This window comes from Indicator indicator, chromosome 2 (genome assembly GCF_027791375.1).
Source record: "Indicator indicator isolate 239-I01 chromosome 2, UM_Iind_1.1, whole genome shotgun sequence".
Classification (NCBI taxonomy): Eukaryota; Metazoa; Chordata; class Aves; order Piciformes; family Indicatoridae; genus Indicator; species Indicator indicator.
The window spans coordinates 12549853-12664782 of NC_072011.1; the positions used below are offsets into that span (position 1 = coordinate 12549853).

At 38.4% G+C, this 114930-nt stretch overlaps 2 protein-coding genes across 5 annotated transcripts; both read right to left on the minus strand.

Annotated features, from left to right (window-relative positions):
* Nucleotides 1-2069: 2069 nt before the first annotated feature.
* Nucleotides 2070-13871, minus strand: ALDH8A1 (aldehyde dehydrogenase 8 family member A1). Of its 3 annotated transcripts, XM_054396176.1 has the most exons (7): nucleotides 13734-13871; nucleotides 9581-9728; nucleotides 9005-9160; nucleotides 6413-6562; nucleotides 4927-5183; nucleotides 3950-4111; nucleotides 2070-2522 (listed from the first exon to the last, which is right to left on the minus strand). In XM_054396176.1, the coding sequence occupies exons 1-7, from the start codon at nucleotides 13869-13871 to the stop codon at nucleotides 2070-2072; spliced, it is 1464 nt and encodes a 487-aa protein (XP_054252151.1). The 3 variants fall into 3 exon arrangements, with proteins under 3 accessions (XP_054252151.1, XP_054252160.1, XP_054252169.1); XM_054396185.1 differs by lacking the exon at nucleotides 6413-6562; XM_054396194.1 differs by lacking the exon at nucleotides 3950-4111.
* Nucleotides 13872-16284: 2413 nt separating this feature from the next.
* On the minus strand, nucleotides 16285-75369 carry HBS1L (HBS1 like translational GTPase). Of its 2 annotated transcripts, XM_054399241.1 has the most exons (19): nucleotides 75327-75369; nucleotides 71267-71332; nucleotides 69722-69859; nucleotides 68092-68286; nucleotides 67234-67434; nucleotides 44562-44670; nucleotides 35686-35942; nucleotides 35060-35225; nucleotides 32685-32802; nucleotides 29942-30088; nucleotides 29213-29287; nucleotides 28337-28454; nucleotides 28087-28155; nucleotides 23955-24059; nucleotides 21884-21974; nucleotides 20241-20349; nucleotides 19577-19677; nucleotides 18130-18274; nucleotides 16285-16941 (listed from the first exon to the last, which is right to left on the minus strand). In XM_054399241.1, exons 1-19 carry the CDS (start codon nucleotides 75367-75369, stop codon nucleotides 16930-16932), a joined length of 2265 nt encoding a protein of 754 aa, XP_054255216.1. In that variant the 3' UTR covers nucleotides 16285-16929. The 2 variants fall into 2 exon arrangements, with proteins under 2 accessions (XP_054255216.1, XP_054255217.1); XM_054399242.1 differs by lacking the exon at nucleotides 67234-67434.
* Nucleotides 75370-114930: the final 39561 nt, after the last annotated feature.

Sequence of the window (114930 nt, forward strand, 5' to 3'; positions counted from 1 at the left end):
CTTTCACATCTCATTAGCAATACATATATTTTTTTTAAATTTATTTTAGAAATGTGGGGGTCTTTTCCCCCAAACGGCCCTGAAAAATATATCCTAATGACTCATTATGTCTTCTCAGAATACAGGCATTTATGAAATTCCATGCAGCTTTGTTTACTGTGAAATTCAGCTCAAAACTTGAAAAATAAATCATGACAGTTGCTGTAAAAAAAAAAAAAAAGCTGCTCTGTGGAAAAAGAGGAGGAGGGCAATGAAGTTGGTGAAGGGCCTGGAGAATAAATCTTATGAGGAGTGACTGAGGGAAGTAGGACTGTTTAGTCTGGAAAAGAGGAGGCTGAGGGGAGACTTTATTGCTCTCTACAACTACTGATGCTGGTCTCTTCTTGCAGGTAATTAGTGATAGAACAAGAGGGAATGGCCTCAAGCTGTGACTGGGTAGGTTTAGACTGGACATTAGGAAAAAATTTTTCACAGAAAGAGTGGTCAGGCATTGGAATGTGCTGCCCAGGGAGGTGGTTGAGTCGCCAACCCTAGATGCATTCAAAGGTCTTTTGGATGTGGTGCTTGGGGATATGGTTTAGGGGTGAACCTTATAGAGTAGGGTTATCAGTTGGACTTGGTGATCCTGAGGGGCTTTTCCAACCTGAATGTTTCTGTGATTCTGTGAAGACCTGGGAGTACTGGTGGACAACAGGATGATCATGAGCCAGAAATGTTCCTTTGTCACCAAGAATGTCAGTGGTATTCTGTGGTGCATCAGGAGAAATGTGGCAAGCATGTCGAGTCAAGGGAGGTTGTCCTCCCAGTCTACTCTGTCCTGGTGAGGCCTCATCTGGAGTACTGTGTCCAGTTCTGGGCTCCTCCGTTCAATGCTAAAGGTGGGGTATCAGGAGGATGGAACCAGTCTTTTTTCACAGTGGTACCCAGTGAAAGTACAAAAGGCACAAACTGGAACATAGAAGTTCCATCTAAAAATAAGAAACAACTTTACTTTGAGGGTGATGGAGCACTGGAACAGACTGCCCAGATTGGTGGTGGAGTCTCCATCTCTGGAGTCATTCAAAGCCTGCCTGAACACCAGCCTATGCAACCTGCTCTAGGTGACTGTGGTCAGGCAGGGGAGGTGGAGTGGATTATCTCCAGAGGTCCCTTCCAAGTCCTATCATTCTGTGGTTCTGCAGTCAGTAGGAGCAAGGAAAAACATTCATCTCATTTGAATTTCTCTTTTCGTGGCATGCCAATGAATTTGTGAGATAACCAATTAGAAAAACCAAGCTCTGTAAATGAGCAAGGGAAAATTGCCATTGGTTTTACATTTTGGTGGCAAACGTTTCCAACTCTTAGAAGTCACTTCCAGTCTTCATTCATGAAGAATTACCCTGACTGTGATGTAACCAAGTCTTCGTGCAGGGGTGTTAAAAGCATCACAAAAGGCTGTAATTGCAAAACAGAATAAGTCGTAGGAGGATTCAGCTGCATAACAGAAACCAGGTTACAATTAAAATGTTTGTCTCTGTGTATCATGAAAATGCCATTACCCCATGGTTTAATACAACTTAACAGACTCAAAGTATGGTCCCAGGCTTTTAGCACATTGTAGCATTCATCCTTGTCTTTTATCAGTGAAGTGAAATACAGATTGGTATGTGGAACATAGCGCTGATAGTGGAAAGAGATCGATTCCCCGTACAGTATCAGCCTCACAATGTGCTTGCTTTTTTGTCTCTCAAGGTAATTCACCAACCACAGGTGCAGTCATATCCTCCTTTCTCCCGTCTTTCTTAGAGGGAGAGATTCTGAGACAGGGATACAGAGCTTTGGGATCCACAAGGTAAGAAATTCATCTAGCCTGGGCTGGGTTGATCGTGGAGTCAACACTGATCTTATTTAACTTGAAAGGCAGAATTCAACTTTAGCATTTGGCATGACTGTTTTCAGCTGTCACTGATAATACTTGGCCAAGGTTCAAGAAAAAGATGGCCAAAATAGCAGTCTGTTTTCCAGAAAGCCTTTTACAGTAATGCAAATTACTGTCATTTAATTCACCATAAAATACTTCTGTTGACATGTCAGTGCTTAATTGTGATGGTTTTGACCTCAGTGAAGAATTCATAGGAATCCTTTGCTCCCTCCCTTCCTATGCCTGAGGCTTTCATCCCACCAAATGGCAAGTTCAGATCTCTAACCAGCCAGCAGTTAGTCCACACCAATCCAGACTGTAGCTTTCGTGCCACACGATGAACACGTCCCACATTGCTGGACCACACAGTGGCTGCCAAGCCATATTTCACACAGTTAGCTCTTTCAATCACTTCTTCTTCTGTATCAAATGCTACCACACATGTCACAGGACCAAATATCTCTTCTTGCATGCACTTAGATTCATCCTTGACTTCAGCAATAACTGTGGGCAACATGAAATAGCCTTTCCGGTTGTCAGCTAGAAGAACCAAGGAATCCACTCCCTCTCCACACAGGACTCTGGCTCCTTCAGCTTGGGCTTTCTTCACATAGTTCTTTACCTGGGGAAGCAGCAGGAAAACATCACTGCTAAAGAACACCAAATCCTGAAGGTACACCTCTCCAGTATGATCACATCAACAGAAGCCTCTAAATATCTCCAACTGGATCATGCTGCCTTTTACCTCCCTCCTAACAAAGGTCATTCCTTTGCTTTTGTTGTCATGATTTTGTAAAGGTAGGGCTATTTCTTGCTATAAAACATTTTTTCTCTCTTTATGCTAATCTAGCAGGCAACACAAATGGCCCTTCTTGCTAAATATTCACAACAGGGTACGGCCCTGGTAAAAACAAAAGTAGTTCCAGAGCCCCCTTCCTTTCACAGAAACAGAATCAACTTTCTTGGAGGAGTTTGCCACATATTTGCAGTTTGCCATGCATTCCATGCCATGGTTCACTAATTTATGTAAAGGGATTGGTAATATTTTCCCACCTCACAGGCAGGCTTGTTAAATGTTTACATGCCACTAGGATGATGATGCCAAGAGTGCTACAGAAAATCTCACCAATAATTAATTAAAGCTGTTTCCATGGCTGCTGCTATCATGTACTACTTTGAACACATAGGGCATGCTATTGATCCACTTCAGTTCTGAAATCATTGCTTTGTTTCTCTACCTCTAGAAATACCACAGAGATACCACCAGGATTCTCTTTTTCTTCTTCTAACCACCTCAGTAGGTTAGACTCTGAAGTCTTCTGCAGTGCCACAGACCTTGGGAAGTAGGTGTTTCTGCCCTTTACTTCTGAACAGACTTAGAGGACCTGTTGAGGGCATGAGGAAGCATGACAAAGGACTGTATTTCTCTCTTACTCTGTAGTTTTTTTGTGTTGTTCTTGACTATGCTGATTGTGTCAGAAAATGTTGGTATGTGAGCACCTCCTCTCCTGAACTCTGACACCATAAAAATTAATTGCATATAAGCCTCTAGAGCAGACTAAGTTTAGCTGTGGAACATCTCAGCTTCCCTCTACACATATGCAGTTCCAAGCAGTCCTAGGAAACTGTCTTGTACTCCCCAGAATTTGCCAGAGATATATATATAGCCAAACTTTTATCTCATTAACTATCTTGTTAGGCAAAGAAGCTATCAAATGCTATATTGAAAGCCATGAAAAAGCTGCTGAACTCTAAGATTGGTTAGTATAAATCCAGTATTTAGATTTGCACATTTTGAATTATTTTACATTGAATGGGAAAAAAAATATTGTTTGCCATCCCAAATTGTTTTCAGCATGAAGTTGGTTTTTCTGGAGTAATCACCTGATGTCAGGCCACAGGCAACAGAAACCTTATCAAAAAGATACACTATAATGACTTTGAATCACCATCCCTCAGAGCTGATTAGAAGAGGAGAGGGTCTGTTCTATACATCACTTCATAGTCCTCTAAAAGATGAGATGAGATCTTGTAAATTCCATGTATCACCTTTTCTAGATGTTCTTTACTTATTAGTGCTCCCATGTTGACTGTAGGATCTGAGGGGTTCCCAACCTTCCACTTCTTAGCCTCTGCCACAAACCTCTTCACAAATTCATCATATATGCCCCTCTGAACAAAGATCCTGGAGGTGCAGAGACAGATCTCACCCTACCAAAAATAAATAAACCAGAAAAACAATTATATTAGTTCATAATACACTGCACTACTGGAAAGTGTTAAGAGGCACATCTCAGAATGAGACTTCATGTCCCAGCATCCTCAGGAGCACAAATTACATTCACCAGCACTGCAAAGTAGGATTTTTCTCAGGTTAAAAAAGAAACGAGATGAGAAATACAAAACAGCAATAAGAGGACTATATAGTGACTTACTAAAGCAAATAGGTTTTTCATTGATTACATGTTGTCTTCAACATTTTTCATAGGAAATGTGATTTCCAACTCTGAACAACCTGTGTCTTTATTTCCTGATCATGCCTTCCTTGATACCAAGCTGTTCTTCTAACTATTTGCCCTGATACAGTTCCTTGACTGTGGTGACATGTCCTGAGGGTGGTGATGAGAGAAGAGGAACACTGATACTGTTTTGGAAGAAGTCTCCTAAATGAATTCCGGCAAATCAGCAAGCTTCCCACATCCTTGTAGGGTGGGATTTAAAATAGCTGCTTTCTGGAAGAATAAGCAATATGTCTATTTCAAGAGGGATAATGACATCTTGTTTTTTTCTGATGGAGAGTAGTGGGAAGAACTCTTTATTGTTTTCTTTCCCTACTTGTAGAATAATGAATCTCTTTCATATTTTTCCATGTACAGCTTGCCTACAACATAAAACCTTGAAACAGATCTTGACAGTTCAGGACTTGGATCCCAAGGTACGTGCAAGCGTACACATGCACTTGCTCTCAGACACATGCACACCACCTGCTGCAAACAGGGTGTATATGCTACAGGGGTGAGAGGCACCTGGTTGGCAAAGCTGGACCTGACGGTCGTGGGGATGCACTGCGTCAGGTCAGCATCATCGAAGACGATCGCAGGGTTTTTCCCTCCCAGTTCCAGCGAAAGGCGTTTGCAGTGCGGAGCGCTTTTCTCTGTGATCCGCTGGGCTGTCAGCGTGCTTCCCGTGAAAGAGATCACAGGCACATCAGGGTGGCAGACCAAGGCTTCTCCTGCCTTGCTGCCTGTTCCAAACACCACATTCACCACCCCAGGGGGTATCCCTGGTGGGAAGAAAGGTACAAAGTCATCATACCCTTTCTCTTGCTCAGCAGGTTTTGCTTCACTGTGTTTTGTCCCTGAAGTTAGAAAATTACTGGTAGCTCTCGGGTGACAAAGACTGACCCCTAACTTGCATAGTAGCTGAAATTCATGATGCTAACAGTTCTGGAGGTGTGATGGTTTGAAACTGTCTTTTTAATTTTTCCTTGCAAAGTTCAGAACAGAGAAAGTGAAAGAATGTAAATAAGTCACTATTGGGTGTAAGAAAGCAAAATAACGATTGTTCTAAACACTTCCATTGGATAGATAGAAATGTTTAAGAACTATTACCCAAAACAAAGTAGGCATTCTGCACATTCTGCGTTCGGCAGTGGGGGCAGTTGCTGGGCTGTCTGGTTGCTGTTTCTTCTTCTCTTCTGGCTGAAGATAACACACTGACCTTGGCAGCTAAGTTAACAACTTTCTGCTTAACTAACTCTGCTTCTCTGTCCAGGGGAGTCTGGGGGGAGGCTCCTGGGAGAGAGAGAGGCCCCTTTGGGAGGGTTCCCTTGGGGGGAAGCAAAGGGAGATCGGTTGTGCTTTTCTGTTGATTGTATATATTTGTGAATGTCGTGAATTTTGTATATTTGTATATATTCATTGCATTTCATCTGCTTGTAAATACAGCTTTTCATTTGCTTCCAGACTGAGCTAGCCTGGTTATTGTTGGTGGGGGGGGGGATTTCAGCTCACACCGACACAGGAGGGCATGGGTGAAATGATTAAAACAAATTCAGTGATTGGTCAAGATTGCCTGAAATCCATCATCTGAGATACAGTTTTGAGTCACTGAGGGAAGAAGAAGTTGTTCCTTAGTTTTTCTTAACCATGTTCCAAATACATCTATGACAATCACTGAGTGCTGATTCTCAGCCTCTTAAGTTCTCATGGTTTCTCTGCTGACACCACAGGCTTAGGAAATCCTTAAGTGGAATGCAAGAGGAAGAAAGGAGGCACAAAAAGCCTTTTCATGAGAAGAGAATGGAAAAAACTGGACAATAGCTAGGGTGGGGAGATGGGATAGGTCAAGGATAGAGAGCGCTTTCGGTCCTTCAGTGCAACATTCAGCTAGAGGAGAGCAAAAAAGACTTTTTCCAAGTCTTTGAGCACTTCCTGATTTCTGCCACAAAAAACTGTGCACAGACAACTATGCCCACCCCATTCCTCCCTGCTAGCATGCCATTGGACTCACCTGCTTTCTCCAAGAGCTTGCACATCATCCAAGCAGTGACAGATGTCATCTCACTCGGCTTGGCAACCACAGTATTTCCACATGCAATGGCAGGAGCTATTTTCCAGGTCAACAAATACAGTGGCAAATTCCAGGGACTGATTAAACCAGCTACAAAGCAAAACCACAAAAGACAGGAGCTCAGTCTGCTGTGAGACAAAACTTCATTCTCTAACCTCAAACAGTTACACAACAGTTCAGATTTATGAAGAAAATTTGGCTATGGCTTTTATTTCCAGGCAACAAAAATATTTAGAAACATTTATCAGAGACAGACAATTTTAACAGATTTATGTAAGTGATCCTTAAGGTGATCAGTCAAACTCTCTGAATAAGTTATGCTGCTTCTTCAGGGTAGAATCTTAAGTTCACAGCAACTTTTCAGTGTTTTGTAGAAACATTAATGCAAGGTTAGCCATAAATACTAGGCACATCAGCTCATCTGTGGTAGCACTGTGCTAGCCAGTAGCAACTTAAGCTAATGTGTGTTAGTTCAGATCGCTCTTGCTTTTTATTTCCCCATTTTTGATTAAAAAAACAAACAAAAAACCACAGACAAAAAAGCCCCATACTAACACGCAGTGCATATTTTTTGGATAAACCTTACCCTAAATTATGACTATCAAAATTTATCAGTGTACAAATTGCTATTTCCACAAATTGCTGAATGACCAGATTTTTTTTTCAGTAATTACCTTCGGGAACACTTTCACCTTACATATTTACATGAACTAAAGAAAAACAAAATAAAAATCTGTAATTGTTAGGCTCAAGAAAGCCACAGGATTTCTCTTTTTTTTTTTTTCCACTCTGAGGGAGCAGAGTCATTTTAACCAGAAGCATTCATGTTCTCCACTGCTCTCAAAACTTTTTAATAGGTCCTCTATAATATTTCAATAAGTAAAATAAAGTGTGAATGTGAAACACATATATATTTAGAGGAAACACCTACAATGGAATCATGACCACCCCATTAGCTATCAGCTCATTCATTTTATTTCTGAAGCATTAGCAGCATCTAGCGGCCGAGTTCGGCAACTCCCCTGTTAAAAGCACTTCAGCCGCCCCTGTGCACTCCAATCAGAAGTTGAAATCATAGAATCATGGTCTGGGTTGGAAGGGACTTCCGAAGGTCATCTAATCCAACTCTCTCTGCAGTAAGCAGGGCATCCTCAACTAGGTCAGGTTGCCCAGAGCCCTGTCAAGCCTCACTTTGAGTATCTCCAGGGATGCAGCCTCAACCACCTCCCTGGGCAACCTGTTCCGGTGTTCCACTACTCTTCATGCCAAAGAATCTAAATCTGCTCTTCTCTCCTTTGAAGCCATTGCTCCTCATTCTATCACTACAGGCCTTTGTAAACAGGCTCTCTCCATCCTTCTTGTAGACCCTCTTCAGGTACTGGAAGGTCATTATTAGGTCTCCCTACAGCCTTCTCTTCTCCAGGCTGAACAACCGCAGCTGCCTCAGCCTGTCTTCACAGCAGAGGTGTTCCAACCCTCTGATCATTTCCGTGGCCCTCCTCTGGACCCTCTCCATCAGGTCCATGTTCTTCCTGTATTGAGGGTTTCAGACCTGGATACAGTACTCTAGGTAAAAAGTCAGGCTGCAAGCTGCTACTGCTGCAGCTTTCCTGGCTGGAGCAGAAGATCGGTGCATCTGGAGGCCCCACTGACCCACAGCAGTGCCACACACTTAGGCACACAGACACTCACATACAAAACACAAGGGACATTTTGACAGTGGGAGTTACCAAGGCTTGTATTAGAAATGCTGTGTTCAGCAGCAGGGAGGTGATTATCACCCTGTACTCAGCTCTGGTGAGGCCACACCTAGAGTATTGTGTCCAGTTCTGGGCACCTCAATACAAGAGGGACGTGGAGGTGCTGAAGCCAGTGCAGAGGAAGGCAACAAAGCTGGGGAAGGGCCTGGAGAATAAATCTTATGAAGAGCGACTGAAGATGCTGGGGCTGTTCAGTTTGGAAAAGAAGCTGAGGGGAGACCTCATTGCTCTCTGCAACTACCTGAAAGGACATTGTGGAGAGGCTGCTGCTGGTCTCTTCTCACAGGTGATTAGTGATAGAACAAGAGGGAATCGCCTCAAGCTGTGACTGGGTAGGTTTAGACTGGACATTAGGAAATTTTTTTTTTTTCACAGAGTCAGACATTGGAAGAGGCTGCCCAGGGAGGTGGTTGAGTCACCAAGCCTGGATGTGTTTAAAGGTGGGTTGGATGTGGTGCTTGGGGATAGGGTTTAAGGGTGAACTTCAGAGTAGTGTCAATGGTTGGAACTGATGATCCTCGGTGTCTTTTCCGACCTGAATGATTCCATGATTTTAAGTTAACCCAGAAGCTTTTTAAGGCATATAAATATTCATTTCACCATGAAGCAGCACAACTGATTTTACATCAAGTGGCTCATGCTTTAGCAAACTGGTTGTGTTTAGCACATGATCCAGAGACAAGAAATGCTTTTGAAACATCCTCTTTCTTTGCTAAGCTACAGCTGAGGCAGACACCCTGCCAAAGTTTTCAGCTTCTGAAGAGCACCATACCAACTCCCACAGGTGTCCTCAGGGTGTAATGCACACAGCCCACAGTTGTCATCTCGGAGCACTCTGTCGTGTGATGAAGGACAGATGAGGCAAAGAAGCGGAAGTTGTACACGGCCCGAGGGATGTCGATGGTTCTAGCAAATGTAATTGTTTTTCCTGAAACAAAACCAAGTGCACTGCTGGGTTATCATGGGCAGAAAATAGCTCATCTAAACACCACTGCTAACAGCACTTCTAGCTCTGCTCTGAACACTCTGGTCTGCATGCTTTTGGGGAAACGCCTTGTGTCCTGCGTCCGAATAATCCCCAGCACAGTGCAGTCATAGTCAGTAACAACAGCACCCCTGGAGCACAGCATTACACTGAAGTCAAACCTAACCACTGAAGTCAAAGTCAGCACTTCTAAAAAGCAAAAATACCCCAGGAATCCAGGATCAGCAACTTCTGCAAGATTTCATGTGTATCAACTCCAGTTTGAACCAACAGTTCATACCACGCTAAAAATTTGGACCATATCCATCGTTTCAGTATTCAGCAAGACATTCTGCATTTCAGATTAATCACTAGAATTTTTACCCTGATCCTTTGACTCTGCTTGTGCAAATTCTTCCAGGTCATGTTCAATAAGGTCTGCCAGTTTGTTCAGGATCTGAGATCTTTCCAATGGACTTTTTGAGGACCACATCGGGAAAGCAGCTTTGGCAGCTTTGACAGCAAGTTCCACCTAAAAAAAGTGAAATAGGGATAGTAAATGTTAATTGAATATGAATATGAAACAATCAGCAGATGAAATCCTATTTGAGAGGCTAATAATCCAGATCACATTGTTAGGAGCACTGCATCTCTTTCATCTGTGACTATTGATAGCTTCTCTATTTTCATCTTCTCAAGACACTGTCTCATAACTCAAGACAGCTTCTCTTCTTGATTCTCTGTTCCACTGTAACTTTTAGTTTTCTATACACTCTAGCAACTTATGGGCAATCCTCCAGGTCTGGAAGAAATGACAGACCAGTCAACTGCACCAGCAAGTGGCACTGGCCAAACCCATGCAGAATCTTGTTTCTCATGGAGTAAAGTGCAAGCATTTCTCAGAGGAAACGTAGCCTCAGTCTAAACATTAACAGCCCTTCTTGCAATGTAGGCCTTCAGCTACACTATGCAATGATGGAAGAAAAAGGTTGAGGAAGGAACATAATGTATACCCCTGCTGACCTTTGATTTCTTCTTCCCTTTGTCCCAGTTGGTTCAAGAAAAGATTAAGAATATATTTACAGAATAGATACCAAAGAAAAAAAAATAATTTTACCTGATCACAGCTGGACACTCATTAACACCCTCACATTAAAAATAAATAATTAGTTCTTTTTTAAAATTCTTGGGGTCTAATCAGACTCAAAGTCTACAGATATAGAAGGTCATTATATACATTTCATATAGGTGCATACCAGTCTTGCCAGTACTTTGCTTGAGATGTACACAACTACTGCATGGCTCTTCAGGCTGACCTTTCTACACACTGGCAGAATACCAGCCCTTTTCTGAAGCAGATGAGGCTTCAAAGAATTCAAATTCTCCAAAAAACACTCTCTTTCCATCAGTCATTTCCTCTGGGATCTTAAATGAAAGTTACCTGCATATACTGATTTATAAGCAATTGTTTCTTGTTGTTGTCTACCAGTCTAAAGATGTTTACCAACATTCTTCAATATTTACTGTCCTTTTTCCCATTATTTGCTTCCTATATATCACTTCCTAACTGCTTCCAATGTCCAACATATGCATCAGGGTAGGCTTTTAGCCAAAGCTGGTTTGGTTTCCCATCATTTCTGCTCATAAATTTCTTCAGCTTCTGGAAATCAGTTCAAGTCAATAACCAGGAGGATGCTGATATGATAATCAGATAATTCTGGTCTGTCCTAATGTTGTCACACTGCTGGTTCCCATGCAGTCACTGATGGCTTATTTCTATCAAATCCACCAAACTGAGTTCCAGATTTCTTCCTGCAGGACATTACAGTAATGTTTTACTAAAATGGGCACAAAAGTTGCAGCGGGGGAAACTCTTTATCACCATGAACATCAGAATTTATGGTCTCCCTAAAATTAAGGGCTGGAGTTTGAGGGCAAGAACGATACCAGTACAGAGGCCAGGCTGAGAAATAAACTAACTCTCACAAGACCACACGGATCACTGGCCAAGCTCAGAAACCTAGACTACTCTTTTAACTCTAGTTCAACAACCTGCAGCTGAGGTGCTGAAAGCTGTCAGCCACCCAACAGGTGGAGCAGGACCAAAGTAGCACTGGGAAAGGGGAACTGCAGCTTCTTGAGCAAGTCAGGTGTAGACAACACGCCACCCTGACGAGGTTCACCTTCTGTGAAACCATAACACCCTTACTAATTAACTTGTTCTTCTACTTTCCTGTCATTAGGTGCCATTGTGGTGCTGCTTCTCATCTATCCTCTCCTCTGTGATCTATTCCACAAGGCACTTCATGCTTCAGGAGAGAGGTGATGTGAGGCGAAAGCTACCTGCATTTTTCACCCTCCAGCAGCTTAGAAGATGTCTCATTTTCACAAACAGCAAAAGAGAAAATAAGCAAAGAAAGAAACAAAGTGGCAGTAGACTGATCCTAAAAAAAAGAAAAAAAAGAGGTGAAAGATTCGTAATGAAGAAGAGAGCATACAAAAGTTAACCAGTTACTTAGTTTGACTAGCAAAAGGCAGCAAAGAAAGGCAAGCCACAAAAAAAATGTGTAAGAATTCAACTATGAACCTGGGTGTCTGAAACACTTCCTTCTGCTTTCCTCTTCTGCACACAACAGACACACAATCTAGATTGTCATGAAAGGCTGATACTAAAGTATCTAAAACTGCCTTGAGGACATGATGTTTGCTTTCCCAGGGGACGACACCCAGCAGCTAGATTCTTTAAAGAGGTATTTTTTTAACCAGATCTTTTCCAGGAACAATTAACCCTCATCAGCCTGTCTTTTGGAGATACAGGGCACCTGCTCAGCTTGCTTTAGTGCTGTTTTGGTGCTGCTATTTGGAACTCAGAACATCCAGCTGCAAAGCAAACTAATCCCTGATAAAAGACATTTGGTGGTTTTGACAAACTGGCTGGAATAGCCACCACAGCTGACCAGCTGACCTGGTATTAAATTCCATGGTCAGCAACAGATTTGCTGTCTCTCCATTGTACTTCCACTAAAACTAACCAAGAAAAAAAAAGTCCAGTTGGACATCCAGACTTGCTAGAAATAAGCATTCCAAGTTTTCCATTGAATTTGGGTCTAGATGGTTATTATAACATCTCTAGATGCCCTCTAAGTAGCACGTGATGGCATTTTCTCCTGCAGCATGTTCCTTCAGTCACCAGTGTCTGCCAGCTCTGCAGAGCCTGACAATCTTGCATAGTTGTCTAAAGGCATGAGCAAAACTTCAATCAACTTCACAGGTGTTTCAATTGGGTTCCTGCTGATACACACAACCTAACCCAGAAAGCCAAAAAGTGTTCTTAGTATATTTGAACTGTATCTCCAGAATGGCCAGCAGCCTACATTTGTTAGCTTGTTCAGGTGTTCTCACATCTCTCTCCTTTTGATGATTTTGCAAATGAATGAACAGGAAGATCTGCACCTGCACATCAAAGAGAAGTCTTTTCAGGCATAATTAAGAGTTGGAAGGAACTTGCATAGACATATTCTAGCAAACCCAGTCTATTGCTCTTTAACCCTCGGTCATCAGCACCTAGCAAATATTTACCCAGTTGAAATTCCAGTGCAAAGGTTTCTGCTAAGAGAAGCAAAGTAAAAAGATGTCAACAGGACTGAAATGCAAGTGAAGGAAACAACTACACACAGTAGCAAAGTGTTTTAAAAATGTTTTGAAAATACTGCACACTACTTATCAATATTTTCCATGCCCTTTGCATTATCCAAGCTTTTCCAGTCTTCCCTCTTCAGCAAATCTGAAATGCTACATCTGACACTTGTAGGCCCCTTATGAATTAGCACAGATGTCACATCGACCTTCCACACTTAAATATGTATAAGGCAGCAGGAAACGCTATCCCACAAGACCACACAAGGACATGCTGCATGATAAGGACAGGTACACTCCTCACAGCCACTTCATCACCTCCACTTAATATCCAACTGCTAATACCAAAACCAGAGGTCCAAAAGTTTGGGTTTTGTTGTTGTTGTTTTATTTTGTTTTGTTGTTTTTTGGGTTTTGGTTGGGTTTTTTTTTTTTTGTTTTTTTTTTTTTTACAATCTTCAGCTAAGAGTCAGTAAGCTAAAAAAAAAATCCTTCTGAAGGACAACTTCAAATCATCAAGACACTATAGGTAAACAGTTGTAGAGGGTGCCTCCAAGTTTATTTACAGAAGAGATCAACACTTTTCTCTCTTACAGATTGTTTACCCTTACAGCCAGCCTGAGTGTCATTGTTAAACTTAAGCTAAGCAGGGGATCCAGCCTGTAGCTCCCTAACAGCAAAACGTGAAACATACAAAACGCTACAGAACAACAAAAAAACCAACAGTATTCATTGCTGCAGAAACTATTACAGTGTTACAATACAATCAAGAACTGAGTCATTTAAGCATTAAAGTCTTCAGCATTTGCCTGTTCTCTGACAATTAGCCTTCCCTACTCCAAGTATCAATATTATGTGTATTTAATGTTTTCACTTCTTTCTACATTTGGATAGTACTCACCTCTTCTTTGCCACTGTCTGGCACCCTGCAATAAACATCTCCAGTAGATGGATTATAGGAGTCTATGTAGGAGGAACAAGGAACAAATTTGCCACCTATAAAGTTTTCCAGCACTAAGAGAGCCTTTGAGTGAGCCATTGTCAGCTGCTTGCTTCATCTGTGATTTTTTTTCTACGAGGCATCAGTTTAAGTTAGTAGGTCTGCACGTTGTTTGCACAGTGAGTCTGAACTCCTCCCCCTCTCCGTCTTCCCAGCACCACTCGCTCTCGAGGGGGAACAAATCCTGGCAGTGACAGCACAAGAAAGGAAAGGAGCAAAAAGTTACTATTTCTATGACACTTGCTTCATTTTCTAGGAGTTGAAGGCTCAGCTTAGTCGTTAGAGAACAGCTCCTTTCTTTCTATAGGATATAAAGTACAGAAGGGGAGAAATAGGGGGAAATTTCTCCCTATACCAGTTTTCCACGCTGAAGTCCAAAGACATTTTGCACCAACTAATCAAAATAAGTCAGGACCCAAACACCTAGCCAGGGACCTGCTCCATACTGTCTGTACACAGAAAAACAGACGTTTGGACTAGCATGTCTGCAGCTCATCTTGACTGATTTGTTGTCATCAGTACTTTTCCTTGTAACCTCCAAAACAATGCTTCTTCCAAGACAGAAGATTTTAAACATAGGAAACTCTCTTTTTCCCCACCAATATTTGGAAACATCAAACAATGCAAGCAGCTGAGTGGCCCTTCATTCAAAACATCCGAGAAGCGCAATCTTACCAGGTATGCTCTGTTGTGCGTTGTTAGAAATTCAGTTTTTAAAATAGAAGATACCAGCTTCCATGTTTTCCCTTCCACATTCCAGTGGAAGCCACCTTACTACAAAGAAGCCTGCTACATGCAACTGTTTTTTTCTTAACTTTCCAAGAATTCAACCTCTCCACTAAGAGCTGTGTAAAACACATTTTTCTCCCATGAGGGCATGCGTAGATGCTCTGAGATTGCAAGCCACCTCCTTGCACTCGAGAGATATCAAAAACACTACATCTATATTGAAAAGCAGTATCTTGGCAACAGGAGATTGTGAATGTCTCAATTTGTGGTTTAGAAAGCTTTTGCACCCTAGAGCACCATGAAGCCATCTAATTTCTTATGGATCAACAGCAGACACATTTTGATGGAGTCAAGGTGATACCTTTTCTGTTGCACAACAGATCACTTACGCATTTAACAACTGGCTCCTCTGGGCAGAGTTCAAACCCATGCTGAAAGTTAGTGAAGTCATGTTGAAATGGGATTTGGTAATACTTCTGGCTCTTCCAAAATACTAACAGGGAAAGCATGCAGTAGCTTTTCTGCTGTCTGAGAATTCTGAGCGTCAAAATTTAATGCATCCATGTGTGAGAAGAGTTATCAGCAGTGCATCCTGTATCACACTTCCTCATCCATGAACAGCAACTAATTAACCAACTCTTAAAACTGAAAACGCATTCCTCTGCCTGTAGCACTTCAGCAAACTTAAACATCACTTAAAAGCAACCTAAAGATTTTCAAGGTTGAAAGACAAGTTCAGTGGAACAGACTCAACACAGAAACTTGGCAATGAAAACTTCAATGCTCTGAAATCTTCAGTGTTGAAACTGGTAAGAATACAAGTGCAATTTCTGGACTATAGACAACAAATGGTGAGAATTCATAATCTTCAGGTTTGGCAGTAACAGCTTTCAGATATTTCAGATTCATGAGACTTTACAAAGTCCTTCCACATAAAACATTTCTGATACTTCTACAATATGCACACAGTCAACAGCAAAATTTATGTGGTCAAGTGTAGATTATTTGCTCAACTGGGCTAAAGCATGTCAAGTGCAAAAAAAAAGTTACTTACCAACAAAAAAAGCGTGTGAGAAGAGTAGGTACAGACTGTGCATGACTTTGAAGTAACAGTCATAGGCTTTTTGTGTTCTTCACTATACAGGACATGGCTTTACTTCAGTTAACCCAACTGACTGATGCTCTGGAGAGTACTTTATTTCCTTCCCCAGATTACTAACTGTAACAAAGTAGAGTTGTCTCTGCTCCACTCTTGCATACAGGTCCCAGAATACCTGAGGTGTTCTTACACTTCATATTGAAAGAAAGTCCTCAAAGTTGCAGCAAAGCATCTCTGTCCTGATCTTATGCTGGAGGCGACGGAAGGACCCTCTTATCAGTTGGGAGGTTTCACTTGCCCTAATACTGAAAAGCAGGAAGGAGTTACAAGCTTGAGTAAATACAACAATTTGGCTTAGCACACATCCCAGGAGGAAACCACCAGTTTCGCTCAGGAGAGCACTAAGTCTGGATGAAGGAGATGTGTGTGCACAGTAGCTGCACACTGAGTAACGTGAGAAAAACTGAAATTATTTCCACAGAAAGACGAGTTGCACTCCAGTTTCACATTTTAACTCATAAGTTTACTCTGAAACTTCCTAGTAACTGAAAATAAAGAATGACTTAACACAATTTAGAAATGTTTAAATAACACAAGAGGACGGAGACAAAAATTCTGCTCAGACATTTTATTATTCTTACAGTTCATAAAATAAAATTAGCCAATGTTGGCACAGCTTTCACTACACAGCAAAAGAAAACTTCTTTTTTATTCTTTTAAGTAAGTTTGGGAAGAGGGAAAACAATCCCAGGAAAATACTACATACCATTTTCTTGAAACCAAAGTAACGTGTTCTTTTTTTCCCCTGAATATGCATTCAGCTCAAACCTAAAAATATATTAGGCCAATAAAGTTACTTCACTGAATTAATGTGCAGCAAAAAAGCAAATCAAAGAAAATACGTAAACAATTTATGTCTGGAAGTAAGGAACTTTTTTCATGATGACTCATTATCCTTTTCTCTAATTCAACTCTGCAACACTTTTCCATCAAGCTCTCTACGGGCTAAATTTCACATGGAGAAAACACATGGAGATTCTTGAGAACAAGAAGTGCAACATTAGCAGTTCCTTGTCAGTTGGCATCTTGTTCTGCAGTCGGAGAGACTGATGAAGGGCTCCCCAGACATCTCACGTGATTTAACTTTAGTCATTATTATCTCCTCCCCAATTAATTGCATTTCTTCCTTCAGCTGAAGTAACCAAATCCTTAAAACAGAAGTTTGGATATCTGCATTTTGGTTGGACGGTGGAAGTTCTGGCATCACTGTCATTCTTTTATCTAAAAACATAAGCAAAAGACAAAAAACCCATGGTGATAAATGAAGTACTAAATGAAAAATTATCACAGCTTTTTTTAACATGATATATAGTTAGCAGTGGAAAAAATAATTCTTTTTGCTTGGAACCTTTGGCACAAGATTACAAGTACTAAAACAGTAATTCCCAAATAATCAAAAAGCTTAGTCGCCAATTCTACAAACACTGGGCACCACAGATCTAGACAGGACCCCATTTGCTTCAAGTTAAATTTAATGAAAAATGTGTGTAAGATTAAAGGTTTAATTTTGGATCTTATTTGGAGACTAGACAAATTATTACAAGCATTAAAGCTCTGTAAGGTCCAGAGTCCCTGACAGACCTAGCATATCATTCCCATGCATACAGGGAAAAGTCAGAAGTTCTCAAGCTTTAGTTCCAAGTTTTGACACTAAATGATCCAAACAAATGAGTTTTGTGCCTCAGTACCAGAATTTGGTTAATGTGACTCAATTGTTATCCCTCCAGCCTATAAATCCGAAAATCCTAACAGGGCTTTTTGAAGTGACTGATTGAGGGACATTAATAATTTTCACACCTAACAGAAGGCAGAACATTTATATTTATCCCCACAGCCTTAGCTTCCTCTCACACAGAATGGGAAAAACATCTACATTCCATTTAATGCTACCAGAAAAAGATCTGGAACCCAAACTAGCCACAGAAAAATGGAGAACACTTCCCATTTAAAAAACTACTTCTGGTCCATATATGCAGATAAATAGAACTCAGAAAGACTCATGTATACCAAAATAGTGAAGGGTTATATTAATTCAAGAGGGGGAGAGTCATAGAATTGTTTGGGTTGGAAAAGATCTCTAAGATCATTGAGTTCAACTGTCAACATTCAAAAATTGTAAACAGAGTAATTAAAAAAAAAAACACAACCAAAACAACACACAACCCCCCCCCCAAAACAACAATAATAAAACCATAACCCCAACCCCACATACAAACAAAAGAAATCAGTGAGAATAGTGGCAAGTTTTCCTCACCCCTTGCTGAAGCACCATCTTCTTCTTCCACAGAAAAAAAATCACTTTTTAGGCCGACAGGTGTAAAACAGGTCTTAACCATAAAAAGTAAATGCTATGTGAAAGCTAACAGCAGTCCTTTACAGCATAGAAAGCCTATCACAAAAATGCCATACCTCTGTGACAACTCCTGCAGCAATAGTGGAACCACTATAACGTAACATAAACCTTCCAAGCTCTTTAAAATCTTTATACAATTCTAGAGCAACAGGTCTTTGAGTTTGTAGTTCTATTAGAGCATTCTGTCCTTTAGTCAATAACCTGCAGGTAAGTAAGGAGAAAACTCTGTTATAAACGTATGCATAGGTAACTGAAAAGACTCCCGAACAAATAAAAAACAGTGAATGGTTGGGGAAACTAATCAGCTTAAGAAGCCAAAAGTATAATGGTGAAGCTTGATTTCAGGTATAACACAAGCCCCCAGACTGAAATTTCACTTGCCTGGAACACACATTTTAAAAAGCCATCTGAGTTTTTCATACAAACTTCTAGAGAAGGGCATCCATCAAGACATTTAGCAAACTCTTTTGTTAATTATCTCATTAATATCTGTTTTTTTCACGTTGAGTAGAAATCAAGTCTCATTTCAAACACAACAGCTCAAGAGCAAAATCATTGCTCTGCAGAAGTCATGATTTTTCTCCCCATTACCTCTCAGCAACAGTTTCAGCCATGCAATTTCTGGAAAAGGATTGTTTTGATAACATTGTAGTTATCAAACAGCACTTCTACCCAAATACAGCCTTAAGTAACTATAAGGACACTGCTCTCAGTTTAACTTGTATGGGAAAACCCCCTAAAGCTATTTTTATTGGTCCCACTGTCGAGTTGAACTTATTTTAGACAGTAGCCCATCTCCAGAATTATACCACAGATTTCCCACTATTACAAGAAAAAAAAAAGGATAAAAAAAAAAAAAACATTGTAAACAAAATGTAAGCATTGCTGATCTCAGATTCACCCCCAATTCTGAAAGCGACCTAGGCAACTTGTTTTACTTCTCAGGTGCTCTGCATTTGTCAAGTGGGCAGGAGGTTTTCCCACTTGGTAAAGCATTCTGAAATCTGCCAACTGAAACGATGAAAACACATAGTCACAGAATGGTAGGGACTGGAAGGTACCCCTGGAGATAACCTAGTTCACCCCACCTGCCTAAGCAGATTCACCTAGAATAGGAAGCACAAGAAAGCATTCAGGCAGGTTTTGAAAGTCTCAAGAGCAGGAGACACCACAACCTCTCCTGGCAGCCTGTTCCAGTGTTGCATCACCCTCAACATAAAGAAGTTCTAGCGTGAGGTGCCCCTGCCCACGGTAGGGGGGTTGGAACTAGATGATCCTTGTGGTCCCTTCCAACCCTGACTGATTATTTTATGATTCCAAGTTTCTCCTCAAGGTCAAGTGAAACCTCCTGTGTTCTAGTTTATACCCCCTGCCCCTTGTTATATCCCTGGTTGCCACTGAGAAGAACCCAATTCTTATAAAAGCGTTATTTCTCCATAACAAAACATATAATAAAAAGTCAGTCCATTTTCTTAGTAATTACCAACTTTTCAAAATACTCACTTAGGCTTTTTCTTTGTCACTTCACCAGTGCTTTTATGCAGGACACTCAACAGTCTTTTAATAGTAGCAGGTTCACTTACAGTTTGATAGTGTAAAAGCACCTAGGAATAATGTTTTCAGTTATTGAAATTTTACAATAAGCAGAAATTCTAGCCATTAATATTTGAAAACACCAACATCTTTTAAGACTGACTTTTAACCAAGTGCTTACAAAGCTCCTCTCACAGGAGTGTCTGCCTCACACTCAGTAACTGTTCCTAGTTCCTAAACACCGTGATCACAAATGTCATGTATTAATTTATCACAAATACATTTTTGATTCATAAGTGTTTTGCTTTCACACTTCAGTGCAGTTCTGTAGCATAAACTAAAATTTAATTTAAAGTATCTTAGCTACATGCATCATTATACACCTAAAAGGCATAAGGTTTCTAAAGGACAGCCTAGCTTGACTGTGATGAAACTCATGTTCTTTGAAATGGCCATGCATAAGCAGCCACAGTAGTCCCTTACACCCTCTTCAAATTACAAAAGAATCCATTTCCTCTGGGTAGACAGAACCACTTTGGGACACTGAATGGCTCTCATATTAGTGGAGTTGAATATGGAGAGGAAAAGTCCTAAGCAACCTGTAAGGAACACAGGAACTTCCACAGAGACTTACAGGAAATCCTTTAGTGATTGGAACTTCAATATTGAAGATGAGAACCCGAGCTCTAAAACGAGTGCAAACTTTAATGGGTTCCTTGGGATCACAAAACACACAGCCAACACTACGAGAGAGGACAACAATATCTTGACATACAAATGTTAATTGCTACATTGGAAAAATATGTATTTAAGACAAGCAAAGACACTACCACCTTAATTTAATCTGAGAGAAAAAAAGAAAACCTAAACAAAAATAAATCAAGACAACTCTATAAAAGCCGGTAAGAAAATTAATTCCTAGACAAGTCTATGGTATTTTGTGGGTATGCTCTCAGCAGGACCAAGTTCCAAAAAAGTACATGGAGTCACAAGGAAGCTGCTGCTTGTCCCAGGTCACTAAGGTAGAGTAGACACAGCTTTTTCATAGCCATTGAAAGGAAAACTAATCTCACCCAAAATACAGGGCCGAAGAAAATAAACAGCATGATTAAACATATACCTCTGAGGTATCAAATTTCATCAGTATCAAGAGGACTTAAACTGTTGGACCTGTTCTGGACAAAACTAGTGTGTTTCCAAGAGATGAATGACATCAAAGTAACAAATTGATTCGAGTATTCATTCAACAAGTGCCCAGGGAGGCACTTGCCCAGGGTGGTGGTAGAGTTGCCGACCCTGGAGATGTTCAAGAGAAGACTGGCACTTGGTGCCATGGTCTAAGTTGATTGGATAGGGCTGGGTGATAGGTTGGACTGGATGATCTTGGAGGTCTCTTCCAGCCTGGTTGATTCTGTGATTCAGTGAAGTAGAACAAGACTTTCCCCCTCCCATTTACAACAGAGAATCACATGCCATTTCATAATGGCAACACAGAAAAGTCTGTAAAAGCTTCTCCCTTGGAAGTATACCATAAACGTTCAAAACTATTAATGCAAGGAGGTTTTCAACCAGTAGTTTGAAAGTGTGCTGTCCAAAGTCCAACTGGAATGTAAAAAAGCTGAACAAACTGGGGATCCAATTCTCTAGCCTGAGCAACTGACATTTACCTAAAAGCTTCAGGCTAAGGCTTAGCATGAAATCTATAGACTGAAATAGACAGATTTGCTGTGTCTCACTGAATGTATCAGACTCACTCCCACTCTCCCCCCACCAAAAAAACCCAAACCAAACCAAACACAAAACAAAACAGGCAGAAAGCATTTACAACAAGCATTAGGAGCAGATAAATGTGTTGAATAAACAGTTTCCAGCAGTCTCACTCATTCATATTTACTTATTGGTGCTGTTTGGGTGTGTTCTCTTAGACCAATGTATGATTCAGTACGTTCCTCAAAAATCTTTTGTTGTATTTAGCCATAAGGATTTACTTATTTCAGCAATTAAAATATCCAGGGACAAGGATATTTGAAGGTTACCAGTATCAGCACTAGGGCAAAGTATGAAAACTCACAGCACTCTTCTGAGATTGCCGTTGTTCATGTAGCAGGTGTTTCCAACGTTTGTACATGCAGGCCAGGTGATATGCATCACTTTGGTTTTAAATATCCTGGTAGCCACATCATTCTTCAAGTAAACCACTGATTGTTAAGTGTAATGGTTATAAAGCTTTTCATTAAAAACAAACCGTTACTTAGACTGAAACCTGGTTTTGCTCACTTGATTTTGATGATATCCATGCCGGTCAAAGTGAGACTAACATGATCTCCCGCTGCAGCCCAATCAACTGGTTCATCGTGCAGTGTGATTCCTGGAAATGAGTAAGAACAGAACCTCACAGTGAAGTACCTAGGTTCTGAGCTACAAACAAACAGCTCTGCTTGGGCCATTTGCGCTTCATCAACCATTACTCATCAATTTTCAGTATGAATGGGTTGAGAGTAAAAGCTTTTTAACTGAGAAGACAGGAGGAGCTTTTTTTTATCCCCACGGTGAGGCCTCCGTAGTCTTTCACCCCACCTTGCACAACAACATGGCTTTATTTAAGCCAGAGGAGGGGACCTGGCACTTGTCACAATGCAGATGACGCAGTCCTGAAAATGCTGTAGCACTAATATCTCCTTATCTGCCCCACCCTTCCTTTCAGGCATACACACGCCTCAGACCGCATCTTTCATACACTTTAATGGTAATCTGTCAACTTTCATTTACCTCCAGCAGATTTGCTGACTCTTTCATAAAAAAAGAGCAACTAATGCCTTTCGTTCATGGCACTGTGCTTATTAGAAAGTATTTTTTTAAGTAATTTTGTTCTTGTTTTGACATTTAATTGCTTTAAAATTGCTGGCTGAGGTGAGGACAAAACTAATTGCTTGTGACAACATTTTGAGGTTTCTGGTAGACACCAAGGAGGAAAGAGAAAACCCCCCACATTTTATAAATATTGCATGCATTTATAGGATGTAGTTCTACTTTGCTCTAGATCATATTTATTGATTTGCAAATCTGTCCTCAAAACCACTTACAAAAAAACATTCCAGAAAGTATAACTTAATTACAAGGATGTTAAGTACTGTTTGTAAAGGAGTGCTGATAATTATTTCATATATACAGGTCATTCTCACAAAGTCAGTGAAACTTGGCCTCTTTAAATGAAGAGCTGGAATCCTGACGTGCACACTATTTACAACATTTAGAAAATATCGTAAACTATCTTATCTCTTCTTTACATTAAATATAAATAATACATGCTTAATGAACTCTCAGCCTTCATTTACATTTCAGGCATATGAGAGGCAGTACAAAAGAAGAATTTTAGAATTGTACCACTGGGGATGCTGTTTTTCCATGCTACTTCCTCTACTCCCAAAACAGAGGAGTGTCTACAGTGGTCTGATAACCACATTCATCCACATTATTGCAACATTCCTGTGCATACAACTGTCCAAACCAGCACACTGAAGAGTTTCCCAAATTAGCACTGACAGAGCTGGTTCTGGAACAGGACAGTTAAACCAACATGTTACTGAATTTTGGCTAAATAGTTAAGATAAAGGCACCTACTCATTTATTTGAGGGCTTAACTTTTAATTAAAATCATTATTTCTACAGCAATTATCTTTCTATTTGCATATGGAAAGCCAACTCTGCAGTACAAAGACAGCAAGCTTAATCAAGAAACAGTTAAACATTTAATGGCTTAACTTGCTATTCCTCTTTAAAAAATTAAATGTATTGAAATTTAAATCCCATTTTCTTCTCTTTTCTAGTTGCTCAGGACAATTACATCCTGCAAGTTTGTATGTTATGAAAAGTATCAGTGGTGAATCTCATGAACATCAAACAGCAGAGACTTAATTCTCAAGCTTTTTCACATGTAACTTGTAAGATTAATTTCTAAAGCTTGTTCAACATCCTCACACTTTGTAGCAGCAGGAACACTCCACAGCAAAGCTGAGTATTAACAATGCCTGTACTGTATATTTTTGTAGCTATTGTTTCAACTCAGATGCTTTTACAGGTTATTCATAAAGCAATGTCAAATTCATGAGGCTACAATATTTGAAATATTCAATATGGTTAAAAAAAAAAAACAACAACCAACATGCAAGATTTCACATACTCTTCACAGACATATTTATACAGATACAGTCACATCTAAAGAAATTCGTTTTATGCTTTCACATTCTATGTTTGACAGTTAGTATCAGTTTGACAGTCTGTTACCATTTCAGTAACTGATCCTAGCCCAGTATTGACTTGAAAGTAAACATGATTCTGACGACTGTACCTTTTGCAGTGCAAGTTTCATTGGGAGGCATTGCCAGAAGCCGTTCTCCAACTTGAATGTAGCCTGCATCTATTTTACCAGTCACACAGAATCCTGATCCTTGGTCTGTAATGAACAGAGTATTAATTAGAAAAAACAATTATAATCAATTTCCCATCAGCAATATACAGTTAACTTTTTAATATAATGAAAATGAGGTTCCCCCCCCAGTAGTGCTCAGTACTTGCAAGTTAGCTCTGCATCATAATGAAAATGAAACATCAAATTCAAAACCTCTAGATCTTATGTTTTTTTCAGAACTAAGAGAGAAATATCCTTCTTTAAACAAATGTCAGTACATGAAGAAATATTTTTTATTTTTCAATACTAAACCTCTTAGTTTCTAGCAACTGTATTCAATTCAGCACTTTCTCACTACAATTACAGATAAAAACCGCATACCGCAGACCTCCCACAAAAATTCTCATGCACGCAGGTGCAAATTCCTATTCCATTTACTGTTTAACCGAGTCAGAATTCTACAGTCTGTCTCCACATTACTTTACTCTTGGAGACTCAGAGAGTGATTCAATCCTAATTAAAATAGGATTGAATGATATGTGTAGCTATTACAATTGTGGATGAAATATTTCTGAATAGAAGTTCTGCAAAGCTTTTCTTTTTCAATGTCCTAGTAGGCTGTTCATTAACTGCATGTCAGTTTCTTTCAACAGATGTGCTACACGTACACATTGATGCACATACACCTTAGCATACCTTAGCGTGTTTGCAGGTATGTTTAAAATAATCATCTGGAGTAATTCTACAATGACATTTTCAGTATCCATACAAACAATGTTCCTCTTGAGGAACATTCAGAGATAAGCCAGCATCTTAGTATTTTGTGTGTCACATTCCATTAAATGTTTAAAGCTGAATTCAAAAGAGCAAGCTGACCTCAAAACCTGCGGTCACACACTACCAGCTTGCTCTTTTGCGCTCATCACCACTATTGATGAATGATTCCATCTACCCAGCTGAAAAAATACTACCAGTATGTCTGCAGCTGATTTTCCTCTATTCATGCCAGCAAATGAGATGCATGCAGTCAACTAACAGATGACATCAGATGTCAAAAGAAAACCGAAGAAGCAGATACTTGCAAGAAAAAAGAATGCCAAATACCACCTCAATATGATACACCAAAGAACCTGAAGCCAGCTCTGCAAGCACTTGCAGGCAACTAGAAATGTGAACAGGTTCCAGGTTCCCAACTTCAAGCACAATCAAGAATCATTTCTTGTTTTCCACATCACCACCAATTCTGGTTGGTAAACCAGTGTGGTATTTGAAACTTCACCCTCTCCCACACCGACTGTTTCCTGCAAAGCCTCAAGGTTCTTCAGCTTCCCACAAATCAATGCTAGTACGAAATGGATAGTTTGGGACAGAATTAGGGCACAAAAAAAAAATGACCCAATTTCTACATATCATGGTACTTGGGTTACACCAGGACATGTTCTTTGTCCTCAGGATTTGGCTACAGGACAAGGCTTTTCTAAATGTGGTGAATGGGGACTGATGCAGCAATGAAGGAATTTAGAGAGACCTCTTGGATCAGGAGATAGTTTGCCTGGAGAGAATGAGGAGGGCTATGGAGAACAACAACTAAAATCAGGCTGAGGGAAATGAATCATATGTGTGGGTAACCTTAACAGAGGAAGGGTTTTTCCAAACTACGTAAGAGTACACTCAGTACTCTCACTTTTTACACACTTCTATGGACAGCTCCTCCTGAGCATGCACATGCACTGGAATAGAGCTGAGAAAAACTGCTTCATGTATTCATACCTGCAATTACTTCCTTTGATAGCATCCAAGTTAATTATGTTTTGAGATCACAAGGTAAGAAAAAATAGCCTAAAAAACACCTAAAAGGGCACATTTAGTGATAAACCCTGTATACATAAATTGAGTCCTTTCCAAAGCATATTTCAGCAAAAGAACCCCAAAACAACAAACAAAACCCCCCTCACCAAAATAGACTTCTCACAGAACAGATTTAGTCAAAATTGCTCATTTTGTGAGACTTAGCTCAATGCAAACGATTATTGCAACAAAGTTGTGATAGCATTTTGAAATATCTCAGTCAACAATCATAGAATCATGAAAAATAGAAACACAGTGACAGCCTAGATGACACAGACCGTGGCAATACACCAGGGTAAATTCCAATGAAGGCTTTCCAATAATTAACATTATGGCTTCAGTACCTTAAATCAGATAACTCTGGGTGTGTACAGCATACAGTGCTTTCTAAAAGACCCACATGAAAATTTCCCAGAGCTGATTTTACCAATTACAATTGGTATTTCACAGATTGCACTGGGCTAGAAGGGACCCTCAAGGGTCATCTTGTCCAACCCCCCTGCAGTCAACAGGAGTACCTCTAACTAGAGCAGGCTGTACAGGGCTAAAAGTCTGATCATAAATGTCTCTAGGAACAGGGCCTCAACTATATCCCTGGGCAAACCGTTGCAGTATTTCACCACTTTCATTGTAAAGAACTACCTCCTAAAGTCCAACCTAAATCTACCTTGCTCTAGTTCAAAACCATTGTCCCTCATCCTGCCTCTACAAGCCCCTTCCAAGCAGTCCTTCCCCTGCCTTCCTGTAGGACTCCTTCAGATATTGAAATGTAGCTATAAGGTCTCCCCAGAGCTTTCTCTTCAACAGCCTCTTCTTTCAGCCTGTCTTCATAGGAACGGTGCTTCAGCCCTCCGGTCATCTTTGTGGCCCTTCTCTGGACCTGCTTCAGCAGGGCCATGTCTCTCTTATGTTGGGAACCCCAAAGATGGACACAGTACTCCAGGTGAAGTCTCATCAGAGCAGAGTGGCAGAATCACCTCCCTCAGCCTGCGGGCCACAATTCCTTCAATGTAGCCCAGGATGTGATTTGCCTTCTGGGCTGCAAGTGCACATTGTTGGCTCATGTCCAGCTTCTCATCCACCAGTACCCTCAAATCCTTTTCCACAGGGCTGCTTTCAAATTCATCATTCCTCAGCCTATATTGGTATTGAGGGTTGTCCCAGCCTAGGTGCAGGACCTTGCACTTTGCCTTATTGAACCTCATGAGATTTTCCTCAGCCCACCTCTCCAGCCTGTCCACGTCCCTCTGTATGGTATCCTGTTCTTTGGCCTTGTCAACTGCACCACTCAGCTTGGTATCATCTGCAGACTTGCTGAGGGTGCACTCAGTCTCACTGCCTTTATCAGTGATGAAGATACTGAACAGCACTAGTCCCAATATAGACTTTTTTTTCTTTTGATCTGATTTGTTTGTACTTCCAATATAAAATTATTCATATATAAAATAAAACGTCTTTTAAAAGATGCAATTCAGTAATAATAGTCAGTTACAAATATTTACATGTCAAATAATGCTGTTACTTATTTTGCCACATTTCTCAAGGGACCTACAAAATCTCAAAATCTTTCAAATGTAATAAATGTTACAGGAATCTTATTCCTCTTAAATTACCTGTAAAAGTAAATTCATTTAGGTGGAAAAAAAAAACAACCAAAAAACAAGTTTACCATGAAAACCTTAAGGGCTCATGTGGATATGCTGTCCATATCTCTGTTAGTGCTAGGTAGTAACTAGCTGCATTTCAATAAATCCTTAGCTGCTTTTAACAGTCTCATCATGACCACCTGCCTCACCTCCTCCAGTTTTTATAGCAAACTGAAGGAATGCATCATTATTTACATCTACAACAATGAACATAAAAGGAACAAGTCAAAGTTTTTTAAAATCTAGGAGTGTAAAGAAAGAGTCCAAAAACACACTTGGAACATTCATTTAGGCAGTAAGAACCAATTTGGGAAAGAGAAACTCAAATTCTGTCCCACAGAACCACCAAGTCATTACATAGTCAATTAACTGGTCATACAGATTTTCTTCCTCAATTACTTTTCCATTGTGTTTCTCCTTCAGTAGTACTATCTAAATAAAGAACAATGCATGAAAACTTAACGATTGCTCTTCAAGACTACTGATAGACATTAAAGCTCTTAGTTTAAGTCTTATTTCTACATAATTTTTCAACACTTGTGTTAAATGATGGTGAAAATATTATCAAAACCACTAACCTTTAAATACATCAGCAACACACAATCTAAATGGTTTATCCACTGATCTCTGTGGTGGCTTGAAACAATCTGCAAATAAATTTGTAAGATGTTGCAGTTACTCAACACAGAAATTCTAAAACATCTCACTTAGGGATAAACAAACTATTTTGCATTTCAAAGACTTCATCCTACATTTCCCCCAAAATAAAAGATCTGACATGCACACAACTAAATATATTAGTTTTTAAACAAGGAAAACTAAACTTACCAATTTGCTCTAACAAACACTTTCCTTTATACCACTGTGTGAGGTCACTTGACTGACCCCTTGTGACCAGATTTTCACCACCAAGGCCACTCGTTGGAATATAAGACACATCTGATTCCTAACGAAGAAACGAAACAAGTTAAGCCTACATTCACAACAGGACCTTCTAGCAGAAGCAAGAGGTACATTTTTTTTTTTTAAATCTACACATCCAAGTTACAAAAGAACAGTTGGTACATTCATGTTTTGCCTGGAGAGGTTACGTTACTCAGTGGATCCATTTCCTTTCTGTTTACCTCTTCTCTAATCCCAATAATCCCCAACAAAGAGTTTGAGATTTTTAAACATGATGATAGCAACATTAACAAATAGAAACTGAGTTTGGATAAACTCCAATTCTGTATCGGACAGGCAAAACTTCAGTTTTTATTGTTAGTTTACAGATAAGGAAGGTCACAGTCAATCCAAATGTACTGTAGTTAGACCAAAGTAAGCATAAGAAGAACAGTTAAGAATGGCAAATGGAGAATGTTCTTACAAGTTCATAATCCACAGTGACACATGCTCTTGTATAAAACTCTACTGTCATTCATCTAGTCTTGGAAACTGAGACAGATGATCCTTGGTTTGATCTGCTTTGTAGGTAACAATCCCAAGAAACTACAAATGAGGTGAAGGTGAATATCTCAAAGATTCAACAGACCTAATGATGACGATGATAAAAAGAACTGACTAACCTTATCCTGGGGGCTCAATGTACACCCTACCAGTAAGAAAAGTAGTAGGAGCAAAGTGACACAAAACAACCTGACAAAAAAACCTCATCCTACCCAAATGCCTCAACAAAGCAACAAAGAGCTCAGAAACATAGATTACCTTAAAGCCAGCTTGTTTAAGAAACTGGCCAAGCTTACTGGTAATTTCCTGGAATCTTTCCTGTTGCCAATTGACCTAAAATAGAAAAAAAAGATGATGATAATAAAATTGTAGATTTTAAAGCACAACTCATACAGCTGCTTGTCATCAACTCTGTAGTACCAGTAGGTGTTCTTCACACACAGTACCCAAGGAATTTATGACATTTCTATGTGGATTCCTAGCTAAATACACAAGAGCATATGCACTAGCAACTACTGATAGCAAGCAACACACCACTTAGCTTGAAAGCCCCTTTAGTCTGATGTATTGTTATTGTTTTTTAAACCTTACATAAAATTCAGATTCAGCAAGAATCTTGCTAGTTGTGTTTAGGTTTTTACTATATCGTATATATTTAACACACCTTACAGGTTTAAATAAAGCTCTTGGCATCTTGACCTGAATGATCACCAAGATGCCCTTGCAGATGCTGCTGGACTAACTGCTTATGTGAGACCTTCACAAGCACAAGATGGAGCCCTACTAATTTTAGCACCAAAACTATCCTTCTGTGTGCTTTGAAAGTGCACCCATGAATAAGAAGTACTGTAAAGTCTAAACACAAGAGACAGAGCTAAGCATCAAATAAAGTAACAATACTTTATTATTAGTTTCACAATATTGAACCTCAAACTTAGGGCCTATAGTCCTAGATAGAAGCCTCTCAATTAAAAAACAAGCAGGTACCTGGTCCATTTTATTGACTGCAACAGCCAGCTGTGTCACTCCAAGAGAGCGCACCAATAAGCCATGTTCTCGAGTTTGGCCACCTGTTTCAAAGCCGGCTTCAAACTCTCCCCTGCTAGCATCCACAACCAAAATAGCCACATCAGCCTAGATTAAAAAGAAAAACAACAACATACAACAAAAAGTGGTTACAAGGTGGAAACAATCTGGGTAAGTATGTAAATCAGCCATATTTAACACGAAACATGGGAGGAAGCCAGAGGTGTTTCACATGTAACTGAAAGAAGCGAGTTCTACCTGTGTCATGACCGCTTTGCTGGGATGATATGGCATTACATCATGTCATAAACCACCTTTTTTTTTGTTGTTAAACAGAAGCCAACTCTTGGTTTTGAGAGCCTGTCCTCTTCAAGCTACCTGCTATCAATGAGCTGCATAGACCTCAACTAAAGCTTAGGAGCAGGTATGAACACTATGTCCAGTTCTCCCTGTCTCAGTCTGAGCACTTTCATAGTGAAAAGCTGCAAAAAACTTAGAGGTAAACCACCTCACTATAAAACTAGGATAAACAGTCAACTGCACGTTGGATGTAGATGCCTCACAGTCCACTAAAAACACAGGAGCATGTCAAAATCACAAGGTGGAAAAACTGAAGTAACCTATTTTATCATCTAAGTAAACATTCTGCCAAAGCATTAAGAGAAAATAGGTACCACACAGTTTACAACACTGCACAGAAGTCAGCACAGGGAGGAAACACAGATTTTGCTGTTAACCTTAAATGTTGCCAAGATTTCTTCTGCTTTTCCTGCTTTGGTGAGAAACAGCCAGTTAGACCACAATCATGTACCACTGCTGTCAAAAGGCAGGTGCGAGACAATTTTATAGGACTGATGAGATAGACACAATGGAAAGAGACAGGAGAAAAACTGGCATTTTCTCCCTTTCCTTACATACTTATGCTTCAGGTTGCCAGGAGAAGGAACAGAGATAGCTCATCATCCCCACTCTGAATTCCCCTTGCCTCGTCTTGGCATGAAATCCCCATAGGTCCAACAGAGGCAGTGCAAGGGTGAGAAGGGAAAAAAAAACGCAGGATGATTTTCCCCCCAGTTCTCAGGCTCAGAAGAGCACTGTGGTGAACTTCTCTCTCAAAAAAGGGACACACTGTATTTTCTAAATTATAAAACCTCAAGACTTACTCAAATTAACCATGTGTATCAAAGGCCAGATCCTGGCCCTGATAAGGCTGATTTGCGTTTTGCATAAAGGCAGTTGGGGATTCACCTCCTAACAGAATTCTCCACAATAAAAAGGCATCAGAGCCATTTCCACATTTGTTTTCTTCCACTCATTGCTTCAGCACTGAGTTTACTCAGTTTACTTGAGGCAACACAAACTCACAAAGTTTCAGTGATTCCTTAACAGGCTTCACAACAGACCAGCCTCCCCACCACCCTGAGAGTGGAAGGAACACAGCCATACTGAATCTTATTTGGCCAGAGCCATCTTTGGATGAACTGATAAAACTGCTGGTGGATCTGAAAATCTTAACACTTATGCCTGGGTTACTTTCCCCCCCCCAAAAGACAAACAAATTTAAATTAAAGTTGTAAAGAAAATGTCATGGCTGCCTCAACCTTTTCCACTGTTCTGAAACTAAAGATTCATTTCTAATTTTAAAATTCCAGAACTTCCTACAACACACACTCCATAATACAGGTATCTACACAAGCTCTATACCATAATTTGCAAGCAGGCTATTCTGCAGCCTAACTACTCGCTCACAAGGTATGAATTCTTATCCATGCTCTGCTTCAGAACTAGAGCAGAATATGGGACAAATCAGTCTTCCTATAGTATAATTCTCTATCTGTAAAATCATCCTAATAGATGATCATGCCCTACTGACATCTTAAACTGACAATTCAGGCTGCAATGACAGACAAAGCAAAAACCTCTATCCCGTAGCTTAGCTTTGGGGAAAATAAATAAATAAATATTTGATTACACCTTTGCTTTGGAGAATCATTTCTACTACATAAAAAGGGTACCTTTAAGAGGAATAAAAATGCACACATTTTATGTCATGGAAGCACATTGGTTTTGCCCTCTCTATTATTTACACAACTAACTAACTAACCTGTATGAGAATGGCAAAGTGAGTGCCATACTGAATTCAATGGGTAAAGCCCAATGCTTCTGACTTACCCACTGTTCCTAAAGCAACTGGCAAGTAATCTCTTCAAATGTCCTACCAAAAACACAGATGCATTCTGCATAAACTTTGTTATCTATGTTATCTTTCTTCATCTCATATAGAATATACTGTTAAATAGAAGGCCTTTTGACTACTCTGAATCTTTAAGCTCAAAACTGCTTGAAATCTTTACCCTCAAGATGACTCTCACAGAACTTCTTGAAAACACATATGCCAGTTATGAATAGCTTTCAAGGCTCAAGTCTGATTTTATCAAACTGCAACTTAGTATTCCAATAACATCCCTAATAAAATTCTCCTCAAAAAAGGTAATATTCCAAAACTACCTTTAAAAAAACCCAAAACACCTAACACATCCTTTTTGTAGTTTAGAAAACTCATCAAAACCCCAAAAACATCTTAGCACTATCAACGATTCAATTGCATCTTAGATTTTAAAAGAAGTCAACTTTAAAAGAAGAAGAAAACCAATTTAAGAAAAAATTATCAGTAATAATGATATTGGAAAAAGACCATCTCTACCTGTGCAGCTCCTGTGATCATATTCGGAATGAAGTCTTTGTGGCCTGGAGCATCCATCAGTGTAATTACTTTAGTCTTTGTCTCAAATTTGGTCATACCCACATCCATCGTCACTCCCCTTAAACAAAGCACATATACAATGCACCATTAAAACTGCTTTGAAAGCTTCATAAAGATAGTAAGTACACCATTAAAAACACAATCAATGAATTATACACTTCATGGATTTCACTTGATTTAGCTTGCACAAGAACAACTGAAAGAAACCTGCTTGCTGGAAAAGCAGACTTCTAAAGCCGCCTTTCAGTAATTGTTATCACAAAGAAACAAACACCAGAATTCAAAGTACTAACTCCAGGCACCCCCAGACTGTCCCAACAAGCACAATGGGAACATGAAAACTGTACTGTGTATTTAAATCATTACTGACTTTACTTTTAATACTTAGTGCTTCAGAAAAAGGGATCACAGTAACAGAAGCAGTCAAGCATAAGAAAAACAGAGGCATGGGACTATAGGAATACAGTTATACATGTGCAAAGATCCACATGAAGAACTACTGATTATCAAGGAGGGATCACAGCGCTCTGCCTCAGTTCCAAATCTCACTAACAACCACACGTTCTGCACAGCACAGAGGGCAAGATTCATCCGACCAAAGGTGAACATCTATCATGCTCATGTCTGCATCTGGGTAGTTATCTGAATCTCCCTTTATAGATGGGGCAAAACTTCTCAGATACTTAAGGTATGACAAAACAAAAAACTCACGTAAATAATTTCCCCAAACAATTCAACCATTTACAGATAGCTCTCAAAAGTTTTTCTTAAAAAAAAAAAAAAAAAAAATCACAAAACTCAAAGTAAAGAGCAAACAGAGTCAAAAATATAATTCCAGAAAACTTTTCCCTTAAATATTTACAATTTCTTTTCTGAAGAGAACTCTGGTACCTACATGCAGAACTGATGAATACTAAAAATATCACAGATAAGGGATATCACTTTTAAAACTCATGACAATTATTCCATAAACTTTACTTCCTCTTAGCATTTTAATCTCTGCAGGCAGTAACTGCTTGTCTCTATTTCTGGTTCCACATGTTAATTATATCCTACCATAGGTAGCCTGTACTAATAAAATAACATAGTGAATATGGTGTTTAATTATTCGATTACAGATTTGTGAAAGGAATCAACCCTCCAAGTTTGTGTGGTTTACACCCATCTACAGGGATTAAGAAAAAGATCTTTCCTTCATCAGCTTTTCCACACTGACATCCTTAAGACTCTAATGTCATGACAATACTACCACTACAGTAACATCAGTCTTACTTGATATAAGTCTACTTTTAAAATGTGTGTTTAAAATCACTTCATGATTGTTCCCTGATTCCCCCGGAACACACACAGCCCTACTCAGGGTTTGCACATGCATTTGTAAATGAAAGGATTCACACTTGCAAAACATTATCTATCTACAAGCACACTGCAAAATGTATCCACCCTTGAAAACACCAACTTTGCTGCAACAACAGTTGAGTAACATACTCAATAGGAACTGCCTTACTCCATGTTCTTCAGCATTAGTTTACATTGTGAAGGTTATCTTCCCAAACAGAAGAGCTTTTAGTGCTATGAAAGTGTGGGTGGCGAGTAATTCTAAAACTATAAAGAGAGAGGGAAATGTCTTTTTTTTTATTATTATTTTGTGAACACAGAACTATCATGTATTGTTTCGCATAGAGTGTTCTTAAAAACTCTTAACAAATATGTTTTTAAATAAAAAAAAATCCACTTCACTGCTTCCCCATTACATACTTCTTCAATATGATAAAATTCAATTTTTAATTTTGTATTTCAATAAAGGCAGTGTATAAAGCACATGAACATATTTTATTAATTACTTATAGATTTTATATTCAACACAATGCAAGTCAGGTGATAAAGTGACATTTCAGTCTTCACTTATAATTAGGGCACTCAGAGAACCTTCTGCAGTTACATAGCAGTTTCCCATACAACTGTTAAAAAAGTGAGAGAAATATGGAAGCAATAAACCAGCAAGGCAGCTTTAAATGAGCTAACCCAACTCCCAGAAAAATTCTGCACTGTAGTTCTAACACTGCACTCCACAGCAAAGAAATACACAAAGAAATACTCATCTTCTCATTTGCTTACAACCAAAAAAATACTTTTTTTCCTTTTGATAAGATGTACTCATACAGACAAAGAAAACTATTTGCTAATAAGTAAATATCTTTAAACATTGAGCATATTTCTACCGAAACACTGGTAGAAAGATTGGTATTTCCTAACAAACGCTGTTGTTTCAGGGGAAAAAAGAAGAAATAATTCCCATTAGAAGAAGTTTCTACCTTTCTCTTTCTTCACCAGTTTCATCCAAGACCCATGCATAGGCAAATGAAGCTTTGCCAGCTTTCTTCGATTCCTGTTCATATTTGTGCATAGTTCTTTTGTTCACATTTCCCAAGAGATAGAGTAGATGACCCATTAAAGTACTTTTACCTGCATCAACATGTCCTGTGAAGGAAAATAAATATTGTATCAATTCTATTAATTTATGCATTTTAAATATAGCACAAGAAGAAACATACTAAAACAAATGAAAACCACATGCCCGAATAATGTTTATGCAATCCATAGTTTCACAATCCGGTACCACAGACAGTTTATTGAAACTGTCAGCATGGTGGCCATATACTACCTCTAAAAAGAGCACACATCAAGAATGAAACTAAACCAAAGTACATTTTATCATATTGTCAAAATGAAGCCAAGTCAATCTCACTGTCCTAGTAAAGAACATCTGAACATACTCTCCTTTGAAGGATAATGGCCAAGCAGATATGACTGAGAACAGTACAAGATTTTCCTTCCCTTCCCTGTAGAGAGGACAGTTGTGTTTCTGTATCACTTCCAGATCCAATCAACACAGTTTTTAATCTCCATGTTTGTAAAAAATGTAATTTAACATTATTACCTATTACCACCAAATTAAGTAGTTGCTTCCCTCCTTGTCTCTTCTCCAACTCTGCTTTCACATCTATTTGCTGTTTTGTCTTGCTTGACTTTTTTACTGGAGTAGACACTACATTCTGCTCTTCTGAAACCTGCATTACTTGAGGTGAAAGACAAGATTGTGAGACTGCTTCAAGTAACCCAGAAGCTACGCTGGCACCTTCAGTTAACGATCCTTTTTGAGGTGTGTTAACGTGGCCATTTTCTTCAGCAGTCATGCTAAGGGGGAAAAAAAGAAAACACAAGGAATACAATGAGAAAGAAGCCACAGAAATACAGGACAGAAATTGAATTTCCTCTTCACTATCGTGCAAGCCCCAGAGAGAGCATGTGATAAGCCCATTAAGGTGGAAGTGATAATAAGCAGCTGGATACAAACCGCAAAGATAGCGGCTCTGAATATCTTGTCTGAAAAGCACTGTGTACAAAAACAAGATAAGAAATAACCTTGCAAAATACATGAAACAGATAAATAAAAGCTTCCCACAGCCACTTCTCTCAAGAGGGTGGGAAAGGATAGTCCCGCAGAACAACTAGAGAGAGTTACTTGTCTGAAGTAAGAGCCCAAGACAACTTTGAAACATCAATCCTGAAACAGCTTCCACATACATTACAGATGAACATAGCAATGTTCTATTGTGAGAACAGCAACACAGCATAAACAGTGGATACTCAGCACATCTAAGCTACAATTTAAGGTGCAGTGCTACAGAGAACCATGGTCTCCCTAAAATTAAGGGACAGAGTTTGAGGGCTAGAATGATACAGGTACAGAAGCCCAGTTGAGACAAACTAACTCTCATAATATCACACAGATCACGGGACCCACTCCATGTCCATCCTGTATTGTGGACTCCAGACCTAGATGCAGTACTCCAGGTGAGGTCTCACCAGAGCAAAGTGGCAGAATCACCTCTCTGGATGTGGTGGCAAGGCATCTTTAGATGCAGCCCAGGGTGTGACTGGCCTTCTGGGCTGCAAGCACACATTGTCTGCTTATGTCCAGTCTCTTGTCCATCAGCACCCCCAAGTCCTTTGCCACAGGGCTGCTTTCTATCACCTCATTCCCTAGTCTGTATTGATCGCGAAGATTGTTCCAGCTCAGATGCAGAACCCTGTACTTGCTCTTGTTGAACCTCATGAGGTTCACCTGGGCCCACCTCTCCAACTTGTCCAGGTCCCTCTGGATGACATCCTGTCCTTCTGGTGTATTGACACCACCACTCAGCTTGGTGCCATCTGCACGCTTCTGATGGTGCATTCAATCTCACTATGTCATTGATAAAAATACTAAACAGCACAGGTTCCAGTACAGACCCCTGAGGAGCACCGCTTGTCACTGCTCTCCATCTTGACTTCAAGCCACTAAGAAATAATACTAATATTATTTTCTTATATGCAAGCAGCAAGACAGAAGTTGTTAGCAAGGGTACAACAAAATTATAACATAGCAAACTTCAATACACAAATCACTGACCACTATAGCATATTGACAGCACCTACAAAGTACTACATTTAAAATTTCATTCAAGAGGCAGCTTCTTTCCCCTGGAAAACTGAAAATCCTTTCCAATGCAATCCCACCATGCTGCAGCGTGCTTTCTAAGCAACAGGTTCATGAACGCTCTCAAACTTGCGTCTACACATCCAGCATAAATTTTTCACTCTCAAGTTACTGTTTACGTACCCCAACTAACTTCCCAGTTTTTCTTTTAAACTTCTGTCATTGGTACCTCAGAATCCCACATTGTGTCATTTTTGCTTTTACTGGACATTAATTCTCATTTTCTGCCTGCATAGGAGCATTTTCATTGTGTTAGTCTCTTTCCATTACATATACTTCAGGTAACCACAGAGTCCAAGTATGTCAGTCTACTGAATAAAGCAATTCAACAGCTAGAATGTAAAATAATTAAACCTAGGGAGTCTTCAGACTGAACATAAAATTGGGCTTTGCTTATACCACTAAGCAACACTGGATATTCTATAGATCACCTTCCCCCCCCCCCCCCAGTTTCAGACTCCATCTGTCATCAGTATTGGGCAGAGTGATTGATTTTTGTTTCAAAGCCAAGGTTTTCTCTTGAGTTAGAAAGCCCAAACCAGAAATGTAAACACACTGCTTTTTGGCTAAGCTCCCCAACCTAAGACCAGAGTCTTGCCTCAAGTCTGGATACACAAGCACGTTTCCAAATTGACTTAGCAAAGAACTCAGTGCACACTGCACAGATTGTGCATATGCTTTTGCATAAGGCATAGATGATTCTATACAAAGTCAACTCACTAGAACATATCCTATCAAAATGTTCTAAACCACATGAAGAAGGGCAAGTTTATATCATACTGCCTCAAGTCACAATCATGACATTTTAGATCTGACACTACGAAACCAGTTGTACTGTATCACAGTTTACCCTTAGACAAGTTCCAGAATATAATATTCTACCTTGACAAGCTGAATACCCTTTATAAGAAGACAAACTTGATGGCCTAAATTCCAAAAACTATTACACCATGACTGCTTTAGATATAGCTATGGTGAGAATGGAACCGGTTGCCCACCAAGCCAAGTCTAGTGGAAAGGTGTCCCTACCCCTTGCAGGGAAGTTACAGTAGATGATCTCTAAGGTCCCTTCCAACCTGAGCCATTCCACAATTTTGTGGGCATTTTGCTTCATAAAAACTGACTCAAAATAACCAAGCTGATAGAAGGTAATCATAGAGAGAATTGAGTTGACAAAGCTTTCTACATATTAAAATACCATATTTAAAATCAAGGTAATATTTGCCTGAATCATATATTGAGAGCCTCATATATTTACAATTAACTTTCATCAAACATCTTTCATCAAGATTAAGACACTCTTCCATCTTTTTCCTTTTTTTCTTTTCAGATAAACTTCAGTGTCAGCAAAACATCTAGCATTTTCACATTCAAGTATTATGACTAGTCTAGTATCACTATGCAAAAGTCACACTGTCCTGCAAATATTGTATTTTACATTGATACCGAGTTTTCTTCTTTGAAATTCTACTACTTGAAGTTCTGGAGAGAAATAGTTGTATAAGAAGTTCTATCAAAGCAGCCTTCACAGTTGGCTGTAGTTTTCTCTCATTTTCAATGTCTGCACTTCTTCTCAAGCTACCTATTAAAAAAATATCAAAAAATTTAAAACCTACTTGCAGCTTCATCTAAATAACGTGCCCACAAACATAACTCTCCTGTTTTTCTATAGCTTTCCAAAGCATATTCAAAGAGTGCCAAACCAAGCATACTAAAAGGCAAAAATGTATTTTGAAAGCCACGTTATTTGTAAGCTTCTGAATTCTATTTTGTTTAGCTAGGTGATGATTTTTTTTCTAATCCCAGATGCTTGGATCTTCTCGCAGGCCAAAACCTATGTCAGTAAGGATTGAAAAAAAAAAAAAAAAAACACCAAAAAACCCCCCACAACCAAATAAAACACGAGATAGATGCTGAGTGATAGAATTCAAATTGATTACTGCACCTGAAAGAATGGTGGTTATTGCCAGATAAAATAAGTACTCTCTCAATTCTAGGTAGCTTTTTTTGTGACCCACTCCTTAAGGCTGCCAAATAGTTTTCATGTTGGATAGTGCAAATAAAGTGCAAAAGAGGTGAACTAATGAGTGAGACATTTCTGCAGCCATCAAAATATTTGGCCTTGCCACTTTTTCAAGGGTACAATACTTGAACAGTCAGTATGCTGCTCCATTTAGAAGTTTCAGGTATTACCATGTTTTGGAAATCTAAAACCAATCTGTGCCATGATAAACCAAGACCTGTCATTTCAGAGGAGAAACACCAGAATAGATAGTGTGTATAATCTACTTATAGAGTATCTCTGATGAGATAATTCAGCTTTTGCAGCCTAATGTTGGGGAGAGGGAGTTTATTGCTAAGTACCTAAACAGGAAGACAGGCAGATGAAATGCACAATTCCAGTCTCATGGAAGTACACAAATAGAGATGCAGCAGTAAGACCCTGACAGTTAGTCCTCATAGCAGCCAGATGAGTAGTTCATTGAAAGCTTGGTAATAGCTCAGAAAAATGCTAACAAGCCTCATCTCTTAACAGCCATTAGAAAAATGAATTATATTGAAAATGTTTCTCAGTAAGCAGTTTCCACTGATGTTTTTCAAAATTATTGAATTAATTCTGCCAGAAGATAGAACTTACAGGCTTAACACAGTAGAACCTTGTACATCACTAGTGCAGGCAGCTGAGGGTATAAACAAGTCAACTGCATTAAGCAAGCATCTTTAGTAGCATAGTTCAAATTAGGTCTGAGTTATGTTAAAATATTGTATAAAAAAAAAAATTGTATTTGAGGAAGAGCACTTCCTAACCAATTGCTTGCATCTTTGTATGAGAATTTGATGGAACCACCAAGATTGGTCTCAGTTTGCCAGTATCTGTGTCTGTCATTTCAGAGGAGAAATGCCACTTTACTACTAGCTGCTGACTTGGAGGCACTGAACAAGCAACTTTTGACTACTTAAAAGGCCAAAACCATTACAGACCTTGTACATGCACTGAGGTCATGTACTCAAGAAGGCTTAACCACCAACAATTCAGCCACAAATGTCACAAGAGCTTACCACAGCTTTTTGTTAGGAAATCAGAAAATACACAGAAGTCTGGCAAGGGCAAATATTTAGTCAAAATTAAAACTGCCAGGCTAAAAACTTCCTACATTGTCTTGCCAACAAGGATCACAAGAGTAAACCAAGTAAAGCATTATGGTTACAGTTACATCACTATTTTCTGGGGGAAATCAAAAAATAAAACATATATTGTTATAAGACATATCAGAAGATGCCCAACTTCATGCAACTGTTGAAAGGTTCATGCTACCATGCATTCAAAGAAGAACCTGAACGCTTATCTGATGGAGACTAACTGCATGATTTAGCTTTTAAACATTATTTTCGATCTTCTAATCTGGACGTTTAGAGAATTATTTATATACAACTGACTCTTTCGGAGTACTTACAGTCATTACAGGAATGTCTACATTTATTTCCCCTTTCAAAATTATTAAATTATTGGTCAGGCTGCTTAGAATAATCATCCCTTCTTGCTCAACTTCTTCTGGCTTCCTTTATTACTTAATAGGAAGAAAAAGACTGATAAGTAGTTTTGTTAGGGCATCAGAAAAACAGAAGTGAGCAAACTCCATTTTCCAGAGACAACCCCATGAAGAACATCCAGCAACAAAAATCAGCAAATGCTCAAAGCAATATTTAAATAATCCATTCATTTTAAATAAAATTTCTTATTATGACATCACAACTCACGTAAGTCTGAAGCAACTGAATAAGACCACCACTGGTTGTAAAAAACATGGTCCACAAATTACCATTAAGATCACATGAAAGGTGACAACAAAAACTAGTTAACACATACTATACAAACACCTTCTAACAGTGTTTGCTCCAACACCATGCAAATATTTGGGGGTGGAAGTAGGTGGTTTAGAATGCAAACTGCTATGACTTACAACACTGCCTTTGGTCAGTGATATGTACTTAGAAATCTGTGTTATTATAAATCCTCTGCACTATGTTTATCAAGGAACAATAACAGAGATGACTCAAAAGAGCAAGCCTTTCTTAGGCTTTCATTCTGTTCCCTGACAACTCAACTTTATGCTGTCAATAATCCAGAAGACAACTGTAGAAGAAAAAGCCCAATTGTCAAGCTCATGGAGTTAATGCAGAAGTTCATGTTTTGCTTTGGTTTTAAAGTTTAAAAATGGATGCATACAAAGTCATTACAAGCTTGCAAGACAATGCTACTGGCTCAGCTAACCACAGTGTATTTAGCACAGAGACAGTGAAAAGGAGCTAGCCAAGCTCCAACTGCTAGGAAAAGAAGCAGGAGAGCAAATGCTACACTCCTACAGCAAAGAAAAAAATGCAATGCAGTTATGCTCAAGGCCTCCTCCCCCATTTTCCATACCAAAGTCCTAGTGTCTTGGTAGGACTGGCCTGTAGGACATAGGAAAAAAGGAGGCCATTATAGACCCGTTGAAGCAGGGGTCCTTAGACATGTAGATAATTTTACCATTTAGATTGCACTTTATTCCACATTCACTGACTGGTTCAAATCAGAGACTCACAAAATGGTAGGGGTTTGAAGTGACTCCTGGAAATCGTCTAGTCCAACCTCTCTACTAAAGCAGGTTTGCCTAGATAGGCTCCACAGGAAAACATCCAGGTGGGTTTTGAAAGTCTCCAGAGAAGGAGACTCCACAACCTCCAAGGGCACTGTGTTTCAGTGTTCCATCACCCTCAAAGTACTTTCTCCTTAGGTTCAAGTGAAACCTCCCGTGTTCTAGTTCACACCTGTTACCCCTTGTCCTATCACTGGGCACCACTGAAAAGAGCCCAGCCCCATCCTCATGGCCTCTCGACCCTTCATATAGTTATATACACTGACAAGAATCCCTCTCAAGTCTTCTCTTTTCCAGGGTGAAGAGCCCCAGGTCTCTCAGCCTCACCTCATACAAGAGATGCTCTAGTCCCCTAATCATCTTTGTCACCCTTTACTGGACTCTCTCCAGTACTTCCCCGTCCCTCTTCTATTGGAGCCTGGAATGGACACAATACTCCAGATGCAGCCACAGCAGGGCAGAGCAGAGGGGGGAAGAGAATCTCCCTTGACCTGCTGTCCACAGTATTCTTAATGCATCCCAGAATACTGTTGGCTTCTTGGCCACAACAGCACATTGCTGGCTCATGGTGAACTTGTTGAACACCAATACTCCCAGGTCCTTGTCTGCAAAGCTCCTCCGCAGCAGAGATCTCATACTTTCTTTACAAATTGTTCCATTTCTTATATATTCCTCCCACTTAAAGCTAAATATCTAATGTGTATCCAATTTCTACAGCAAACTGGGCTTGTTCTCCAGCAGTATTTCAGCAGTACCACTAAATAAGTGAGGTGAATTAAAAAACATCTTCACAATATTGAGGATTTATCCAAAAGGATTACCATCAGGTCCTGAAGACTTAATTTTTTCTGTCACAAAAACCGAGCATGTCACTGAACTGGAAGCAAGCATGACACAAAGTATTTCAGGGTCAATAAAGTAAAGCAAAGCAGCTGAGAACCATGTTAGAGCCAACCATCTTTTGTCAGAGACTGAGTCATCACTAGCCTAACCAGGAATACTTCAGTCTACAGATGAGGATGCATTCTTGTTAGGTCCTCCTTCCCTATGGACCTAACACACATAACACAAGGCATGGCAGTTGCTAAAAACACAAAGACACAAAATTCTGCATTTGCTCTTTTATAAAGAAATATTTTAAATAATCATTATTACAGATAAAAATAAATAAACTAACTCTCTAATATCCAGGACTACTCAGCAGATCTTTTTCACTCACTTTAAGATTCCGTTCTTTTTATAGCCTTATATCAAAATTAATCTAATTCACAGAAGTCCCCATTAAAAACTCCAATTTTTAAGAAATGCAGTAGAAATAACAGAGATGAAGATGCCATGACATTGGCAGGAATTTTGTGATCAAGTCCAGTTGTCACATCTTGAGTCACTGATTGAAGGCAAAGGGGAAAACAAAGAATTAAGTTCCCTTTTATATACTACAAATATTAAAGAGTACAAATGAGGATTTTCAAAAGCCCCAAGTTTTTCATTTGGAGTTTATTGCAACTAAGTAGCTGAATGACACTGATGTCTCTCAGCAATGGCACCTAGGGAACAATTGTTCCTAAAGGGAACAATTACATTAGTTTCACATGTTGGATTAAATGTTTAAGAGATTTAAGTAGATGCAACTGCTAGTTTTCCTCTCAGTTATCAAACATGCACAAAACATTGTAAAATAAAGACCATGCTGCCCTCTTACTCCCAAAAAAAAAAACCCACTTTCAGAACTACAAATACTGTAGGATGAGGGGGAGATATTGGCACTGCTTATGCTTGTTAATTTTTCTCCTGAGGGCATGTTATAGAACTTCTTGCTAGAGATTAGGGGGATATTGCAGAATGGACAGAGTAAGCACATGCAGTTATTAAGAAAGATCCATTAACTATTCCTAACAGAAAAACAAAAATTAAAAATTAGTAAGGTGGGGAGCCAGGGAATATTATATGTAATGACATTTGACAGACTGTATTCCCAACATGCATGTCCTGTCCTTACATTTTTAAGTCTTCACTGCTGGCTACTGTGGTAGGTGGGCTGATTCAGACATCTGTTTTCTTGCTCCCACAAGACATCCCTATAACAGTTCCAAGTCAGGATATAATCCCCACTGTTGCTCAACCACTCTAATTTAGCTAAAGCATGAGGACTTATTTCTTCTCTACACCAGTTATACCCTAGACATCTGTTAAAGTTAATAAAAGCTGCAGAGGAAGGCAGAGTTCAGCCACAAGTGATTGGTTTCCTCATAAATTATTCTTAAATGTATTACTTCCTTTGAAGAACAAGCAATTACAGTTAAGATTTATTGATTTCATAATTCCACTTAGAGAACTAAATTTAAAATAAACGAACACCAAGAAAGTTCAGTATTCTATGAAGCGGATGTTTAAATAATCTGACTAGCTGATATCTCTTTGCACTATTCATAGTGAAAGGATTTGCTAAACTCAAAACGTGAGGTACCGTCTTCTGAAAGTAATTCTGAGTCAAACAAGAAGCTGAGATGGTTAGTTCTGGATAGTGACACTAAAACTGCTGTAAAAAATAGACAAAAAAGAAGAAAACTTGCTACAGGTGCATCAGTCTTAAAGAAGAGCTGCTGATGTACCTTGATGTATGAAGGCTTGGCTTACCATGGAACTTCAAATCCCATAGACTGTTTCTTTCCAGACACTGTCATTTTGGCAATTTTTGGCACAATTTCAGATTCCATTCTGGCTGATTGGGAATCCCTTGTTTTTCCTAGTAATAGACAAAAAGTAAGTTTGAACTTAAGGTTGTGGCTAATAGGTATTAAAAATAAATTTTAACAAGTTACATTACTTCTATGTAACCCAAAGATACCAGTCTGTGATGATAAATTCTCACACTTCAGTATCTCACTTGCATGTATTGCATATTGAGTCAAAATAATTTACAAACAGTTGTATTTATTGCAAAAAAATCTCATCTGTATGTCCACACAGTCACATGGCACCTATACCACTCAAGAAGAGCTTTACTCACAGCAGCTCAATACCTGGTTAGTTTAATTCTTATTTAGAATTTTTCTTCTGCCTTAACATCGTTGAGCCTAAAGGCTACTATTTTAAGGTTAAAATGAATAAATAAAATGTCTACACCTCAGGTACTGCTAGCAGCAGCACAAGCTATGTGTGGGCTATCAGGCCTTCCCAGAAATCTGGAAACAGAGTTGTCTTGTACTGAATTACCCTGAAGAAGCCAAGCAATACCAAAAAGCTAGCTAATTTAAATAAAGGTTATTTAGAAATATTTACCATAGTTGAGTAACTTACTTTAAAAGTTATTAATTTTTACCATAAAACTTGAAAACAATTACAGTAAGACTCATTCTTAACTTTGTGAAACTGCAGTTTCACAAGTAATAGCACTACGATGCTATTAGTTCCTTGTCAAGCTGTTAAAAAAATACTTTTTTTTTCTCCTCTAAGAAAAGAAGGTTAAATAAAGGAAGTATACTAGCTCTTGTCTTTTCATAGTTTCCTGTTTAATATGTTAGAATCCCTCTTCTCTTCAAGGAAAAAGACTTGCAGTTTTACATCATGAGTGACAGTGGCTGCATCTTCTGTTCTGAAAGGTGTTACACACAGAGGAATGCAAAACAATAACCTGAATTCAGAATTCACCTGCAAGGTTTAGACAGTCTTCACCCACATGTTTATCTGAAAAGTAGAAAAACACTGCTACTCTTTCAGTAACAGACCAGTTCAGATACTCAACTAAATACTTACTTTGAATAACAAGTATTTTAAATTACAACTATAAAATGGACTATTGGAGTATTTGGTCCTACTCATATAGGTTAACTTTTTACCATGTTCTAAAGTATGATGGGTACTTTAAAACTACAGAATCATATTGCTTTGCAGGTTATATACAAAGTTGTGGTCAAGGCTGCTAGCAGGTAAGGAAACAGAATGATGCAGACATATCTATAATAGACAGTACACCAAAAAAAAAAAAAACCACCATTGTGCAACTTTTTCTAAGCAGTCACACCACACAGAGACAGTCTTATTTAAATGATGACATGGTCTTCATCTCTCTCATTTGTCTTATCTTCTGAAACTCATTTTATTTACATGCCACCTGGAGACCTCTGCAAGAAGTATTCTGTCTGTTATTAATAGTTGCATAACAAGTGCACCATAAATAAGGAAAAAGAGTAAGAGAAACAAAGACAACAGCACAAGTCATGGTTACGATAATCACAAATCATGCAACTGACAAATAGTAGATTCAGAATACAAAATTCTCAAATCACTGGACAAAGACTACTAGTTAAGAACAAAGATTTTGTGGCACCTTCAAGCTCCTACATATGATTACCTACACCATTTTTAAAATAAGTAATAAATTACTTGAGTTACAGTAAAATTATATTACTTTTGTTGCCACCTTTTTTTTCCCCACTTCAATTTCAAAATTTTCAAGCAGACATCACTTTCAACTAGCAGTTAAACATGAAGGCTTTGCATGTCATTTGAAAGCTGAATTACAGTTAATTCTGAGAAAATGGTATGTTTGAAATCTGGCTGCTAAGAACTAATAATTACCAAAAAAAAAAAAAACCCAATGTAACTGAAATGAGATTAATTCAAAGAAACCCAAGGTAACAATTCATAGTATACAATTTGAAAATAACTTGCAATCTATTAGCAATATTTGGTACCCATGACAATGACACAAAATCAAAAGTCAAAGTTTTTATAAAATACACCTTACCTAATCAATTTATAAATTAAGTTTCACTCTGTACACAAACCTGTCGGGTGTTTGACACTGATCAAAGTTAAATGTACAATGAGACAAAACACATTCAATGAATCAAGTACCTGACATAGAAAGACAGAAATTTAGGAGTAGAGATTAGAAAACACTAGAAGTTGAAGGAAGATACAAAAATAAAATTAAAATGAGCAAGAGAAAGTAAATGTCCATCAACAGCATTGACAGTTTGGGTGTTGTTTTATTTTCTCTTTAGTTATTTTTATAAAGCACTAATACTTCATACCATAGGTAGAAGAAGGAAGCAGACCAGTATCATATAAAGACAAATCAAATCACAGAAGATAATCCTAGAATGGTGGCATTCATACAGATGCAAAGACAACATAGCAATTGTTAGTAACACTGCTGACAGAAGCATCAAAGGTAATTTTCTGACCTGAGTGTTTTTATAACCAAGTATAATAAAATCAAGCAGCATATTTGAGATAAGGACTAAGTCTGTCTTTTATGCACTGCAGGCACCATTAAAGATTAATAATTATGGGGTTCTTTACAAAGGACACAAGGCTGGGAAAGGATACTTTATTATCTAATCTGCATGATAAATTCTTATCTGCTTTAGCAGGCAAAACAAAAGCTATTCAACATTTAACAGATTGCATGCACCCAACTGCACCTTGGACTAAAAGGGAGTCAATGTACAACGCAGATACAATTCTTCTTAATAAGCACAGTATCCTACAGCAACTGAAGTGCACTACAAACCTGGAAGAAGTATAGGAATAGCAATCCCAATCTGATCAGGACAAGGGTACCTGTGAGGAAAATTAACTCTGAAGGAAAAGGATCTAGAAGGTTTTTGCCAGAACAACTTGACATAAAATTCTTCATGCCTACTGCCATTTGGACATTTTCAAACATGCACCCAAGTAACTCAATGACAGAATGTTTCCTAAACCAAGAATATATGTACAATGAAAACAAACATGGATATATACCTCTCATAAAATTCTAAAGACGACCCCATAACTCCTTTTTGACATTTCACTACTCTAGCACTGCAAAAAGAAGAGTGAATCACATGCAGGTAAACGCACTGATTGGCCAACAATGTCAAACTGCAGAGCAAGAGATTTTACTGAAGAGGACATTCCACAAAAATTCCAGCAATTCACTAGCTTAACACTAAGAAAACTAAAGAAATTTTCTTTTTATGAAAACAGAAAGTATGCATTCATGAACTATAAAAACGTGGACTCGTCAGCATGATAGTTCTCATAATTCAGAATGCTTAAAAACTTCTAGCCTATTTTAAGGAAAGCAGTTTTCTAACAGGTATTTCATATTTAGACTGCACTGACATCAGAGTACCTTGACTAAAGCACACCACAGCTATGAATCAAACATTACTACAAAACCAAACATGCACTGATATACCTCGTTGCAGCGTTAAATCAGGATGAGCCTAATACCAAAGAGGACAGACCTGAACTGACACTACTCCAGTACAACTACAGCCGTGCTTTTACCTGTTCTCTGTCTGCCCGTTGGTCTTCTGACTCAGACTTCTGATATAGTCAAAAAGTATTACTAACGACATCTGTTGTAACTACAGAAGTATTAAAAGCCCAAGCCCAAAATCTGATGGTAAAATATTTGCAGACTGATAAGCAGGACACAAACATACATATATATATAGATACCTAGAGATAGGTAGATAGATAGATAGATAGATAGATAGATAGATAGATAGATAGATAGATAGATAGATAGATAGGAAGCAAGCAAAACATAGGGACAGTCTTTAAAAATGAGAGCAGTTTGTCAGGGTGTTCAAGCTGGAATAGCAAAAGTCTTCGGATATAGTCGACTATCCTCCTTTACAGTAAGCAACTCCCTAGATTTTGGATTTCCTCTGTAAAAAAAAGGCTGCAAGGAGTACTAGTAAAAGATGGGGTTTTTTATCACACATAACAAGTTTGAGAAGTTCTTTTTTCAGTTAACAAGAATGTAAAAATCAGTCTTTTCTCTAATTCTGTTAGAACTATGGAAGTTATGTTTCAGAACCTGGAAGAGCAGACTATCAGTCTACTCTGTCCCCAGGTAGTTTAGAGACACGTAAGAAAAACCATCATCTCAAGAAGACATGCTGATACCAAGGGAAACAGAGGTACTGACACATTTGGGGAAACCCATACTAGCACTGAGTATTTAAATCCACACTGGCTTCATTCAGAAGGCCATTCATTACCTTTACAACAACAGAAACAAAATGCTGTTTTCAACGCCAATACACAGAGGCTTCTCAATTCATCTTCTCCCCAGGTTGCGCAACAGCAGTGAAACTTTAAGATCAATGACACCACTGCTCAGAGAAGCCTGTTTCTGACAAGATAACCAGAATACCTAAAATTCCTGAATTCAGCTTGAAAAACAAGATAGCAAAAATGTCAACACATTAGGCATGGCCTGACTCCATGCTTTTTCAGGTAGCAATTCCATTTAAATAAATCCACATCTAGATACAAAACAACTATTAGCAGTGTATCATCAGTGGCAAAACAATGTAACTCTGAGGGAATTACGGGCTAATTAACTGTAACCAGATTGCAGTTTCCTTGCTTTAGAGTTATTTACATGTTTTTGGAATTGTTTACTCTGTTTATATGGATTCTTGTATTTTCAGAAGTGGAATGAGCACTTAGAGAAGGCTGCAATTAAGTTAAAAAAATACTACTTCAATTCTGAATGGGGCTGGGGAGCCCAGACGCTACTGACAGTACACAGAATTAATCTACTTAAGCAGGTTCTCCTAGCACTGACTAAGCCAGAACTGCCTTGGAAAAGCAGCCATGTTACACCATGCCTTTTAATCTAGCAGATATGGTTTGCAGCCTTCACTCTTGCTACAGACTTTCTGCACAATGATGAGCAAGGGACTTAAAAAAAAAAAAAAAAACACAGCACACTGGTTTTGTGTACCATCTCATGAGCTTGTTTCAACGTTTCATGACTCACCAATTAAAAAAAAATTTTTTTTTGCATGTACTACTGGCAGTGCAGATAGAGTGCAGTAGCAACAATAAAAGCACAGAAAGTAACAGTTGTCTGAAAATAACTGAGGCCTCTATCAAGATAATACTTCCCTTCCTGTATGCCTTAATTTTAAGGCCCTGCAACTGTGAAAATAACCCAAGCACGGATTAAACAAGACAACCAGATGCAGAGATGCCAGCCTAAGTACAGATAAGTTCATGCTCAGAAGCATGTATCACCTGTTTGCCCACCTGTATCTGGGTTTCTATTAACATCTAATACATCCATCATTGTAATCAGCTATTTCAAAACTTTGACAACAACATATCCCAGCTGACAAATTCAAACTGTTTATACTCTCTTTATGGCAAAAACCTCATGAGCTTCTCCCACTTTTCTATGATCCCAGAAACAGAAGCCCTTCGAGCAGCACTTCTGATAGCAAAGAAACACCATCTCCTTCTAACAAAAAAGTGACATGAAAAAAATTAAAAGTAAAATATTACTTTTATATTCGAGTTATACAAGTTCAAAACTCCCCATTTTTAGGAAAATGCATGACATGATACTGCTAAGAGCCACAATATACAGGCAGATGCTACTGAACTTCTAAATCATTTATGAAAAAAAAATAATCAACAATTCATAGTAATAGAAAAGGCACTTTGCTAAGTAACCTCCCAGTGCTAGGACACCAGCTATATCTGAAAACAATTCTCCAAATAAGAATATTAAACTTTTTCTTTATAAAAGAAAGGTTATTTCTTAATAGAAACCACAGTCAGGGGCTTTCCAGGTAACTTTGTCTTTTTGTTGTAACTCTTACCTTCTCTGCAAAGTTTCAGATGGTGAACACGACTTTTTTTTTTAACATGAAACTGGGAATAGACATTTTCACTGAAATACTGAAAATCAAAATGTCTACTTGTACCTGACTACAAGAATTCTTTCTTTTTAAGGTTTAATACAGAAGAAGGAGGGATACAGCAAGCTATTGAGTTATATTCCTGAGTATCTGCAACAAGAGCCAGTTCTCTGTGGCTCACAACACACTCACAGCACAACTTGATGCCCCAAGACTGAAGTTCAAGAACAGTTTGCTTCACTACATTCAGCTGCAACAACTTGATGTGCAGTAGGTACGGTCAGATGAGCTGGCAGCCTCATTTGTTAGTTAGCTGGCACTTCTTATTCCTCAGGCTTTACTTTAAATACTTGCAACTTTAAGCAACTTGAACTCTTTAGTCCAAAATTTAATTTGAAGTGAGGTACCTGCCTGAAGCAGCTACCTCCCAGATAGGGAGAACAAGGACACTGGAAGAGCAAACATCAGACAGAATGGTTTATTTTGAAAAATGACACCTGAAAAAAAAATATTATTTCAGTAATTATTCTAGTGATCCAACCACCTAACTTGGAGGAAAACTGCATGTAAGGAAAGGGAGAATGTAAAAGGCCATGTATTCAGTGACAAGTTACACGCAGGGCTAAACAGGAACCAAGGAAGCAGAAGAGAATCAGGATTGAAAATGAACACAAAATACAGGTAGACAAAAGTGAACATGGAAAATAATCACAGTCAATGACTAGAAACTATGTAGGAAACTGGGAATGGCAAGATAAGGCATTTGGAATGATGAAGTGGAAAAAATGAAACTGCAATGAAAAAATTGGAATGACATGAGGAACTGTTTTGTTTAGGGCACAAGCAGGAATTAATTAAAAAAAAACCCTGAACATGACTAAATACATTAGAGGATTAGAAGGACATAGAAACTGACCTTAGAACAGGTTGATGCAGATGGGTTGGAATGTGTTATAACAAGGCAATAACTCATTTTCTTTCCTGCCTGGAACTTAGCCAAAATAAATGGAGTCTCTTGCCACCAACACTTTTTCCCCAACTAAAGCCAAATGATACAAGATACAGCACTCGCCTACTGCTGTGTTCTCTTGATCATCTTACTTGAAATAAATACCTTCCTACAGACTTTTTTGGCCACCAGGACTTACTCAAATGGCATGTATTCAAATACTCAAAACACCACACAATTGATGTTATCTATTAAAACTAATTTGTCTCTGCAACTTTTTACTGCTATCACTCCACTGAATAGTGTTCACTGAATTTAAAATATCTGATGTCCCACAGAAACTTAATGTCTCAGACAATGGTTGTTGGTTGGGTTTTTTTAACTGTATAAACTTTTTCCTGATCTCTGTTACAAATCTCTGTGAGCATTGGGTGTTCTAGCAAATTAGACTTTTGTGTCTCAACATTGGGATGCTTAATATGACATTCCAATCAGCATCTCTCTCTCAACAGTTTTGCTTAAGCAACACACATCAATGAAGGAAGGCATAGTTCAGCTCAATATGTAGAGCTGAACTATGGTCTTCACAGGAACACAGATAACTGGTCTAGTTTACCTTGATAGTTAATATATTAGGGGACAGAAAAGCACTGTCCCTGGAGCAAAACTCACGATTTCCAGTTTCACTAAGCCAACACTTCCCATGTAAAGAACAGAGATCTGCTGTACAGAAAGGCAGAGTAGGGGGACATCTTCCAGAGGCTAAGACAAACATAACTGCTTCTTTTTGATATTCCCAATACATGGATAGGTAAAGATCCAATAGGAATTCACAACAATCAAAACAGCAACTCTCACACCAGATTTTTGAGAAGAATGTCCCTGCAGTGTTTCTCATGCCTACTAGTTAGAGTTAAATGGGCTAAAATTCAGTTACATAATCATAACTCAGTTTAACTCATCCTGCAACTACCGAAACCTTTCTGTGGGAGGTATATTGCTTTGCACTCTAGCAATGCCAACAATGCCTCTTCTCAATCCATAACTGAAGCTACAATCCGCTGTCTAAATAATTTATGAGAGGTGTAGTTGTTCTGTAACAGCACCTTTATTCTTCCACGTGTACACAACCATGTTGGTTGGTGGTGTTTTCTAATTCAACGAATTTTTCTCAAATGACTGTGAACTGTGTTTCACTGAGATTTAGAAAAAGCTCACTGTATCGCTCACATATTTCTGAAGTGCAACTTCCTACCATAAATGGTCATATAAAGAGCAGAGTCAGCACTATGCGCAAGATAACCCTGAAAGGATACCTTTAGCCAGTTAGTAAATTGAACAGAAGACACAGAGCCCATGCAAATAACCAACATTTCTGTTAAAACCTTGGCCCAAAATGAGTATGCAAAACTGAAAGTACAATGTGTACACTCTATTACATTTATGTTGAACTTCCAAAAATACAGACAGCAATTTCAGGTTTCATTCATAACTAATACTGTAGGGCCAGAGGATGGTGCTATTTGCCTGCACACCATCCAGGTAATTCAGGAACAACATCATGTTTCTTACACATTGACATTAGTTACGGAAGTACATTCCTGTTGATTGTATTGCAGAAGTGCAAGGCATTTTGCAAAAGCAAGCTTTTGTGATCCATAACTTCTATTTATGCACCAAAAGCGGTGCATTTCAGTATGAAACAGAAGAACAGTAAACAAGAAAACCATATCTGCAAACTCATAGTATATAAAAAGTAAAATCTTCTTACATCTGCTCAACTTTTCCACAACCATTCTGCAAGCTTTCTCCAAAAATATGAGGTAGCATTTAAAGTTGCAGAGGGAAAAAAAAGAAAAAAAAAAAACAAACTCTATTTACTAGTCCTGCACAATTATGCATGTTGAAGCTGCAAGTATTTTCAGTGTTTGTAAGTTCCAGAAAATTGTGTTTTGCCAACTTGCAGCACAGTGAGAACTTCAAGGTAAGATTAACTTTAATTAACTTTACTTTAGACTCTCTAAATTCTCAACTTTCCCACTCTGCTAGTGACATCACAATCATACTAGCCCATGATTGGGCCACAGAGCTAACCTATCTGTGGGAAAATTAATTTTCTTAAAGTCAGTCAAATTCACAATATTTTACTTCTTCACGCATTCACAATTTTATTTCTCTGCACGTTAGCTCTGCGTAACAAAAACTGCATTTACTTGATGCCTCTGTGATGACAGCAGAGACTGCAGTATCACACCATAGGGCACATTTCACAGTCAAAGATTTGTGGCCTCAGAGCAGCCACAGAATAACCTAACTATGGATCAAGAATTTATCTGCTATTGGTAAAAGAAGTGTAGGGCCTTCTGTAAGATATGATTTCAAATAATCAAAACTGTTCATCAGATTTCAGTACAGTTTAAAAGGAAAAAAAATAAAAATAAAGGTCCAGTAGTACAGCAATTACTAAAAACACTATGTATACACACCTACTCACCCCTCACTGTACATCTACTTTTGCTGCTTCCTTTAATTCTAATTGAAGGCATTTTCCTTATTTCCTAAATAAACAGAATTAGTTTGCCACACTGCTGTCTTGCCCTGGTCATACAGAGAATACATTTGAGGAAGGGCAAAAAGGCAGAGGTAGCAATGACCGTTAAAAAATACAAAGAAAATGGAGAGAAAAAAGCTTCAGCATCCTCTGTTCCTTAAATGTGTTGATGTCAACACACTTGCAAAGAATCTTTGAAACCTAGGTGCGAAACTGCCAAAGTTTTCTGAATCTATCTTGCAAAACAAATTCAGGCTGCATCAGTGCAGTAGGCTGACTTAGCTTACCTTCCAGAACTTCCACAGCATTAAAAACAATGCATTAGCAGAAAAAAAAAAAAGGGGAGGGCAAATAAGTTCATACATCTATTACTACATTTTTAGGGTCAAATCTTAAGCTATTTGAAAAGTTTAAAGCAATATTTATTGAAGGCAATTTTCCTGGACCTTCATGGTACATCAGACTGTTTGTACAAGCATTTAGCTGCAAGAGATCCTGCATCAGAAAGGCATCACTCCATAAGAAACACTTTGTGGATGCTACCAGTAACACTGGACACTATTAAGGATTTAGTGAATCTAACATTAGTCAGTCAATTAAGCTGACAGTAGGGCTTCCAGAACTAACTGACAGAACATCCCACTATTAAGCTCTAATTGTATTTATCAGGGAAACTGTTGTAAGAAGTGAAGATATTGGCTGAGCCGAAGTAAGCAAGGTAAAATTAACCTAGCAATACACATTTGAGAAGCTCAAAATACATAAAACAAAAAAACCCACCACACTGTCTGGCTTTAAAATGTAATAAAGTTTTATAAATATTGTCCCATTCTGAAGCCTAAGAAATTTATTAACTTACATAGTCAAGTTTGCTCTTTTTAATTGCAGCATGGTTTATATTATCTGCATTAGTTATCTACACTTGCGTTATTTTTATGTACTACTACTCTGAAAAAAAAAAAAAAACCAACAATCTCTTTATCCCCATTTTCCTATTAACTCCTATGGTGCCAGCCAGATATACCTGAATTCCAGAGTTATCAAAGATTAACTTATCTAAACAAAATGGAGACTAGAGAGTGCCATAATCTGAGTAAGCAAGACCTATATTTGGAAAATAACAACCTATGCATACATGTGATGTGAAACACAACTGGAGGCTCTATTCTTTATTGCTGAAATCATTCAGAGACAGAAACTGATTTATGAAAGGTTGCATATGTGAGTTTAGAAGAAAAACTTAATATAGTAAAATACAACCTGTAGTTTTAAGTAAGCTTTGCAAGATTTATCAGATGTAGATGTATGTCAGTCTGAAGCAGTGCACGTCATTCTATTATGACTTTGGAGAGGAACTTTCATGGACTCAAATTTATTGCTTAATGTTTTCCTCTTCCTTGATGAAGTAAGAGAGCACTTTTCATTTACCTGCAAGCACAGAGATGGCATCCACAACCACACGGCAACTTTTACATATACTACCAGAAAAATGGTGTTAAAAGCATGTAATTCAAATCTCATTTTTGCCTTGAAAGATGTTTACTCAAAATCTAAATGGTACTTCTCCTCCTTTTTTCAGCTTAAGCATAATACCAGGTGTATAAGTAGTTTCACCATCTTACCTAGTTAACAAGCAAAGTTAGTCTTTTCCTGTTTATGGGTCAGCAATAGGGAAGAGAAAAATATTAAAAATAGGAAAATGTGATTCTAAAACCACAGGAAGTAGTAACAAGGACTCAAACAGGGAGTACCCAAAACAAATTCAACCCATATTTTGGAATTAATTAAATACAAGATTTCCACTTAGGCTGAGTTTTTACATGCAGTAAAACCAAACAAAAATAACTGAAGCAACAATCAAATCAAGCTTTTCCATGTCACTGCCAGTTGAGCATCACATCTTCTGCAGACACTGATATTTTCCATATTGAAGTTAGCTAGTTTTCCAAGCTTTGGGCATTTTAATCATGAATTTCTACCAGACAGCAGGCTCATGAGTTTCAAGTTTAGTGGCCATTTGCAGTGTCACAAGTGAAACAGGAGAGGAAATGGGTACTTTAAAAATTTGTAACTGCCTATTCTGAAGGGTGAAATGCTACCTTTGTTAAGAGTACAGAAGCTGAGATGGTGAAAAATACTTATTATTTTGCCACCTAAGAACAAACCAATTCAGATGCAAATAGTCATGCCAGCAGTGAGTGGGTGGCGTTTGTGTTGGTATGTATGTGGCATAACACACTAGGCTATGCAACCAATATGTTTTATAACAATATTGAATCACATAGGATTTAAAAAAAAGAAAAAAGTAATGCTACTACAGAAAGACACCTCGAAGACAGTATGAAGTAGGTGTTGATAACACAAATTTTACAAGGAAGGAAAAGTATTTGTAATAAAAGACAGCTAGCATAAACAGGCAGAAAATCATTTTGTTTTAAGCTTGCACTTTTACACCTTCCTGGCTTTTACTATTTTTACTTCATTTTTGAATTTCTACCTGTGTTTCCTACTAGCATTCAATCTGTTTTTAATCAGGAACTGATATACTTTAAACTGTTGGTTTTACTACCACCATTTGGGATTTGATATGCCTATAATTATCATGTTTAGATGTTTTACTAGTTTCTCAAGCTTAAATATATTGGTTTACAACTGTGAAATACTATGCTCAGCCTCATCCACAGCCTTGCTTTGAGTACTCAAGTGCAAACTTGAGGTAGAATTTACAATGTTTAAACTGATACACAACAACACTACAGAAGCAATCATTCATCTTTAAAACTTAACAGGATTTTTAATAATTATTACTCCAACCATACGTTCCTGGCAATCCAGCAATCGCATCTGAAAACTCAGTAATTTCTTTACCTTTTAAAGACAAAAGAGAAAACCAACCTTCTTTACCTTCTAAAGAAAGAAGAGAAAGTTGGTTGATCTTTACCATAACCTGAAGGGACTGAGATAGGTCACTGTAAGAACAAGTGGAGCTACTGTTTCCCCAAGACCTCTGGTTCTTCTGGAATCCCAAGGCTCTAAAAAGGACACAATCATTTTTAGTTTTTTCTAAGCTCTCTTAGCTTCCAAGCAAAGCATCCAACTTTCACATATGATATATTTAACTATGAAAAGGATTGACCCTGTATCGGTTTGCACCTTGTCTGGAAAAAAGTAAACCCAGCTAGTGTTAAAGGGCCATAAAAGAACGCTTAGAAAAAGCCTGGAGTGTCACTTTTTCCAGTGTAGGTGTACAGCATGTATGAGGAGAAGCTCAAAAACGTATCTCAAAGGATTTTAAAAACTTTTTCATTGCTGGTGACACACTTTTCCCTGAAATAAGCCACTTCCTTTCTAAAACCCACACAGCACCTCAGTGTCAAGCTTCAGCAACATCTGTTTATATATTTTTCTTATACAAAACACGGAAATCTTAAATTCTCATTACTTTCCATGATTTAAGATGTAACTATATCATCAGTCATGCCAGATTTCAAATATTTCCATTCAGTAAAGAATACATTCTCTTTCTCACAGTCTGAAAAGTTGCCAAATCTAAGTATTAAGTACAATGGCTTCTCATCACTATAGCAGGCATTTGAGAACTGTCATGTTACCAAAGTTAGCACAATCAATTGAAATTGGAGATAAAAATTTCTTCTGAGCTACCCAGGCACATAAATAATGAATTTTCAAATGTGTTAAACCAAAGTATTAGAGCCTAGCATGATAAATGGAAGTAAAACCTGCGGGACTCTAAGCTAATGAAAATACATTGTACATCACCATTAAGCTTCATTATGTTTGCTCTTCCAGGATTTCTTTGGAATTCTCCCTATAAATAAAATCCAAAAGTATCAGTTTGATCGTTTTTTCAATTAAGACTAACTTCACTTTCTATTAACCACAAAGCAGAAGTGATAAAAGTTATCTGTTAAAGCACAATAACATGCTTTCTACTGCAAAGCATCAGCATTCAACTACTATCAGTGTCCACCTGCAGCATAAAATATCACAAGACAAATAAGCATTTGTCTGTGGACTAAGAAATGCCTACCCTTCTGAACTAAAAATAAACCCTGCTACATTTAACTAAGTGAAAAGAAAACTAATTACATGAAGTCATACTGTGGCGATGTCTGTAGGATTTCTGTTTATTTGTTACTGGTGTAAAGCAAAAATGAAGGAAGGTGTTTTTAAAGGAGAGGTAAAACTAGAATTCTCTTCTGAGGTGAATATTAACAAAATGCAAGCTAAGTACCTACCTGTGGCTTGTATTCTTGAAACTACCTACAATGTCTTAACAGTTACATGAAAACATGAATACACGTAGTATTAATAAAAATAATAAATAAAAAATAAATATCTGCTTCTCTATTAATGGCTCCAAGCAAAGCAGTATAGCTTGATATTTAGAAAAATAGGCTTCAGCTTGAGACCTGCACTCTATTCCTGCATTATCTGGCATACCATGAGTAAGGCTTTTCAACTTCCTGTGCCTTATTTTCCATTTTGACTCTTTTCTGTGAAGATTGTTTCTTGCTGAATATTTATTCATATAGCCCTATAAGGATCCTGTACTCAGTGTTATTCCTGAAAAATTACCATAAAATAAAATAGTCGGTGACCCTGCAGGCAAGGACTGCACATTTACAGACATCTGAGCTCCTTCTTGCTCATGCATCACTGAAATCAAAAAACTTAGTGTCATAAAGTGGTTAACAATTCTGTTAATGGTGTCTGATATGGAATAGAATTTAGCTCACTCACCAGTATCTGTATTTGTTCTGAAATAACAATACAGGCAAAAAGAAATGAAAAATCTAGTTTAGCCAAAAACACCAAACACAAATTAAACAAATACGCACAGAATGCGGATCCTTTTGACTAAAAGGATGCTACCGTTACATAAAAATTTTCTAGAAACCCAATTAAGAAAGCTTTCTCAGAGAACCCTAAATATACAGCTAACTTTCAAACAGAAATCCTTGCTTTTCTTGACCATAGTGAAAGCAAACTTATTACAATAATGCATTTTGAACTGCAATCTCTGAACATCACTAACTGCTGAGATAGAAGTGAAGGACATTTTTCTGTGAAGAAAAACACTGTGAAGAAATTCTGCACAGAAACAGTGATTGGCCATTAGAATGGGCTGCCCAGGGAGGTGGCAGAGTCACCGTCCCTGGAAGTGTTTAAAATAAGACTGGATGAGGTACGTAGTGCCATGGTTTAGTTGATTAGATGGCGTTGGGTGACCGGTTGGACTTGATGATCTCAAAGGCCTTTTCCAACCTGGTTAATTCTGCGATTCTGTGACATCTGCCACATCCAGCTGGCAGCCTGTCACTAGTGGTGTCCCCCAGGGATCAGTGCTGGGCCCCATCCTGTTCAGTATCTTTTATCGATGATCTGGGTGAGGGGATTGAGTCCATCATCAGTAAATTTGCAGATGACACCAAGCTGGGAGCAGGTGTTGATCTGTTAGAAGGTAGAAGGGCTCTGCAGAGGGACCTTGACAGGCTGGACAGATGGGCAGAGTCCAACATGATGGCATTCAACAAATCCAAGTGCCGGGTGCTGCACTTTGGCCACAACAACCCCATGCAGAGCTACAGGCTGGGGTCAGAGTGGCTGGAGAGCAGCCAGGTGGAAAGGGACCTGGGGCTACTGGTTGACAGCCGCCTGAACATGAGCCAGCAGTGTGCCCAGGTGGCCAAGAGAGCCAATGGCATCCTGGCCTGCATCAGGAATAGTGTGGCCAGCAGGAGCAGGGAGGTCATTGTACCCCTGTACACAGCACTGGTTAAGCCACACCTTGAGTCCTGTGTCCAGTTCTGGGCCCCTCAGTTTAGGAAAGATGTTGAATTGCTGGAGCATATCCAGAGAAGGGCAACGAGGCTGGTGAGAGGCCTTGAGCACAAGCCCTATGAGGAGAGGCTGAGGGAGCTGGGACTGTTTAGCCTGGAGAAGAGGAGGTTCAGGGGAGACCTCATTGCTGTCTACAACTACCTGAAGGGAGGTTGTAGCCAGGAGGGGGTTGGTCTCTTCTCCCAGGCAACCAGCACCAGAACAAGAGGACACAGTCTCAAGCTGTGCCAGGGGAGGTTTAGGCTGGAGGTGAGGAGAAAGTTCTTCACAGAGAGAGTGGTTGGCCATTGGAATGTGCTGCCCGGGGAGGTGGTGGAGTCGCCATCCCTAGAGGTGTTCAAGAGGGGACTGGACGTGGCACTTGGTGCCTTGGTTTAGATAGTCATGAGGTTTAGGATGACAGGTTGGACTCGATCTTTGAGGTCTCTTCCAGCCTTCTTGATTCTATGATTCTGTGATTCTATGATCAGAGAAATGCTACGTATGTCAAGAATATGTCACAAATTAATGTGCATTAAAATTTCATCCTTTGATTTCACAGACACAAAAAGTAGCCAATTAAAATAATGTCCATCTTCATCACCTAATATTACATTGACATCATGATGATTAACTCTTCTTTAAAATCTCCACATTCTCATTACGAAAAGAGTAAAAGTTTTCACTAAGTTTGTAATTCTTAACAAATTGTTCATGAATTCTCTTTGCAAATGTATCAATTTAATGTCTACAGACTACAAGCATCTTAAGGGCTCTAAGTCATCTTCTGGTCATTTTATCACCAGATAGTTGTAAAGAAGGTAGTGGGCTATTTTCTAAAGGTATCCTACAAACACTAAGCATTCAAATTAATTACTTGACCAATAAGCCATTGATATACCTCAGAAGTACTGACAATTGTTTTTAATGGGTCATTTTTACATATGCAATGTAACACATCCACAAACCAGATTAAAGAACACTTCCATGACAACACACACTGGGAAGCAATGAACTATTTTGTAAGGATCATTTATCTCAACAATCACCTAAAATCACAAACTGCAATTAGCTCTTACTTCTGGTAAAAATGTATTCAACAAACTGCATAAAGGAGCAACTGACTGTATAGTATGTCAATACTATAGAGACTCATTCCCACTGAGCTGCATTAAAATAGCAATTTGGGAAGAACAAAGGAACCTGCATCAATAAATAAATCGATCACCATTGGTTTTGAATTTTGTTTGATCACATTGTTTTCTGGTGCAGGCTAAACACATCAGTTGTACAAAAAGTTCTTTAAGGTAAAACCCGTTAGCACACACAAATATATATAACTTGGACTATAAGCATTTCCTCATCATCTGAAAACCAAAAAAAAAAAAGGATGCAAGTTACCAATAAAAATTCAACTCAATTTCCAAAGAAACAAAAAAAAAAAAAATAGAAGCAATGCCTTTCAGCACTTTAGGAAGCTTATTATTAGTGCATGAATTACGATGTGATGAAATTTTTGCTTTTTCTGCCAATCACAATTCATAATCAGCACTTAATACAAAAACATTTTAACAATTTTGAAAAGCTGAGCACTTCAGATTTGAAAAACATACAAGTGATTGTGTTCTATAACCCCAAACCACTGCCCTTGTTTGAAGGTAAACTACTGCCCTTGTAAAATGGCACTACAATAAACTATAAACACTTCACAAAGAAAATCCATATCCTGTCTTCATACAAATCTTTTGTATAGCTATTTAATTTTGCAGTACTAGTAACTGCCCTTTAACTTTCCACTTACATGTAGACTTTCAGAAATTATTGATTACTGAAAAATGTATTTTGAACTACATGGAGGGAATAGGGAAACAGGGTTAAACAGAAAAGTGCAGACCAACTCTCTGCATTTATTAGTCTCCTAGAAATAAGATCTTTAAATATTATTGTGCAACAGTTCCAGAAATTCAAGTAGTTCACAGCCTCTGAAGCTTAAGATCCAGGGAATTGCCTGAATGATTAAATGAGAAATTACTCATACAGCTGTTTCTGAATAAAAAGTTAAACCAGAAATGTGAAGTTTAAATCCCATGAGTTGTTTTTATAATTTCAAATCTTATGCTCTGAACATTTCATACTCTTCTCAAAACAAGAGTGTTTCCCATTGTAATTAAAAGAACCTGGATGTAATTACATTAATATAATCACATCCCAAAGGGTACAAAGCAATCATTTTTGATATCTCAATAGGAATTGTTATTTTCCTATTCAACCCATACTTGGACCTTCAATTTGCCCTGGTTTTCCAAAATAAGTTCAAATAGACATCAGCTAGAAAAGAAAAATCTAGAAGAGAAAAATAGAACAGGTATTTAGAGATATTATAAGAATGATTAATTTAATAAATAAATTCAACTGTAGTAGCTCTAATTTCTGCTGTTACAAAGAGCTTGAGAACTTTAAACAGTTGCTTTTTTTTCTTAAAAAATACATTTACAAACTCATTTCTACCCAAAAGAAAACTGGAACCTCAGTATGGCACCTGAAGACACATTAGTAAACGTCAGGCTTTGTCTTACTTTCTCCAAAGGGATACTTTCCATGGAAAGCAGAATGCCCATGCAACCCTAGACAAGAACTTGAGTTTGTTTCCACAAAAGGTACAATCATTATAGAACATTCAATCAAAACACTATTTCTATTAGGCAACTTAAAACCAAATTGTAATTAAGTCAGTCCTTTAAGAAGATGCATTTTATTTAGGCACATAAAACGATGTCCAGAAATCAATTTTGTATTAAAAGTATTCAGCAGCCACTGAAAAATTATGTACAAAATAAATTCAATATACAAAATACCTTAGTACAGTCTGCATACCAGAAGCAGTATGTCTATGTAGTTTAATATTAATCTTTTTTATGCCCATATGCAAACAGACATAAGTGCTTTGCAACATTGATATGTGAATTCCAAAACAACACAATTAATCCATATTAGACAAAGATACACACTAGCTGCAAAACGGAGGGGGGAAAAGTTATATACATAGATCAACACAATAAGCTTACTGTGTTAAGCATAAACAGATTAAGTTAACATTCATTAGGCAGAAACACTTAAGTGCAAAGGCCAAACACAGACCTGTTATACAAAAATGCTGTATCATATACTGTAATATCATGCAGTACTCTAAGACAATTAAACTTGTCACCCAGTTCTCAGTAAGGAGATTATGCAATGCTTAATGAAATTAAGATACCTGTTTCATTTAAAAAGCAAATACAGTAATGCATTACCTCTTGTTTATAAAATTAAAACTGTAAAATTTTCCAAGCACAGAAATAAAGTCTCTGATGAATGTTAATTAGAATTCAGGTTTATCCACCACTTAGGCACCTCCTACAGTGCTCAGCCTGCAGGTCTGTGCTAATTCAAGGCTCATGCCACTGCAAATTGGAAAAATCCCTCCACTGCTCCTTATGCACTGAACAGGCTGTATTACTTCTGCATGACCACTAACAACACTGAGGCAACGTAAATTAAAAAGTATTTACATATGAAAATTTAGCTACCTAACAAGATCCAAAGTTGTTTACTAAGGTATCAATCCCATAGTAAGATCCATGATAAACATATAATCCTGGCAGCCTTTGGCTTTAGATAATGGTTGGACTTGATGATCTGGTGAGTTGTTCAAACTTTAAACTGCATAAACCTATAGTAAAACTGAGCTGCAAGTACTACATGTTTCCACCTATTACTTGTATATACTTTCCAATGAAATCCATACAACATACACTTCAGTGTGCATTCAGTTCAGGCCCTAAAATTATTAACAATGCTAAGAAGCTGTATACGAAGAAGAGCAGGAAAATGAGAAAACAGACCAAACCCAAAGAGTAGTCCGACAATAAGGGAAAAGATTTAGAGGAAAAACCAAAACTATTCAATGCGGAAAATAAATTAAGAAGTCTGTACTCAAAAACTGTACCTCAAGAGCATTTGGAACATAAGAAAATAAAGCCATCTAAAAAATATACCAAGCATGAAAATGTCAAACTTCGCACTTTGTATTCGTAAATATTAGGATTTCTCTACTAGAAAGTACATACTATTTGGAAATACTGAACTTCAACTAATTAGCTCTCCAAATAGGACATTTTACCTCAGTGGGAAAACCAGCCTCAGGCTTTGAAGCAGTGAGAAGGCAATACTTGGACTAACCACAGAGAAACTGATAGCTGAAAATATTTGTGTTCAAAAAGCAGAATTTCCTAGGAAGGCTAATTAATAGAACAGCCAGTGCACAAACAGTATCAGTCAGATTTCTATAGGAAGTCTTCTAAGAAAATAAACCAATCACACTCTTCCTCATGTACTTATCAGATCATAGTATATACACTAGGTTGTATTATTCACACTTCAATGCTTTACAGCACTCAAAATAGGTAAGCATACAGAGGGCTACAGATCAACATGTCAACTAGAATATAAACACTGTATCACTGTCATTATATAGAATTTTTATTAGTACGGGTAGAAAAATAACATGAATTTCATTCAAAAGGACAGAGGTCACATTGCTCATAGTCCTACATGACAACAGCATCAACTCGACAAAGCAGCAAAATATACAGAACATAAAATTTGTACCTGAGAGCACTGGAACATGTTTTGTTTTTATTTAGAAACAAAACTGTACTGTAATCTGAAGTCAGGAATAAACTTCTTTGTCTTCTTTTTGATGTAACATACTTAACAAAAAATAGATGAAAACTAGATGAAAATTATATTTGCTGTTCCATACTACCTTCAAAATTTAGCAAGAACAAGTGTATGGCAGCATATGAGAAAATGTATTTTTCTAGTTGCAGCAGTACTCTTATTGCACTTATTGCTGTTCAGGATCCAGAACACTGACACTGAAAATATATTAAAAGTAATAATGTATACTAAAATGAAAAGTTGAAACATACATGCAGTTACTAATTTGACTAACAGAGGCAACAGGATCTGGTAATTATCAGCTAAAAAAAGGAAGTCCAGAATGTCCTTATTCTGATCTTCCATCTAAAGATTCAAAGTAACAGCATTGACTGCAATGAGTGGAAGAGAATGTATTTCCATTACTAAAGAAAGCTTTCTTCAAAACAGGTAAGAGGCACAAACAGTACTTATGCTTTGACTGATGTTTTTGGGTTGGGTTTTTTCCATTGAGAAAAGACTCTCCTGCTAAAGTTGAAAGAATTGTTATTCCAATTCATTTTTAGAAGACTTCAGAATAAATCACAGAACCCTAATGAAGCTTCTCATTAACCACATGCAACATGTTTATATCTACAAAGTAGCTGGTTTAAAATTCTCAGTATCACATTTTGACAGCTGATTGGAAGTGATCTTAAATCACCCCCTCAGATTTGGTCCTATCAAAAAGTATTCATGTCCTACCATAACCAAAACAGTCAAAATCTTAGGTTAGTGAGGTTTTTGAAAACTGAAGGTATTTCTGCTGCAATATTGTAATCAGTATAAAGATAGAAGACAATAATAACATTGACTGGAAATATAAACTACAAGACTAGCAGTTTAATAACATAGCTTATCAGAAAATCTAACTTTAAGAACATTTAATAAAAGAGTCGTGATATAAATTGAGGTTCTCACTCCCCAAACTATACACCATGTAGGTAACTAAATTACTTTACAGAATAATAATTCAGTATTCTTCCCAAGGAGCTGTATCTTCAACAGCAAAAAAAGATGTTTCAAGAAGTCTAGTGGTGTTTATAGAATTTTGTGCATGCAATACCTATACATGACAGTTAAAGACTTTACAAAAGTTAAAACTATGCAAAAATTAAGAAATTCAGTGCAACAGCTTAAAAGTTCACGTACAAACTTGGTACTAAACAGTGAGAACTGTAATATGTTCATTAAAAAAATAAAAGTATTCAATTTGGAATTATAAACAGGTCCTGTATAACTATTTTTCAATAGACAAAGATATAAAACTGAATATCTGTTTTCACTACTCTCTTGTAAAAGTTTTTTTTTTGTTAGCTTTCACAATGTCATCAGGAGATGCAGATTTGAAGTCAAATGGTGTTATAGCAATCATGGGACTAGTTTCCTTGGGGTTTACATCTTGTACTTGTCTATTGTACAGGAAAGCTTTATGTACACCAGTTGTGCGCCGCTTATAACCCTTTGGAGGATAACGGAGACACAAGGTTAAAGCAAAAGCTGAAGGTCTTGCACGCAGCGCCTTCACCCACGAAAGGGACAAATCCTGCCTCTTCGGAGTAAGCCTTCTTTTGGCTTTTTTATTTGTTTTGGCAAAACCAGAACTTTTTCCTTGTTTTTCTTTTAAAAGTTTACTTTCAGAACTTAAGATATTTGACTGTCCTACTGCATTCTGTTCTGCAGATACATCGGCATTTTTCACAAGGGCACTTAAATCAATGCTGCTTCTTTCAGAGGGCCTTAATTCAGTTGCATTGTGCATGGGGAAGTCCATACCTTGTTGGGTTTTATTTATTTCAAAAGTTTCTGCTATTAAATCCAAGAGTGATATATTCTTAACCTCTTTTGGTGGAGAAACATTAGAGAGGGCTAAGGAAGACAAAGATCCTGTTAGCTCTGTCATCCCATCTGAATTTTGGGGTTGACTTACTAGTTGTGATAGTGGTACAGTTCCCAATTTCATATCACTGAGGCTTGATGTTGACTGGGTATAAAGATCAGCCAAAGAACAGTGGCCAGCAGTGCTTTCCTGATGCTCCTGAAGTAAGTCAGCCAGTGATGTACTTCCAGACCTTAAGACTGGCAAAGCAACCATGTCCGAAGAGGGACTTTCTTGGGTTTTATTTTGCACAAGAGAAGAAATATTTTCAAGAAGTTCATTCTTTCTGTTTACAGTGTGACTGACTCTGTTATCAAGAGCCAATTTCCCTAAAGCACCTGTTAGGCATGGAGGACTGCAAACATCTGCATTACTAATACAATCAGAAGCATATGAGGAAACAGGAGAAATACCACCTTCAGGACCCCTAGACTTACAAACCACATTCCGCATCAGCAAGGATTTCAAGTCCTGTGTTTCCTCGCATTCCAACTTCTTTACGGAACAATATCCAGTTAGATTACTTCCTATGCTAAAGTAAGCACCTTCACTACCAAAAGCTGAACTTACAGCATTATCACTTTCTAGTAGTTGATTCTCCACCTGTTTATTCACAGGTTCACAAAACGCTCCTTTACACAAAGCATCACTGAAAGATGATGACAGAACGAGTGAAGAGGACTCCAAACCTTTCCCTTCAGGTGAAGGTATATTGGATTTTTTAGCATTAAGGACCATTTTGTCATTTCTAATTGAAGAGCAACAAACTGAATCGCTTTTGACTGTCAAGTTTTCAAACTCAGATTTGTTGGTATCATCAGCAACATTTTCTACAGCACATGAGAAATTGTCTGCATCAGTACGCATTTCTGGACAACAAAGTAAGTCTCCTTACCTTACAATAGCCAATAATTTTCAGATGGAAGTGTGGTCACAATGAAATATCCATTATTTTTAAAGTTGACAGCAGCAACAAAACAAAATCAAGAAAAAACATGAAAAGGCATTGAATTACTAAGTGCTATTCAAAAATATGCAAAGTTTTGTAATTAAACTGCACATATCGACTGAAATACATAGAAATCTTAAGATTCAGCAAAGAATGCCAGTAAAAATTACAAAAATTACATCAAAATAAGAAAGTTACTGTATAGAGGCTACCAAAATAAGAGGAGGTATTGAGGATGGGAATTGCCAATTCACCAAACAAATAATGGAAGCACAGAAAACTTAAAAGATGTTGTCCAACTTTTAGAGCATGTATTCTTTCAGTTTAGCCATATATTAGAAATTAGAAATTTACTCTGAACTGCAGGTGGTTGCACTTCGAATTTAAGTCAACACAAATGTTTTGACTTCTAGATCATGAAAAGCTAGTTTCCTTTAAATGTTTTTAGAACAGAGAGACAAAAAAATAAGTTGCTCTTTCCCAATATTCTGCTAAATGACTAATGCAGGAACAAGCATCTTCACAGCTTGTAAAGTCAAAATTAAACTGTACATAGAAATGAATCATCTTGAATGTAAACAATTAAATAGAAGTATACCTTTTGTCGTCTTTCCTACAATCAGAGCATCCTCATTCTTGGTCTTGACATTTTGCTTACTGCCTTCTGAAAGCACAATATCCAAAGCCTTCTGTACATCAAAATTACTATCCAGTACTGCTTGCACCATTGTTTGCTCTGGTATAGATTCTGCCAAAACTTCTTTCATTTGATCAAGGCATGAATTAAGACGAGCTAAAAGAGATACATCATTGTTATAAGCTGCAGAAAAAATGTCTTAAGTGGCCTAACCACTAGCACCATATATCTGATTAACAAAAACAGGAGAAAAACATCACAGTGAAAAAAAATCCTTTAGAAATTCATTTCAATCTCACTTATTGCCATGATAAATTTTGCCCCCAAGCCCTGCAGAATCCAATACTGCCACGAGGAACATATCACAGACTACTATTTATTAGTCTACAAAGTCTCAATATTTAAAAACTTTGATATTGTAAAATTATCTTCACTGTGAAGAAGAAATTCAAATATTCACCTTGAAATTATCCAAAGTAATTTAATATATCAACTTGGAATCCCACTGAACAGCATGCTTTTAAGTGCTTACAGATCTTATAATTAACATCCAGAGTAAAACAGCATTTTCAGGGCCCTGAGGCACCTGAAAACTCTGGGTCAAGTTTGAAACTACGCGTAATCTTTACCTTTACTAAAACCACTCTACATTTTTAGGTGAGAAAATCAATTTCCTTTGAAGCATATTTCTACAATTAGTATAGGTCTTGACTAAGGTAAGTTTCTTAATTCATGAGCTGCTGCACGAGATACTGAGAATTCCAACTTCCTGAAGGTTACTTAAATCATCACCCTTGACCTGTAATCCTAAGAGCAAGTCAATGTTCCCCAGAGATTTCCTCTGCAAAACAAGTACTGGTAGAGCCCTGCAAAATGTGCTGGTTGGCCATTTTACAATCCAACACTCTGCAAGCATCATCTTACCAAACTCTTTGCAGCCAGACTGACAACAATCAATAACTTTATATTAATGAGCAACACTGCACACTGTACCAAATGTAACAGGACTGTTTTCACAATGAAATAGGTATTTCTAGGTCTCATTTCCACCTTTTTTCAGTCCAGAATATTACTTTTTTCTTGTTCCCATATCAATTCTTAATTGATTTGAGACTGTCAAGAGCATTCTGAAAAGCTGGAGTACTATACTGTCTAGATCATCTGTATCCACATACTGGCTGATTCTTTCAAATTGCCTTCTACAGCATTATTTCCTCACCCCAATTTATCATATTCACCTATATGTCAATGCATTAGCATAGCTTCTACCAATTTACTTGACTTGGAATCTGGATTGTTTGTATTCTGTCTCTTGCTTCTGAATTTTCTTCAACTTGTTTTAAATATCAAATTTCATTCATGCATTTTATTGTCTATTCATCCACCAACACACTTTACCTGAAGCTTATAATAATTTTAAAAACAGCTCTATTTCCAAAACATGAAGTCAACCATTAATACTTGGGAAAGATAACTGTGAATTTTTCTCACAAAACATGTGATTCAGGTATCAGGCAACAAGTTTAAAAAACAAAAGCAAGTATTTTTTCCCCAACCATTCAGCTCAGAACTATTTCTTTTCTGTAATTACCTCTATCAACTTTGGTCAACTGATGACCAGATGTAAAACAATCAGCAGTGTCATCTGTACCTTCATAGCCATATTCTTCTTCTAATGGCTCAGCAAATGCTGTTGGTTTGTCTCGTCTGGAGTAGATAAACTGAGCTGCTGCATTAGGTAAAAAAAAAATATTTAAAAAAAAGTCAAATCTTTTTTCCTCCTTTAGAAACAAAACATATCTAAAGGGAAAAAAGGACATTGACCTGTTGCAGTGCTGGCAGCAGGGGGAGTGGTATGTAAGGAAGAATGGGATACTACTGTATAACAACACCTATTTGAAGACCATACAGAGCACAGAGCAATTTATGCTAGAAAATAAGCAAGTCGTCATCACAGTAAAACCACAGGCTGGGCAATATCCTTGTATTCATGTAATGCAGTAATTCTGCAAAGTTCAATATTCAAAGAAAATAATATATTCCAGGTTTGAAAAAAAACAGTTTTCTCTACCAAATCACCATCTATGAATTAATGTGTTCAGAATCTTAATCCTTTTTTTCGCCTCAGTTGCAAGAAAATGACATTATTTTTATAGTATGGCATTTTCAAACTACTGGTAACAATTTAATGGAGTAGAACACACTCCTCTTCTTGGAATTTCATTAGAAATATAGCTCATGAGTTAAAGTACGCCACACAAAACTTTAAACAAGTACATAATTCCACTCTGATTTAGCAACACATTAAGGCATATATAAATAAAACCTCTGACTGCAAATGAGCTCCAGTCATTACATACTCTCAGAAATGTAAAAATTATAAGGTAAGCAAATTTCCTTCTTATGCAATATTCTACCCAGCTCTGAAATACATACTGAAAGCATATGTATATCCAGTTCAGTAGTTATAGCCTCAGCAACTCGTTTCCCAAATGCATACCATTTCATATTTAATCACCATAACTGAAGCAACTATTAAAAGATTGCTATACAATCTAGATCAGACTGTAAATGACATTTACATAACTACTAGGAAAATTACTACACACAAGAATTAGTTTTGCAATTTAGCAGTTTATACTTGATTTAAAAAGTAAAAATGCTGCACATTTTCATCACAAAAATAAAAAGTTACCTTAATTCTTGGAAAAGGTCTTAAAAATTCCAGCAATTAAGCTAAGAAACTGAATGCCAGACAACCTGAATTTTAATCAGGGAATGTGAATATAAATAATAAAGACACACACTTAATTTTACTTATCTAAAATCAACAGGATGACAGAGAACAGGTTTGTGAAGACCTATTTAACTCAAGTACCAGACTTGTGGTACTTTGTGGCCAGAGGTCACAGACTGTACCACACTTGCAGTAGATTTAGATCCAGACTAATTACCTGCAGTACCACAGTTTCGTATCAACATCAGCCATACTATCGTCACTGATTATTCAGCCCTAGAAATGCTGCCAGCAAATCTGGGGAAACCATGGACTGATAATCTTGCCAGAGATTAGACTGGAGGACACAACTTAATGGGTTTAGATGCAGGTTGCTTATAAGTAATCATTTGAACCAACCTGTTGATGGAGAAATGCAATAATCATCTTCTACTGATTGGCCATACACATCATCATCTTCAAAATCTATGAAGCAGAAACAGTATTGTTAGTCTGCACAATTTCCAAATATTTGATGTTATCATTTAAAGGGTAGTTTTTACACAAGGTTTAAGAAACTATGCTTCTCTAGTATTCCAGAACTGCAGTTAAACACTATTTATTTATCTGGGTAAGAAACGGCTACTTACAATAATGGACTTTTAACATTTAATACTCTAGTCATTAGGAAAGAGAAAAATTTTCCAAAGCTGGCATGCTTCACACCACCTCTTTCAGAAGACTGTCCTCATAGTCCAAATCAAACTTTCTACAGTTCCACAAATATTTAACCATGGCAGTCTCCTTGATATTAGGAAAAAGAAAAGGAAAAAGAAAAGGAAAAAGAAAAGGAAAAAGAAAAGGAAAAAGAAAAGGAAAAAGAAAAGGAAAAAGAAAAGGAAAAAGAAAAGGAAAAAGAAAAGGAAAAAGAAAAGGAAAAAGAAAAGGAAAAAGAAAAGGAAAAAGAAAAGGAAAAAGAAAAGGAAAAAGAAAAGGAAAAAGAAAAGGAAAAAGAAAAGGAAAAAGAAAAGGAAAAAGAAAAGGAAAAAGAAAAGGAAAAAGAAAAGGAAAAAGAAAAGGAAAAAGAAAAGGAAAAAGAAAAGGAAAAAGAAAAGGAAAAAGAAAAGGAAAAAGAAAAGGAAAAAGAAAAGGAAAAAGAAAAGGAAAAAGAAAAGGAAAAAGAAAAGGAAAAAGAAAAGGAAAAAGAAAAGGAAAAAGAAAAGGAAAAAGAAAAGGAAAAAGAAAAGGAAAAAGAAAAGGAAAAAGAAAAGGAAAAAGAAAAGGAAAAAGAAAAGGAAAAAGAAAAGGAAAAAGAAAAGGAAAAAGAAAAGGAAAAAGAAAAGGAAAAAGAAAAGGAAAAAGAAAAGGAAAAAGAAAAGGAAAAAGAAAAGGAAAAAGAAAAGGAAAAAGAAAAGGAAAAAGAAAAGGAAAAAGAAAAGGAAAAAGAAAAGGAAAAAGAAAAGGAAAAAGAAAAGGAAAAAGAAAAGGAAAAAGAAAAGGAAAAAGAAAAGGAAAAAGAAAAGGAAAAAGAAAAGGAAAAAGAAAAGGAAAAAGAAAAGGAAAAAGAAAAGGAAAAAGAAAAGGAAAAAGAAAAGGAAAAAGAAAAGGAAAAAGAAAAGGAAAAAGAAAAGGAAAAAGAAAAGGAAAAAGAAAAGGAAAAAGAAAAGGAAAAAGAAAAGGAAAAAGAAAAGGAAAAAGAAAAGGAAAAAGAAAAGGAAAAAGAAAAGGAAAAAGAAAAGGAAAAAGAAAAGGAAAAAGAAAAGGAAAAAGAAAAGGAAAAAGAAAAGGAAAAAGAAAAGGAAAAAGAAAAGGAAAAAGAAAAGGAAAAAGAAAAGGAAAAAGAAAAGGAAAAGAAAAGGAAAAAGAAAAGGAAAAAGAAAAGGAAAAAGAAAAGGAAAAAGAAAAGGAAAAAGAAAAGGAAAAAGAAAAGGAAAAAGAAAAGGAAAAAGAAAAGGAAAAAGAAAAGGAAAAAGAAAAGGAAAAAGAAAAGGAAAAAGAAAAGGAAAAAGAAAAGGAAAAAGAAAAGGAAAAAGAAAAGGAAAAAGAAAAGGAAAAAGAAAAGGAAAAAGAAAAGGAAAAAGAAAAGGAAAAAGAAAAGGAAAAAGAAAAGGAAAAAGAAAAGGAAAAAGAAAAGGAAAAAGAAAAGGAAAAAGAAAAGGAAAAAGAAAAGGAAAAAGAAAAGGAAAAAGAAAAGGAAAAAGAAAAGGAAAAAGAAAAGGAAAAAGAAAAGGAAAAAGAAAAGGAAAAAGAAAAGGAAAAAGAAAAGGAAAAAGAAAAGGAAAAAGAAAAGGAAAAAGAAAAGGAAAAAGAAAAGGAAAAAGAAAAGGAAAAAGAAAAGGAAAAAGAAAAGGAAAAAGAAAAGGAAAAAGAAAAGGAAAAAGAAAAGGGCCAACCAAAATCAGTAGCTAAAACGGATGGCACAAATATATAAAAAGTTTAAAGACTTTGGAAGTTACTTTGGAAATTAAGTATCACAGAACGAGGAAAACAGTCTTGTTTTAATTTCTGTTTTGTTTTGAATAATATATTATTACCTACTTCTTGACTATGCTGAAAAGAACACATTGTCTCCTGCTGCCATGCTAGGACAAATTAATCTATTAAAAAAATCTACATACATTTTTTCAATGTAAGGATACTTTTTGTATTTGGGCCAATACAATCAAGCTAAGTCTTGTGAGTGTGCACTACTTAAACCACTTATACATCCTATACTGGCTTAATTTGTAGACTGAAAAAAAAAAAGCACCTCAGTGAAAATGGCTCAGTTTACACTGACTATAAATAAAATTATTAAAGAAATGACAGAAATTACAGGGAACAGAGTATAAACCACAGAAACATTCCACAGTATCAACAGGTGCGTTACCAACACACTCTCTAGCTTGGAATCACACATTGTGTTGATCACAACACTTCAAAAAGAAGAGAGCAGAAATAGAGTATGGTCAAATAAAGGCCACAAGCTCTAAGGCCTAAGAAGTTTTCCAAGGAAAGGAGTCCCAAAGAAAAATAATTGGGTCACAAAGAATTACAGAAGCCTGAGTGGCATAAAAAAAACATGTGGCATTATATTAAACAAAAAGACACAAAAGTGTACTTCATCTGAAACCCAAATGATTGTATGTGATTACAAAGTAGCATACAATCTAAGTATAAAGACCAAACATATACACACTTTTAATTAAACCTAATGTGTAATACAACAGTAAACAGCAGTAGAAACTTAAGCCACGTGCACCTAGAACAAATTACTGTGTAATTTAACAACCTCATTGAAAGACATTCCAATGAGTGCACAAACACTAAAACAAAGTCTACAGATTGGGCATCCAACTTCACAGATGACAGAGATTCAGCTAAATCAACATTTCAACCAATCTGTAATGAAGAAAACCTCTAGAGGATCAAGTGGCAAAATCCTCCATCTAGTTTCTGATTTTTTGCCTTTATTAGGTAAATTCACACCAGTAAAACCTGCAAGGTTGGCCATACTGAGGTCATGGCTTACACGGACTTCCCCAAAAATTCCAAGATCTATTTGTCTTACTGCGATACATGTACACCTTGCATTTGTCCACTCAACAAAATGTTCTTTAAAATACCATCAACTGGAAATGTGTTCATTTTTCCAAAGCCCAAGCCAACACAAATAAAACCACTGAGAGAAAACAGGTGTGATTTGCCTAAGTTAAGGGAACAGAGCACAAAGAAGGCTACAGCATTGCAGGTCTGTGCCAAATTCTCGCACAAGAGCTCTTTCAACTGCATGCAAGCTTCAGTATATTTGACACAGAGATCTGAAAAACAGGTTCTTCCTCAAGATGCTCAACTCCATCATTAAAAAACACATTTCTTCTATCAGGAAGGGCTGTTGCTTTCTATCTATTATTATAGCTAAGCACCAACAACCATTTGCTGACTAGTCTGGGAACACAAACATGTTACATTTTAGAAGTCTAAAAAAGGGCGGGTTCAGTTGTGTTGAGGCTGATTTTCAAGTCACTCCCACCCGCCCAAAAAGCGGTCAACTCCTAACAGGTTAAGGCAGCGCAGTAAACCCTGCCGTAACTTGGCCTGCGTGCCTGGGCCACATTTGCCCCGTATGGAAGATACAAGGAGACCACGGCAGCAGGAGGCAGCTCTGAAGGGCAGCAGCTACATAACCGGCAGCGCGGCCACCTGCGCCCGACCTGCCACCCGGGCGGGAACCGGGCATGAGGGGAAGGCGGGGCGAGGCCTCGCACTCAGCCTCACCCGACTCCCGCGGATGGGAGGGGGGTACTTTTCCCCTCCCACTGCTCTTGACAGCCTCCCGCGCTCTCCTGTCCACCCGTGCGGGTTCGGGCACACCCTCCCGCCCGCAAACCCTGACGCGGCAGCAGGGCCCGGCGGGCGAAAGGATGAAGGAAAGCGCAGGGGGGTAAGGCGCGACGGGCGGCGTCTCGTAGCTCTGCCGCCGGCTCCCCTTCGCCAGTACCTTCATCGTAGTTATAGCCTCGGACGTTCCTGTGCCGGGACATGATGGCAGCGGCGGCCGCCTCGCTCGCCCGCGGTAGCGCTGGCACGGTGGACCTAGGGCGCCATCTTGGCTTCCAGCAGGCCTGGCGGAATCCCCGTGCGCAGGCGCGCCGGACACCCTTCCGTCGTCGCCGCGCTGCTGGGCATGCGCAGGGTTTCCCACCTCACACGGCCGCTTCCGGGTCGGCGCACCGCGAGGGGGCGGCTCTTCGACACGTCAGCGGTGTGCTGTGGTCTGATGCCGCCTGGCCCTGCCCGGGTGCGTCGGTGGCGTAGCTTGGTCTGCGGTCTCCCGCCGCTTCCGCAGAGGTGGAGCGAGAAGAGGCGGTGTGGCACCGCGCTATGGGACGTTGCTGTGTGCAGCCGTCTGTGGCATCGTGTTCAGCCTCGCGCAGGGTAGGGTAGGGTAGGGTAGGCCTGCGCCAGGCAGGGGTAACGCCTGTGCACTTCACCTGCCCTCTCACAGCGAAGCGGCCCCGTCCTCGCTGTGCCGCAGCAGCCGACATTGATAGTGCCAGTATCGGAACGCTCCAGTACCGATTGTGCCGTGACTCTGATCCTACAGCCAGGCGCTGTCTTTGCATTTGAAGTGTAACCCTGTTGCTGCATCATCGCTCGCCCCTCGCACACTCAAGATGCGACAAGCTACAGCAAGCTTATGTGCACAAATGTACGCAAGTGTGTTTAGGATTGTTCAAAGCACTTACATCGTTGAGGACCACATAGCATTTGGGGTTGGCCTGAATTCAGTGAAGGGTATTGTCATTTAAACATTCGATTTTCCAGAATTGAACATTGGAGTTTCCAGAATTTGTGTACTACCACAGGAGCAGAGTGCAAAAGGCTTTTCAATAAGAACTGCAAGGGTTTTTTTCAGTTCTGTATCTGAAACAGCTCAAGCTGACCTGGCTTGTTGGTGACCAGTAACTGTTAGAATTCAGTGAAACACTAGGGGTCAGAATTAAATGAGCTTGGAGTAGGTAAATACAAACTGTAGTAATTAGCATTGCTGTTGGCAGTGTTAAGCAGCGAATTGACACATTAGGTGCTGTGGAGGTTGTGATTTGACTTCATTGGCAAGTTACTGTAGATGCCATCTGAAAAAAAAAGTTTCAGCCTCCAAGTGCTGTTGTAGTGCTAAAGGACAGGGAATCAGAGAATGCACCTACAGCTACTCTTGCTGGGTCAGAGAGGGAAGGGCAAGTAAAGACTTCAGTAGCAGAGGGGAGATGGGAAAGACACCCCAGTTCACAGGTCCTACCAGTGCTCTCTGCTGAACACCATCTCTGACAGACTCAGCTCTTGCTGCTTCTGTATCTCCAGCCCTGTGCTCCCTGGATAACCTGCATTCGTCTACACGTTCAGGAACTGCTAGGCAGACAGTCACATTAGTCTTTCTCAGTTATCTCCATCCTTAAGACCTGTAATACTTTGTTTAAAACCTCATAAATCCAGGCTCATCCATCCACCTTCATGCCACATGTGTTGTCTGATAGCCCACCATAGCAACATATCACTACAAGCACACATAACCCTGGTTTTATAACTACCATGTAACTATTGTCTCATCCTGGCCCACAGGCCAAAACTGTCTCTCTTCACAACTCCATGTCCTGCCCAGTCACCAATGGATGCAGGGTGTGTTAGACATAAGCCAAAGCTTGTGTTCATATACAAACTGTATGCAAATGTGCAGATTGTTTCTTTTTGTTATTTGCATATTTTTAATTTGCACAGCTGCACAAACTTTGGATATCTTTAATATCTTTCATATGGTGCTAAGATTAAAATGAGAGTTGAAATTTGAAAGAGTTCTAATTAATGCTGGTGTCCCGTTGACCTTTAGTGACCAAAATGCTCTCTACAGCAGAAGTTTGACAGAAGTTGTGTTGATCCTTATCTGTCCCAGTATCTTGAGGTAGGATAAAGATACAAAAGTGAAAACGTGCTATCAACATTATGATTTAACATTACACAGCCAGAGCGACAACCTGATTCCAGTATGTGCTAACTGAGACTGGTCAAGAAACTTAAGAAATTGTATCACTACAACCCTCACAGTGTCCTGCCAGTATGTGTCCAGCAGCTTTACTTTGAAAATTATGCTTTTCAGCCCCAAAACTACCCAAATTCCATTTTAAAAACTGTAAAAACTCCAGAAAATCTTAATCATGTAAATTTAGTATTTTTTTCTTTCAAGTGACATTTCTCATTTCACATCTGACCATCCCATTTCAAAGATGCTTCTTTTATCCCTCCTATTCATTCTTTTTGCACAAGTCACCAGCTGCTTATCAACTAATTTTTTCATGTTTGAATTTTATGTTCACTTTTATTGTTCGCACTCTTGATTTTCAGTGACTGTGGTCGACCCACAACTCACTTGCTTGAGTCAACTGTAACATTGATTTTAAGATTTTAAAAATGGTATTTAAAAGAACATAGTAAATAGTAGCTGTGAAAAATACAAAGATGAGCAAAGCCTGGTGTAAAAGATGATTCACTCTGTAGTTTTTCTGTGGCATTAACAGTGAACTTGGAAGGCTGCTGTTTTTCTTCATTGGGTCAATGGCTGGACCTGGTGATCTTGGAAGTCTTTTCCAACCAAAACAATTCTATTATTCTATTCTGTGCCTTGAGAGAAAATACCTCAAAAGCAACATATGTGATTATTTCATGTTACAGCAGTATCTTCAAAGAGTTGTAAATACACTGTGTTCATTCATTGCCTTTCTTTAGCTCTGAGACCTATGCAAATGTCTTTGGGAAAGGTGTTCAAGAAATAATGTACTGTAGTGCTCAAGCCCGAGCTATACCTCAGTTTGTTCTATTTTAAGTGAATGCACAGTTCATGGAAGGTATTTATCTGACAGAAAAGCAGGCTATAACTAAACTTAATTCCTTTAACAGCCATTAAAGTACCATTATAGAAGCTCGTCAGTCTGGCTCCAGCAACTCTGACCAAGGGGTGACTAACCAGGTCACTTCTGGTAAACATGAGCTTTCATTTCCTTCCTACCCACTGAGATTTTATATTACTTTAAGACATATGCATTAAAAAGTGAAGTAAGATCCCCAGTCTGAATCCAGGTGGCAGCATTACTGGTAATCCTGTTTTTATCAGCAATCTCCTCGGCACAACTAGGCCCAGCACTAATTTTATTTTTCTCTCTTTGCAACAGTAATAATTAAGAAAATATTTTATAATTTCTCTTGGTTAAACTGAAAGTTTTAAAAATTATGTTATTTCTATAAAAAGACGCACTGTTGTCCGTCTTTTTAGTCATTTTAAATTTCTTAATTAAAAAAAGCAACATTCTGTCTATTTCAGTATTGTTTCCTTTTAAACTAAAGTTAAGCAAGACTTGATCCGGGAGAAAAACAGCATAATTCCCAATGTTGTACCACACTATGCCATGTGGATGTTAAATTTTATAATACAGGTATTACCAATGTCACTAAGCACTTTTCTAGCTGATAAATGATCTGACTAGATCAAAAGAACTGCAGCAAATAAATATGTCTCTGTTTTTGTTTAAAACGACACCATCTAGATCAGAAGCTGATTTAGGAGTCAGAAAGCAATGAGTATTAATAAGTAATCATTTTCTACATATGGCAAATAGCAAGTGTCTCAATTTTTCCACAGTATGAATGAGCTTATTAAAGATATTTGTTATTTCTCTGTGAATGGAGCAGTCTGCAGAACAAGTTTTGCAGTGAGTAAGTGATTTATGTTAGTCAAGACCTTATACAATTTCCATGGGATCTAGTGAAGTTACATGGCAACTGATGGCAAATGGTAATGTAATGGCAACTTAAGCTGGAAAAGTTACCTGTTTGGATGGTTTAACATAGAATCACAGAATAATTTTAGTTGGAAAATAATATTATTGAGTCCAACCATAAACCTAGCACTGCCAAGTCCACATTTTTGATCCTCACAATCATTTAAACTTCCTGTTAAAGAAAAAATATTTTAATGACTTTAGTTACATCTATAGTTCCTGAGATGCTCTGTGCTCAATCACAAATTCCCATGTCCTCCTGCTCTCTGCTTCTCATCCACAGTGACTCAACCATCCACCCAGAAAGGGAAGTTCAGACTGCAAGAACTGCCCTGAACTGTGCAACTGCAAGAGCAGGCATTCAAATTCAAGAGCATGGTAGTTATAGCCACACTGTGAAGCACCACTGAAAATCCCTGATCGATTGCTTTTACTACTGAATGCAAATAGAAAAATAAAGCATGATTACAACAGAGTGGAATTCACTTGTAGTTGGTCTATGAAGTATAGTGTTGATACATTGATAAATTATGAGAATCATCAGGGACCTGGGAAATTTTTCACATGAAGACAGATTAAAAGGGTTAGTAATTTGTCTTACAAGAGGATATGTATAAATTGATACATGATCTAAACATACACTAGGAAATGGCTCAAAAATAGTCTTTTTTTTCCCCTCATTGCAAAGGAAGAAAATCCCTGAGATTGAAAAAAGGCAAATTTTAAACTAATAGAAGTAAACAATTTTCATTCTGCATAGAATTAGACTGTAAAATTTACTGCTGGAGGAAATGATCATTGCCCAAAACTTATCAGGATTCAGTTTAGATACTAGTGTAATTACAAGAATACATAAATATAATTACAGTAAACATTTAAAATCTATATAGATTTTTCAAGATATGGAAATTTTTATGTCAGTAATTCATTCTACTTTTGCTATTGGCAACTGACAAGATAAATTAGTGGGAGCTATAGACCTAAGGAAGAGACAAAACGGAAGGCTGTCATTATGATGGTTGAATATGATGCAGATGTTTGCACTAAAGCATATTATCATGGCTCACATATATATGTGGTGGCAGCATACTGTTGTATCTGATTGTACACCTCAATTTAGCAAGCACTTTAAAATGTTTGTCATGGATCCCATCTACAACCATAAACTGTCTTTACGAATATGTCTGTGGTGAGGTATGTTTATTGAGCATAGGGATGCAGTCATACTTCCAGTAACATCAGTGGGATGTTGCCACAGTATCTATTGCCACAGTAGAAAAAAGAAAAAAGAATAAAAGAACTTAGATTCTGGAGAATATCTTTTAAGAAGTGTTACACAAGTGGCTACAAGTGCAGGGCAAATACAGTTTGAAAAGCCCTTCGCTTTTCTGGATAAAGTAATTCATGATACAAATCTGACCAAGACATTCCACTGTTGGTCTCTTCATACAGACCTTAAATGAAAAACAAATGCTGACACATGTATGCTTGTGGGAGACATAATTATACGTTTTTTGGGGGGTGGGGGGAAGGAAGCTTGTTAAACTCTTAAGGATTGTCTTAGAATTACTCTGATCATTTTTGGGACCTACCTTTGGCAAACCCAAATATATAAGCTGGACAATATGTTGTCCAGAAAACTCCATAATCAAGTCTTGGAGACTAGTTATTTTCCCTTTTTGGTTACTTACCTAAAAATCCCTACAACCTGCCTAGATGGGGACTGGGCATAATTGCCTAAGATATGGAAAATGCAGCAAAAACTTCCAGCAGGAGAATAAGTTCAGACTTCCAAAAGACATCCATAAGAATTACCATTTGATATTCAAATGGTAACTGAGACTGTGGCAAACTCAGTGATTATCTATCTACTGTATTTGAAGTGCAGGCACACACATGGGGGCTGGGCAAGTGGTGACATATCCTGAAAGAGATCTCAGATGCATGTTGTCCAGTAGGCTCACTTCAAGTACAATCTTACTGGTAGTGTGCACAGTCTGCTGCTCTCCATACCATGCATCCACATTGCAAGGCTGTGCCACCATCTGAGGTCTATAGGCAGCCTGAGACTGTGATGCAGAAAGGTCAAGCAACAGGCATCCTAATGGTAGGGGTGGGATGGCCTCTGAGTCGGGAAAACCTTCCCTACTCACCTCTCCTGGATACCTGCTACCTGTGATTCACATTCACATTCCATGTGAGACTCAGAACTGAATTGGGATGTCAGGCTGAAAAGAGATATATGGTGTTATTAAGCATGACAAGGAGCATCATTAGATAAATAAGAAATGTGGCTTCATTCAGACTGATACTATACTTTGGTTCTTGACTAAAATATTCATTTTCTTCCACTAAAAATTTCACTTTAAAGGGAAAATTCTATTGTGGCCTTCTAGTATCTTAAGGGGGCCTACAAGAAAGCTGGGGAGGGACTTTTTAGGGTGTCAGGTAGTGATAGAACTAGGGGGAGTGGAACAAAAATAGAAATGGGTAGATTCAGATTGGATGTTAGTAAGAAATTCTTCCCCATGAGGGTGGTGAGACACTGGAACAGGTTGCCCAGGGAGGTGGCAGAAGCCCCATCCCTGGAGGTTTTTAAGGCCAGGCTGGATGTGGCTATGAGCAACCTGTTCTAGTGTGAGGTGTCCCTGCCCATGGCAGGGGGTTTGGAACTAGATGATCCTTGAGGTCTCTTCCAACCCTAACAATTCTATGATTCTATGATAAGTCTCTCTTCGTCTCTCAGTCAGTTGTCATGTACTGCAGACTGATGAATCCCGTAGCAGGTATTGCTAATTCATCCTGCAGTCACAGAAAATAATGCACTTCAGATGTTCTTTTATTTTGCTTTTCTTGCTTTGTCATCTGGTTATATTTTCTGTATCCTAGAGTCAAATGTAGTTCTGAAGCATAAAGCAGTGACATTAGCAGGGAATGGAAACTTGGCCTAATCTTGCACAATATTGTTTTAGTTCTGTTCTGTTTACTTTATCTGATAAGCAGAAACTACTTAATAAGATGCTTATTTACTATCTAGTTTGCTTCACATGTTTAAAATATAAAATTCTATCACTCAGTATTAGCACAAATGTCCTATCTGCCATGAGCTAATCTTGTATGGCAGATGCACTGTCTTGAATTTATACATCTACTTGAAAACCAATCTGATAAAATGTTATGCCTGCAAAGTGATGATTCACTTATATCAATGTACTTGTCACTCAGACCTATAAAAAATACATATAATACCACAGAGTTGGGTGGGTGCTGAAAATATGCAAGACCTTGATAATAGGAAAACATTAGCCACAAAGTGTAAAGGAGAAACACCAATTAAAAAAAAAAAAAAAAAAGGCACAAAAAAACACATTACCAGCTCAAAGTTCCTTAGTCTGTACACTGTATGTTACAAAAAGGATCATGTAAGCTTTTGGTCTTAGGCTGCTTGAGCAGCTACCTCCTGGGTGATGGCAGGATTTCAGTTTAACGAGAGATATCTTACTCATCTCTCTAATTTTCATATCTGCACTCTTTATAAAAACAAGCATGGCTTAGGCCACGTGAATCAATGTTTTAATATTGGTGTCAAAAGCTTAACTGGTCTATTTAAATATTATATTACCTCCAAAGTATCCCCTTCTAAAAATATTATTGTCTCACTTTCTAAGCTGTCTCCGATGACAGTTTAACTACATAAAATTTTGCTTAATATACTTAAAATTATAATTGTTTTATGCAGTTTTGTTGCTGATTGAAGGTATAATGAAGTCCACATATTTTTTTATGTTTGTATCCATGCAATGAATTCCCTGAAAGACACAACAGTGTTGCAGCGTAAGCCAAATTCAGTCACTGTTACAGTAATTTTTGCCAAATCGTGCTTGGAGACCATGGCAAGACATGGTACTTTCTGTCCCTCTGCTATAGATAAAATAATTTTTCACAAGATTTTACCCTGAATCATGCTGCACCAATCATTCCTGCAGACAGCCTCTGAAGAGGCAAACGCATCTCACTTACAATAGCAACTACATCATCTTATATGGTGCAGTTTTCTGTAGCAACAAAGTCTCTCACTCATGGAACTCAGAATTAAGTTCATCTTCCTTTCTACACTAGTAATCAGAATTTTTTTCACAGAGTTCTGTAGAATCGAGGCTTGTAGGAAACCAATTTTCATACATTCCTTCAGTCTGAATTTTAATTCAGTGGTAAGATACAAGAGGGACTTAAATGACTGGGCCCTCAAATGGAAAAACGTCTAAAATAGAACTGGTCCATGTTCTGCATGTACGTTCGATGGATGGACCATTCAGTGGATAGAAAACTGGCTTGATGGCCACACCCAAGGAGTGGCTGTCAATGGGTCCATGTCCAAGTGGAGGCCAATGACAAGTGGAGTCCCTCAAGGATCAGTACTGGGACCAGTGTTGTTTAATAGCTTTGTCAGTGACGTGGACAGTGGCATTGAGTGCACCCTCAGCAAGTTTGCTGATGACACCAAGCTGTGTGGTGCAGCAGACACACTGGATCCATCCAGAGTGACCTTGACAGTCTGGACAGGTGGGCCCAAGCCAACCTCATGAAGTTCAACAAGACCAAGTGCAAGGTCCTGCATCTGGGTCAGGACAATCCCAAGTGCCAATAGAGGCTGGGCAGTGACTGGCTTGAGAGCATCCCTGAAGAAAAGGACTTCAGGGTGCTGGTAGATGAGAAGCTCAACATGAGCCACCAGTGTGCACTTGCAGCCCTGAAAGCAAATTGTATCCTGGGTTGCATCAAGAGAAGTATAGCCAGAAGGTCAAGGGAGGTGATTCTCCCCCTCTACTCCACTCAGGTGAAATCCCACCTGGAGTACTATGTCCAGTTCTGGAGCCCCTATTACAACAAAGATATGGATATGCTGGAGCATGTCCAGAGAAGGGCCACAAGGATGATCAGAGGGAAGGAGCACCTCTCCTATGGAGACAGACTGAGAGAGTTGGGGCTGTTCAGTCTGTAGAGGAGAAGGCTCTGAGGAGCCCTTATTGTGGCCTTCCAGTATCTTAAGAGGGCCTAGAGGAAAGGGGAGGGAGTTTTTAAGATGTTGGGCAGTGATAGGACTAGGGGGAATGGAGCAAAACTAGAAATGGGTAGATTCAGATTGGATGTTAGGAAGAAGTTCTTCACAATGAGGGTGGTGAGACACTAGAACAGTTTGCCCATGGAGGTGGCAGAAGCTCCATCCCTGGAATTTTTTAAGGCCAGGCTGGATGTGGCTCTGAGCAGCCTGATCTAGTGTGTGGTGTTCCTGTCTATGGCAGGATCCTTGAGCTCCCTTCCAACCCTGACAATTCTATGATTATCCATAGTATGGACCTAATGATGGTGTCACAGAGATATAGAGATAGCTCTGGTTACTGCTGTGAAAGGCAGTTGAGGGACAATAGAAACAGTGTGGAAGAATCTGGGTTTCACCCTTCCACTGATTGTGAAACATCTTGTTTTATTTGGTGGAAACTATTCCTGGAGTATTTAGTAGAAATAGTGACAGTCTATCCAAATTAGTTGAGTTGATGGTAGGATATTCAGGAGTTAACAAAATTACTTCTATCCAGTATTTAATAATTGATACTCAGCAGTATTAAGAGTGGATTAATTAAGTCAGTGTGATTTATTTGGTAAAGCATGTAAAAGTGGCTTCAATAAAATTTAATCAGGAATGAATTTAACCCAATAGCAATAAATTTTACTACACACTTGCCATTCAGAAACCTTTTCCTAGCAGAACACTAGATAGATGCTTTCATGATTAGATAGGTCCTTTGATGGACCTCATAAATTTGAGGTCATAATTTACAGCTATGGTGCAATGCCAGCACTCTGTATTGGTTGCTTAGCAAAGTTAAAAGAAAGTTTACAATGACTGGAAATGTTACAAGCAGGATCAGTAAGTGAATTATTTGCAATAGAACGAAAATATATTTCTACTTCATTTCCATTCAGCTGTGCTCATGTGGAAATCCACATTTCATTATCAATGAAGTCTACAGCACAATTCTACAAATACTCTGCAACTAAAAAGATGATTGAATGGAACATCTTCCTTATGAGGAAAGGCTGAGGGGCTTGGGTCTCTTTAGCTTGGAGAAGAGGAGACTGAGGGATGACCTCATTAATGTTCATAAATATGTGAAGGGCAGGTGTCAGGAGGATGGAGCCAGGCTCATCTCAATGAGGTCTAATGACAGGACAAAGGGCAACAGGTGCAAGCTGGAGCAGAGGAGGTTCCCTGTAAACATAAGGAAAAGCTTTTTCACTGTGAGGGTGACAGAGCACTGGAATAGGCTGCCCAAAGAGCTTGTGGCGTGTCCTTCACTGGAGACATTCAAAACCCACCTGGATGTGTTCCTATGTGACCTGCTCTAGATGGTCCTGCTCTAGCAAAAGAGTTGGACTAGATGATCCTTTGAGGTCCCTTCCAACCCCTAACACTCTGTGATTCTGTGAAAAGACTCTCTTAATCTTTTTACAGAAATTCATCTGGGGGTTTGTCCAAACCCCATGAAGGTCAATAGAGATAATTGCATTTGCTTTCATGAACCACACTAACAAAACATATAAAGGAGAGGATTTTGGTAGAAAAAAACCTGCAGAATCAAGTTCCAGTGGAGCAAATTATTTGAGAAAGACACTGTATTGCTGCTAGAGGAACCATGAGCTGAGCAACAAAAGATAATAGGTATAGAGCATTTCTTATCTGTGTTCTCAGGCAGTGAGAAAATGTCAGTGGATGTTATCTGTGAAAACACAAGATTGGGTTAAAAAAAAAAAAAAAAAAAAGAAAAAGTGGAGAAGGCAAAGAACCAAGGCTGCTCCTTGCTGAGCCTGAGAAAGTGGGAGAGGAGCACTGGAATCAGCCAGTTCTGAGACATTATTTGACCAAAAGAAAAGACATCAAGTGAGTCCTGCTAAGGACTAAGGGACTCAGATCCATTGACTCCTGGTTGTAGGGGCCCTTGAGGATAGTTTTATTCAGGGGAAATAACCTTCTGTTGTGCTGCTTGGTAAAGTTTGCATTTCAGATAATAAACTGTGCCTGAAGGAAAGGCCTTAACGAGGCTTGGGCGCGGTACTGGATTCTTTTCCCTGGCTGGTGAGGGAGCCTGCCAGTTTACAAAAATATAGGGGCTCAGCAAATACTGACTGCTTGTAGGAGATTTCCTTCACCTTGGAATAAAGGCATGATGCTTTCCAGTATTTTAAATCAGATTTGACACATTGACTTTGAGTGCATATCAAGAAAAACTATCACCTCTCAGAAAGGAGAGGAAAAAGAATGTTTGTGATCCACTGATTTGATTAAAAAAACCCAAACACCAACAAAAACCAACCAACCAAACAAGAAAATACTTTCTTGTTGAAAAGCAACTATTCCTTAGCCTGAAAAAAAATGAAAAAATATTCTTGTCTCAGGTCATAAACTCTTTGGAACAAAAGGATCATTTTTATTTTGACTATATTTTTACCAACCAAGTACAGCATTGTTCTTTTGCAGGACTGGCACACAAAAATAATAGCAGTTAAACACTGATATTTTAAAAATGGATATAAATTAAATATACATTTATGACCAACCAAAAGACTGTAACGTATTGAAAGTCTATTTATAATCTTATAGAAGTTTAGCATTTGTACAATCATGTGACTTCTGTAGGCTCCTGAAATGAATTAGCATTGTTCAACTGAGAATTCATGAATCTGCAGACACTTTTAATGTGGCTGCACATTAAAATTCACAGCATTTAAAATTTTCACTTCACAACTTGGATGCAACTACCAGGTCATTTTAAAGAAAATTATGTTCAAGCATAGACCCAGAGGAACTGATTTCTCTGTCTTTTACATCATGTACTTATTTTGAGAAGAATCCCAAGCTATGTGTGAAATAGTGGGAAACTGTGTAACTTAAAAATGTAAGTTAAAGAAACCTTAATTAGTCCTGCTCGTTCCAAGCTTCCAAGGCACAAAATAAGCTCTTGGAATCTTTCCCTCAATTCAAGAAGGACAGGGAACTGCTTGAAAGAGTCCAGTGAAGAGCCACAAAGATGATGAAGGGAGTGGAACATCTTCCTTGCAAGGAGAGACTGAGTGAGCCTGGAGAAGAGGAGACTAAGGGGTGACCTCATTAATGTTTATATTGATATAAGGGGTGAGTGCCAAGAGGATGGAGCCAGGATCTACTTGGTGATGCCCAATGACAGGACAAGGGGCAGTGGGTAGAAGCTGAGGCATAGGAATTTCCATGGACACATGAGGAAAATTTTTTTCCCTGTGAGGGTGACAGAACACTGGAACAGGCTGCCCAGGGGAGTGTGAAATCTTGCTCTCTGGAGGTATTCAAGACCCACCTTGATGAGTTCCTGTGTGACCTGGTATAGGTGATCCTGCTCTGGCAGAAGGGTTGGACTAGATGATCTTGTGAGGTCCCTTCCAGCCCCTAACATTCTGTGATTCTGTAATTCTGTGATCTTTTGAGGATTTTTTTTTCTATTGAAAATAACCAGGGGAATATCAGACAAATGAGAATGGAGCCATAAGATGAACAAAGGAAAACAAGAATTGAAGGAAGTCAAAATGGTTGCGTATTTTTCCTTCAGTAAGAGCAAAATCCGTTAAACTAGGTCTACATTCAGTTTTTAGCCAAATAGATTGCTAGACTTTATGCTATCCTGTCTCTCTGATTGGAAGCTGAATTTTGTTTCTTATAGTGCTTTGCTGTATATATATGAAAGAAGCAAAAAACCAAAGCGCAGTATAGTTTAAATGTGATCTCTTTGCATGGACAGTTTTGAGGAGAAAGTCACAATGTTTTAACTGGTGAATGGTTTGATGCAATAACTTTTATTCCAAGAGAATGCTAAAGCAAACAATCTGTCCAAGTTATAAGCAATGTGATTATTTACAGTCCGAGCCTAATATAGAGCTAACATGCTTCACCTGGTGAACAGTAAATACTTTGTGAGGGTAAGAAAGTGAAAAAGTGCTGTTTGCAAGCACTGCCGCACTGTACAGCATTTGCTGAGAATGGCATTGCAACATCCCCACGTCCCCACAGGATGTGTATTCTTGTTATTTCAAGGTCTCTTCCAAATGTCTTTGATATTAAGATTCACATAAAATTCAATGGATTTCTGTCCATAGCTTGTCATATAAAATACTGGCTCAATACAGAGTTTATATTTGGAGAGGTGAAATAAGACCTTCCTATTCCCACAGCTTGAATAAGCACTTTCACTCTGTTTAAGATCATTCCAAAAATAACAGGAAGCATGCAGGTAATAGGTACTATCTAGCCTAACATTATAATTGCAGCCCCAGGGAAGGAGGGAATAATAGATTCCTCTATATCCATTTTCCCCATGACTGAATCTTCAAGGAAAAGAGACATTTGTAATAATAAATATTTCAGATCCTTAAACAGTCACTTTTTAAAAGCCAGCTGATTAAATCATTATTTTAAAATCAATAATTTCTACAAGTACTATGGAGTACGTACATAGCTGCTTATTATTTACTGTTTCTTTTCTTAACTTGAGGGATACATGTCTAATGGAAAATAAAAGTGCAGAGAGTTGTATAACCACAGCTCAGTGGATGAGTGGAGAAAAGTAATCCATGTGCCTCATAATGTAGATCTCAATTGTCAGAGTGTGCAATTATTAGCTCATGATTAGTATTTATTAGGCTTTCTGCTGGTAGGAGTTAGAAGTCCTCTGCAGGGACTGGGAAGGAATCAGTAGCAAGGGAAGCTGATCTTCCTGTGCTCATTCTGGGGAACATGTACATAGAATCATAGAGTCATAGAATCATAGAATCAACCAGGTTGGAAGAGACCTCCAAGATCATCCAGTCCAACCTATCACCCAGCCCTATCCAATCAACTTAGACCATGGCACCAAGTGCCTCATCCAGGCTTTTCTTGAACATCTCTAGGGACAGCAACTCCACCATCTTCCATCCATCCAACCATCCATCCATTCAACCATCCGTCTATCCTCTGTGTTATAACCAGCTATAGGTACACTCCCAAATTTTGCGGTGCAGTCATTACTTAGGACAGTTCGTTCTCATAAAAGGTTATTATTAGCCATATGCAAGAATTGCGGTTTTTCATTGTTTGATTCATGGAAGTGAGAATTCACCTAACATTTCTCAAAAAGTGTCCCCATTCATTAGTGTAAATGTCTTCTATTGAGCACCGAGTGGGTGGTTATGGAATTTGAGTGTGATGATTCCTGGGGGATTTGTACACCATCAACAATAAATGCTCTGTGCTCACCAAATACATGTCCTGTAAATGATCAGAGAATATGTTTCAGCCCTTACCTTATACTATCTTGCTAAACTTGTCTGTGCTGACAAAACTTGTTTTTGTTCTTCCCTGTGGGCCTCCCACTAAGAAACAAAAATGATGATTTCAGTATTTCCATCTCTGCTCTCACAACCCACCCGATTCTGGAAAATCAAAATCACTCTCCTCAAAAAAAATCACAAAGTGAAACAGTGATCTTTACAAAAGCAAGAAAATATTTACAAAAAGATGAATGAAACCTCTGATCTGTGTGCAAATCCAAAAAGTAGTCTATCAAGAATGATACATGTGATTTATTTAAATGGAAATATTGCACTTCATTATGCTTCATTCAACAGCCAGTGAACATTATGAGGCTCTTCCTGTAACACCAGTGAGAACTGGAAGACAATACTTTATGTTCATTTATGACCCACACACAGGTTCCTGCTTTCTACTTAACTGCCACATTCAATAATAATGGGACTAGCTTTAAACTTGAGGCAGCTATAACCTTCACTTGAATTAAACTTACCTGTACATGTTTTTTCTGCAAGTTTATTGTTCCATTCTGACAAACTTTCTGTCTTGTTCAGGAATACTGATCATTTCAGTAGATTGCCAGTCAAGAAGAGACTAATGCTGTCACATAATCCATCTTCCTACTCTCTGAATCAGTTCTTATTTGGATTGATGTATGACTTTTAGATGTATTGTTTTATCCTGACCTCATGAGTAAATGCTTCAAAGCCAGGTTGAGGCCTGCATCCAAGAAGCCTGACCACTCTGCCTTTCCACAACAGGTCTTTTGGACTACACTTGTACTTAGAAGTAAAATAGACTGGAAACTGTGCTTTGGCCCAGAACACACATGATGTAGCTTGAATCCAGGTCCAAAAATCCCCCCCACTCCATCCCAGATTCATTTTATCCAGACGTCCTATTGGGAAAGATTCACATAAGGTGCTGTCCCCTTAGAAGCACCCACTCATTTTCCAGGGTAGTAGTGCTAGTTGACAAGAGCCAAAGTTATGCTTGGAAGCATGCTGAAACTAGAAAAGTATCAGCAACTGCAGAAGGATGCATAAGTATTAGCTCTGACACTGTTTTATTTGAAAGTGTAAGGAAAGCTTAGTGACCTCTATCTAAGCTTGCAGTCATTCTCTTAGGTTTCTCCTGCAGCTTGCTTCTCTGTCATTTATGTAACTCTCCGTGCACATACTCTCTTCGCTCCTCCCTTCTTGTCTTGACTGCTGTGTATCCAAAACTTATCTAGTACGACCTACCACAGTCTGGGGGCCTCAGGATCTCCAAGATGTGTGCTCTTACAGTTTCATCCTGCATCCCAGTTCTTGTGTATTTTGTTTCCTGGGGAGGGGGGGGAATCTGCATTAGGTAGCTATCCTTAAAAGCAGGCTAACAGCTAACAGAGCTGACTGTATATGCTGAGGAAATGGAGTGAGAGAAGGTTGGTTTTATTCCAAATGAAAATAATGTGTGAGGAAACAGGCACAGCTTTGGTGCATATGGTCCTGGGATCCTGGTAAATGTAATAACATGACAAAGCAGCATTTTGAGAACTGAAAATCCTGGGGTTTGGGGGGAAGATTAACGATTCTGAAGGAGACAAAATGGTCACAACTCTGTGTGGCTGTCTTCAGAAGCTGTCCTAAAACTCAGCCTTATTTCTGGCCTGCAAAGGGGGGGAGAAAAAAAATTACTATGTAAATGATGTTTAACTATGAATTTGAATACACAATTAATTTTTATGGGATTGATTTTTCTCCACAGGTTCAGGTGGACAGAGGGGACATTGTTCTTATTCATCTGAGGGGGATAATAAAAAGTATTTGAAATTTGTATTTAGTCATCCTAGCATCTTTTGGGTTTTGTCAGTATTTGTCATGGTTTGGGCATCTTGTTTGGCAGCACCTTCCTTCAAAAAGTGTCATATCCTCTGGTAAATAGTAATGATGGGAAAAGAAGCAACCCTTCAAGCTGAAGTACTTGAACATTGAGAGACAACTGCTGATACCATTCTAGTTTTACCTAGCAGTTTGTTTAGGAAGTAGGGAGTTCTTGACTGTTGTTGCCTGGTTGTGATTCTATCGAGATGGTGATGAATTTTCTTCTCAAGTAGTCAGATGTCACTTCCTTCTTCACTCAATATGTCTGAAGGCAGGGAATAAGATCTTAGGAAAGAAGATGTTTACAGTACTTGAATGAGGTGCAACTCCAAGCAGAACAGACCTTGTGTGGATACAGCTGCTATTGGGATCCCCAGGTAGGATATGAATGTTGTACAAATTTTTAGGGCTGTATTTTTTTGAAAACAGATAAGTAGAGGGATTCATGACATCTAAGCTATAGCTAAGGCCTCAGATTACCTTAAGGGAGATGATTGATTACAGTGTTTAAAATGTGTTCCTTTTTGCTAGCTTGTAACCAACTTCTTTAAAGGCAGATAACTTTAAGGTCCTGTACTGGACCCTTGACACAAAGTCAGACATGATTCACATTACTTCAAACATAAGAGCAGGTGGCATCACGATAGCGTTGGTTGTCACCCTCTGCAAGATGTGTCTTTCTTAAAACCACAGTCTGCCTTTGTGGTTGTTGTTTTAGAAGAAGCCCTTCAGCTGGTATTATCACATGATGACACAAAGTGTGGGAAATGAGACAGTCAACAGGTGCTATGAGATCTTGAATACTAGAAGTGAAGAAAAAAAAAAAAAAGAAAGAAAAGACAGATTAAAGTTTGGCCAAGGACACACAAAAGCACCAAAAGTTTTGAAACTTATTGTCAAGTTAAAAAGAACTCAAACCAAGAGAATTACAGGTCCAGCTGGCTAGACCAGAGGAAACACTATGTGAGAAGAATGCATTTATAGCCCAGTCTCCATGCAGTTATAAGATTTCCCTAGTTTATTACATCAGACTTTCTTTAGGAGTAAGTAGAAAAACACTTTATTTGCTGTTCTTTATTTGGAAAGTTTTGCTTACAACAGTAAAACCATGCAACACTTTGTTGTTTTAGTCACTGCTTTTTCAGTGAAAACTTAGTTTCAGGATATGGGTTCCAGAGTAACCATAGGGTCTTGGGAAAAAACTCCAAGAATTGTTGAACAGTTAGGGTAGATACCATAAGTCAAATGCCATAAATTTTCTCTTTATTTTTAGCTTGATTTCCTAAGGAAATGAGGATTTGATTGTGCTGTCTGTCCAGAGGTCTATCCCTTCCTTTGTGTGTCTTCTGCCCCATACCTTGTGACTTCACTGGCCAGTTTCTAGAAGTTCCAAAGCATGGCAAGTATCTGAGTGATAATTATGATCCTAAATGTTTCTTGGAATTCAATTCATAGGCAGAATGCCATCCCACATTAATAATTTGGCAGGGTGAAAGGAAGGAGAATTCAGCAGTTACAAAAAAAATATTTTCCACATTGGTCATTGAACCTGCACCAAGCACATAAGTATCTCCAGGTCAGGCATGACATCAACATCTCCTTCATGCTGGAGGTGTTGAAGGTATTATTGTTGAGGATTGGGCTATTGTGGGAGAAGTTAAGGGGCAAATAATTCAGACCGGTAGGAAGCCAGCAATTCCTTTTCTTATGGAACCATTTATTAATTGCACACACAAAACCTCTCTGCAGTCAGAAATATTCAGCGTGCAGTAGGCCATTCAATAAGCATATGCATGAAGAAATACCTCAAATGCAGCTTTAAATGCAATTAAATATGGTTACAAAATACCTGAGGAATATGTTTATGCATCAATTCTAAACATTCAAATGCTTTCTTGAATATACAAATACAATATACATTTGCAGCACTTGTAATATAAGCACCAAGAAAATTTGATTAGCATTTCAGTTTGATTAACATTATTAGTTTTATCCAGACTAGTGACAAAAACCTCAAGTCCAATTTAAAAATAAAAAAAACCCAAACCCTATCCCAGAAGTATTTTAATATACTGTATATATGTATTTACCAAAGTAAGACTTTCAAAATTAGTACAAAACCTAAACTGAACATTGTTAATTGGAAGAATATATGTTTCAGAGCAAAGACAGATAATGAAAGGTATCTTCTAAAGATACAAAGGATGAAACAAACTTTCAGTCCAAGACATTGTTTTTTCATTGCTATCACCAGTGGGGCACATGGTCCATTGTGGCTTCTCTGCCAACTCTTTTTTTTTAATGAGTCAGCAGGAGATCAAATTCTGTCAAACAGCAGAAAAGAGATAACACATCTGTAGACCACACTGTTTCATTTGTGCCTCCACAGCTTTATTCTAACATGCCAGAAGAGGAGAATCAAAATGACTACTGTCTCAAGTCCAGTCACGTGCCACTCTGTGCAAGCCTTGGTAAGCCAGACAAAAGGGCAAAACTATCTGTAAATGAGATTAGCATTAACAAGGACAGTGGGGAGTCAGCCTGGTCACTGCTGCAGGTGAGCCCGAGCTCCCAGCCGCTCTACCTGGCAGAGATGCTGTGGTGCTCCAGGAGCTGTTCTCTAAGATGTGAATATTCCATCTACAGCAAACCCTTGGATTCCACTCCAAGAATGCCAGGAGGGAGAAGTGTAGGAGCAACTACTGGCAAAACTGCATTACAGCTTTGATCTTAGTAATGTTAAATTGAACCTGCATAAAATGTCAGACCCTCTGTGTAAAAGACTGTATTGTGCTGGTGAAGAAAACCAACAATGAATTGTTCTAAAATGAAGTCATATCTTGAAATCAACCAATAATTAATTTCTTTTTAGAATATCTACAGGAATTTTTTAATGCCTTTTTATATGTTTTAATTTCTAAAGAAATATTCAGAGAACTCTCTTGCCCTTTTGTTTTATATGTTCACATCTCCCAGCTATGTCTGCAGCTATACGTTGATAGATCACATTTATCAGGTAAAATTCTGCACTAATACCTAAAATCATGAAAAATTTCAAAGAGAAACATGTCATGTGCAATACAGAAGAGATTTAAAAAAAAAAAAAGTCAAATGGAAAATCATCTCTAAAAACAGCATTAAGACTCTTCCTCAGAGACTGAGTACAGTCAAAATAAAAAAAATGTTACCAAATAATTAACAGGTGTTACTGAAAATGGGGTGGAGTGGGTTTAGGTTTATATCCTGAAGGAAGTAGCATGGTGCTACACTAAATCATGCATTACATGAAAATGTAATCCTACCTACCTAACTGCTGTTGAATCTCTAAGAACTGCCATTGCACAGGTGGTTAATAAGGCAGCAGGCTAAGAAGGCAGCCTGGAGCACAACTGCATCCTTCTACTTAAGAGTTTTAGCATTACTCCAGCAGACAGCTAAGATCATGCTGGCAATGTTATAGGCAGCAATGTCAATTAATGATATTGCTGATACACTCTGCATGAGAATTCAGATACAAAGCTAAGTGAAGTCAAATATGAGTGGACTTCAGTGAGCATTAGATTAGGTATGGGTTGCATGAGGTGGAGAAGCTGCATTCGAGGCCTGGGAAGGGAAGAAGACCACGCTACCCAACCTATAGCAATTATCAAGAGAGTGCTTCTTGGGTACCCACCCATAGATTTCTCTTTGAAAACACTGCAGTCCAAATATGAGCTCAGGTCTCTTTGTTTTGACTACTGAAAGCTCATAACAGCTGAGCTGAAAGAGGTGTAGGACATAGAGTTGCACTATTAGCTAGCCTGACAGATTGAACCATATGTGGTTCAATCATAGTATGCGCTGCTGTAGAAGCCTAAATTTAAAGTAATATCTTGAATTACTGAAAATTAAAAAAAAAAAAAAAGAAACACCAGAAGGTATTATTTAAGAAAAAATACTTGCTTGACATATGAAAACTATGACCTCTGTATGAGTCACTGCAAGTAACTTGTGATGATTCATTGCTCTTTTAAAAACCTCTGATAGCAATCTCTAGTTATCTCCAAACACTTTTTCTTTTTCTTTTCTTTCTGTTTTCCCAAACAAATGGCTTGGGCAGGTTTTCATATCAAAAGTCTGCAATTTAGTTTTTCTTCTTTTTAAGTCTTGATACAGCTATATTTGTGGGCTGTACTAGGCTAAGTTTGCTTACATTTTTTGCTCCTTCTATCATGGAAGGCAGTTTTTAATGGGGAACATCAAGATCTTCATCACTTCATATCAAACTGTAAATTATTTGTGATTGTGGTGGAGGTGATCATTTCCCAGCAGCTGGACCAAGAGAACAGAGCTCATGCTGGTACACCACTGATACGACACCAGATTACAACTCTTGGTTAATAACACTGCCTTAACTTATGCAGGAATGTTTAGTCACTTGCTTAAACCAATATCATTACTCAGATGAAAGTAGTCCAGTGGACAATCTGTCAGGTATGAGAATGTTCCTCCCAGTCAAGCATGAATCCCTTTACAAATGACAGAATATTAAATAAATAAATAAATAAATAAATAAATAAATAAATAAATAAATAAATTTCATATCAGAAAGAGACAGGTGTGGGTTGTTTGAGTCCAGCAAAATCAAATTAATTTGACATATTCAGCAGTGCCCATTTGAACAGAATTTAGCAGTGAAAGACTCAGGTCTATAATTACTGCTCCTCCTGATAGTTCTCCCAGTCTTCTGTCCTAAACCTTCTTTTACCACACTTGATATGAATTTAGGCATGGTGAAAAAATATCACAACAACTTCAAAGTGTCCAGACAAATTTTGCAGGTAATGCTTTTGAAAATTAACATCACATAGTTTTTAAATAGCTTTGAATAGTTTTAGAAAGCCATTAAAGGTTAACCTGTTTTGCAGATAAATTATTTCAATAAGACAAATGATAGCTTTCTAGTTTAGACCGCAGGAAGAACTTCTTCAGTCTGTTAATTCTGCATCTTTTTACACATAGGTATTAGGAAAATTTCAGAAGGGAAACATCAATAGTCAGATAATTCTTCTAGTAATACTGCAACCACATGGGAAAAAAATGCTCGTCTTGGGCTGTTGCTTCTATCATTGCCAAATGTGTGAACACTACTAGTCCATTTCAGTGCAATATTGAGGAGGCTAACTGCTAACTAAACCACTCTGAGCCTGGTATGAGCTAATCTGTTTGACTTTGTAAAGGACTGCTTTCATATTTAATTATCAAGTCTCAGCAAACAGCAAATTTTTCCAAAGTTGTTTGTTAGAAAAATACTGCAGAAATACAATCAGGTCTAGGAATGCAAGAGTGGAATGTAAAAATATTCACACCGGATCATACCTAAGAATGATCTAGCTCAGTATTCCACATCTGCATTGGCCACTAGCAAAAAAATGCTAAAGGGATAAAATGAAGAATAAAATGAAGAATAAGGGAGTGACGCTGGTACGTATCACCAGTCAACAATCAGCAGTTGAGGGGTATATCAGTCTGAAACCTCCTTTTAGACCCATGCCAGGCTTATCTGACTGATCTCTTTTAATTAATCTATACTTTGGGCTTCTTCTTATCCTATGACACTGGTTTTGCTGCATCATGTTTTGGGCATTACTTGGAAAAAACATTCTCATTCTATTAAGCCTGCTGTCTGGTGATTTTATGGCAAGGCTCAAGCCCTTCTGTTGGAAGAAACAGAAGTAGAAGACAAAAATAGGTTTTACTAAATGTAAGACCAAATTATGTTTGATGTTATGTAAGACCAAAATATGTCATATTTAATGTATTAAGCCGTATTTTTGCTAATGAATCAACGCAATTGTGCAAGTCTGTAGTGAATTTTCCATTTGTTTGTGATGCATGTAGACCTGGCAGATTCTGCTATTTCAGTTATAGCATGGAGATGAATGCTTTTCTGATTCCTATGGGGACATCTGTTCATTAGCACACAGGGTGGCCAATATTGCTTTAGGTAAAGATCAGCTAGTTCCTCTGTTCTACACACTTGGGAAGAATAGCATTGCTTATAAAATGTAACAAATGTTTCCTGGACTGTAGCCAATATATTTTTGATCCTTTCTTGATCTTCATTTTCACTAATCCTTTTCTTTTTGTGTTCTTGCCTTTTGTTGACATGCCAAAATTCTGTCAGTCTCGTTTCCTCTTTCAAAAAACGTATTTTTGTTAAGTTGAATTAAGCATTCTACCCTGTTGCCAAGAGCAAATTAAGTTCCCCATGCACTGAAATCAAATTTCGTAAAGTGTCCGGGCAATTAGCTCTAATATGTGGTTGCTGTAACTCTTTAATTTTCCCCTTTCAAGGGTTTTCTTTTTTCCTCTGTCTTTGTTTCTGAACAGAAGATGTGAGATTCCTTCTCTTCCCTCTGGTTGTGGCCTTTTAGTTCCCCAGCATCCAGCAGCTATCCACTGATACTTAGCCAAACCTCACTTTTAATCTATTACCCAAAGGTATTTGAAGCAACAAATTGTTCATTCTTCAACCAGAAAGCTGATCTGGTGGACCAGCCTGCTGGAACTGGAACAAAACTTGAAGAACAGAATTCTGAAGAACTCTTGCAAAGCAAAGCATTTAAGCTCATCATATGCTTATGATTTCCCATGACGATTTAAAACTGGCACAGCTCACCCATCTAACTCAACAAAAGAAGTCTTTTACATCAGATGCTGTCTTCTGTGTATTTGTTGTCAGGGGTTCGATTCCAGCAGGTTCAAGGAGGACAAACTATGAGAACGCAATTATTCCAAGTAGATGGGAAAGGAAAGGCCTTGTTTTATAAAGACCAGAACAAAATCCTACCTGCTGTGGTATGGCAGAGTGGCCTAGCTCTAGCATAGCCTTCTGGCAAGGCTTGGACATTCTCACATCCACATCAGCCTACTGTAGGCTTTTCTCTCTGGGCTGCCTTCTGTGAAGAGTTTTTTCTTTTTCCCCTTCACCAAAGCCTTTGTATTGATGTACAGGCAGGATGCATAAGATAAGGAATAAGACTTCTCTCTGCTAGCCATACCAAGTGCTCTGTGGTGAGGAAGGATATAATCAGAGCCAAGGAAGCAGTTGTTTCAGTTCCAATAAGAAGTCATCTTATATATATAAAAAAAAAAAAAATCCTGGATGGTTTCCCAATGTCAACTAGATTAGGATCAGCTAATTTGTTCATAAAGAATTTGACAGTTTGAACATTACTCAGTCAGCCATTGAGTCCCTCTCTTTCCTTTGCCTCCCCATTTATTTTGGCAGACATAAATACAGCACATGATAAAGCTGTGTTATAGTAACAGCCATCCTACTATTTTAAACATAGCACTAGAAGTCAGAGAAGAGCTGCTCAGACTCCAAAGGATATCAATATCTACAAATTAACCAGCCACACCGCAAACACTTTAATGAAGCAACAACTGATTTTAACACATGAAACCTGCAATTACATGAAACACTCTTTTGTTTAAAAAAATTACTTCTATCCACAGATACACAAAGTTTTTTCCTGCCTTCCATACTTTTCCCACTGCTGGCTGTCAAACCCTGTCAACTCCTTTAAGCCTAAGATGTGAGTAAGCTCTGCTATTCCTGTCCTCCCCCTTTTATTCCTACTCACTTCTGCAACACTCCTTATTCTACCTCTTCCCTAATTTAATTTTCTGTCAACTCTGTAAGTGATTTAGCAGGTATGTGCAGCTGAGAGTCAGGTACCTAGCCCACACTGATGTTCCCAGGGGACCAAGCACTATCTGCCGTTCAGTGTTTCCAAAATTCCCATAGAAATAGTAACATGCTAATAACTTGGTCTCTGTTTCAAGTCAATTTGGCCACAACAGTGCCCAGAAATTGATAGCTAGTCTTTGACCTGGCTTGTATGATACCCATCTATCTATTCCCTGTTCCTTCAGGCCATTTAAAATAATCTGCATGTGTCCAAGGGCAAGGACTTTAGCATGTATCTCCAGAGAACAGGCTGAGGGATTCTATGGGATGATGTGGGAGAGGTGGGAGATGAAGCATCTTTTTCTTCAGCTGTCCCATGGAATGGGTTGGAAAAGGCTAGGAGCCAGGTCATAAGGCAGCTGTTCACTTCTGAACCTCCTCTCACACTTACTGTAATCCTGGAGGATTTAGCAGTCCAAACCCCAGCACAGACTCATCATGTGATGTCACCATGGCAGCCACATGCAACCTACTCCCAATCTCTTGCTGTACACTAACAGCATTATCAACCTTTCTCTACTGTATTGCAGTGCCTGTACTCATAGTACCTTTAAGAAAAGGCTGGGATGTTTGAAGAGAAGTCTGATACCTTCTGAATTCCCATGAAGCCAGAAGTATCACAGTGACATTCTGCTCCCCAGTTTCATCCTCCTCTCCTATTTCATCAGCCACCTCCTACTTCTTTCTTTTCATCTTTTCATTTTCCATCTGTCAGACCTGATTGATACTCTATTCTATCCCATATGCTTCAGCTTCTTAATCCTCCTTGATCTTTGCCCCTGATAAGACTGACTTCTTTATTATTAATGTTATCAAAAGGATGAATTAAAATTAATACAAGACTTGTAATTCAGATTCACTATTGAAGTGAGAAGTTGAGCCAGTCAAAACAGCAAATGAAACATGCTCAAAGGCATATCACAGCAGCAGCTTTTAAAAGAAAACACAGCCTCTTTGGAAGAGCCTAGGCTCCTAAACAGAAGAAAGGTGCATAGTAATACAAGGGACAGTAAGTATTCAATAAGTATTCACAGAAGCACATAGGACACTTTTCAAACACTTCAGGTCAGTTACATGATCAGCACAACCCATTTCATGATACAGCTATAGTATTCCTATGTCAAATCTACAATATAATCTTCTATAGAAAAATAATAACAGATTTTTAATCCTGTAATCTTTACACTAGTTTCCTAATAACATCAGTCACTATTTTTTCTATAACTTCCATATATTATAGAGACAAAGGCTAAAATCAGAACCATTTTATCCAGTATTTTTCAATTAGTTCATAATGCCATATAACATACACCTATAATTTTCAGCTTTAAGTGAGATGAAGAGGTCATTTTCTTTTTGAACAATGATTACAAGCTGTTTCTCATTCACTTTTATCCTCATTCCTTTCAAACCTTTATTTTACAAATTAAGTAGTACTTAAACTTGTATTTCCTGGCCTTTAGGTTAGGGTTTCTACCACTACAGCAAGCGCTCATGAAAGGCATATTATTTTACAAGCATTATTTCCAAGCATGATCAAGTGTGGAAAAATCAGAAAACCTCACACAGAAAACAGACTTAAGTTATCATAAAAGGAAGGCGAGAAAGTAGCTGTGAATGTGTTAGTAAGAAAAGGAAAACAATATATAGTTCCATTGCAGAGTATAGGCACGACTTCACACACATACAAACAAGAAAGCTGAAGTGCAGTCAGCCACTTGCCATAACCTGTATATTGACAAGGTCAGAACAGTACCAGACAGAGCACAGAAAAAGCAGGTTAAAGAATATATTTAGATAAATGAGTTATGTTCTAGCCAGCAAAGCCAAATGAAAATTACTCTAGATAACCCTAACAAAACCTGGAAGCAGCCAAACCAGCTGATTTGGGAACTAAATCACAGAGAAGGAACCTCCAAAGGTCATCTAGTCCAACCCCCTCTGCAGTCACCAAGGGCATCCTCAACTAGATCAGGCTGCCCAGAGCCTTGTAGAGCCTCACTTCAAGTATCTCCAGGGACAGGGCCCTAACTACCTCCCTGGGCAACCTGTTCCAGTGGTCCACCACTCTCATAGTAAAGAACTTGTTCCTAACATCCAATCTAAATCTGCTCTTCTCTAGTTTGAAGCCGTTGCCCCTCATCCTATCACTACAGGCCTTTGTAAACAGTCTCGCTTCATCCTTCTTGTATGCCCCCTTCAGGTACTGGAAGGCTGCTATTAGGTCTCCCTGGAGCCTTCTCTTCTCCAGGCTGAACAACCCCAGCTCCCTCAGCCTCTCCTCATAGCAGAGGTGCTCCAGCCCCCTGATTATTTTTGTGACCCTTCTCTGAACCCACTCCATCAGGTTCATGTCCTTCCTATATTGAGGGATCCAGACCTGGACACAGTGCTGCAGATGAGGTCTCACCATGGCAGAGCAAAGTGGCAGAATCACCTCTCTGGTTCTGCTGGCAACACATCTTTTGATGCAGCCCAGGATGTGATTGGCCTTCCAGCCTGCAAGTGCATACTGTCTGCTCATGTCCAGCTCCTTGTCCATCAGCACCCCCAAGTCCTTTTCCACAGGGCTGCTTTCTAACACCTCATCCCCCAGTCTGTACTGATAGCGAGGATTGCTTCAGCCAGAACTTCCCTGAATACTAGTTATTTTCTGTGGGCATCTGGAGAGGACAAAGGAGGCTCCAGAAGGACAGAAGCCTTTTAAAGAGAGGGAAAGGAAGACGTGAAGATGCCGAGCATCATAAACTAATCAGTCTATAAAAATCCTGGAATGAATTACTGAACAAGCCATGTCAAGTGCTCTAAAGATAATAAAGTGATAAAAACAGGCAACAAAGGTGTGTCAAGAACAGCTCACCTGTCATAGATGTAGCACAGAAGGAAGAAGTAGAATATAGGCTCTCTTTCAACAGCAGTAAAGTGTTATTGTTCACATGGCATTCTCAGAGGGAAGCAGAATCTTGATGTAGTCACCATAAGATAGATAAAGTTGTCTGAAAACACTGGTTTCAAATCTACTTATCAGTGATACCCACCAAAGAAAGAAAGTATCTTGAGTGGATGTGTTTCTTCTGTGGGTCTTCTGAATCCAGTTATATTTAATATGTCCGTAATGACTTGAACGGTATAATAGAAATCATACTTTAAACTCTTGTGGGCAGCCACAAATACTTTGGTGAAAGGGATCACAGTTCACACTAATCTTTTTAAATGGGAAGAATTGTCAAAATCTACTGAGCTGAAAATCAGAGAATAAATCTTCATAATGCCGCAGAACACCACAAACACAAAAGAAGGAATAATCTAGGCAATGTGGCAGACCAACAGCTGGAGTGCCTCACAAACTGGATGAGAGTCAACAATATCACATGGCTAGTGAAAAAAAGCAAATATTGCTTTATTCTGTGCTGGGGAGATTTCTGATGGTGCCCTCCCCATCTGCACTGATACCTAGAGGGCCCCAGACGCACCCTAGTCACATCCATGTTACATACTAGATGCATTCTGCTTCTCAACTCTCTTGTCAATCCTGGAAGCCATCCTGGTTCTCCTGTTAAACAAGAGGGTGAAGGATATTGCTTGTGCTGGGGAGTTTTGAAGAGGCTTGTTGTATTGTGAAGTTGATAAATGGATCTGTCCCAAAAATCACTTCAGTGAATACAAGTAATAATGGTATGCAGGTGGATGATAAAGTCTTTTGGACAGATTCTGGAAGACTTTACTCATTTCCCTAGATAAGTATTTCAAGAACAGGTTGGACAATAATTTGACAATTGCACTTGTTTTTACTTCAGTGGCAATAGCCTTTGGGGGTTGGCTGAACCCTTCCTTCGTTATCTTACAATCAAGTAATTTAAGAACAGCAGTCCAGATAGCCAGTGAGGGAATACTGGCTATAGCTCTGCTTGGAAAAGTAAGTTCGCCTGATTTATAAGAGAATGTGGATCTGGCCTCAACTGTTCAAATGTTAGTATGTCAGTCTGTATTATGTGCATGACCTGGTGCTATTTTATTTGGGAATATTTTTTAATATTATAGCCATCTCTTAAAAAAAGAAAAGTATATACACATTTCTGGTTTATATGGCATCTTTTAATAATAATGAAAAATCTATTAATCAGTTGAGTTGGGTTTGTTTTTACCAAACATTGGTACATATGACACACTTAGGCCTTTATATCATCACAGGCTAACTGAAGCCAAGCTTAGGGGCAGGAATTCCTTTAGTCACTGAATCACACCTATACTTTCTGATGACTTCAGAGTCAAACCACTTTTACTTCTCCATCTCTTTACTTTACTGTCACAGGCTTCACAGATAAAATAGTAGGCTTATTCACAGGCACAAGAAGGTTTGATCAAACATAGCTAACTGTAATGGCAAGAAAAAAGTTTCTGTAAAGATTCAAAAGCCTGCTCAGGCAAAGCAACACATTTTAACTGAGTACAAGAGTTTTCGAAACAGCAAGATACTGGCTTCAGGTACAAGGGCAGATCAGATGAATGTTAAAAATTAGTCTCGTGGTATTTGGACCAAAGACTGGACAAATGAACAAAATAAGAGAACCTAGATTAACTTTCAGATTAGATGGCTCAGTGTTGCAGGGACTCTGCCTCTGTGGACATCACTTCAGGAAGTGTCATTTATTTTTCATAGCAACCACAGCCTGTAGGTGCAAGAACAGGATAAAAGAGAGGAAAAATAAAGCAGTATTTACAGTTGATCTTCTTTTCATTTAGCTGTCACATATAGAAGTGATTCATTTTTACCAATAGGGAAAGTAAGGGCATCCCTTTCATGAGTCAGATCCTTTTTTTCTTGTTGTGGTGGGTTGAAATTACCCCCAAAATAAAATTGCCAGACTAGCTCAGATGGAAGCAAATGAAGCTAAATTTATAAGCAAAATTACAATCTAGAAATATGAAATGCAATGAATATGTACAAGATATGAAATATTTACATGTATTTACAATTTATAAACAACACAAGAACCCTCCTGGACAAAACCAGGGAGCTATCAATAGCTTCCACCTCTTGACTCCCTTTCCCCCTGTACAAGGGACAAGAGAAAAGAGGAGAAAAGCAGAAAGTCACTTGTTTGTACTTAGCCACAACAAGACACAGCCAAGGTCAGCAACAGCCAAGCAAAAGCACCAGCTAGTATCAGCTAGAGAGAAGAAGCCAAAAAGAAAGTTAGTTTATACAACTAACTTTATGTTAATTATCAGACCAATGGGATTATTTAGACCTTATCATTATTTTCCCTTTACATCCAATGGTAATTTATTTACATTCTACCATTTTCTCCTCAATCTGTGGAAAATTTCCTAGGCATCAACCTAAAACTACCACACTTGTGGATTTCTGTTTTCAATGTTTTGTTTCTTGATTTCGCTTTTAATTCCCTGTGACAGAGATAAGCTTATCAGTAAAAAGGTGACCATCAAATGTGCTTTCTTCTCATCCTATCTTTCATAGCATTTCCTGGCCAAGCTGGCAGCCTGTGGCTTGGACAGCAGCACTCTGCATTGGGTTAGGAACTGGCTGGAGGGCCGAGCCCAGAGAGTGGTGGTGAATGGTGCCACATCCAGTTGGCAGCCTGTCACTAGTGGTGTCCCCCAGGGATCAGTGCTGAGCCCCATCCTGTTCAATATCTTTATTGATGATCTGGGTGAGGGGATTGAGTCCATCATCAGTAAATTTGCAGATGACACCAAGCTGGGAGCAGGTGTTGATCTGTTAGAAGGTAGAAGGGCTCTGCAGAGGGACCTTGACAGGCTGGACAAATGGGCAGAGTCCAACATGATGGCAATCAACAAATCCAAGTGCCGGGTGCTCCACTTTGGCCACAACAACCCCATGCAGAGCTACAGCCTGGGGTCAGAGTGGCTGGAGAGCAGCCAGGTGGAAAGGGACCTGGGGGTACTGGTTGACAGCAGCTGAACATGAGCCAGCAATGTGCCCAGGTGGCCAAGAGAGCCAATGGCATCCTGGCCTGCATCAGGAATAGTGTGGCCAGCAGGAGCAGGGAGGTCATTGTACCCCTGTACACAGCACTGGTTAGGCCACACCTTGAGTACTGTGTCCAGTTCTGGGCCCCTCAGTTTAGGAAAGATGTTGAATTGCTGGAGCATGTCCAGAGAAGGCAACGAGGCTGGGGAGAGGCCTTGAGCACAAGCCCTATGAGGAGAGGCTGAGGGAGCTGGGACTGTTTAGCCTGGAGAAGAGGAGGCTCAGGGGAGACCTCATTGCTGTCTACAACTACCTGAAGGGAGGTTGTAGCCAGGAGGGGGTTGGTCTCTTCTCCCAGGCAACCAGCACCAGAACAAGAGGACACAGTCTCAAGCTGTGCCAAGGGAGGTTTAGGCTGGAGGTGAGGAGAAAGTTCTTCACAGAGAGAGTGGTTGGCCATTGGAATGTGCTGTCCGGGGAGATGGTGGAGTCACCATCCCTGGAGGTGTTCAAGAGGGGACTGGACGTGGCACTTGGTGCCATGGTTTAGTAGTCATGAGGTTTAGGGTGACAGATTGGACTCGATGATCTTTGAGGTCTCTTCCAGCCTTCTTGATTCTATGATTCTATTATCTTTGCATATGATTCTATTCTATTTTTTAACTAAGTTGCAGTTCATCTGAAGTGAGCAGTTCAGGTCAGTCTTAAATTCAAGTGTCTAAAGTTATGGAAGCTAAAAAATATACATCTTTTTCATCTTTAGTCAAGAGATACAAAAACTCATCAAAGCAGGTCGTATTTCATGGCAGATGGATGAGTAGATTAAGGATGTACCTCTAGTCCTTTACAGTTTGAAGATCTTGATCAGCTTTAGTAAAGATCAACTAATGTTATGCATGCAAACTTAAACTTCACAGTTTAGTCCTAACGTAACTCAAATGGGCATCCCAAATCACACCAGAAATTACTCAGCCATACAGGGGTAAGGTTGAAAGGGCTCAAAAGTATTCACTGACTTTGCATGACTCTGTTTACGGTTGTCTGGCTTTAAACACTTACCAGCAGGTGTCTAAATTAGGCTATCTTAAAAAAGAAGAACCCAAAACCTGGGGGACTTTTTAGAAAAGATTTCCCCAAGTGACCTGTTCAAGGATATTGAGTGAGCAAGTGCTCAATTCAGAAAAGGCAACCAAGGGCCCTATCCAAAGCTGACTGAAGGATACACAGACAGCCTGTATGACTCTCACGTCTCTGGAAGTGGCAATAACAGCATTCACCAGACTGTGTAGTAGTATAATGCATATATTACAAGGTTCTGAGGCAGAGAGATGGTCATTTTCATACTGAAACTATATATTGCTTTTCTGTGCACCTGACTAGGTACTTGATATATAGACCTTGTCTTCTCTGAAAAAGAGAAAGGAAAAAGAAGTGAAGGTTGATTTTAATCCAGTTTATTCATGACCTATGCTACTATCCTGAAATCAAGTGAAAAACAAACTTTAATCTTTCACAGCTAGTCATGGAGTGCCCAGTGAACCTACTGTAATAATTTTGACTAGTATTTGGAAAGTGTATCTAGCTTTTTCAGTTTTCTTGGACTTTCTGGAGCTAAAAACAAATATGGAAAACCCATGTTGCTTGGGTACCAGCCATTCAAGTGTTCTGATGCCAGACTTCTACCCCAGTTTTCACCTGCCTCAAAGATTCACTGCATAAGATTTAAAAACTCAAAGCATCTTAACCTTTTTAAAATGTTTATGGTTCTGTTAAAATCCTTAGCTCCCCTTTGATGGCTAACAGGGCTTAAAAACTCCAGTTGTCTTGTCTTCGTATAGCTTTTTTTTTTTTTTTTAGTTACCACCAAGGGAGTCAGAATATGAAAATAAAATATTTTAACAAAATAGACAGAAAGAAAATTTTGAGATATTGGACTAACCACCTTACAGTGACACATATGACAAAGTAAGTGTGGAGAATAGTTTGCTTAAGGAAACTGGGGAGGTGTGAAAGTTCATAAGGAACTGAAAACAGATTTTTAAGCTTTCATCATTCCCCAGCCATCTTGTTGGGGAAAACAGGGCAATTTTTGTCTCCCTTTTAGTAAAGGAAATCAGGGCAGATGAACAGGTTTTCTGACTCTTTTTACAAAGAGGAAGAAAATGCCAAGATCTTGGTTATTTTGTATATTTAAATAAGGACAATATTTGGCCTAGCATTTATCATTGTAAGAGATTTAATTTTTTTTTTCTTTCATGAAATCTTTACTCAAGCAAGGCAACACCTGACTTACAACCACTGTGTGAAACCCAGTATCTATGCATAGGATGGGGAGAAGAGCACTAACATCCTCATTCCTGAGTGGGGACATGGCTGCAGAGCAATCTAAGGTTAGGTACAAAAAGGACACAGCTGAGCATCTCCACACTTAAGTCTCGCTCACTGTCTGCATTAGCAAGCAGAGCAGCTCAACAGGCATGGATTTACTGCATGATACGTTTGAAGCTGAGGACCCCATGTCTGTCTGCTGAGTGTTTCAGGAGTTTTCAATTGCAAGTAGTTGTAGTCTGGCACTGAGTACTGAAAGCTGGTTAGCACAAGAGAGTGCTAAGTGTGCTCCTGCTATGCACTCCCAGCTTACTTCCACCTGGGAGAACATCCAGCCTGTGCACTACTCAGCCACTCTGCAACACACACTGGTGCAGAGCAAGCAGGGCAGGATGACTGAGGAATTCACTTCAAAGGTGCAATCATAATCTACAGTGAAGACAGTGACTGTCCCCTCACCTAGGACCTAGACACATGGGTCAGCAGCAGGTGAGTCTGCCAGCTAGGCCCCATCCCCAGTGGGAGGAAGGCAGAGAAGTGCCAAGGCTTTTTGGCCAGGCAAGCTCAGGCATGAGCCCGGCACTGAGCTGTTCAGTCATGTCCACACTGAAGCATTTCTTACACAGGCAGAGAAAAACAAAAGCTTAGGGGCCTGATGAATTTCAGGCCACGATCAGCAGTAATTTCAGGACATGCATTTTAAAGTATATTTAGCTTCCTAAGTGACATTTTAGGGACCTGTATAGGACTTTAAGTAATTTGCCTGAAGCCACCACAGACATTTGTGGCAGAACAGGGAAATACACCTTCATCCCCAGAGGCTCTGGCTAACACCGTAACCGCACCAGTGTCCTTCCTCTTTTCTCCTTCCTCTCTGCTGGTCAGAATTAGCTTCAATTCACATAACAGGAACACATTTTGATCACACAAAGATAGAGCCTTGAGTGGCATTGCAGTAAGGCAGCTCTTCCTGAAAGGGAGATGCTTTGATCACAAAAGAAAAGTCCACAAGGCACCTAACAAGCTGCGCACGCCCACACTGATGTATCAGCAGTATGAAATGAGAGATATTTGTGGAGATACAAGAGGAGAGGAGGTGATGAGGTAAAAGGAAAAGTTAATAAAGATATGTATTTATTCAAAAGAAAATAAGTTCATAACTATGATCCTATTTCACTTCATGTCAAAATTTTCACTTACTTCAACAAGAAAATTGACAAGGCACTTTCATGACTAAGGAAAGTGGACCACCATTGTGCAACTTGGAAGTGTCACTGAAAGACTCTGAGATGCCAATACTTTTTTTCATCCCAAGTAAGCAGAAAATTTTAAATATTAGATTTTTTTTCCTCAAGTTGAAACATGCTGTAAATATTTGTATTGATTAAGTAATAAAATTTATTCTAGGCCCTGAGGTTTTTGATAATGCTATGACAGAAAAAGCTACAGTGGTAAGCATGGAATGCCCTGCCTATTTAGTACATCAATATATAGAATATGAAAAGTGAAATGATGGATCATTTGGATAATGTCTTTAAAATGTATTATAAAACCCAGCACATTCACATTCTTTTTTTTCTTTTTTTTTTTTTAATTGAACAGGCCCTTAAGACTTCCAACTCACCTTTCCATTCACTACTTTTTACAGGCTGTACTTGCATGAACAGGAACTTTAATCTCAAAAGATAAAGCTTGAATTTTCAAAACTCAGGCAAGTTGCCATGCTCAAAATCTTGTGCCTCCTGATGGAGGAGCCTTGCCAATTAGTTTTAATGAAATTATGATAGCACCTATTACCTTTCACAAGCTTTGGATCAGGTCTTTGGTAAAAAGTCTTTAATTGCATCTTTCATCATGTTGAAGATCTAAAGATATGGAAATTAATCAAAAATAATTAATAGATTTTTTTTTTCCTTCAAGGACTGTTCTAACTTTTGTTTCATTCGCTTTAGTCAAATATTTAATTTCTAAAACTTCATTTGGTGCAAAAAGCAGGAGGAAACAATAATAATTATAAATAAACTAAAGCTAATGGAGTATTTCTCTCTTTATATATAATAAGCTCTTCAACAATTCACATTTTCCATTTACAGTGCCAGAGGAATATGCTATATGTTTTCATTGAACATGCAGAAGTAGAAAGGTGTACATGAATTACAACCAAATATTTTGATCTACACATTTTCTAGTGGTATGTTTGCAAGATTAACACAAGATCTCACTGAATTATTCATCTCCCATTCTATCCTTTATACTAATAAATCATGGGGGAAAAAAAATCTTACAAAAATTAAATGAAGTAAGATGTGGCTCTATTTATTGTGGTTTTTTTCCCCAAACTATCTAGGTTTTTTCACTAGGCTTCCAGATTGTGAGCTCTTATGGGAGGGCAAAAATGTCTCAGCTCTGATCCCAAGCAGCTGGGTGAATGCACAGAGAAGAGGACTAGTGTTGGGTTTGTGGCTCTCTCATTAGGATGGGAATGAGCACAGTAAGATGAGTGAAAACAAGAGATGAGAGGGTCTAAGTTCATATGCATCCCATGAAAGCTGAGAAGAGAATGGTGCTGATTATCATCTTAATACTAGTTAAGTACAAATTGGATTTCCCAATTTGGGTAAAAGACTCAAAATATTAAGATTTTCTCTATAAAACAAATTCAAAAAGGTTTCTGGGGAAACGTCATAACAACTATGTCAAAGCACTAAATATTGGAATGGTTCTGCTGCATGATGTCAGTTGAGCAATACAAAATATTATTATTGTTTCTAATGTCAAAGAAAATACATCATATTAGCACTGATGTAAAGTGTTTTAAAAATATCAATCAAATAAAAATTAAATAGCATGAGAAAACTGAAATAGAAGCCAATGCTGCCAGTAAGAGTCTAACTATTTTAATAAAATTAAATAAAATCTTGTAAAATGTTGATAGCAGAGTAGCATTTTCTGATAATTTTCCAGTATTTTGAAGGAATCTGATAACGCAGACGGCAAGGAAATGATACATTTGGGCCATTCTTGTCCTTACGCTTATTTTGGGATTTGGATGGTAAAATATGCAATACTGTTTTAAAGATGTTTTCCCCTTTGGAATTATCTTTATTCTAAAATAATATAAAACAAATGCCCATCCTACTTACAGTCAGCACTTGCTACTGAAATGCAACACCATGTAACATATGTTTTACTTTAAGAGCAAAGCATGCTTTCTTGAGGAGTGTAAGAGAAAGTATTCAGAGAAAGGTCAAGACACAACAAACATCTTAAGCTGGCTTTTGCTCTGCTAAACCTTTCATTACACAGAGCTGTCAGCATCCCTCCAGAACTCTACTGCCAGTGATGCTGTACAAGCCGATACAGTTTCACCCATGTGCCATAACCTGCGGGGTCTTAATTCCTGTTGTCTCACAGGGGCTTGAAAAGCAGAAGAAAAGGACACCATGTAGGAAGTTGCTTACAATCATTCTGCTACATTTTATGGGATTAAATGAGGGGATTTCCCATCAAGGTGAAGGAGAAAGCACACCTGTAAAGACTGAATATCAGCAATAATTTGGCATAGCCTCCTTCCTGCTCCAAAACCTGCTGGAACATTTATCTATTTTTTTCAAACCCTTCTTTGTGTTACAACTGAAAAACAATATACAATTTTAAAGCTGTGAAGCTGTACTTTCCCACCGGCTCACGTCTTAACATGACTGGGCTACTTTTCATTTAGAAAAACTGAAGAACTGCTTTTATACCTCTCTACATCTTTACTTTCCAGTCTTGCTCTATGATTGATTTTCCCTCACTTTGTCTTTCTCTCCTATGTGCCATTGTGTTAAGGATCTTTAAAAACTGCCACACCCTCTGTGCTTCACCACTGGGACAGCCTGGGCTTTTCTTGTATTTGGATCACTCACTTGGATGCCACTCTGCTGATAGAAACACAGAGTGCAGAAAGGAGATAAAACTCATTTCTCCTATATGAACTAACGGTTGGACAAGAGTTGACCAAAATATGTTCTGAAAGGGCCTGATCTAATATCCCTTGCAATCAATGGAAGGCCTTTAACTGACTTCAGCAGGTCTCTGATAAGGACCCACGTTAATATTATTTCCATTATCATTTGTAACCGAGGCTCTGAGCATTGCTGTATAGTATGTTTTGTAAGAATAAGAAGGTACCTTTCTCTCTAATGTTTTTAAAGAGCATTAATTTAATGCAAGATTTTGTTTTCTTTGCTGCTTTTATATATCAGATGTTCCCTTGTTAGACGTCCTTCATGTGTTTTGACACTTCAAGCCTCAACAGGAAGAATATAAAAAATCAACGAGGAAGTTTTTCTCACTAATAGGCATTTGTGGTGATTATGTTTTAAAGAAAAAAGACTAAAGAGTAATTCCAGTGAAAGAAGAGGTCCCACCTTATTTAATCATGTCTGATTTCTTCAGGTAACAGATACCATTATCCTACATGTTGTGTTGTATTCCAGAAGGAAACACACCTAACTATCTGACACAAAAATACAATCTGAACTTTCTTTGGCCAGAGATGTTGAAGGCTTAAAAAAAGATATAAATATTGCACTCTTTTTAGAAAATTGCTGAAATACTGTGTAATAAAAATACGTAGAGATCAGAAAAATCAGTAGGGCTGTCCCTGGCCCCGTTGACTTCCACTGCGTGGAAAGAAGGAAGTGGAGCAGGAAAAACTGGTCTAAAAGAAAGATACCTCTCAGATATTTTTTTTTTTCTTCAGTAATTTCCCATTTGATTTAGAATCATAGAATCATGGAATCAACCAGGTTGGAAGAAACCTCCAAGATCATCCAGTCCAACCTATCACCCAGCCCTATCCAATCAACTAGACCATGGCACTAAGTGCCTCATCCAGTCTTCTCTTGAACATCTCCAGGGACGGCCACTCCACCACTTCCCTGGGTAGCCCATTCCAATGGCCAATCACTCTCTCTGTGAAGAACTTCCTCCTAATACCCAGCCTATACCTCCCCTGGCACAACTTTATATAATCATGATTATATCATGATCATTTCAGCAACTCACATGAACTTCAATGAATTAACTTCTGCAATGTCCTCTAAGAAACGGAAATGTTTTTATCTCTTGCAACAGTTCTTAAGATGGGTCTGCTGAAACTAGATGGTACACCATGGGTCATGCAATGGATCAATAGCAGCATGCAGTCCTCTTCTCTTAAGCTTTCAGTCTGACAAGTGACCTCAACCACTCTAAGATCACACTTGATCATCTTGGGCACAGGAAGTTGTACTTGTGTGATTTACTTCTGATCATTGCTCTTGAAGTCATTGCACATAGGGCTGAGCTTCACGTGTGATGTTCTAGGCTTTGACTTACTTGTATTAGACTAGAAAAATCCTTCTGACCCTATTATAAACAGAAGCAGGCATACAACATCAGTGACCCTGTTCAAGAGAGCAACTATATTCAAGGTTGCATCTGAGTCTAAATTCTATCTACAATGACATCTGTACTTACATGTACACAAATCTACACATTCTATCAGCATCTAGCAACCTGTTTCTTACACCACTTTACTCTTTTACCAACTTTGCCTGATTTGTTGCATACCCTCACCTACCATCTCTGCCACTCTAAAGTTTAAGTGAGCTTTTAAAATTGCAGTTTATGTCCAAACCTCAGTATGGCAATAAAGCAACTAACCAATAAATCTAAGAAGTATCTAATAACTTCTCCATGTACTTTGCCATCTAGATTTTATTAACTCTGTACATTGAGATGTGAATGTAACTACGGAGTTTAAATTAATATAAATAGTATTATTTATATACCACCAGTGATGTTTGTCTGTATTAAAAATTACATAGCTTTAAAATTACATTTTCACTTGAACTGATGCAGTAAAGTTGTGATTCCTGTGCATTTTATGATAGATGGACTTAAAGCCAAATTAGTATGAGTCAGGCTGAACAAAAAGAATCATATTTATACCATATTTTGCACTGTTGTCACTAACTTGCTTTCTAGTATGATTTCAAGCTGAAGATGAAAACCCAAGTCTGGCCTTAATACTCCAAAGCACTAAAATGATGACAAAGTTACATAATAGTCAGAAAAGAAGGAATTCTCACAGGGGGCTATCAAGTTTTAACATAAGGGCAATTAAAGGCAGAGGAGAGATCTCTCAGTTTGCAGTAGGGTAGGAAGGATAGAACTCCAGCTTGCCAATCGTGGCTTTCCTAATCAAGAAGTAAAAAAAAAAACAAAACCAAAACAAAAACATAAATGAAAGCCTTGACAGTCTCGGGAAACTGAACTATAACTTTATGTCCAAATACAACCAAAGGAAGACTGCAAAGTATTTGCCAAGATGTAAATCTGTGCAAATAGTTAAATTTGAGACAACCTGTAATTGTTATTTCTGAAAAGGATTGCTGGATGGCTTTGTAGTCAGTTACCACTGGCACTCTAAAGAACGTCACGGAGATAAGCTTAAGAAATGAGAAGTTGGCCATTTAACAAAGTATTTGAGACAGATATCATGAAAGTATTTCCAGCTAATGAAAGGACACAGAAAAGCAAAGCAAGCATATGTGATCAAAGAAGTAGGCAGTACTTAGAGACTGATCTTCATCACAGATGTGCTAGAAATGCAAAATGTAGGAAATGCCAGAGGAAAGGTCATTTTTTCAGACATGTACTGAACAAAAGGCACCCAGGAGGAGCATGCAGAGCCATTCTTCTTAGGCTCTGTTACTTGTGTTGGTAAGTCTGATGAACCCTGGTAATGGATTTCTTACTTCATGGTAAGCTGACAAGCTTTAAAATAGGCCTAGTGTTTCAAGGTCTGGAAGATTTAGCCAAGCAATCCAAGAGCCACACCAACAGATCCTGCAGAATGAAACACAGCATACATCCAGACCAAAAAGAAACGGATAAAATCCTCAGAGGACAGAAATGTGTTCAGGTAGCATCTCTCTCATCAAAGCCATCAGGCAGGTAGATATGTTTCCTCAGGTTATGGTGTTTTATGTGCACTTGGGCAGAACTTCCTTCTTGTGAATTTCTCCATTTGGCCAATGCTTTTAATTTTGAAATTAATCTTTTTGTACCAGCAATATTTCCCTGCTTCCAACACATGGAGGCCTGTGCCTTTTGTGATTCTGTACTCGGTACATGTGCTTAATCAAAAGGAGGTCAATAAGTGCACAAGTGTTTCCACCATTACTAATTCAGAGTGCAGGAGAAAACTGCAAGTAGAGAGCATCTTCCTCATGGAAAGAGAAGTAGCTGGTGTGTTTCATGCTGTTCTGTGAAATGAGACCAGTGGAAGACACTTATTCTACAAATTAATATTTTGTGAGTTTTACTGTTGCCTACAGTAACCCCGAGGTCATTCTCCACAGTCAGCTCATCTGTATCAAAAGGAAGAGGAATACAGAATGATGTGGCCTTTCCAATACCCTTTTTTCCCCCAGTTGTATAGTGCACCAAAGTGCCTGAAAAGGTTTATTTTAAAACAAAG

What these genes read in the sequence shown, in the direction of transcription:
- ALDH8A1 (XM_054396176.1), bottom strand. Translation starts at nt 13,871, where the DNA reads ATGGCTCACTCAAAGGCTCTCTTAGTGCTGGAAAACTTTATAGGTGGC. An exon ending in AGCAGAGTCAAAGGATCAGG is followed by an intron (nt 9,161 to 9,580) that starts GTAAAAATTCTA and finishes GTTTTGTTTCAG; the next exon opens with GAAAAACAATTACATTTGCT. An exon ending in GTAAAGAACATCTAGAAAAG is followed by an intron (nt 2,523 to 3,949) that starts GTGATACATGGA and finishes CTGCTTCCCCAG; the next exon opens with GTAAAGAACTATGTGAAGAA.
- HBS1L (XM_054399241.1), bottom strand. Translation starts at nt 75,369, where the DNA reads ATGTCCCGGCACAGGAACGTCCGAGGCTATAACTACGATGAAG. An exon ending in GTTGACCAAAGTTGATAGAG is followed by an intron (nt 68,287 to 69,721) that starts GTAATTACAGAA and finishes TATCTCTTTTAG; the next exon opens with CTCGTCTTAATTCATGCCTT. An exon ending in TGATCACAGGAGCTGCACAG is followed by an intron (nt 30,089 to 32,684) that starts GTAGAGATGGTC and finishes TTTTTAATCTAG; the next exon opens with GCTGATGTGGCTATTTTGGT.